The sequence below is a fragment of the Macrosteles quadrilineatus genome, unplaced genomic scaffold (assembly GCF_028750875.1).
Source record: "Macrosteles quadrilineatus isolate MER2022 unplaced genomic scaffold, UCM_ALF_1.0 Scaffold_7__1_contigs__length_78375512, whole genome shotgun sequence".
NCBI lineage: Eukaryota > Metazoa > Arthropoda > Insecta > Hemiptera > Cicadellidae > Macrosteles > Macrosteles quadrilineatus.
In genome coordinates this window covers 39,745,958-39,890,136 of record NW_026542600.1, presented here as the reverse complement: position 1 = coordinate 39,890,136, position 144,179 = coordinate 39,745,958, and the positions used below count along the sequence as shown (strand labels likewise).

Sequence of the window (144,179 nt, the reverse complement as noted above, 5' to 3'; positions counted from 1 at the left end):
TTTTTAATGGCATAGAATCAACATTCTGTGAAATCCCTACTAATTCCCATGAATATGGTGGTCTAGCAGCTAAACATGAGCCATTATGCCAACTTGTAATAATTGAATACTATAGGCCCTAATTAATATGCTATCCACTGGACTTTATATCTTTGCAGATTATTTAGACTTCTTAGCCTAAGTTACTCTTATCAAAGATGTCAAAGCTCCTATACAAATTTAGTTTCAAACAATATTGTTTTTTTAGTCAAGTGTCAACCAATAAGATGCTAATCAATAAATGTATTATTTTCAGGATAAAAAACCAGACAAAACCGAAGAAAGAGAAAATAAGCCAACTGAAAAGGCTCAACAGGAAAAGTCTCTTGAGAAATTAGGGGCCATTCCAAAAAAACTCTATGATAAAAAAGGGAAAGATTCCAAATCAGCTTGTAAGAATAACAAAGGCCAAGCTGCTTCAGATGAACCTGATTCAACGGTTGAGGAGTATTTCAGTGACGATGAAGAAATGGAATTGTCAGAGTCTCAACATCACCCACTGTTGAAGAAACAACGTGCTGTTAAGGTCACCTATGAATTTGCTCAAGGTCCAACAACATCAGCTGAGGAGCAGTCAGAGGGGGCAACCGCAGACCCCGTGGTTCCTGAAGACGAATATTTTGAGCCATCTGAATTGTGTTTAATGCTCGAAACTAGATGCTTGGTTTTCAAAGGGATGTTTGATAAGCATGTGACTGAGGAGGAGAGACAAACGATTGATGAACTTTACTCTGGAAGGAATCTGAAAGTGGTGATCAGCAAGAGCGCAGCATCCGTTCATCTTTGCAACAGGAGCCAGGTGTGGATGGAGTTGTGGTGGGGAGTACCACTCCTCGTCCTGTCAATGGAGTACGACACTCCAGAGTTGTGGATCATCATCGCTGAACGATCCACAGGGCTTTTACTGTGCAAGGATACCATCAGTTGGCGGTCTGGGTGAGTCAAGCAAAAGTTAAAAATCCATGCATTTCATTTTGAGTAGCCTACAGTAGAACCTGGATTAATCACTAACCTTTTTACAATAAATTTCTGGTATCCATCACCCCGCTACAGTACTTAAGATTTTTTTAATGTGATTTGATTTTATTTCCCCGTACGATCATTGAACAAGTAGTCTATAACATACAAAATAACTTAACAGTTATTATTCACTTGTAAAGAGTTTAATTTAATCCAAAACATTTTAAATTAACTTACTTTACAGGTTTATAGCAGGGTTTCTGTTATCGGTCTATTCACTTATCTGTCACGCTTCCTTTCCCGAGTGTCATTCAATCAATCAAGAAATTTATTTAAAACAATAAATTACCAATGTTGTACATAGGTTACAAAAGTGCAAAAACCACAAATGGTTTGTCTGCACTAATAATATTGTTACTTATAAAATCAAAATGTAAAGTTTCGTCAGTTTGAATCAGTAGCATGGAGTTTTATGAGTCCTTCACTGTCTCTTGAGTAATTAACAGCAATTATAAAAAAAAAAACAACGATGACAAAAATATCATTAAAAGTTCAATGGTAACAATAATAAATAAACTATGAGGATAAATCAACTATAAATTTAACTAACAATGTATATAAATTAAATTAAAAATAATATACTGTATACAGGAGTGGCCCACGTAAGGTGTCTCAAACTGATTACGGAAAAACGGCTTAACGTACAAGGCTTAAAATGTTAAAATATTTTTTCGTTATTCCTTGGGGTAGATTTAGTGGGAAATTATTTGATTTCATCCTTCCCGTAATCAATTTGAGACACCTTACGTGACCCACTCTGTACATATAATAAATTAAATTTGTAACAAATCATTCCATACAAGTTCTTTATAATTATAAAAAAAATATTAACGATGACGTGGGAGATTATTAAAGCATTTTGTAACAAATACACTATCTTAGATATCGCCTGATTTTTCTCTTAGATCGCCTGATTATTTCTCTTAGATATCACATCATTTTTTTATCAGCTGTCTGATTGTTGCGAAATAGTCCTATTACTATGGCCTGTGTTAACAATTAACATGTGTTTATATGGAGAAAGAATGTTATTTGCTGATAAATCAAAAACTAAAAGAGATATAGGTATGGCTTAAATTTGAAAGTTGCTTGGAATAGCAAGACCTATAAAATGACGTGCTGTTTGACATATGATGCTATTTGAACTTTTGAGTTTTGGCTATGTAAATATTTTCGAAAACAAATTTTTAGATTTTTTATTTGTTTTTGAGATAATACATATTATAATATCTAATACCAGAATAAATATTTAGCTCAAAAGGAATGTGATATTTGAATCAGGGTAAAGATATCTGCAATTCCAAGAAAAATACAGGTTATTCCGTAAAAATCAAACTTTTTAAAAAAAGTGGCAGCCATTTTCAAACGGCTAAAGATAATTTTGTTCTGTTTTCAACAAAATGTTTCTTTTTAATAGGGCTTTCAAATTATCTATAATATGATATATGTTTGTATTTGATACTTCCAAGATTTAAACTAGTGACCCTCTGGTATTTAAAAACCCTTTATCCAAAAACATTACAAATATTTTTATGTTATTCTTTGGGGTTGATTTAGTGGGAAAAAATTTTATTGCATCGTTTTAAGACCACCGGTTTGTCTAAAATCAATTTTAGACACCTTACGCGAACGTGAACCACCCTGTATACACACTGTTAGCTAGCTGCTTGGACAAATATACACAATTTAAGGTTTGGTACATGTTTAAACTACGTTTAAGTGAGAACTGGGAAGAAACTTGCTAACACCAAAGAGCAGACCACAGAAAACGTACTACTATAACCTAGAATGCCAACCGCATGGTAAAAAGCATTAAGCGTTTTGAGAGAGCTTTGCCTGGCAATCTGTAGGCAGCGCCACCAGCGTTGCCATGCAATAGCATAGCAACGCTGGTGGCGCTGCCTACGGATTGACAGGCAAAGCTCTCTCAAAACGCTTAATGCTTTTTACCATGCGGTTGGCATTCTGGGTTATTGTAGTACGTTTTCTGTGGTAACACACACAACAAGAAAAGTAGTGGCAGGGGTGTTTCTAACTCATGACGATCTTGAGAATAGATGGATAGAATATTGTGCCCTCAGCAGTCACTTGATCCCCTCAAACATGTTTATGTTATCAGATACACACGGGAGAACACCACCTACCACGTGATGGAGATTTGCAACAAGCATTCTTCCAAGATGGCGCTTAACTTTGAGACTGAAGACGCCGCAGCAGACTTCTCATTGAATGTCAGTCTCTTTTTGTCTAAACTGGAGAACATGAATGTTTGCCCGGCCAAGTGCTGCGTAAATAAGTGGTTGGAAAACAGTTCGGATGAAGACAAGCGTTGCACTCCTTGCTGCTTGTTTCAGCTTCTCATCATGAGCGAAGAAGATTACCATCGTTACCTCGCATACCATCGGTACTTCGAGCCCCGGGTGCTCAACAGGGGTGGTTTTGGTGGCGACTGGTAGATTCTTAAAATAAGTCTTCCTCTGGAAAAGCAATCCTCTGAAAAATCAATGGAGCGTACGTCATTGTAATTTGATACACATATTTTTTTGCATGATAAGTTTGGTAGGCAAGAATTTAGGAATGGAATTAAATTCCCTTGAAAGGTTTTTTGGTCTTGAGTATTTTTAGATTGATTGTAAGATACATTTTACACCGTACTAAGAATTCTAACACATTATTACAACTTTGTCCCGAAATAGCCAATACATGCATTTATATTAATTCTTTGTCATCAGTTATTTATTAAAAAACAAGAAAATATTTTATTTTGTCTCTAAGATAAAATAAATTATAGAATCAAATACAACTTGAATATAATGGTTTCCTGATCAAAGTAAATACAGTACAGAGGCTATTGTCAAAATTAAAGATACAAGCAAACATTTAATTACAAGACGCGGTTCATTTATAACCTCTCAACAAACAGCTTATTATTAAGTAACATCCTGTAGAGTGTATTTTAGCAAAAATACCGAGATTCTTGGAAGGAGATTAAACCGAACTACTCCCAAAACAAGGTCGGTTAAAGTAATATTTTAAGAGCGAGGGCGGATAATGTGAGGTCGTTTACTAGGAGATCTCCTGTAATACCACCAGCGTTTTGAATGAAGGCCAGAGGATTTTTTTGCAGCAAGGTAATAAACTTGACAACGTTATGCCGGTTGCCTAAGAATTACATTTACTGTAGTTGTTTTTAGTCTATTATCTAGAGGCATTCTATTGTTTAAGAATTATCTATTTTTACTATGTTTTAAATATGCTTTATTTACAGCTTATCATTCACATTACCTCAAACATCACTTAACAGACATCACAATTAAGCATCACCTTACAATTGTTGTATTAATAAGCTATATTTCACTTGACTTGTTACTTTGATAATAAAAAAAAATGATTCTGTATCATAAGGATTAATTTCACACCCCATTTCATAATAGAGTAATTAAAAAATATTTAAAAACCTTGAACAAACAAACGTAGCTATAAATTGTTTGAATTGAATTTGGGAAACCCAAATGGACAAGTAGTGAAATGTAATGACGAGTCGAATACAAAAGTTCCACTATATACTGTTCCATTCTGTGGATTTTAATAAAAACAAAAAATGTAAGACAACAATTTAAAGTCAATAATTTAACACTTTAAACAGCTGAAAAAATAATGAAATTATATTTTTTCAACATTTAGAAGGTTATATCAATATATCATTATACAGGGTGGCTGAAAACTAACTTACACCCCTCCCCTTAACTTTTCAACCATTTACCATATTTGAAATCTTTTCGCATCAACCTTCTTAGATATGAGGGGCTACAAAAACTATGGTTAATTTTGAAAATTTTACCCTTAGGGGTAGTGGGGTTGGGTGGTAGCTCAAAATTTTCAAATGACAAGTATAGTCGAATTTGGCATCACCTTACAGGTCTTGACGAAAAATAAAAATTGACATAAAGAAAACCAAAATCGGCCCACTAGTAACAAAATGGCGCCCTAAAACGTTTCAAATCCAAATAACCATGAGGATGGCTGAAAATTAATTTGCAACCCCTTTAACTTTTAACAATTCGAGATATTTTAAATCGGTTTGCAGCAACTTGTTTGGATATGAAGGGCTACAGTAATTGTGGTCAGTTTTGAAAATTTTGCCTTTAGGGGTAGCGGGGGTGGGAGTTAGCTCAAAATTTTCAAAAAACAAGTATAGTCATGTTTGGTATCATTTTACAGGTCATGCCGAAACATAACGATTAACATGAATAAAATAGAAATCGGACCATTAATAACAAAATGGCAGTTCAAAACTACTTTTAATAACCGTTGTCTTAATAATTTTTTAGCTGCCATGTTGTTATTAATGGTCCGATTTCTAATTTCTTTATGTTAATTGTTATGTTTAGTCAAGACCTGTAAAATAGTACCAAACTCGACTATACTTGCTATTTAAAAAATTTTGAGCTACCCCTACCTTCACTACCCCTGAAGGAACAATTTTGGAACTTGACCATAACTATTGAAGCCTTTTCAGCCACCCTGTATGTATTAAAAAGACACAATTTGAAGTGGCAAAGTCGCAAGGGCAAGTAGTGTTATTACAGCTCTTTTGTTTGGAGGCAGCTAATGGCATTTGTGTACTTTTTTAAAAATACGAAAACTTGGTTACTGGGCTTTGAAAATATTTACTCCATTTTTGATGTACAGAAATAGGTTTCCAATTTATATTGTTTTGGTCTTCAATCCTATATATTTAATTTTCAATTAACAATAAGGAGCTGGTATCACCTCATTAAAATTTCTTTAAATAAGGAATAGATATGACATTTTAAAGGAGACATTTAAGTGAACATCTAATCAGGCAAATGGAAATTCCCATAGTCTGCAGGTTTGCTGCGGTGAGGTATTTGTATTACATAAGTATGTGTTTTAATACCGTACAGTGTATAGATTAATGAGAATTCATTAGTTTTGATTCAAAGTATATTATTTAATTCAGATACAGTTATAAAGCAAGAACCTTCAAAATATGTACAATTCAAAGTCAATAAACCATCAGATGTTAATTATAACATCTGCTTAATATTACAACATCTCTCCCTTTTAGTTGCCCTCGTATCTTTTCACAGGTTTTACTATTCTTCCAAACCTTGTTCTAACTTCTTCATTAGATTGGAGACTTGGTTGTGAATAAGAAGGATTTTTATTGTTTACAAACAACCTTGTATTGAAAGTTGGTGTACTGGTATTTCTAGAGACTTGTCTTGGTGCTTTCTGATTACTCTGATTAGTGTTGTTGGTTTGAGAGGTAGGGGTTTTGAGTAAGCTCCGTTCATTGTTTAAGTCTATAGAAGTTTTCGGAGACTGATCGTTATTTTTAGAGAAAGGAAGTAGAGTAATACTTGCTGATTGTTCAGGACTGGTTTGGCTTTTGTACGGAAACAAGTGGTATCTGTTTCGGCGGACTGTGTTTGTTTCAGTATTTACCCAATAAGATCTTGGCTCCAAAAATCAATATGATAAGCATTACGGTACCAGGGATTTACCCCAGTTGCAACAAGGACAAAAGGTGTGGATCAAAGATCTAAAACGTCAGTTTCAACATGGTTTACGTTTTTTGATTGACAAACTTTTGAGAAATGTCCAACTTTACCACAGAGTTTACATGTGTGGTTTCTAGCAGGGCACATATACTTTTGATGAGATGGAGTCAAACCACACCAAAAACAAGATTTGATATTTTATGAATGGCTTTAGTATTACTGGGTTTGTTAGGAAAAGTATCATTTTGTGAACTAAATTGATTAGTACTTTGGTTTGCATGGGAATGGTTGGAAAAGTTAGGATTCATTTTAGTGATTATGTCTACTTCAGAGTGGGATAGTTCATGCTTTTGCTTCTTTAGTTCCTCAGACTTCCGAATAGTGTTTACAGCAAAGTTAAGTTTTAGGTCATTTTCCAACTGAAGAGGATCGCTAAGGGGTTCGTCATGCATACCAATTATCAAGACCATTAAAATCATTTCCTCTTCAATCTGTCTCCATTCACAACTTTTTGCTAGAGAATGAAGAGCAGTTACAAAGTCTTCTATAGACTCTGTTGATCCTTGTTTAAGCTTTAAAAATTTAGCTCTTTCAAAAATTATATTCTTTTTTGGAATGAAATACTGTTCAAACTTATTCAAAACAACATTGTAATTGTTGATATCTGATTCATTTAGTTTAAATGAATCGAGTATTTGTTCTTCCTTTTCTCCCATGCAGTAAATAAGCATATCTACCTGTACGTGTTTTGCCGCTGGCTTCTTTAAGGCCACTCAATGAATGGTATCTTCCAAAACGTTTTCTCCATCTTGGCCATTCACTGGGTTTGAATGTAAAAGGTTCTGGTGGTTTCACATTTAGGGAAATTGCAGCTTCATGAGGTACATTAAGGGAAACATTAGGTTCAGTCCTACCGACTGCGCCATGTTTTAATACCGTACAGTGTATAGATTAATGAGAATTCATTAGTTTTGATTCAAAGTATATTATTTAATTCAGATACAGTTATAAAGCAAGAACCTTCCAAATATTTACAATTCAAAGTCAATAAACCATCAGATGTTAATTATAACATCTGCTTAATATTACAACAGTATGTTTTATCTCAACTGAGCAGAAGAACGAAACAGCTAGCGCTTCTGCGGCGATGAGAGGCAACTGCCACGGCCGCCTTTAACTCCAAGCCGCGGCCTTCGAGGTGGCAACGTCGCAAGTGGTGTTGTAACAGCTGTTTTGTTTGTAAGCAGCTAATGGTATTTTTGTATTTACGAAAGATTGTTTACTTGACTATGACAATATTGACTCCGCTTAAAATGTATAGATATAGATTTTTAATTCATATTGTTTCGGTTTTCAATTTTGTATGTATATTTTCAATATGTTAATAAATTTATGTTCATACATTTAAAATGAAATCAATAAAGTGCGAATTAATGAGCTGATGTCACCTGTCTGTCATGTTATCTTATGGGACGTCTGTCACTAAACAACACCACTTGCGACGTTGCCAATTCTACCAGGCCGCGGCCAGGTGGCCGTGCAACTGCCCTAGTGGTTTGTGTATTTGCCGCTAACAAATGTAGCGCTAGCAGTTTGCTTTGTCTCCGCTTGTTATCCACAGTAGTTTTTTATTTACTATTAATTTAAAGTGTATACCATTTTCGTCGCATCCGAACCTGGATGCGAACGTGGATCAGGTGCTCGAAATAATAAACACATTTACTTTAAGAAAAACCGCATTGGCATGCGGGAGTCGGTGAGGTAGGACGATGACTGTAGGTGTAGGTATAGAGAGTGTCAGGTGATCGAGGTAGCAGTGGGAACGAAAGGTGGTGTGATGGAAACAACCAATGGGGTTAGTTTATTCGATCAGGCCATATGACGTCACATCGTACGATATCTAACGGTACGTGTATCGAGTTAGCAAATTTAATACCTGTAACTATCTAAATCTGAATTGTAAATGTACAATTCATTTTATATTTAAATTAATACACTACAATTTTGAGACAAAACTGGGTTCAGCCAGAATAATAAAAATAAGTTATAAATAAAATGGCTCACAAAAAAAATGAAAGTGGGAGTATTTAACAAAGATAACGACGATAAACAACAAAGATAAAGTACGAGTTAACTCTGACACTGAATTTCAGCCCGTGAAAATCAGATCGTGCACACACAAAGATCGACTAGAACAACAGGGTGGATGAATTACATCAATGACAACATTTTGAATAAATTAACAACAATAACAACACTAACAGTGTAAAAATTAGCAACAATAACAATCAGTGTAAATAAAGTATCAAAAATGACAACATTGTACATAAATTAACAGCAATAGAATTTACTATATATAATAATAATAAACTATGGCAATAGCCAACAACATAATACATGTGACAAAAGCTAACACAACATAAAAACGCAAACACAAGAATGGCTCTGGGAAGTATGACACTTCACACTATGACGCCACCAAGGAACCACAGGAGACCACAAATCCCACCACGGGACACGAACAAGCACTGCCCTGCGTCTAGCGTGTGGCCCTTTAGAGGCACCACCAAGTAAATGAACAACTAACACTGCTGAGCGGAGAGAGAGCGGAGAGGTGTCAGAAGAGCAGCCCCTGGACATCACGGCTGAAAGATGTTGGTGATGGCCCAAAGAAAAGGTGTGAATAAGCCAGAGTGTTAGTTGATGACCCCCTTACTTCTTACTTACTTACTTCCGGTGTCCTCGTCACAATCGTTTGATCGGGGAGTCCTCAACTATCTTCCTTTTTCGGGGTTTTCTATGTTCAGGTTTCGTGTATTTATGTTTTATGTTTTGTGTATGTGTGCTCCTCTATGTATTCTTTTATTGAGTCGTACGGCCTTGCAGTTAGGTACAATTTTAATTTTTTTCAAAATTGGGCGTGTTTGATTTTCGGTGTTGGGGTAATTGATTGTAGAACATTGATACAGAGTATGTGGGTGTGTTGTTTGTTTTTTGAAGTCTGTGTTGAGGTATGTCTATGTTTATTTTACTTCTGGTGTTGTGGTTGTGCTGCGATTGTCTTAGGTTGGGATTGGATCGGATGGTAAGGATTATGGTTTCGCAGATATAGAGTGAGATTGATGTCATTATATTGAGTTGGATGAAAAGGGGCTTGTGATTGGTTTAATCTTCTGATCTTGTTATTGTTCTGATTGCTTTTTTTTGCAATGTGAAAAAGTTTTTCCATATTTTTTTTGAGCTGTAGATCCCCAAGCTGCAATTCCGTAGCGTAGATGTGAAGTGAATAATGAATGGTATGCTATGAGGGCTGTTTCTTGGTTGGTTATACTTCTTATTCTTCTTATAACAAATAATGCTGATGCCTGTTTTTTGCAGAGTTGATCAGTATGTTTGTTCCAGAGTTCCACCCAAATCAGACATTCTCACATGTAGCGTCATCTTTTTTCCTTACTCCAGTACCATCGACAGAAGTGGCCGACGTGATAAGGTCCTTAAAATCAAAGTCATCTTCAGGAGTCGACAACATCTCTTCAAAACTTCTTAAATCGTGTTCCCATCTTTTTCTTTGCCCTCTTGTTCATCTGATTAATTATTCTTTTGAAAATGGGAAGTTTCCCGACTTCTTGAAACAGTCGACGGTAAAACCGTTACACAAAAAAGGGAAAATGGACGAACTTAACTTGATGATTTCAGACAGATTCCTATCACTTTGACCTTTTCTAAGGTTTTTGAAAGGGCTCTGTGTTGAACAGATTGTGGTCTTTTATCAATCAAAACGACACTTTGTTTTCAAATCAGTTTGGTTTCATCAAGAATAAATCCACGGCTGATGCAATTGCAATGTTTGCTTTAACCAACAGAATATAGTTTAATATAGTTGGATAAAGGAGAAACAGCTGCAGGTATTTTCTTTGATCTTCGGTAGGCGTTTGACATACAATTCCGTCATTTTTTTAATGCCCTCCCAAATGATCTCAGGAGTGAAATGGACTTTCGTAATTTTAAGAGACAGCTTAAAGAGTTTTTAATTTGTATTTTTTCTTACAGTATTAAGGACTTTATTTGATAGTGAAAACAATGCAACCATGTTTATTTTGTTTACATATTGATTGTGACGCTTGCCAATGCCTGTATTTGGGTTTAAGGGCAATAAATATAATATAATTTAATTTCATTTCAGTGTCTTCGCTAAATCTCAGCAGTCTCGATATTCCATGGTTAAGGCGGGTATAATTTGACTTTCCATTGATTTAGGCCTATATGTAAAATACTCCAGAATCGACCATTTTGTAACCGATGTCATTAAGAAATTACCGTGATCGGCCATAAAATGATCGATCGGTATTTCTATGGCCATCAAAATCGATCCACTAGCTTGAGGATTAAACTCGAAAATGATGAGTAAAACAATACTTATTCCATATACTGTACTGACTAAATTGTATAGGGATAGGGGTAGACAATAAAAAGCCACTAATTTGAAAGTGAATTCTAAGAATAACTATAAAGTAGGCCTTCAATACTACCATTGTCTATAAAACATAAGTTTTACTTGGTTTTATAGTCAAAGTCAATAGTAATGCTTTAATAATTTATCTATAACTATAACTTTTGTTAGTCACGAAAATTTCTTGTTGGTGACGTGCGAATAGCCACTAATTGCTTGAAGAAAAGAAGAACTCACATTCTCCAGTTACTACTTCTAGTTTTCTTGAACCTAGGCCTATGCCTTGATTCTGATTGGAGGAAAAGCTCATTCCCAAATCCTATTTGCCAATCGCCATCGCCATTTTGTTCTCCTTCTTTCTCCAGGACACCGGCTTCTGAGTTGACTTGTAGCTTCTACATCTTTAAATCTTTTTCTCAGATCAAGTAAGTACTTATATATTTCTGTATTTTTATACAAATAAATATTCTTTACATCAATTATAATTCTTTAGTGATTTTAGTAACACAATTTCATTTAATTTGCTTTTAACTAGCCTATGTACAAAATCCCTGACCAAATCTTGGTTGGCCTGTTCCTAACTAGCCTACATTATTTTCCGCTTGTCGCTGAGGAATATTTATTTATATTTTCCGTTGAACAAATATTTGTTCTCATTACCTAGTGCATAATTAACCTATACTAGGATTGCTTATCTTGTAACTTGGGTATATTTCATTGGCCGGCCAAGCCTATCTTAGGCCTAGGGCCTATCACTGTTATGCAATCACCATTTTACACTGTTATGCAAGGCTTTTTGGATCATCTGCTAAGGGATACGTCTCTGTTAGGCCTACTCACGACAGTAATAACGTAATAACCTCTTGAGAAGTTCTTATTGTACAATTTTTGAAGTAGGCCTAGGCCTAACTAAACTTACCCTACTCAAGTCTTGATTTGGCCTCAGACTTAACCTAGGCCTAACCCTAGAGATTCTTTAGGTATTCTTAGGTAACTTATTCTCTTTTTAGTTATTCTCTAGACCTTTTCTTGTCTAGCTTAGCCTAAGTAATTTTTTCATTTTTCCGACCCTTTTCTGTCTTTAACTTAAGTTATCTCAGTTAATATCCATCAGATCCTAAAAGTTCTTGCATAAACTTATTACTTTATTACTTATTTACTTAGCTTGCTCTAACAGTAAATTTTAGTAGGCATAATTTTTTTTCTATTTTCCAGGCGTTTTTCGCGTGAATAAAAACCATCATTTTCAGAATCAGGGCAACTTAGTTCCTACATTTTGGAAAAAAGATTTAACGCTAGCAGTGGCCAACTGTCGTCTGGTGACGGTATGGGCCAAAATTATTTTAATGTAAAAAAAAAACACTTATACTGTAATCAACTCAGATGAGAACAATATATATACCATTCGAAAGATCACATTCTGAACTTTCATTTTATTTCATAAACAAACCCTGTAGGAGGTATATAACAATGTCACGACAATTAGAAATCAAATGAATTTTTGGCGCGGCACGACTTTTGCAGCCGACACCTGGGAACTGGCAAAACACGTCTTGTTTGGCATTACCCTGCTCGGGTAATTTTCGTCTTGGGATGTTTCGGGTGGTACCACTGGATAGCCATTGATTTTATCTTCATTTTGGTACTGATATTTAGAACTAAATATTGATTGGACAATTGGTACGATTTTATGAAAACAGCTGTTTTAAAAATTTATAACAAATGGCCAACCGTCGTCAGGTGACGGTATGGAAAATACAAATTACATTTAGTGTAAGTTATTATTACTAGTCATATAATATGTCATTTTGAAGAGGAAGAAATATAGATTGTGAGAGTGGCAGCCTTGCATTCAGGGTTTTTTCTGTCTGCTTACATGAAGACGACGGAAGTGAGTCATTACTGCTACAGTCTGTCTTGTAATCGCCATTGCCATTCCATTGTTTGTTTGTTGTTGCCGGTGAGTGTTCGCTCTCGTGCTATCATCTGCGATTTATTACTAAATACGTTATTAGTTCGTAGTGTTGGTGTTATTGAAGTTTTTGCGTGTGTATAACAGTAATCTTCATGCATTTTATAATGCATAAATATTACTGAATTGTGTGAAATAGTGTTCATAAATAAAATAATGTTGCAAGTGCGACCATTTTTGTTTATGTTTATGTCTCTATATAACACATAAAAAAATGGGCCTATACCCAAGGTGTTATAAATTTTTATAAAGGTAAATGAATACACTACAACATGTTTATATTGGTTTGGGGGTAAAAAATATTGTACAAAAGTTGTATACTAAATACTGTGATTTTTTTCACGAAATCGCTATAAAATATAAAAACATTATTTTAACTTATATTACATACGTTTATAGGTAAAAAAATATTTTTACCATAGACTTATGACTTTTTCTGATTCCTTACTTCATTAGCTTTACAAACATGTATATATCATTATTAGTATACACATATATTATATAACTTTTTATAACATAAACTAACACTGTACGGTTTTCAATTTTTTCTGTTCTCCGTTTGTTATTATATTTCGCCCTAAAATCGTATAAAAAAATATTATCCTAACTTTTTATATATTTCTATGTAGGGAATTAGATTGTCTACAAAATGTATATAATGAATTTCCCATAAAAATCCGTAGGAAAAAAAAAATACCGAGGCCGCTTTTGAAAAAAAAAAAATCAAAATTTTTTATTTTTTTATTTTTTTCACTGAAAAAATACACTGTCTAGATCATTATAAAATTACTATTTCTAGATTCTCCTGTTCTTTCCGAACACAATGAATATGAGGTTGGCTAGGTTTACTTGGTTGAATTTTTACGAATTTTCAAAAAAAGGTCTGCAAAATCGCCAAAATGGGTTGGCCATTCCCCACTTCTAACATTGGCCACTGCTAAAGGGTTAATCTTCTTAGCGTGCACTAAGAAGGTAAGAATTACCAAGAAGAATTACCCCTCGAGCTGGTGGTATTTTTATGCTGTGATGGCAAGGGGGTTTTTATGGGTCGTGCAACATTTTTTATAACACATTTTTATGCAGTAAATAAGTTTGTAAATACTGATAACTTATATCATTTTTTTCAACAAAAACCAGGAATAAGATTAAGTTAGGGCCTATATAAATTTTAGATATGAAATTTTAATGTAGGCTAGGCTACAAAAAAAGTTTTGGTAGTGTAACTATGCTATAGGCCTATTTAAGTTACTAAGTAGAAATATTTTTTATTTATATTCATATATATTCCGCATTATAACACAAATCAATTAACTCAAAATAATTTTTCAAAATAAGCCTACCGTATACAAATTGTGCACAATTTCATGAGGAAAAAAATGAGATAGCCTATAATATGTAGCTTGTTCGTATAAAATACATATTAAGATGACGGTTTCTATTACCATCTAGGCCTATCTATTCGTTGTACAACCTATAAGAATACTTGAAGCAATAAATTCAGGTCTAACTTCATACAAGAAATAATTTATAAAATACTCAAGTTATACTACATACCAATATCTTACATTTCAAGTTATATTAAATTTCAATAATAAATAAAACTTTTAACGCCAGAACACCGAAACTTACCAAACACAACGCGAAATAAACAACAACAGATTCCCGTAATAAGTGACTGCGTCATCATGACAATGTCGTCAGTTGATGCGTTATTTCCATAGAGTTTTAAGTTTTCCCAAATGCGTCCGAATAGTTTGAATTCACATCAATTGACAGATTAAACTTGTACATTTCAAGACCGAATAAATACTAGGCTATATTAAGTGAAATTTGTTTAATTTCCGTGCAAAAATCTGCAATTTCCATGACGTTGTTTTATAATGCGCCCGGTATCGGGCGCTCCCATTTCAGCCGCGGCGTAAATCGCTTGATATCGGGCGCATGCCAGCTCGAGGTTTAACATTGTTCATTGAGAGGAAAGGCAGGGAAAAGGTTCATTTGACGGAGGAAATTGGTAATTAGCTGGGAGGAATGGGGTGTTTACCCTTAAAAAGGGGATATTAGTTTGATATAGTTAAATTTGTTCACTAGCAACCTATACTTCCGTCATGTGGCACAACTGTGACGCCAGGCTTGTTGGAGCGTTGCTATTGGTCTGTGTTGGTGACGTCAGTCTTCATCTTAACGCCAGCCTTCGTCTTGACGCCATCCTTTGTCTTGAAGAGACCGTAAATGAATAAGCGATTGCAAAGCCTTTGGAATCGTCAATATAGTCAATGTATATACAGTAGAGTCCCGCAAACTCGGCACTCGATAACCCGGCAGTCTGGATAACTCGGCCATCACCTGGCTCAGAAAATTAGTGATTTTTTGAGTCTGAGTTAAACATGGACTCAAGTCAAATCATTCAAAACTCGTACCAAGGATTTATTGTACGATATCTGATGACTTAATACTGACTTGTAATATAAATATAAATAAATAAGGCAGCTAAAATTATTAAAAAATGTATTGTTCTTATTTTTAACCCTAGTTCCCGATAACCCGGCATTTCACAAACTCGGCACCCTTCCAGTCCACATTATGCTGAGTTTGCGGGACTCTACTGTATATATTTTCACTTATTGAGGCGTGTGGGGAGGGCAGGTCGGGGTATATGTTGATTCGTGGCATCATTTTGAGGTCCTGAAATGCCTGTCTGCAGGTTTGGTATGGTTCAAGGTTTTCCAAGATTCTGACAGCTTTCATCTACAGACGGTGAATCCGGCTCAAATTCTGTGATGATTTTCCTCCAGACTGGTAGACTATAGCGGATGTGGGATTCTACTAGTGAGAAATATGCGGTTTTAGCTGGTGCTAGTCCTGCAATCCACTTAACTCTTCGACATAAAAATACTTGTGCTAAATTTTTTGAAAAGTTTGTTGGTAGGCTTACATGTTCCGTCCAGGTGAACTTGCTGTCTAACGTAATGCCGAGGAATTTGGTCTGAGTTGCTTCTCTTAGATCTGCTGCATTTGTTACTTTGTCTATCTTTGTTGAGTGTGCATTTGTGTTGTATTGGTTGGATTAATGGACAGATAATTATTTCCACAGTATTCATTGGCTTGTTTAGCGAATGTTTATCTGCAGTACTGTTGCTGATTAGTAGAGCAGTGTCAATTTTTTTGACTTTACTATAGTTATCCATCTTAATAAAACAATCTAAATTTACTTAAGCATATTTCAATAACTAATCACATGTCAATAAGTAGGCCTACGGTAAATAAACCAATTTAGTAAGTTTGGCTTACCTATTTTGTATAGGTAAGTTATTTAAGTGATGGGTATAGGTGTAGGTAATTAGGTAGGCCTACTCTTTTAAACATTTAATACTTTATAGGCTCTTTAATTTTACAGTTTTTGGCTTTAAACATTTTAATTTAGTATATTATTGGTCTTCAGAAAATCTGTAAATCTGACCAGTAATTAAAGATCATAAATGAGTGAATGAATGAATATAGTTTATTCCATAAAAAACATAGGCTACAAGCTGTGATTATAAACTAAATAAAGTATAATAGACAGAGACTTTTGTCACTAAAATATATTACACGAGTTTTAATAAAGCCAAAAATGATAACAATAAAATAAGGAACTAGCAGACATAGGCAGTGCTACCTGTGCGTCTGCTAAGTTGCTGTCAAATAGAAAAAAGAAAAATTATTGAATTTTGGAATGGCAATTAAAAAAAGACAATAGGTCGTTATTATAATTAGTTAAATACCCGACTAAAGATTTAACATAGGCCTAGGCTATCTAACTTACTTTTTTCACATCAAGGGTTATTTATTGTGAGTTTCTTGAGTCATAAAAAATATTACCCTCTTAAAAATGAATTCAATTTGTTTTAGGCTACCGGGTACTCATTTTGTCATGGATAACTCAATGGTATTTTGCATTGGTATTATTTACCTAGGCTTGGTGTAAATACCCGGGTAGCACATTTATAAATACCCTAACTTATCCACTGAGTATTTCCCATATCACGTGGTGATGCCCATTTTCTTGTGTTACTCTGCATAATTTTTCATTAATCTAAATTGGTTATGTTCTTTTTAGGAGAATTAGTGTAATTTATTAAACAAAATAAATGATCATTGCTATAACCTAAGTAACTAAGCTTTTAATAAATGTTTTCTCTGCGTTCGTACATTTGTTTTAAGCATATTTAATTGAACTTATCAAAATTATATATCTTTAACACCATCATCATTTTCACAGAAGGCTTGAGACATTAATTTGTCGATCACTATCAAGCTAAATCTGTCTACACAAGTCCACAGTAGTATTGCAATGAACTTTTTAACCGTAAATTTATTTCTTCTATGTTCAGTGTTCATGATTCAAGTTCATACTGCAAGTTTATCAAGCAACTTGCCTGATAAATCTCAAAACCATGATGATTGTTGTAAAGTTAAAGGTTAGTGTTTATCCAAATCAATTTTAATCCAAACTCATATTTTACAATCAATAGGATCCCTGAGTTGTGTAAGGTATCACTAAATCAATTACATTATACTGAACCGTATTTTGATAACCAATTCCTTATCATAGCCAAAAATATAACCAAGTCATAGGAAGACATACCAAACTGGATGGTTATAAATCCTGGTTAAACATAATTTATACAAGGTCTTTAATGTTTACCATTCAATACTTAACAGACATTAAATATTAATTGCCCAATTTGATCTACTACCGGTGATTAAACTGTTGTTGTTTAAAATATGAAGTAAACCAAGCGAAATATGGACTGTTTAAATTTAGGTAGGGTACTAACTAAATTAAGTTTTGAGGACGGCCAAATTAAATAATCCCCCCCTGACTAATAAAATTACTACTGTATACTGGTTATGAATTTATTATACGTAAAATACAGAATGGTTTTTTTAGGCCTACATGGAATTTTTGTTTGAGTTTACTGACAAACATAGAACATGTTTGTAGTTGTTTGGTTTTGGGGTTAATCTCTTTCAGTCAAGCCTTTCTTTCTACGTTTGAGTAATTTCTGAGTAATGACAGGTTGGTATTTTCCATGGCTCTGTGGTTGTGTAAGTTGTGACCTTGATGTCCTTTGTTACCTAGTTTCACTGTGAAACCTGCTCCTTTTATCTGTGGTCTTTGCTTCTGGAGCCGCTTAGCTTTCTTGTGTTTAACATTACTGGTATGTAAATAATTTTAACTTTTTTAGAATTATTCTGTTTCCTTGATTGACTGTGCATGTTTGGGTGTGAATTAAGTTCAGGAGTGATTTTGGTATAAAATAAAATTAACACATTGGAACAAAATTATGTTTTTATAACTTACTTAGTTCCTGGGTTTGTTACTAAAGTTTTTTTTTCAGTCTTGTACAACATTGGTGGAATTTTCAGTCGTATCTTAACAATCGGTTATAACCCTAATATTGGATTTGTTTTTTAGACGTGTATGTATGTGACAATTTATGTTTTATTTTTTGTACCATCGTTATGTAAAATCAGTAGATTCTGTTTCCTATACTTGGGTTTAAAATTTCTACCATTAATTATTGTTAAAACCAATTACAGTGTTTTAAAAACGCAAAAATATTTGTCTCTTATTATCATATGTTTGGCCTATTAATTTCATCTTCATGTTGTTAGCCTCTGGATCACTGGTATAGTAATAAATAATGGTTTAAATACCTTATAGGCTACTGTCAAAGTGATCCTTTGTAGTCTATATAGGCTACTGCAGTTTCGTTCCCTATGGGAACTTCATCAGGCTGTCAAGGACATCAAATTTTGTTCCAGAGGAAGTCGTTGAAGTTAAAATCCATCGATATCACACATTTAATTACACACATACGAAAAGACGAACAATAAATAAACATTACTAAATCGCTAGTACCGGGAAACACAATACGCGATGGTCTAGTCCTGCCCTCCGTGCGTATCGTGTTTCCCGGTACCGGCATTTTGTAATGTTTATTTATTAAGTATTTTGACAGTTCTGCCGGCAGCGTGTTCCCTGACTGAAGTGAGGTTATCCCACTGTTTTATAAAACCATGGTTTTTATCCCTAAACTACGAATATTATTTATGTCAACTGTAATGTGTGTCTTCGTGTTAAATGTCAACATTTCTACGAAACCCATCGGGTGGATTTTATAACAAAAATTTGGTCTACCTAAACTTCCGACTGATGATGAACCTACGGGTTTGAAATTAATATCGGACTACCATAATAAGGATTGCTAAGGTAAGACTTTACTATTTATTTGATTATATAAGCAATCCAGAGGCTGAAATGATAGAGTTTATTTATTGTTTGTCTTTTCGTTTGTGTATAATTAAATGTGTGACATCGATGGATTTTAACTTCAACGACTTCCTCTGGAACAAAATTTGATGTCCTTGACATCCTGAAAACTGCAGTAGCCTATATAGACTACAAAGGATCACTTTGACAGTATAAGGTTTTTAAACAATTATTTATTACTATTAATTTCAACAAGAATATATAATTGTTGTGACATAACTAACTAGGCCTAAAATGAAAAATTTTTACGTTACTTATAATTACAAAACATAGTTGTGGACGTGGGTTGGATGCGACTATTGTCACAGAAAACGTACTACTATAACCCAGAATGCCAACCGCATGGTAAAAAGCATTAAGCGTTTTGAGAGAGCTTTGCCTGTCAATCCGTAGGCAGCGCCACCAGCGTTGCCATGCAATAGCATAGCCTACGGATTGACAGGCAAAGCTCTCTCAAAACGCTTAATGCTTTTTACCATGCGGTTGGCATTCTGGGTTATAGTAGTACGTTTTCTGTGCTATTGTTCACAAGTGCTGCAGCTAGTCCCTTTGCTGCTGCTAGACTGAAATCACATTTGAGAGTCCAATAATAGCGAAAAGTAATTTTCTCTATTAGGCTATTACAAATGAATAAAAGTGCAATGTTTGATATAAAAGTTCAAAGACATTTTAAAATCACAATAGGCTATTGCATTTAATTTGAATTAAGAAAATTGCATGTGTGCAGGGACTCCCTAGTCCCTGTTAGGGTGAACTCGAGAAGTACGGTAACAAAAGACTAGTCGCCGCACTGGTGAAAATATTCCTCTTAAAACGACAAACCCTTGGGTCCTCATTTTAAACTTGTCCACAACTAAAGATTTTAATCCTGTTCCATTTACTGTATTTATTGTGTTGGTCTCAAATTTTTTGTATCTACAGGGTGTCCCGGAACTCTCTACCAATATTTTAGGGCATTGTTCCTGGGTAAGAAACATATCTAAATATCATATTTAAATTGTCCGGAAGTCCATACTTACTCAGATAGCCGCCATTTTGTTTTTTCACTTATTAATTTTTTTCTGAAAACTGGTTAAACATACGAAGTTGAAACTTTGCACAAACATTTATGACAACTAGACAAAGCTACAAAAAAATTATGACGATTTTTCAAACTCATAAAACAAAATGGCGGCTGTTTAAAATGTTGTTTCTTAAATTACTCGAAAACCGTTGATGTTACAAAAATTTTACAAGAATAATTGTTTTAAGGCAATTTTATTACAAATCGATCGACACCTTAATCTTTAAGATCGGACGGGTATTAACTGAGATATGGCAGTTTTAGTGATACGTGACCGCCGGATATTAGTTGCAGCGCATGCTGAAAGCGGTCACGTATCACTAAAACTGCCATATCTCAGTTAATACTCGTCCGATCTTAAAGATTAAGGTGTCGATCGATTTGTAATAAAATTGCCTTAAAAAAGATATTCTTGTAAAATGTTTGTAAAATCAACGGTTTTCGAGTAATTTAAGAAACAAAATTTTAAACAGCCGCCATTTTGTTTTATGAATTTGAAAAATCGTCATAATTTTTTTGTAGCTTTGTCTAGTTGTCATAAATGTTTGTGCAAAGTTTCAACTTCGTATGTTTAACCAATCTTCAGAAAAAAATTAATAAGTGAAAAAAACAAAATGGCGGCTATCTGAGTAAGTAAGGACTTCCGGACAATTTAAATATGATATTTAGATATGTTTCTTACCCAGGAACAATGCCCTAAAATATTGGTAGAGAGTTCCGGGACACCCTGTATATAGTTTTTTGTTGTTTTTGTTTCGTTTTACCATTTGAATGTGATACCTATTAGTTTTTTGTTTTTTTTTTATTGTTTTTGTATTAGGTTAAAAATCAAACCATGAGCAGATCAGGGGTGTCCGAACAAAAAAGAACTGTGACCTGGGGTCCTCTAAATGAACAAAAAGAACCAGGTGCCAAGTAGAGAAAACGTAGACTCCGTGAATTATTTTGATACAGTAGAGCGTAGAAAATCCGAAATGTCAAATTCCGAACCGCTCCTGAGGGTTTTAAAATATTAAATTAGCAAATAGACAACGCATGTTTTACAATTTCGCAGGCCAAACAGTCGGCGCCCGGCAGGGAAATGAGTGAATGCACCGAGCCAGTCAGTGTCTTGTTCGTTTCCAATGTATAAACTATACCCTACATTAAGAAACAAATTACAGTAATGTACAGAAAATACCTAAGTACAAATATTAACTGTATCCTAGAACTGTGTTTTTAATACTGTAGGCCTACCTATTTGTCTATTAGGAATTTCTAGATTATGTTTGAAAATCACACTAGGCCTACTACGGTCCCAATTGGTTCGGATTTTTGATGCTCTACTGTGTATATCAATTGAACTATGAGGGCGGGTTTCTAAGTAAGAGCCGTTTTACGTATAAATCCGTACTTCTCTTGTACGCCGCAAAAGGCCCCGCCACTTATTGGCACGATTTCCAGCTCTGTAGCTGACATGTACACGCTGTTGCTGTGTGTTTTTAAATGTACGCTGTTGCTGTGTGTTTTTAAATGTACGCTGTTGCTGTGTGTTTTTAAATGTACGCTGTTGCTGTGTGTTTTTAAATGTACGCTGTTGCTGTGTGTTTTTAATTGTACGCTGTTGTTGTGTGTTTTAAAATGACGCTATTGCTGTGTGTTTTTAAATGTACGCTGTTGCTGTGTGTTTTTAAATGTACACTTCACTGTGTGTTTTTAAATTGTTAAAACCATTGAACATCCCGCCGTGTGCGAGATATAGTCAGTGCTCAGTGATACGTTTTTTTATCACAAGAAACATATCACATGCTGACATTCATCGCCAGATGACTGAAGTTTATAACCCTGATGCAATAGTGGGGAAACTGTATAAATAGGTTAGGGAGTCCAAAAATGTCAGTCAAAATGTCCATTTTTGAAGGAATTTTGTTTTTGGTTGGTGCCAGACTTCTGACAGAATACCTCAAAAAAGGGAAAAGGTCATAGCCATTTTTACATTCCATAACCCATTTCCGCACTCAACCGTCACTCATTGCATTAGGGCCAGCCTTCAGTCATTTGGCGATGAATTTCGGTATTGGATATGTTTCTTGTAGGTAATCATAAAACGTATCACTGACCTTATCTTGGACGCTGCGGGAGATTCGATGGTGTAAAATCTTTTTCTAAACCCGCAGCGAAGTGTACATGACAGCAACAGAGCTGGGAATGGTGTCATTCTGTTCACAAATGATGCCAGTAAGTGGCGAGGAGCTTCGTTACCGTACAAGCGAGGATACACAAAAACGGCCCTAACTTACAAAACTGCCTTCGTACTTATCACAAAATTTTTTTTAGAAAATTGAAATATAAACATTATAATTATTTTAAAATATTTTTGCCAGTGAGGAGATTCTAAATAGTTGATCAATTAACCAGGAACAATGAAAACAGTCATATTCTTTTCTGTTACCGGTATCTCTCTTCATAAATTTGAACTATGCACGTTTTGTTTCATTATTCATCATTATTCATTTTTATCATTATAACTAAGCTCTTAATTTGTTCAATCCTTATTTCACTACATAATAATAGATGTTCCAAGCTGTTTGGTTAAAATACAGTTTAAATGTTATGCTTAGTGATAATAAACAACATAACTTATGCCTAACCTTGTAACACTCTCCATCCGCACAGTGACTTATGCTTATGCACATGATACTAAACAGCATGTTGCATCTAGCAAAACTATGTTGTTTACTACAGAGGGGAATCTTTAACTTTGTTGTATAAAATTCCATAAACTGCTTTCGAATGGCTGTCTCTGAGATTAATTGACTGACACCCACATTAATTAGGGTTTATTGTTTTTGCATGATACACATAATGAATTGAATAGTAAAAATAACTGTACACTTTTGCTTACAATTTTGTTCTGTCTGTATCGCTGACTCACATTCCTTGTCTATGCTTTAGTGAAAATTTTTGATCAAGGAGGTGAATTCCAAATGTATTTTTCAAATTAATTGTAACTACTGTTGCTAGTGTAATAAACTTAGCCTACTGAAATTTTTAATAATATGAGATAACTTGATAAATTATTAACTCCCTACTAACAAATACTAATGTTTAAATTTTTGATCTAATTTATAACACAAGTTCTTTTAAGTTTTTATAGCAGATTAGGGTTTCAAACTTGTTATCATGTGTTTTCATTAAAGCTTGATAAGTTCATTCACTTATCGGTAATTTGATTAATTTTGCTTCACATATCAGTAGCTATCTAAATTGCGATATAGCTCACCACTTTAATCGTAACTGATGTAATGTTGATATATTTATAGGGAAACTAACTAAGGTTCTCATTTCTTTATTGAACTGTAACTTAACTCAGTTTCTAACAATGCCGCTAACAGGTTCAAATTTCTCTGTAGATTATAGTCATACAATGGTGCCGGCTCTAGAGAAACCTGCTCCGGAATTCGCTGGAACTGCTGTTGTCAAAGGGCAGTTCAAGGACATCAAACTGTCGGATTACAAAGGCAAATACGTTGTCTTGTTCTTCTACCCACTTGACTTGTAAGTATTTTTATCCATAATTGTATAATAATTGAATAGTATGTTATTTAAATTGTTTGTCTGGCTTTTAGGTTAAGGCAAATGTCGTTATTTTGATTGTTTTTACTTATACAAACTATATCCTTTTGACTTATTAACCTATTTTTACTTGCATTGATTTACACTAATTAATTAATCCCTAATGCTTGTCAGGGGCTTGTGTTCAACTATACAGGTTGGGCCAAGGAACTACTGCATTTTTATTATTTAAAGTTACTGAAGTATATCTATATCATAAGCAAGAGGTTGTTTAAGTGTGTTATTTCCCCTTTTTTCGGGTAGTTTCAAAAATAAATTAGGGGCATAAATTTCACCCAAGGTAGTCTAGATCATGGACCTCAATAGACGAATATACATGGTCCATTCATGTCCTTGAGCTTTATCAAAGTAGGCCTATTTTGTTTGGTCTCCATGGGGAAAAAACAATTCCACAATGATTATATTTACTTTGTTAATATTTGAATAAAGTCATTCACTATTCTCTGACACACTGCTGATTGAATGAATCCAAAAAACAATTTAACAAAGTTGTACAGTCAGGGTGTCCAGCCAACCGAGTAAACCGTGAATTGTACGTGAATTTTGATGTCCTGGAAAAAATCTATGAATTGTAGGTACATCAATTTTGTATGGAACCAGGAAATTTCAGATTTCGAATAGGGGGAATCGTAAAAAACCCCGCCTGATATTACTGATTTTCTCGTTTTGTTAAATCGCAACTGCGAGAAACTATTACCAATCACTGATTGTTCTTCTATCGTAAGAAAAAGAAGAAATTATCAGTAAAAAACTGACCTTTACCTAAAGTTCTCTGTTGAATTTTATCACTTTGAACTTATGTTCTTGGTTTGTGACTAAGTTTTTAGGATTTTAGATTTTAAATCCCTGACTTTTTACTATAATATCCCTGTCTTTTACTAATACCATTATCCACCGAAACAAAAAACAAGATAAAATCTGAATTATTCTATGTGTAAGAATGCAAACATTTTTGTTATCGGATAGTTATCGATCAGTTTAATTCTTATACTTGATATCATACAATTTTTTATTTATATTTTTTTTTTTGCGCCAGTATCCAACTAAAGGATATTTTTTCTAGTTTTGTTTGTTATTTTTTATTTGTTGTATGGTTTAGCCATCTCAACTTTCTTGGTTTAGAAATGTTTTATACAACTCTGTTTCTGAGTTATTTTTTGGCCCTTTGATGGGTTTTAATGTCCTAGTTGGTATAAAAAAAATGAGTTAGGGATGCTTATTAAAGCGGCCCTAAATTTATTTGTCTTGGAAATTTTGCATTTTGAACTTGGGAAACCTGGAACTGTCTTTAAAAAAATTTTATATTGAAGGGACACTGGACACCATGACAGTTGAATTTTGTTGCTATGTTAATGATGTGTATAAAAGGTTGTTAAACTGCAGATTTAAATATATACTAGGCTACATTTTTGTTATTTGGTTCATGGTTCATGCCATATGAAAAGCTATACAAAATGTTCCTCCTCAGTCATTAGTAATTTCCATTGAAATGGATGCCTCACCTTGAAATACTGATTAAGCTACCTGTTAAGTAACCACTTGTCATTGTATTAATTTCAATTGTGAATTTCAATTAAGAAAGAGTTTTTAACAAAACATTCTACGTTAAAATATAAAATAGTGAAATGTTTAAAATGCAAAAATACTTTTCAAGTTTGAAAAATATAGTTAAAAACTTTGAGCAGAGGTTATGTTAGTAAAAATGTTGTGCATAGTGTTTTTTCTATCTATATATTTATTTATACAAATATGCAAGTGATTTGGTATTTTGGTAAAATCGATTTCACATATTCTACAGTATAGGATATTAGGAAATTTAAAACTTGCGCTTCTGGCCATAGATCCAAGAATTTTTTTAAACACCAGTCACAGCTCTGCTCTACGAGCTTAATAGTTTCCATCTTATTCTTATGTACAAACTTCAGCTAAATATAGGTGTTGTTGAAAAAAGGAAAGGGGTGTTGTAAGGGGGTCGCAGCAATGTCACATTTTCGTCTAACATTCAAAACTAATTAATTGTTGATGCGTTGAGTTATTATTTATGAAAACAATTTTTCATTTCGCTCTAAAAAAAATTGTGTTGTGAATTATTCAATCAGACTAGTTAGGTGATAATCAAGTGACCCTTTTGCAACCTACTGCTTACAGTTACATGTGTTGGATAAATAACGTTTTATGATAGACTTATCAGTCAAGAGTGCTAATAATTCAGACTAGATCTTGTATGATGCACTCAAGTTAAAAGTGCATTAACTTACAAGATCTTGAACTTACAAGAGTGTTGGTTAAGTTGCATTATTGTGGAAACATGATTTCATTTGTAAACAAACTATTTTTAACTGCATCAACTGCTCTCATTAAACATCTAGATGACTAGTAATGTATTAAAAAATGAAAGTTAAGTCTTAAAGTAGCAGTCTTGTTTCATTTGAGCTCTATTACAAATCTTTTTAAATAAAAATTCTTGATAATTAAATTTGTTATTTTCCTCTAGAATGATATTTTACTGTCATAAATTAAAAGTTTCACTGATAGTACCATAATTAATTGAAGTTATGGGATCTATCGAGCTTTGATATTAACTCAAAGTTTGAATATTTATTGAAAGTTCGAATACTTATAAATCTTCTTTGAGTAAGTCAGAGGTTCCAACTCAACCGTAACATCTAGCAGGGGTTCCCACTCAACCGTTAAAACCTTGAATGAGCCGTGAATTTCACAGTTGAACCTTAAAAAGAGATTCTGATTCTTGGTTTAGAGTGTCTAGATTCATTTAAGGTTCTAGAATATCCCTCAGTGTTGAATATCCTGATATTTTCACATCAATTCAAAAAATCTTTATTCAGTCATAAACTAGAATATACAAGAACATACAATTTTATAAAAGACAAAATAAATATAGTACATGAGAAACAAATGTAAAAAATACTGTAATACAATTATTGCACAAAAAGAGAACAAAAACATGCGTCTGTGAAAGAACTATATTGTTATTGCTTAAACCAGAAATCACACATAATTTTGATAAAAAATGTGTACAGCAGTAATGTGCATGCGTGATCTCACTCCCAATTTCCCATGCAGCAGCATTGTACCATATTATGTGTTAGAACTGAATGTCAATCATTATAGTAATTGAAATATAAGCATTTCAGAGGCTATAACGTATTGAACTTTGTTTCCAACGGGACTATATCAATTGTTTCTTTGCAGTACATTCGTGTGCCCGACCGAGATTATCGCTTTCTCCGAGGCTTATCCGGAGTTCCAGAAGCACAATTGCGAGGTGATTGCTGCGTCGACTGACAGCCACTTCAGCCACTTGGCCTGGGTGAACACCCCTCGCAAACAGGGAGGTTTGGGAGACATGAACATCCCCCTACTGGCCGACAAGTCCGCCAAGATTGCCCGATCTTACGGAGTGTACAATGAGGAGACTGGAATTCCGTACCGAGGTCTGTTCATCATCGATGACAAGCAGCGTCTCCGTCAGATAACTGTCAATGACCTCCCTGTTGGACGCTCCGTAGATGAGACTCTTCGTCTCGTACAGGCATTCCAATTCACCGACAAGCATGGAGAAGGTACGTTGAAACAACATTGTACTATGATTATATTTGTATTGGCTCTAGTGAAATAGGTTTACTAAGCTTGTTGTGTTTTCAAAATTGAGGTTAAGAACTCTCGGTGATCAAGCACATATTAGATTATAGATGATCATGTATAAGTTATGGTAATAACAATACTCAACTAATCATTTTCTCATGAGTGGAAAACCCCTTTTGCATCGAACCTGCAAATTTCAGGAAATATATTATTGCTTTATTGTAGTTTCATTATTAAACACTTAAAATTGAGCTCAGTTTTACATTGGTCTAATAGGTTATTATGTTTGTTTAAAGATAAACACACCAGTTTTTCTTATGAGATAATTGTTTGTTGCTACAGTGAAACATCAAAGAAAGTTTCAGAAACCTTTTTGTACCCAAAAACTAAAATGTACAGTGGTCCCGAGTCTAGGTCATGGCCATAAAGACTTTGGTAATAGCTACTTTTCCTTAAGAGGAAGCTCTGTAATACCATATTAATGTATTTTTATGTCTTTACTAACAATGTGACCTTTGACCACAGTGTGTCCAGCTGGGTGGAAGCCGGGTGACAAATCAATGAAGCCCAGCCCCAAGGAGGCGCAGGAATATTTCCACGCCGTTAACTAAACATGAAACATTTTGTTCCAATGTAATACTTAATCTTTTGTTTCCTTTGTTCATTTATTGTTAACTTTTCTTAAGATTTATCACTACAAATGCATTGTGATATTAAACATGTTTATGATGAGGCTTTAAGGGATGGTGATCGGTGCTGAGTTCTAAGAGTGACTTTCATTTCTCTAATTGCATTTGTTCTTTTCGTTTCAAATTTCAATTCTGAATTTAGTTATCTTAACTGGTTTTTCCTCAGAACTCAACATCACAATAAAGAGTATCTAAGATAGCTAGTTTTAAGTGTTTTTCACGTATGTGTTAATAAAAATGTTTTCATAGTATTTTTGTCTTATTATTGCACCAGTAGTTCATTATATACACACTGATATTGTTGTTAATGTACCATCCATCTATACCAACCGATATATTAATTGTTTACATGGAAAGTGAGAAAGAAATTTACTAATAATATGCCTCTTTTATTACTATGTGGAATGTAACAATTTGTTAAATTGCAAAACGGCTGATTTCTCAAAATTTTACTTTGCCCACTACTTATCCTCACTCTAGATGACAACTGGTATGGTGATAACATAAAAGGTTTTTTACATACAATGACAATCTACAGACAACAGATTATATTGTAGATTAAATAAATTCTCCTAAAATGGTTACGTTTCGGTCAAAAAACAAAGTAATTTTTAATTTTTGAAGATGCTTGTCATTTGTAAAGGGAGAGAGTACCTACTTTTAATTTACTGAATTTTAAGGTTGCCAATGTCATTGTCTAATCGCGCAGCTCAGCCCCAGCCACAAAACTTCCTTGCAGTGTTGTAAGTGGGGAACATTTATAAAACACAATAATTTTTAGTTGCCACTTTCCAAAAACTAGGCAATATTTTAATGAAATCAAATGAAAAACGTCTTTATTGAGCCAGCGTTATTCAAAGTACAGTTCTTTGTTTTTCAATACAACTGTTGTCAAACTAAACGTAATTGGTCAGCTTATACTAGACATATTGCAACAATACTTTTTAGATCAACTGGCTAATTATTATTGGTATAAAATAAATCTTTCAAACCCCTTTTAAACCTTGAGAGGTTTACTGATTTGAGGTCAGTTGGAAGGGCATTGTAGGCTTGGGGCCCAAAGTAAGAAAAGGCTTTCTTCCCGAATTCCGTTCTGACCCGTGGCAAGTGTAGCAAGCCTTCCTGCCGAGTGAGGCGAACGCTCACCTCAGACCTGAAAACCAGTTTCCTTCTGATGGATTAGGGACACTCCGTTAACAAAGTTTTAGAGAACGGTTTGAAGGTCACAGCATTGTTTAACTGTCAAGATGTTTGCCCTTGACCTATACTCGCTGATATGATCCGACCTTTTTAAGTTGAAGACAAATCTCAGAGCACTGTTCTGAAGTCTTGTGAGAATATTTATATTCTCTTGAGTAAGGCTTATTTATATTCTCTTGAGTAAGGCTGTTGCCAAAAGAGGGAAGAGCATAATAAATAGATGGAAGAATTATAGCACGAACTATTTCAAGTTTGGTTGACATTGGTAGAACAAACCTAAACCTATTAATTAATCGTAATTTATTAATGTGTACTTCATCTTTTTTAACTCAAAAAGTTGATATTTTTCTCTCCTGAAAAAGTGCCTTTTTGTTCATTAGCTGCACAAACTATCCCCTCACCTCCTATTGTAAATACAATAGAGTCCCGCAAACTCGGTGTAATGTGGACTGGAAGGGTGCAGAGTTTGTGAAATGCCAGGTTATCGGGAACTAGGGTTAAAAATAAGGACAATACAATTTTTAAGCTTTTTAACCTCCTTTTAGCGAATTTCCCTATAGGGAAGTAGCTATTACCGTAGGTGGCATGGTAAAACCTAGGCCCGGGACCGATTTACTTTTTCATTTTGATGTCCCCAGAGGACAAAAACACCATTTGTTCAAATTTTATATATGTATATATATATATATATATATATATATATATATATATATATAGATTTATATATATATGTGTCCGTAAACGCGATAACTTGAGTATTTTTGTCCGATTTTGATGAAATTTGGTTTAAAGGTGTAAGGCGACATAAACTTGAATGAGTTCGCGAACCAGCATGATCGGACCATGGGAACGGGGTTTCCCGGTGGGTTTTAAGGGGTAAAAATTGGTTTTTCTCATTTTTGACCCCCAAAACACAAAATTTCCCAATTTATCTCTAGACCATATTAAAGAGCTTAAAAAAACAAATAATTTAGTATATCAAAGTGTTTTTGTACGGTTATTGGTAACGGAGAAAATTCAAAAAATTGTAAATTAAAAATTCCCATGTTATTCTTATGGAGAATATTGAAAATGTTGTAGTTTGTTTGTTTGTGGATATATTTAGATCAAACTGGGAACATTTATTTATTTTATACTAAGCTATTAATATTTTACTAAAACACACTTTATTAGTTTTAGTTTCCTTGTGGCAGCAAACCTAGGTACTCGTTAAACCTAAATAGATTCAATTGAAAATCATTCAGAGAAATGGAAATTCGCTTAGTCGGCAGGTTTGCTGCGGCGGGGGTATTTTATATTACAAGTCCGTATTAAGTCTTTAGATATAGTACAAAAAATCCTTGGGTATGAGTTGTGAATGATTTTACTTGAGCTGGCTTGAGTCCATAATTAACTCGGACTCAAAATATCACTAATTTTCTGAGCCAGGTGATGGCCGAGTTATCCAGACTGCCGGGTTATCGAGTGCCGAGTTTGCGGGACTCTACTGTATTATAATCTATTTGTAAATTAATGATTAGGTGTTTGAAAAATTGAAGTTCACCAGCCATGGACAGCTTTCAACAAAATAGTTGACAAAGAATGATAAATGTGACATTTTTTTTACAAAGCAAACTGGCATGACAAGCTGGTGGATTTTTGGTTTTTGTATGTACATCAAAAATATTCTCCCTTAAAGATAATGAAGTACATTGAATGACTAAATGTTATTGATGAAGCCAATTCATTCAACTTAACAGCTGAGGAGTTTATTTTTTATCCAGAAAATATACGAATCTGACCATTCATTAGATAGAACCGAGTGAGCAACAGTTAACTTGTGTTAAAACCAGCATCAGCAATCTTACATTACTTTCTCCCATTAGCTTGTCAACTATAGTTCCGTCCGTTTGGCTATGATACCCAGTGGATTAGGAACCTTCTCGGAACTCAACTCACCCCTCCGACCCGCTGGCCTGTGATAAAAAGTTTACCTACCTACTGTCACAGTCTCGCAGATCTGTAACTTTTTTATTTTATATTAACATAAATTGTTCTTTATTTGAGTTCTACATGAAATTCAAAAAATAATGGGTCCAAACACGTTGTGGATACTTAATAACTAATTAACTACGATATGTACGTACCTAGTACAATTACTCTGTATCGTCACCAGCTTTGTCCGACTTTCAGATAGTAGATATTAAGTATCCGCATCGTGTTTGGACTCATTTTTGGAATTTCATGTAGAAATCAAATATATAAAGAACAATTTATTTTAACTTAAAATAAAAAAAAGTTACAAATCTGTGGGACTGTGACAGTGGGTGAGTCATTGTTTGTCTCCGGCCAGCCCGACGAGCGTGAGTTGAGTTCTGAGATGGTTCCTAATAAGCTGGGTATCATAGCCAAACGTATGGTCTATACCCTTATCATGGGTAAGCGGTGGGAGTAACTATGGTATTTTAAGGGGAAAATTACAAAAGTTGCAATAACATTTGAATCATAATTGTTTACAGCAATGGGGTTGTACAATTTGATTTGTAGTTACAAGGTTCAACACACAACATTTTCATAAAATTCTTTGAACCATTTTCGTGACTTATCTTGAGGGAAAATCCCCATTTCAAATCAAAATGTCTAAATAAGTGATAAAAATCACCTGGACATATCGTGGATTAGTACAGAAATACCAAATTGCATCAAAATTGAAACACAGGTACAGATGAAATTTTGTAAGGTGGCCTGCGGGTGTTGTTGAGACTTTTTACGGAGTTGCGTACACTATTTTACCTATGACAGTGTTTTATTTATTTATTCCAACAGACATCTCCATTTTACAAATATACAAATCAAATAGTACAAAACTCAGGATGGCTAATATTGTTAACATTTACAAGATAAAAAAAAACACAACATTGAATGAATTTGAAATACGTACATGTGTAAATAAAAGTTAAACTACTTAGCTTATTAACAGTTATTACTAGTTTTATACAGAAGTAGTATTTTTTACTTATTAGTCGTGTTTTAATTACTAACAATCACTACTCATAGCTTCTAAGAGAGTTTATGTTTTGTTTATAACCTCTCCTCATTGCCACTGACAGTGATGCAATGAAACATTGTACTAAACATTATTATAATTGCATGAAACAATTAAATTGGCCTGAACAGCTGATTAGTTGAAGTTCGAATTATTCAATTTTACTTCTTTTCTCTCAATCCTTGAAGCTCATTGGTACTTACCTGTGTTGATAAGTAGAAAAAAACAATGCTGTTAAGTTAAACTTTTCAATTCTAAGAACTGAACTGAAATGGCTAGTTTAAAAAACGGTCGTAGTTAAATTATTTACCTACAGTTGAACCTCGTTTGTACGAACCTCGATAAAACTAATTCCTTGATAAGACGATTTTTTTTAGTCCCCTTGACACTTTCATATAGGTCAATGCTAAAAACACCTCTATACAACGCAGTAATTAAGTTAAAAACCTCCATAAGACGAATTTGTGGAACTGATTAACCTCTATACAATGAATATTCTTAGCACAAAACCTATACAAGACGAGCGTGACCTCTATAAGACGAATTTATCATAATCTTAACCACTATAGTACGTGGTTTTCAAAACAAACAGAAGCTTGTCTCAACGTGAAACCCCCACCCATCCCTCCTCCTTCCTCAGTCATTGTTTGGAGAAACCTCTATAAGAAGAATAACAGCAGCATTAAACCTTGATAAAACGACCCTCTTTATTAAGAATACCTCTATAGTAACAATTTTTTGCGTACCCCTTGAAATTCGTCTTAAAAGGTTCAACTGTACGACCGTTTTTTAAAGTAGCCGTTTCAGTTCTTAGGATTGAAAAGTTTTACATAACAGCATTGTTTACTTTCATAACAGCATAGTTTTACTCATAACAACACAGGTACGGACCAATGAGGTAATCAGCTGTTCAGGCCATTTTAATTGTTGAGTGGTTCCATTAGTGCTTGGTACAATGTCTCATTGCACCACTCTCAGTGGCAATGAGAGGTTAAAAATGAAAACATAACCTCTCTTAGAAGTTAAGAGTAGTGATTTTTAGTAATTAAAACACTGTCGCAACTCGCGTAAATATTTTTGCTACGAGACCGTACCGACAGACTGACACCGCCCTCCACCGCGCGGTGCAGAAGCATCATACCGTGCATAGCCGAACTGTTCGTGGGAAATTGTTATCTCTATCACTGTTGCTGTCAAAACGTTTCGTTTGTAGGTTAAATTTAAAATTATTTAACTGTCATAACATAACCAAACTTGCTGATAATGAAAATATCGAATGAAGGCTTACTAATAACAAAAATAGTTCTGTTCATAAAATAAAATTATTAATGTCTCAAAATCAATTATATCATTTTTTAATTATAAAATTAAACTATCATAACCTAACCAAACCAACCAAACTTGCAGATAGGTAATGAAAAAACCAAGTCAAAAAGTTTATGCCTCCGGTGGGTTTCGAACTGGCTACCTCTGAATTATTAGACCGGTGCGCTATTCACTAGACCTCTGAGACCTACGGCTGATCAACCTATTGTTGCGGTAATGGTGTTCGCTTGAGCAGTGGTGGGTGGTGGTGGGCGGTGGCGGTCTGTCGGCAAGGGTTTCTGTTTTTCTGGATACAGGTCATAAAACCTTACACGATACATCTAATAGGTATACTCAATGCATGATGTGTGCTGAGGTAAGAAAACATATGACAAACAATATTAAACTTTTATTAAATTCATAACTTACATCATTGTACAAAAATATATACCTCATATCATTACAGTAGTCGTACAAGTTTGGCCTACACCAACGTCTGCATAACAAACTAAGCACAAAAGAGCTTGGTATTAAGCTGCCTATCGATACAATGTTCAATACACAAGACTTTGTATCGGCATTAAAAATTTAGCATTTATAAAACTGAATTTTTTAACTAGACTACCTATATGTGAAAAGTTGAGTAATGAAAGGTACAAATTCATTTAACATTCGTACTAAAAGATAAAAGGCTTATACACACGGCTCTCATGCTTTAAAGTCATATTGACTACACCACAAGTCTACTAGAGCTGAACACAATGAATATTTAAGGTATTAATTTTTAAAGCCATTGGTGTTGCTTAGGTTATACGTATGAAATTTGACTAACAAATAAAAAATGCACAGGACACCATGGCTTAGCTTAGAACCGATACCTTCGATAAAAATATCACAAACATTAATATTTAAGAACAACATATCAAAACACTCGAGCGTACATATTCAATTACGAGTGAACAGGAAAGAACACAGTCAAAAACACACTGGGTGTGTATCAAGGCAAACCATAATAAGGTCCGACAAAAAATTATGGTCCATAGTTGAGCGAAACACAAAATCAACAAAAGAAGGAAAAACAGCGAATGAAGAAGCAGACTTGAAGGAATTAGTGTTTTCTGCGGTTGGCTACCAATCTGGATATGAAGATGACGAGGATAGGCCAAGCTATCAAGAAGGCTGTGGTGTGGAGAGGCAAACCCCACCAACGAGGCAGAACGTAACTGGACCTTACACTGGCCTGGAACAAAAAACAACTCATTGTTGAAATACAGAAACAGCTGACTAGTTTTGGCGCTTCATTGCTCTATTTTCAAATCTGATTGTCAAAACTAACATCTTGTTCAAAACAGCTTATGGTGATAAGAATTGTATCAATTGATTGGCTCAAATCCCTTGTCCTTTGATTGATTAAAGGGACAGCACACACATTTTGAATAAAAAACTCAATTACAAATCCCATTATATTTTCAACTTTCCCCTCCGCTACTACAATAGTCCGATATCAGCTATTGACAGCACAGCTTACAATCCAGTGTCTTCATCAGTCCGTCATAGCCTAGTCCAGTCTGCTTCCAGTACTACCACTTTATATTTAAAATAATAAATTATTGTATCCAATACTAATTATCTTTTTTCCAATAGGACAAAATATTAAAAACACAATGACAAAATTTATCCCCGTATCAGCACGATAATTTGCTAGACAATAGCTGGTTGCCTGACTTCTAAAAAAATAATGCAATGGCTTACACAATTCCAGAAATAGTACAATAATTTTATGTCAGCGACAATCGCCATTTGCCTGCATTTGATTTGTCTCTTTGCAAAATCTCTGCATTTTCATATGATGGAACACGCTTTGGAATTGTGTTTTAGTATTGGTAACTTTTTGCAGAAAATTTGAGTGTCCGAATTTCGTCTATCAAATCTTGAATTCAAATTTATCCAACCACTGTCGAGTATCAGTATCGGCATCTACTCTTGATTGGTTTTGGATGCCGATACCTTATCAGTAGTATCAAGAGCAGACACACCTCTTGTATACATATAATGTGTGGATTACATATATACCAATTATTTTTTTCCTAACTTCTTGTTGTTAGGTAGTTGGGACATGGATCCAGTTACAAGGTTGTCTAAGAATGTTTACCTCTTGCTGTCTCCTGGTTTCCAGAGTTGCCATACGCCTTTGCAGGTTCTCCACCTCTTTCGTCATATTTTCAATCGCCCTTCTAAACGCCTCAGAGGTCACAGTTGCACCTTAAACATGGACAAAATTTGAGATCAAGTGAAACATAAGGATTGTGAAAATGGTATTGTACATCACAGATGGAAAATGGGGTTTATATTGGCTAACAGACAACTGATAGAAAATAGTATCTTCATTGGTTGAAACAGGATTTATGGGAAATTATTTCTGTTTCTAGATTGGTTTAAAATAAAATGTATTTTCTGATATGTTTAAACTCTTGCGTACAGCTGAATCTTTGTACGTATCTGAATCCAACTAAGCTCAACTGTACAAAATTTAAGCTTTAAATTAAATTTAACAAAGGTTTTCAGTGGTCCCTATTGCATACACACTTTAGAGTATTTGATCTGACTAATAAAAAGTAAGTAAAGATCAGCAATGTAGTTATTCTACGCACTAATAACAATAGGTACCACTGAACTGGGCTGGAAATCAGAATCAGAAAGATTCAAGACGTCAAAAGACATACTGTTAATTTACTAAAATAAATCGTATCTGATTAAAAATGGTGTCCTAAATTAGTAGAAAAAACTAAACTAATAGAAAATAAAGGGGAAATAAGTATCACCATAGTCTTTATGGTACAACGAGGACCACTATACTTTTTTTTGTCATGGTCCACAGAAGCCAAAACCACAGTTCCTAAAAAATCCCAGATTTGTTCACAATTTTGGTCATTCCTGTTGTCATTATGACACTATGTTTCCTTTGATTTTTGCAGTACATCATCAACAACTGATCCCGACATACCCGACGAAACTGAATAAAATGGTCTACCAATACTGATCGGAATGGTATGACTAAGCTTTCATGTCGAGAGATGATTGTTTTTGTATGTTACAGTAGACCCCCTCTTAACCGACCCTAATGGGACCGGACCTAGGTCGGATAACTCAAAAGGTCGGATAAAACGGACAATCCCTAAAATCATAACATAATGAAGTGCTATTCATTTGGAATTATATAATCATTATTTTGAAATCATACTTGTATTATTTATAAAATAAACTACAGTACTCTTATCTCCTTTTTCGTATTAATAGAAAAGTCACAAATAAACACAAAACACGGTCAAGTCAAATAGGCCTACTTTCAGTGGAATATATTATAATACTAGGCAAGAGTCAATAAAATTCCTATTTTAATAACTTAAGTACTGTAATTTTTTAATTGATGCTTTCCAAATCCATCGTAATACAGTACAGAACCTTTTGTCAAAATTAAAGATACAAGCAACCATTTTGTTACAAGACAGGACGTTTATTTATAGCCTCTCACTGGAGGCTCGAGGCACAAAAACTATCTTGACCTTGGTTGTTAACCCCCCTTCCCTGCCCTTCCTACAAGTTGCGTTGTTTGTTTACTCCAGCGATAAGATAATCAGTTCTCAAAATCCTAATGCACTTTATGATGTTATAAATTTGCCGCACAGATAGCATACCGATCAGATGCGCTAGAGCTACGAACGATGATGACAAACTGACAATAGGCTGTGCTATATTTTTTGTGATCAACACAAAATAACTTATTCTTAGTCATATCCTGTAGAGGTAAGCATGGTTCAGTTCTCATCGCCCAGTGTGGGAGCGGAAATGCCGAGATTCCTAGAAAGCGGCGGTTAAACCGAGCTGCTCTCAAAAAAGGTCGGTTAAAACGAACTGTATTATTTTACGATCGAAGGCGGATAATCCGATTGTCGGTTAATACGAGGTCGGTTAAGAGGGGGTCTACTGTACATTCGTATTTGAAAAAATGTCATATCAAAAAAGTTGTTAGGTTGAGGTTGCAATGCAAACATGTATCCAACTCAGCACTCAATGTGTATTAAAATTCAAATTATAAAAATTAATTATTTGGCACAAGATTGTATCACATCAGATCGTCCAATCGCAATAAAGACATCTCATTGGTCTACACTTGCCCTCCTGTACTCCAACCTTACCTTGAGACTCCCACTTAACCATCATGAAGCCGGTCAGTTTTTGAAGTTATTAAGTTGCTATTATTTACCACACCCCAGATAAGATACATAGCACCTTACTCATTACCGGTGTCTTGAGCACTTGAAGTGTTACAAAAAAATGTATTGTCACTACCATCACCATCGATCAAGTTAAACTGATCTCTTTTACTGATGTTGTGTAAGTAATCTCTTCTATTGTTATACTTACCAAGCCAATTTAAATAAATTTAGAAAAAAATAAACAGTGAATGCTTCGAAAACACTCAACACCTCAACTCACAATGAGTGTATCAATATTTTTTGCTCTGAGTGCGTACTAGGCAAGGACCATATAAAAACTGTTTCGCACAGGTGAATGATTGGCGACTCTGCCCATATTGATGCTTCAATCAAAGCTCAAACCTGAATATCGATTGCGAACCAAGATATTAGTGATTCACCAGAAATCGCCCTATCTGAAACGTCCCAGAATGTCTATACGGACCTACGCCAAATCACAGAGAGGCAGTTAGCTGTACTCGTCTATCAAAATATTGCTTTTATGTACAATTGAGTTACATTATATTATGTTTAGACATATATATTGACTGACCAGAAAGAAGTTTCTCCCCACCGCTTGACAAATTAACTCCTTGAGCTTCACCATTGGCGGCCAGCATTGGCTGAAACAGGAATGAATCAGAATCAAGTAATTTTTGTGGAGAATATTTATGCATTGGATCAGCAAGCAAAACTGCTCACAGCATTTATTTATTTTATAAAAATTAAAAATTGGTGTAAATACCTGCTTCTTAATTATCCAAATTTTTGCAATGACGCAACTAGTTTAGACTTCATGAAGGGGATTCATCAGGTGTCCAGGGGATGTCAAATAACTTCATCAGAAGGTCGTCGATACACATATTGTGCATTTATACGTGAGCATGGACATGGACACGAGCAGGAACATAGATACGATTCACACATCGTATCTAGGTTCATGTTCGTGTTTGTGTATGTATAATATGTAAATCAACAACCTTCTTATGAAGTGATTTTGAGATCCTATGGACCCCTGATGATGACTTCGTGAAGTCAAAACTAGTTGCGTCAAAGCAAAAATTTAGATTACTAAAAAGCAGGTATTTTCACCAATTTTTATATATTCAATGTAATGTGGAGGCTAACATCAAAAATGAGATATATTGATTTTAATTCATTCACTTTACCATTTTAAATGTATGCTGCGATTTAAACTTATGAATTATTCTTGAGAAATAAGTTTATACTTGCAGCATATGTTAGTTCATTAAACACCTAAACTTGTTCAACAATTTTTTCTCAGAGATACACTAAATAAAAACAGCGTTTAGGCCCTGCAAACATGAGGACGTTAGACGCCATGTTTTAGCAATGTGAAACCGTACACATGACAGCACGTTAGTTGAACCAGTCTACTACTCCAGTGCGACTATGGAGCTAGAATGGTTAACATGTTGATATACCGTAGATACAAAGCAAAGCGAAGAAGACAAAGAAGATGGTGGGTACATCCTGTGATAGATTATAGATTAACCATGGGTTCAATTGTGACGCTGTACCCAAAATTGAGAGAACACCCCAACAAGTTTTCAACAACTTTACTTTCATATGAGTACAGTAAAACATCATTGTATATGTTTCAGCGTCCATTGTATTCACAATACACACATAGATAACAAAACACAAAGATGACTTCACATCAGAACTGGCCAAAAGCACACGCTCGACTGATACATGAGTACGATCCAATGCTCAGTCTAGTAACTTGAAGCGCGCTACAATCGTAGCAGATCCAATGAAAACTACAAGTGTCGCGTTTTGGTGATGTTAGCACAAATCACACGTTTGGATGTGAACGATTCCATTTGTTCCTAGGTTCTTGGCTAACGTGTGTTTGACAAACGCCCTCATTTGTACAAGCTGTTAGAAACGACTCAATGAGCTAAAAATAATGCGGCCAATTCTTGATCTATTCTATATCCTTCCACAATTTGTAATATTAATTAACATGATATTTAGTATAGTAGACTCCTTGTTTGAAATTGCGGTCTCACACAGTTGCAAACAGACACCAATTTGTCCAGATGAAATCAAATCTTGTTGATTTCCATTCGATACATAACATACAGAACAATAGAATACGAGTTTCATAAATTGACATTGTACGATAATTGTCAGTAAATTAAGGTCTCTATCTAGCTCCTGTCACAGCCTAAATAAAAGCAAGTTAGCTCAAATCTGAGACCAACATTAAGTTCCTTATTTCATCCACTACTATTTATAGCTGGTTCCAACCCCTATTAGTCTTGTCATAGTATTAAGAAACGTAGTATAATAAAGTTAATGCTGCCGCTAAGTACGAATCCTGTTTTGTGATAAGGTTTTTTTTAAGAAAGTGGGTTAATTCATTTTTCCTACAGTCATCTGACAAAGTGGGCTTTCTTGCACTCATTATAGCCCAGAAAGTTGCTAATTTCTGCATTTACTTACTTTTGCTGCACTCTTTTTACTTTTACCGCACTCCAGTATTCCAACCAAACAACACAAAACAGTTTACTTTTATTAGGCACGTAATTTGAAAATAAGTTGGCAGTACTTAAAGATACTACGACTATGATCAGCTGATGCAGTGTTTATCATTTCGTTCGGCACTTGGATTTAGCCTAACCTAAAAACGTGTTGTATAGTGTTTGAAAGACTAAGTATTTCTATGCTTTATAGTAACCGTAGGAAAAATGTAATGTGTAACATGAGTGTAAATTGCCTTTGCTGCACTTGAGAAACTTTCCACACTCGCCTGTGGCTTGTGCGTAAAAATTTCTCTCTTAAGCAGAAAAGTGACACTTTGCTCACTAATTACACAAATAACTATTGATTACTGTTTCAAGTTTCCAGTTAACAGATATGTATGCAGAAAAGTCTTTTGAAGTAAAATGAAAATGTGCATGAATGGCTCAGATAGGCACAACAAGGCCGGCAGCGGATGTTCATGAGTTTCTGTTGAGATAGTGATTGAATTTTACGAACCATTGCTTGCTGATCGGTGTGCAATAGAGACACATGGAAGCTTCAACCATAGATAAAACATACTCCCTTGGTAGATTCCCCATCCTAATGGAACAGCTGAAGCCAATTTTATTGTTAGTTTTGTCCGGTGTACTGTCCGGTAGATGTTGTGTTTTGTTTACACTTTGTTTCTATTATGTTAGGGTTAGTTTCTCATGATTTGTGCCTCACTGTTTGGTTATATAGCTAGTGGACAAGTTATTGTCTATGATTAGATAGTTTTATTTGGTTAAACAAGGTTTTAGTTTACTGAAATAGCAAGAAACTAATCAAAACACGACTCTACAGAACACCGGACAGAAATAACAGTAAAATTTGCTTCAGCTGTTCCATAAGGATGGGAAATCTACTAAAGGGAGTATGTTTTTCTAAGCTTCACACTTCACATAGACTTCAATAGCGGTTGACAACTGAGACCACATAAATAATACTAGGAGAAGACTAATTGTCCCATAGACTATGGAAATACCATTCAACCATAAAACCGTCTAGAATGGTGGTAGACAAAGTAAGGAACAAAATGTTGGTCTCAGATTTGAAGTGGCTTATTTGGCTAAAACAGGAGCTCAAAAGATTTATCATTAGAATAATAATTGATTGCTGACACTATTCAATTATTGTTCTTGGATGAATAAAGAAGATTGTCTATTGTCTAATGGAGACCTTAGTTAATGGACAATCCTTGTAGCTCGAGACTATGAAGTTATTGTAAACTGTAAGTGCTACAACAACTGGTAACTTTAGAGTCTACGATAGGCAACATAGGTTTGATTTTTGTTTTCTTCTACTGAATTTATGTTAATTACATTTTACAATGAGTGAACTTGAAAAACAAAGAAGCAACATTCTGTTTGTACATTTCTGTTTAGCTGTTATTGCTCAATTCCTTTATTGTATTGTATGATATAGTAATTTTGCTCATAAATAATGCGTATGTTTAAAAAGTATCGATCTACTTCTGATAGTTTTGACAAGGTCTGGTTCTAAATGTTAATCAAAGGTAGGAATTTTTTCATAAAGCAACCCAGTACATACCTTATTCACCAGTGAGGACTCGACAGAATGCAGACGATTCTTGATTTGTTCCATATCTTTCCTGATGACAGTAAGGCTGTTCTGAGGTAGTTCTCCACTCGCTTTAGAAACTAAATAAAAACAAATGCAAATAGTTTAGGCAAGCTTGTAATGATGGGTGGTAAAAATGAATATAAAAATAAATTACAGAACACGGTAGCGCCTTGGGCTAATAAGCCGAGCATTGCTGGTTCGAGACCTGTCACCTGTACTATCTATCACTGGTTTGCCTATATGACTTGCCTACTTAGCTGTCTTTAGGTCACCACATAGACATGCAGGGCAGTTGAGGTTAAATTAAAAATATACATATAAAGGATAAAAATCACGTAAGGAGTCCACTATTGATTTCAGACAAGCCTATAGTGATAAAATAAAAATTTTAGTATTGTGAGAATAAATTAAAAAGTGTGTTGCACTGCTTTAATAAAACTTGGCCTTATGTTAAGGTGTTATGACCGTGAGTAGACTGGCCCAATAGAGGAAGATTATATATATAAGGGCTATATAAAGGAAGTATTTTAATTGACGAGACACTAGTTACTACTACAAGCTGCTATATAATTAATGTTTTTCTTTGAGTCAATAAATAGTTTGATTTTAATATAAAATAAGTCTTTGCAATATTTATCTGGATGAACTTTAGCTAGTCTAATTGCCCCTTTATAGAAGAGTTGACACTTTCTTCACAAGACGATCCCAATAGAATGTCTGTAATTCATAACTAAAGCAAAATTAGCATAATATACTGATATTAGTGTATCCAAATTTACAATTTGTTGTATCTCTAACTACTTCTAGGTGTAGAACACCATAGAATAGTTTGTATTGTTGTAAATAAACTGAAATAATTAAAAATCAATGTCTTCAACATTTTAACAGAACATTGTAGGCCAAACTGAATAGGTGGTAGTGTAGCTGGCTCTCAAGGCACTGTAATATTTTATTCATATTGAAGCCTTCCGAAATTGGTAATCAATTCTAACAGGTTACGTACCTTTGTTTTTGCCAACGAAAAATCTCTGACTCATTAACGAGTAATTTTTGGAGTATTAAAAATCACCTACTCTAAATTTTAATATAGGGAATTTTATAAAATAAGCTATTCTCCATTCATAAACATTTTCATGTTCCTCTTAATGAGGTAAAGAAATCAATATTTATTCAAAATACTCATCACAAAACTCGTGCGAGCAACCTGAGATGCCTCCGCACCGCGGTCCGAACTACGAAAAATGTCTTTAGTCAGTCTAGTAGCAGAATAGGACGACGACGTCAACTTCCCCTCTCGTGCTCGGCTCCCCACTTGCCACTACAGCCCCTCACACCCAGGCTTCATGAAGAAACGCACGAATATTCTACTATAATAACAATGACAGTGGACCAAACTTGTTGCTATTTTAACAGTACAAACACAAACCTTGAAGACTCCGAGCAGTTGACTTTTCCACAGTGACATGATCTACGGAGTGAGAACTGTTACTACGAGGTTTCTTGAGGTTATTCTCTTTGACCCTGTCTGGTTCTGTTTGCTGAAATAGAACAAGGATTCAAAATACTACAGATATAATACATGAGGGCCATCTTGAAAACAACACACTTTATGGCCTGACATGGTAGAGCGTAACATCTTGACTTCAGAAATCAAATCAAATCAAAAATCACTTTATTCAGCTTTATAAATACAGGAATACATTATTAGTGGTAAGAATAGTATTCCCCCGAATGGACTGCAAGTCCGTGCTCGAGGGAAGAGCTCTTACCAGCAGGAAATATGTTTTGGTTACTGTCCATAGGTCTAAAACATGTGCACACTGTTTATAAATAATGTGTACATCTATATTTAAAAACATATCAGGAGCTCTTAATAAATATATATATATATATATATATATATATATGCTATATAAATATATTGTATACTAGAATTAGTTAACAATAAACAGCCTTAACCTTCCGAGTGTTATTTGTCGCTGCAGCGACACATAACACACTTTGTGTAGTGTTTTGTGTCGCTGCAGCGACTCACAAACACTGTTTACGGCGAAGGCTCTATGACTGACAAAATCGGATTGAACTGGATCGAGTTAGGTATCGTTTTATTTTACAGATTCAGAGCTTTCTCCAGAGGTCTGTCTCTAAGCGCTTTTCATTTTAGTTCCGAAAATATTGTAGCAGACAGCTGACGTGCGTATTTGTAAACAGCTTGGTTAACCTTGAACCAATGACTGATGTGTTTTATTACGTTTATCATTGTTTTAGTGTTAAAAATCAAAAGTAGTGATATGAGTGAAAATTTAAAAACGTACGTTTTCATGTCCCTGGCCTTTTACTTCGTAGATACTGGATTTGTAGTTTATTATTATGTGTTTTAATTTTTTTTGGGACGGGGGCAACATGTTACACACATTTATTTGGTTTTAAATAGGTTCTAGGTATTTTTTTCGTATTTTTAAAGTCTCGAAATTCACGACCATGACGTGTCCCTAGGGTACATTTTCCAACTTTCACACTGTTTTTAGACTAATTATTCATGCCGAAATATATAAAACCATATTTTTATGTCATCAATGGTTATTAAACGTACAAAAAAGGAGCATATTATAATTTTATTGTCATTACAAACTGACTACCATGACAAAATAAGTCTGTCCCTCGATTTGGCGTCACGACCATTTGGGAAAAATTTTCAACTTTGGAGCACGACAGTGGCAAGCCTGGCGTCGATGGAGTCAGTTGGTTTTAGAGACTAGTTCGGGGTGTACGTCAGGATTGTAGTGCCGGTCGTTTCGAGTTGAAAGGAGGAATTACAAGATTAATAAAGGAAAGATTGTGTTTTTTGTAATTTTGGTGTGTCCATGACCGTACGTAGTCATTCGATGAAGTAGACATGGTGTTAATTTTTGTTTATAAGATATTTCAATTGCTAGATTAACGTAGAAGTCCACTTTGTATCCTCGAACATGAGGTGCAGGGCTACCGCCAGAACAGAGCCAAATAACACGTAATTTCACGACCAAAGTTTCACGACCATCGCGGGTTTTTTCACGACCAATCCAACATTATAGATTATAGTGTGTTTGGTCGTGACAATAACTTTAATATAATTGTAAATTGAACAGTTTAGTTCAATTGAAACACATATTTTTATTATAATAATTGTGATAATTGAAGGATTGTTTAAAAAAGTTTAGATTATTCCAGACAATTCACGACCGTACCGCTTGTCCCTGACCATCACGTTTATGATTTCTATCATAAAAATTTCAAAAATTAAAATATCGTCATATTTCAATGTTTTATACACAAAAGAAGCACACCTCTATACAAACATAACGATTTTTCGGGTCTCAGGTAAGTTTCTTCGGAGTTATACAAACTTAAAAAGATTTTATTGGCTTTTTTCAATTTTTTGAGTTTTTTTTATTTTTTTCTAGAAAGACCAAATATACCAAAAGCTCAGTGACCTTTTTATTGTATAATGGTCATAAAAGTAAATTAGTTTATAGCAAAACATAGTTATAAAAATAATATTAACTATTTTTAATATTCATTTAAACGTCCGTTATGGTCGTGACAGGATTTTGTGTTTTTCAACTAAAGATGCTCTTTCAAAAAGAAACTACCAAAGAAATTGCGTTACCATGGACATTTTATGAAACTTCAAATGTTAATGAAATAAAAAAAATAATAAAAGTTTTGAAAAAAGGGGAAAATAATTTGCAAAGTGCTTTTCCTGAAAACGTACGTTTTTAAATTTTCACTCATATACGTGGTGCATTATAAGAAGATTTAAGTGATTTTGAATGGCTGGTTGATGATCTTGAAGAAGTAGGTAGTGATATTGATGTAAATTATCAGTCAGATTCCTAGCTATGGTTAGGCTATGCATTCTTAGCTAAACGCTATGTACTGAAATCTGTTTTTTGCCCATAACTTATTTATTTGCAAATCTACTTCCTTATATTATTATATATTTGTAATCCTCATAAAATTTAGAACAAAGTGGCTATTTTCAAATATTTATAGGCCTATAATTTATACAATTTCACTGAGCGCAAACTTATTTTTTTTTTGAAAATTTTCCAAAATATTTTTTTTACCTCAAAAATTTTTTTGAAACAAATGTTCCTTATGTTTTATGTATAATATTGAAGCCCATGATTTTCCAAACAAAATGGTATATAGAACAGTATAATTAACATTGTTTTCAAGCTTCTCAGATACGTTTTAATGAAGCCTTGCAAATGAGCAAAAAATAGGCAGACATTAAGGCCAAAACAAGGGACACTCGGAGGGTTAAGCTACAATAAAAATATTAATCTATGAAGAAAAATGTATTTTGATAGCTGTTATGGCGGTGTTTGATGTCAGAGATTAATTTAAATGTAAGGCGAGCGAATTAAAGCCTCTGCAACCTCTCGTCCCACAGTCATCAGCTACTCACAGACCTTGCTTTTATACACAGTAACACTGCCTGATTCAGCATCAGTTATGTTGGGCGGCAAGTTGCGATAAAGGATGTGAGCTATGTAAAACACGTTATTTTTCAACGAACTATAGGCTAGTTGTGGAGTGCGGTATCCAAATTTATGCCTGTGTCTAGTGTGATAACTGTGTTGTAAGTTCCCTTGTAAGTGATAAGTTGTAAGTGATAACTTTGTTGTTCTTAATGAAAAGTAATAGTGTTTTGATAAACAATTGTCTAATATTTAAAACTGGGAATTCGGAAAAAAGTAAATTTGTTGAATAATGTTTCGGCCTTTTAAGAATAATTTTGATTAAGGTTTTCTGGGTTACGTGAAGAGGAGCCAATGTGGCAGCAGATACACCGCCCCATGCCAGTACGCCATACTGCAGCACAGACTGCACGTATGCATAGTAAACGTATCTGCAGTGATCAACCGTTAACACACGACTTAGTTGATAAAAGGCGTAGACCAGTTTCCTCAATCTTTGCTTTACATAGATAATATGAAGAGACCATGTCATCCTTTGATCGATGATCACCCCAAGGTACTTGTATTGGTCCACACGATCGACTGTGTCACATCCGCAGGTATTAGACCACAGATCACCACATGAATGAAGATAAAGTTTTCTAGGGCTAGGGTCACGAGTTCGAGATAAGAAAACTGGCATGCACTTGGTTTTTGATACATTTAATGTCAATGTGTTATATGATCCAGCCAATTTTTTATTTTAAGTAAGTCAGATGCAGCTTGATGGTAGACATCGTCCCACGTATTACCCGAGGACACTACCGCTGTGTCGTCAGCAAAAAGAAACAATTTACCATCGACTCTTAATTTAGTAATGTTATTGATATATATTAAAAAGAGAAGAGGGCCTAGGTTACTTCCTTGGATGACACCATAGTCAATGTTAGTGATATCACTATTTTCGCCATTGATAGTAACGAACTTAATTTATGCCTATCAATAGAATCAAATGCTTTGGCCAAGTCTAAAAAGGTTTTTATATGTAGAGTAACTCACAGTGTCGAGGAAGTGGTCGTCTTCATCGTCCGTGTCGGGAGGCAGAGGACTGGCTGAGTAGCTGCTGGACGGGCTGGTCTCCAGACTGCTGGTGATGTGTTTGTTGGATGTCAGTCTCAGTGGTGATGTGTCTCGCGACATTATTGCAGTTCTGCTCGGTGATGTATCTCGTGATGCTGTGTACATCACAAAGAGTTAGATGATAGACTGGTAACTCCTCAGCTGTAAGACTTCAGTTAGGGACGTGGTTTGAACCCAAAACCTCTGTCACAGAGGCAAGGATTCTAATCCAATCAATTACCAATGGAAATGGAAATGTTCTATGTGATAATCGACGACCCATTAATATTGAGCAAACCCTAGACTATAGGTCCGCCTATTGAGTAAATCATAAATAGGAGAAATAAGTAGTAATGGGATTTCAGAATTGCTCCATTCTGATTCCAAAACTTAGGTTTCGATTCTTAATTCCGCACTTGATACCAATTCTGTGACAGATGAACTAATATTAAGTTACCTCAATGACAAAGAGTGATTTTTTTTAATGTTAGCCATTGGTTTACGTTGAGTGACAGAAATTGTGACTATTGGATTACTAGAAGCAGGTATTTAAACCAATTTATAACGAATTAATAATAATACAACTTATAAGATTTTAAAAAATAAACCAAATCATACATTTTTTTGTTTTTTATTCAAACATGTTTGATTACGAAATTATAGCCAGACACAGTCTACATAAAGTCATACATTCGTTTGATAATCCATTCAAAGTACTCTGGCTTACATCGCATCTGCTCATATAGTGTGGCATTGATCTAAATCTATTGTAATTTGGCTTGTCTCATTTGTTATACCGGTACTCTTTGACTCAAGAAGACCTACTTTGACTACAATTAAATAGTTAATTATTATAGGCAGTAGCAAATCCCAGAGCTGTACCTCACTGACTTTTTCTGTGCACTTTAGACACCAAAATTTAACCTGATTTTCTAGAAATTGGTATCGAGAATTCGAATTCGCCCACTTCTAGAGATAAATTAGGTGAGGAGAAATGTCCTGGCATTGAAGATCTTCCTTCACAAAGTCAAGTGAAAATTGTATTTAAACTCATATTGTGTAATATATAGTGTATACTCGGATTCAACTTTTTTTAGAGGAAATTTTAAATCCTGATTCATAGAAAGTAACCGACTGCTACAATTTTACCCTGTAACAAAATTTTACTGATTTCAAACTGCAAGCTCGCTACTGACTATTGTACAACAGCTACTCTTAGCCGACTATTGAGACCACATTTGTACTACCTTTCACTAATCTCAAGGCAACATAAGTTTCATACTTCAAAAATTAAAGTAATGGCTGCAACAGCAATGCAACTCAATTTCTTACATCTGAGATATAGAATCAAAATTCTTACGTACTAATAGGAGGTCTAGAAATATGTATTTTGAGAATTAGGTTCATGAAATTGATGACACTTTTAACACAGAACGTCATGACCAAGATTAAGATTCTTCATTGACATATCGACAGATTCTACAAATATCGAATCTGAACAGATTGAGGAATGGTCTTAAGAACTGTAAAAAGGAAATGTTTTGAATATGAGGGAAGAAGTGTATTTCCAGAGCTTAAATAAAAAAAAAAAATAAGACTTAACGAATTCATGAACAAGTGAATTTTAGCACAAGTGGTTCTTGAAAAAACTTCTTTATTAAACTTCCAGTAGGCAACTGTAGTTCAATGGGGCTGCACGATGGCTGGCCGCGGCCGGTGGCGCAGACATCTAATTAAGCAAAACTTTGAGGCTACGTTCCTTCCACAATGCTACGGTACATTCATTAACGTTATTCTATTGCATGTCATTAGATCCAAGCCTTTCCCAAGCTAGAATAAATTTGTAACCGTCCCTACCACCAATAAAATAGTCGGATCAGAAAACGAACTATACCAGATTGAAGTATAACACTGGCACAATAAATGGCAAGCGAAACAACGTCTTACGGCAATGGCTCACCTCGCATTGGAAAAATAGTTTGTAAACGGCGTTTTGACAAGTATACTCATCGCCCGTCACTGGAAAGCGTTAGTGGTGACGAGATTACTCGCCATGCACAGTGAACGTGTTAAGTAGGGACATCCCTTCTTCAAAGCGTTTTAGATGTTTTAATTTAAACTTCACAGTGACGAAAACACATACCATGCTGATAAAGGAATTATTCACAAACAATTTCAAACTCACAGATCATGTTTACTTGACACTCACTGTATTAAGTTTATTTGCTAAATCATGTTGCTTGCCGTAAAGAGTATTTATTATCAACAAAACTAGTATTTGAATCAACCACTATTCAGCATTGGTCGTTGTTTGTCAGTCTTGGGTCATTATATTTTCTACCCATCAGCGCTAGTTAGAAGTTCGTATATTATTTGATTGGTTAGTAGATTGATAATAGTGAGCCAACAGTGGAGCAATATTAATGTCTGCCAGTTTGATCCTGGAAAGATTTAATTCTGATGGTGTGGATTTTAAATAATGTCTTGGCTTGTATTATGCGAGTTTGAATTTGTGTCCATTGTTCATTTTATTTTATGCTTTATTTGTTAATGTTTTGCATTTTGTCCATAATCTGCTTGATATACAGTTTTATTGAGAGTATGTCTTGAAACAGAAGGCAAGGTCAGTCTAAAAACCAAAAATTATATGCATTACAATTAAGGACTAAGAGACAAAATGTATTAAAGTACTAATAATGGTTTACTTTAATACTTTTAGACATAAGCCTACTGTTTTCATATGTTAAATAAGTATAATAAATGTCACTAATCACAAACTGAATGACAAAAAGCACAAACTTTATGTTACAGATCTATTCCATACTCTTAGGAGTAATTAAGCATACAGATCTGCTTCCTACCAAGTTATGTAAATGGAATACTAATTTGTAATGTATCTTAATCATTATATTTATGCATATATTTTCTTATGTGTTCGTATATTTTGGTTGTATATTAATAATTATTGTTCATTGGTCTGGATAAAAGTAATTTTAACTATGGCCTTCTTTTGACGAACGGCAAATTTCAAACCCTTCAATTGTACGTATAAATATCTGTGTTTACAATAGTGCAATACCTTCATAAACTTGAGTAGTTTTGTGTAGGTTGGATGATAACAAGTGATCAGCAAATGTAGAATCAGAAGATTTAACAGTCTGTTTTAGTTGCCTGTCTGTTCCCTACGTTATTTGTTTGGCATTGCTGATCATTTATTTTTCGTTGTCCCAAACAATATTGGATTTTGTTGATACACTGTTAATCTTATCACTGTGCATAAGACAATGCAATTATTACCTTCTTTCAATGATTTCTCCAAATGGAACAAATGATCTATTCAAATGTTACAACTAAATTTGTTCATTTGCTAAGTTGTTATGGTTGACAAATGATTAACTACTTTAGTCAGGTATTAAACAACAAGAGGTGTTGAGTAATGAGCATACCTAGTGGTGAGCCACTGAGCGGTGAGTTGGGTCGAGACCTAATCTTTTCAATGATTGGTCCAACAAGCAGTTCCAAGTCTTCTGCTGGAACGTTCTCATAAAAATTGTCTAATGAGTTGAGGAAAGTGGCTACGTTGTCATTGTAAGACATGGTCTCCACAATCTGGTGAAAAAACACATTCATGTGGTTACAAAAAGATAAAAAATATTTATCTTACGATAATAGAGAGGCATACTGAACTAAAAGAACAAATTTAAATTGGAGGAATTACATGACACTTAAGGCAATTTTAAACAGTCTTTTGGCGCTAAAAAAGAAAAAGAATCACAAGACTTGAACGAGAACGTTTTTTTGCCTGTCAAGTCGGAAATCAAGTTTCCATCCGAGGGAGGAGATAAAGCGCCCTTGATGTCAGGTTTGAGTACCGGTACTAGCATAATTGGCATAGATTTTTTAACAGCACATTTTGATGTTTTTGGTTCAGCAGTGTTTGATAATAGTCAACCAACAAAGGAGCAGTGTTAGTTAGTGTCTGCCTTCAAAACAGTGGCGTAACAGATTTTTTTGGGCCCCCCTGCAAACTTATTTTTTGGGCCCCTCTCATGAGTTATTTTTAGACCACCGATACAAACATAATCAAACGCTCTCCCCCCTAAGAGTTATTCATCGATCAACAATACAATGGCCAAACAGATTCATCATAAATATACTGTAATAGTATATATTATGGGTTATGTTCCATAAAAAGGCGTGTTAAGTAGGCTATTACAGTCATGGTTTGATGATAAAGTTACATCATTAAGTTAGGCTATCTAAATCAGTATTTGTAAAAAGTTTAGAAATAAAATAAAAGTTCCTTATTTTTTAATCCGTATCAGAATGTTTCATATCAAGGAGGTATTATATTTAATTTATTACACATGTTATGAATTATTTATTCGGTTAGTTTTTATCGACGGTTATAATTAGGCTAACTCATACACAAAGTTGGTTAATTTAGAATATTGACGTAGGCCAACTGTTATCAAAGGCTAAAATAGCCTATTGCATTGATTTTGGTCTTTGTATGGATTTCATGTTTGACCTTACAAACATATGTCTTTAATATTGATTAATTGTGAGGTGAAATAAGATATAGGGCCTAGTCTAACAAACAAAGCCACTAGAGGAGCAATAAGTTAATTGTATTTCACCTAAATACAATTTAGATTGGATATGCAATACAATACTTAAAGCCCCAGTTGACATTCATGATTGCTCCAGGTAACTAATGTTTCAAAATATTGGCAGACGTAAGTAGTGTATGGAAGCACAGAGGAGTCAAATTACTTCTCTGTGACGAAAGTTGGAATGTATAATAACCAACTCGCCTTTGGCTCGCTGGGGGCTCCGCCCCCAGGCCCCCTAGCTGTTAGTCGTCATTAGTAGTTTAGAGTTAGGTTGTAACAAATCGGGTAACAAAGCAGTCATTTAAACAGTCTATATTGCGTTATTATAATACAACTTCACGAATATATTTGAGGAGGCTGGCAAGTTAATTTTCAGCTCCAACTTAAAGAATCCATTATAAAACATTAATTTTAAAGTTGCGGTAAGAGAGTATGTTAGTAAAGTATGTTTACAACTGAGTTTTTGGTCAAACGAAGTGATAATATAATTGGAATTGTAATTGCGAAAATCGATATTGAAGTAATAATTATTTCACTATATATTAGAGTAGATTGATAAGTTATAAGTTGATAATGGTAAAGTATTATACTATGAAATAAATAGATTATAGTAAATATTCATGTATATATTTTTGAAAATAGATAAAGTTATTTTTGTTTTCCTGTCAGCCACAAACTGTATGGCATATCCAGTTCCGGCACGGGGAGGCCAGGAAACACAAGAACCATATTAATTTTGAATCATTTATATTAACAGTTATAGTATTTCAAGTAAAAAGATGTTAGTAAATATTTATAAATTTATTAATGAAAATTAATAAATTTACTATAAATAAAATAAATTTACTAATTTTTAGTAGACTTTTGTATAAGATAAGGAAATTGATAAGTATGTAGATTGATAAGTGAATAAGTTGATAATAGTAAAGTATTATATGAAGTAAATAGATTATAGTAGATATTCATGTATATATTTATGAAAATAGATCAAGTAATGTTTGTTTCCCTGTCGATTAGCCATAAACTTTATGGCATATCCAGTTCCGCCACGAGGAGGCCAGGAAACGTCGGAACCATATTTGCAATTATTTGAAAATGTACAAGTTAGTAAACTTTTGAACAAGATAAGTAAATTGATATTGATGTTCATTGATCGGTTAATAAGTTGATAATAGTAAAGTATTATACGATGTAAATAGATAATAGTAGATATTCATGTATATATGATGTAAATAGATTATAGTAGATATTCATGACGTGTATATTTATGAAAATAGATTAAGTAATGTTTGTTTCCCTGTCGGTTAGCCTTAAACTTTATGGCATATCCAGTTCCGCCACGAGGAGGCCAGGAAACGTCGGAACCATATTTACAATTATTTACATTAAAAAGAAGAAAAAATATAAACAACAACGGGGACTTTTGATAAGGCAGGCCCCCTATCGTACTGCCAAACTAAAATACTAAAAACACACAAAAAACGACTTATTTCTAAAGAAAAAAACTTAAAGGGAATATATACAACAACCTAAAGCTAAAGTCAAGTCAGGGTTACAGGAGGAGATCGTCATACACGATATTTTTCGCGTATGCGATTCCACCTTGGACACGGTCGGGACGGACAAGGACGACTATATGGTCTGGATGCCTGACTCTACTGAGCAGGACGTACAACTGACCATGAGTGAAACAGTCACTGCGAAGATCGACTCCAACGCGATCAATCGTCTGGCCCTGGCTTTTGTGGCCAGTCATGGAATATGCCAGCATGAGAGGAAACTGAAGACGGCGGACACGAAGCGGTGACCCCTCGACGAACGGGAAAACGAATTGTATCCGGGGAATACAAATCGGATCATGTTGTCCAGGGAGTCGCACTGTGATCAGACGAGGTCTTATTGCTGTCACGATCACTTTAGTGCCGTTTACGAGTCCGCTGTCAATGTTCAAGTTCCTCATGACGAGACACACGGAGCCAATCTTGAGTCGCAGGACATGGTCTGGCACACCCTTGCCAGTAGCTTGGTTCAACAAGTGAACGTCTACATCCATACCATCGTCGTTCTCCTTGTCTACAGAATCCGCACTCCTCAACTCATGAACGACGCCGTCCATCAGGTTGAGGACGGTGTTGTTGATCTGCTGGACATTGGCGTTCATGGTTGAAAGAATGGACCTGCCAGCAATTATGTCTGTGTGGTGTAGGTCACAAGCAGGAAACACAAAATTGATCAAGTTGGGAAGGGATGTCACGTATTTCAGACCGGACAGTGGGATCAGGGCAACAGAGTCACGGCCTTCCCCAAAAGGAACAGATGTAATTGTTCCATTGCCTACTTGGAGGAGGAAGTCAGAGTAGGCAGTGGACCCAGAAGTCCGGTGGGGAGTGGAGAGAGAAAAGATTTTGAAACTTGACCACAGAGATGACGCACACAGTGATACACAGGCAATGTCGGCCGGAGTACGAGCCTCCTAGAAAACTTCTACAAAAGAAATTTAAAGTAGTCCTACGAGGAAAACTCCTAGTAGGGTTTTGTAGAAAATAAAATTTTCTTACGCTAAGATGCTTTCAAATCTGTTCTAGCTCTTACCCTTTTCGAGCTATAGGCGTTTGAACAACACGTGTTTTGTTGTTTTCAGAGGTCCGCCATTTTGGATTTTTGGGGTGGTTAAAATTTGAAAATGGGACTTTTGCAAATTTCACCGTTAATGGAAGATCCCATACTACAATACTACCAAGTTTCAAGTCTCTAGCACGTTTCTAAGTTGTTCAGATGAGCATACTAAAGTCGTCAATGTTATTCTCCATAACAATAACATGGGGCTCGTGAAAGTGGCATAAAACCTTCAAATTTTGAGATTCAAATTAAGTTTTGGGGGTCAAGGAGTAAAGTTACGAAAAAACATGTAACGTGTAAAATTTAAAGTGAAGTAAGGAGAAAACAAAGCAATAATAATTTAAAAAAAAAAAATATTTAAGTATGAAAAAATGGCGAAAACCGGTAAAAATTTGATAAAAGTTCACAAAATTTTGAAAGTATGGCGTTTTTTGAAGCTGAAGGAGTGCGATTTTCGGAAAACGCTGAACAGGGTTTTGTAGAAATTAATTTTAATTTAATTTAATTTAATTTCCTTTCGCTAAGATTCTTTCAAATCTTTTCTAGCTCTTACGGTTTTCGAGCTACATCCGGTTGAAAAACACGTGTTTTTTTGTTTTCAGAGGTCCGCCATTTTGGATTTTTGGGGGGGTTAAAATTTGAAAATGGGACTTTTGAAAATTTCACCATTAGCTTATGATCCCTTACTACAATACTACCAAATTACAAGTCTCTAGCACATTTCTAAACGATTCATATGACCATACCAAAGTCATTATATTTCAATCTTATTCTCCATAAGAATAACACGGGGCTCGTAAAAGTGGCGAAAAACCTTCAAATTTTGAGATTAAAATTAAGTTTTGCGGGTCAAGGAGTAAAGTTACGAAAAAACATGTATTGTGTAAAATTTAAAGTAAAGTAAGGAGAATTCAAAGCAATAATAATTTTTTAAAAACAAAATTGTTTAAGTATGAAAACATGGCGAAAACCGGTAAAAATGTAATAAAAATTTACCAAATTTTGAAAGTAGGGCGTTTTTTGAAGCTGAAGGAGTGCGATTTTTGGAAAACGCCTAAGAGGATTTTGTGTAAAATTTTATTCCTGTTCCTGTATATACTTTCAAATCTTTTCTATCTCTAACCGTTTTCGATCTATATCCCTTTGAAAAAAACGTGTTTTGTCGTTTTCAGAGGTCCGCCATTTTGGATTTTTGGGGGGTTAAAATTGGAAAATGGGACTTTTGCGAAACTCACCATTAATCTAAGATCCCATAGTACAATACTACGCAAATTTGAAGTCTCTAGCAAGTTTCTAAGTGGTTCAGATGGGTACACGAAAGTTGGCCATTTTTAATGTTATTCCACATAAGAATAACATGGGGGGGGGGGGAATTTGAAATTTCGGGGGGGTTAAAATTTTGGAATTTTATGGGTGGTTTGGGCACTAGACCTACAAAACACCGAAAATTTCAAGTCTCTAGCTCGTCTAGAAGTGGTCTAGAATTTGTATACCTGAGTGAGTAACAATTGCGGCTGTATAGTATTTAGACTCGCCTTGTGCTCGCTGAGGGCTCCGCCCCCAGGCCCCCTTTTAATAGTAGCCGTGATGAGAAATGTTCACGGGGGACAGGATGTTGTCCGGAAACATTTTTGCGTAAAAGACGTAGTGATAACTTGGCAGTTGCGAAGTATTCCATATAGGGGTTGTTTAGTGCAAACCAAACCAGTCTTGACATGTAAGAGTCTCGATGTAGGGCCGGTTCTATGATAAATTATGGACCCCTTGCGCAGTAAAAATCCCCAAAAATAGGTAAAATAAGGTAAAAATTCAGGTTTAAACACGAATTTGGGGTGGAGATGGGAAAAAACTAAACGCATGGCTTAATCAAATCCTGGTTGCAGTTCGTTCGCTACGCTCACTCACCTTTAGGTTGGAGCTCGTTCGCTGCGCTCACTTGCCTTCAGTTTAGCTCGTTCGCTACGCTCACTCACCTGTAGGTTGGAGCTCGTTCGCTGCGCTCACTTGCCTTCAGGTTAGCTCGTTCGCTACGCTCACTCACTTTTAGGTTGGAGCTCGTTCGCTGCGCTCACTTGCCTTCAGGTTGGCTCGTTCGCTACGCTCACTCACATTTTGGTTTGAGCTCGTTCGCTGCGCTCACTTGCCTTCAGGTTAGCTCGTTCGCTACGCTCACTCACCTTTAGGTTGGACCTCGTTCGCTGCGCTCACTTGCCTTTAGGTTAGCTCGTTCGCTACGCTCACTTACCTTTTGGTTGCAAATTAGCTATTGTCATAGATTAAAAAAAAATAATAGTGCTGCACCCTGTTGCTAATGGTAACATTTTATTAATGGGGATGAAAGAGGGGGGGGGGTTAAGATGGGATTGGTGTAAACATCCATAATTCACCTACTTACATTTAGGTCTCGTTTGCGTGTCAAAGCATATTAATTTTCTATAAGGAATACGTTAAAAAGCGTAAAAAACTATCTTTTTGATTAAAAACCCGCCATTTTAAATTTTTCAGTACGTTTTAATTATAGAAGGTCACTCAAGAGACTTTCCTTTCAACGTTAAGACCATAAAAAGTACAAATATATGTACGAAAAGTCGTTTTAAAAATCAAAAACACGTAAGAAAATCGAGAGTTTTCACAATTTTTGGAGTTAGAGCGTTTTTTGAAGGTGAAGGAGTCAGATTTTCGATATGACCCCTTCTTTGAGAAAACTGTCTTGTAGAAAATTTAATTCTGAACCTACGATTTTCCCTCAAATCGTGTCTAGCTCTTACCGTATTCGAGCTACAGCAGTTTTAAAGAAACATGTTTTTCCCCAAAAATCTAGGGTTTTACGGGATTTCTTTTGGCAAGTTTCAGTTGGAAAAACTAAATTTTGGGACTTTCTGGGTGATTTGGTACCCAGACAAACCTTCAGAAAAAATTTCAGCTCCGTAGCTACTCTAGAAGTGACAAAAATGTTTTTTTCTGTCGCCAAACGCCCATATTTCACCTACTGACGTTTACTTCTAGTTAGCTTGTCGTTGCATGTTAATTCTCCATAAGAAATACGTTAAAAAACGATCTTTTTTATTAAAATCCGCCATTTTGAATTTATTTTTGTAGGTTAAAATTATTGAAGGTCACTCTAAGGACATTCCTTTTAACGTTGGGAGCATAAAAAGTAGAAATATACGTGCGAAAAGTCGTTTTAAAAATTAAAAACACTTAAAAAAATCAAGAATTTTTACAATTTTTGGAAGTAGAGCGTTTTTTGAAGGTGAAGGAGTGCGAATTTCGATATGACGCCTTCTCAGACAAAACTGTCTTGTAGAAAATTTAATTTCGAACTCACGATTTTTCCTCAAATCGATTCTAGCTCTTACGGTTTTCGAGCTAGAGCTGATTTAAAAAAACATGTTTTTCCGAAAACCGAAATTTTTATGGAATTTTTTTGGGGGGGTAGAATTTTGAAAACGGGGTTTTTATGAATTTTACCGGTAATGTAGGATCCCATAGTACAATCCTACGCAAATTCCAAGTCTCTAGCACGTTTCTAAACGTTTCAGATGAGCGTACGAAAATCGGTGTTTTTCAACGTTATTTCCCATAAGAATAACATGGGGGGGAAATCGGTAATTTAAGGGGGGTTGGAAGGGGAAAATGCTACTTTTCGGGATTTTCCCGGGGGTTTGAGCACTAGACCTACAAAACGCCAAAAATTTCAAGTCTCTAGCACGTCTAGAAGTGGTCTAGAATTAGTATACCTGATCAGTTACACATGCGGCTGTATAAATATAGAGATGACCCACGTATAAAACATTAAATTTGTTACCTTAGTTCCTTATCATTGAATAGGCCTATCAAAATTAAATGACGACAACATATTATTTAAAACATTAATGTTATAACTTGTTCAATACAATTATTGAATGATAATACATTTCAATAAGAATGAACTCCAATTTTTCAGCCCCAATCGTCTCATGGGCCTCTCTTCTCGCCGGTTTCCGCTAGCCGTTTCGCGGGTCCCTGGGCCCCCCCGCATTGCAGGCCCTTCTGTTACGCCACTGCCTCAAAACCAATGGTTGCCAGTTTGATCTTCGAAAGATTTGATTTCTTAACCTTTGCCTTTTGTCGCCAAACTTAACTACTTTTAAAATTTTTATGCAGATCTACTTTATTGTCTATTGGATACTGATTAGACAGTATCTATATGGAACAGCTGTCGCCAATTTTTTTATTTAAAAAGAACAGTTGTGTGAGCCAGGCACAGAATGCGCTAGTGTCTAAAACTATATTTTCTTACTTATTTTAGGTTGAAAGTTGATGGGCCACAACAGTTGCTATAGTTCACACTAAGTCATTCCATCCACTGGACTTGGTAAACAAGTTTGTGTATTCTACAGAAATTAGTAATTAAGATCAGCACAATCTGTGGGTGACTGACATTAAATAGACGATTAAAAACCTGGCACCAGCTTTAACATGGGGATGAAATGTCTAGTTGTATCAATATTCAAAGGTTACTTGTAAAAGTAGGTGTAGTTAATAGTATTTGTCTAGGATTTTTTATTGTCATATATTCAGTTTGTTTTTTAATGGAATTTTGGTGATTAGTACACTGTAATTTACACACTGTATTTATGTTTTTATGACTATTGGATATGCAATAGATAGACAATTAGATTGTAATTTAGGTACTAAAAGATCATAAAAATATTCAATTAATAAACTCACAAATTTATATAAATTAATAAATATTTTCCAAGAAATTTGTAAATTGAGACAAAATAGTTTAATACTTTTAGTTACGAATGTATTTATAAACTTCATACACTAAACTAATTAGGTCAATATATTGTTCTAAACTATTTACTGTAAATTCCATAAAAACTTCTACTAAATGTTGTATTACTTTTAATAAGTGTGCAATTATATCTTAATTTTCCAAAAAGGCTTATAAAACTAAAAAAAAACCCCAGCAAACATCAATCTATTGACCGTTCTATTGTACATTCTAAATAAACCCTGAACGGTGCAAGAGTATGGAACCTATGTTTTAAACCAAACAAACTTATTCAGGATTTTATTGATTTTTGAAGATTATAGTAAATTTTTATAACTATAAATAATCAATTAGACTTTTAACATTAAATTAATAGCCAGCCTGAATTGAATTACATTATTTAAGTCCAAAAGTAGACACTTGTAAAGCAATTAAATGAATTTCAACAGAAATAGTTTGTGAATACAGTTACATTAATGAATTAACCAAATTGTGGGGGGGGGGGGGTTCCAGGAGGGGAACAGGTAGTTGTTTATCTCTACTTGACCTTGACCTTGCATCAGAGGCCAGCATTGACCAGAGGTTATCCTCATAACAACATGGTCTTGGTCTGTTTACCAAATATCATCAGTTAACAGTTCTTTAATAGGTTCTAAATGTGTATTCTTTAAACTTCGAAAACATTTTGGAAGTTTTCAATTCCAAATTCATGCTGAAAAAACTATATCGATAAAGATATTAAATAAACTTCATAACATTTTTACCCTTTAGCCCCATAAACATTGTGTACCATGTATGTTATCACATAGAGAAAATCTACTGAGATTAAACCGAGCCAAAATTGTTTACACATTGATGTAACTAAAACACTAAAGACTTCTTGAACGTACAAAGTTGGATCAACTGTTAACATTATCAATTCTGAAGGTTATTAAGACTACAAAGAATCAAGAATAAACTTTTGTGAATTATTGAATGATAAAATAGATTAAATTATTGATTTCAGCCATAGAAAATCAAACAACAATACAAAGAACAACCATGTAAAAACACCCAATTGAGGCTATAGGTTTTCATATTATTGTCAACAGATGATGGAACAACAACACTTGGATGACAGCTTGAAGATAAAGCAATCGACAGAGTTTACATTAGAATGGTTTAATTACATACAACATATAATTGGCTTACAAAAACTCTTACCTTCCGTAACTCCTCAACATAGTGCATCATTGCCTCCTCTTTGGTCATGTTTCCCAGTTTTGACCAGGCTTCCCATTTTGCCCTTTTAACGACTTCCCAAAAACTGGGTTTGGAGTGATAATTGGGACCTTCCGTTGCTTGCTTGAAGTAAGCGTAGAACCGCAACTGCAGTTCATGTGATGGTTGGTACGAGCCTAAAACAGATTTTTCATAAGAAATCATAAAAATAAAATGTTAGGAAAAAACTGACATTTACACACACAAAATATCACTTTAATATGGCTTTTAGTGGATGGAATTCACCAATAGAGAAATGGTTCTCCTTGTCCTTTTTTTGCTTTTTAGACATGTTTGTGGATCGAACCCATAATCTGAGCTCTGAACCTTCGAGTAATGGGATCATCATCACATTGCAAGTACTTATTGGTGATTGGTAGGACTTGAACCCAGATCTTCAGGACAGAAGCTACAAGTTCCAACCAAGGTTAACAAATGTGCAAGCTACTTAAACATATTGCAATTTTAAATTTCTTTAGAATAGGTACATCTATTACTATGCAAAGCTATTCATTTCAATAGAAACCAGAAACTGTCAAAAATGAAAAATGTAAATACAAATACGTGGAAGTCAAACCAAAGCCACATCAAACCTGCAGACTAATTGAATTTTTACTCAAATATTTCCATAAACAAGTCATATTTGTTACCCATTCAAATGACATTAGATTTAACAAGTAAAGTCTAAATAAATTTAATTTATAATTTAAATCTAAGTAAATTTAATAAGTAGGTTTGCTGCTACGGGCAAGGTAAAAAGTGTTTTTATGACCAAGTATAGGATGAAATTAATAAATTTGCCAAATTTTTATAAACATATACAGTGATTTAAAACTTTTCTTTGTCTTCATAAGAACAACACGGGAATTTTATAGCACACATTTTTTTATTTCTCTGTAACCTTAAATTGTACAACGACGCTTCAATATACAAAATTATTTGTTTTTTAAGCTCTACAGGATGGCTGTAATTAAAATTGGGCATTTCATGTTTAAAGGGAGAAATTTTGAAAAAACCAATTTGTAAAAAACGTAAAGCCCAATAACACGTAAACTCATACAAGTTTATTCCGCCCTACACCTTCAAGACCAATTTTATTGTAATCGGACCAAAATTACTCGAGTTGTCGTGTTCATGGACATGAATAAAAATGTTAACAAATATTGTTTTTGGCCTCTGGGGATCCCTACCGTAATAAACACTTCAGTACAGAGAAATTTGTGAAACATACTAGACAGTTTTTTTTAAAACCAGATTCAATTGACTAATACATGGCTTGTGCGGCGATTGTCTCAAAAGTAGACAAGACAAAATGAAGCCAAGATTATGGACCCACAAAACCACAGTCACCACTAATTCTTGTGGTTACGCTGTCATTCTGCGGTAATTAATTATTCTCATGAAGATCCTCCCCTTAAATGACAGAGTATGGAACTAGGCTTGTGAATCCTTGCGGTTGAACCCACATCTACGAGTTTGAGTCCAACAGAGAGAGTGTTAGCAATGATTTTGAATACAAATTTGTTGTAGGAAAAGTAGATATAAAAATAAATAAAAGAGTGCTTCATTTTACATTATTATTGAGCATTTTGGAAATCGTAATACCAACAGTGTTTGAATATAAATATATAAATGTTACTAAATTATTATCTTTTGATTAATAAAACAGAAAAATATATATTATTAAATAGCTTTAGGTCATTAAGGCATTTAAAGAAAATAAAAAAAGATATTGCATATTGTTAAACATTGAAAAAAAAAAATATATTGAAGGGAAAAATATACAAAAACTATACATAAAAAATGTATTTTGCCTATAAAGCATGATGGAGGGAATTATCTGTTGAATTCCGGGGGTGCAAGGGATAGAACACGGAGTTAAAAAACACTGACTATTAACATTGACTTTTGGTTACTGAAGTAGACTTCCCATTTATACGGACCAGCTGTAGCCAATTTTTTGTTAAAAAAGAACGTAGTTGTGTGAGCCGGTCACAGAATGCGCTAGTGTCTAAAATTCTATTTTATACCTTATTTTTTGTTGCTGACCAGGTTGAGGGGTCATAACAGTTGCTATAACTCATCATGTCATTCCCTATGATTGACTTGGTAAAAGAGTTTGTGTATTTGGCAGAATTTAGTCATTTAGATCCCTATCTGTAGGTGGCTCACATCAACTATGACAATTTTAATAAAAAATCAGGCTACAAATTTAACATGTGGATGGAATGTCTAGTTGCATTAATAGTCAAAGCTATTAAGTATCAATTAGTCTAGCTAGTCAAGTTGTAAGAGGGTAAGATTGCTATCCCAGGGTATGTGTTCACATCCTGCCAATCAATAATAGATTTTAACAATCATAATGTTGCAGTTCTAGTGGTTAAGAACTTTTAGTGATAGCTTCAGTTATCTAGACACAAGTGTGAGTCTATTAGGGTAGAACTTGTAGCGCCAGCTGATGTTGTCTTAGCAACGCACTATTATTATTCTTGTTATTAGATTTTTAGAGGAAGGTACATAAAATTGTAACTCTTCAATATTTCCCTCTTACTTAATTGGTCGTAAGTTTATTTGAATATACAAACAACCACGACCAAAATGGTGACCCCGACTCCGACTTTTATCTAAAGAGTGTGACTTTATTTTAAGATTTTTATCCTTTTGTATTTCCTATAACAACGATGTCATTAGAAGAGCTGCAAACTCAACTCGCCGAACTGCGTATGAATCACTGTGTCTTCCAAGAGAATTTTTTGTAGTACCTTCCCACGAGAACAACGAACCCAAGGATTGGTGTCCGGGCTGCGTAAGCATATGAATCTCTTGAGATCTACACCCGCGTCATGCCACAACAAACAAGGATCGTTTGTTTTCTAGAACCTCCGCACTTGTGATTTTGTATTCCTCCGACAAGACTGTTTAAGGAAATCTTTACAGGCCCCATATTCTGGTCCCTATAAGGTCATATGCCGTGATAACAAGACAATCACGATCATTGTAAGAGGCCAAGAAACTAAAGTGTCTTTGGACAGGGTCAGGCCAGCCTATATTGTCGGGGATGAAAATCATATTCCTGAGCTTGCGAAACGTTTGGTGCCACCTGGGCTTAAAGCGGAGGAATCCTCAAAACCAACCTCCACCTTGTCAAACTCCACCTGCGAAGCCTTATCAAACTCGTTCTGGAAGACAAATCCGACCACGGGTTACTTTTCAGAATGTATAGTTTCCTTTTCTCCGTGGGGGCTGGTGTAGCGTCAGCTGATGTTGTCTTAGCAACGCACTATTATTATTCTTGTTATTGGGTTTTTAGAGAAAGGTACATAAAATTGTAACTCTTCTATAAATGATTTTTTCCTTTTACTGAATTGGTTGTAAGTTTATTTGAATATCACAAACAACCACGGCCAGAAACTTGTACTGTTTTGGAGAACTGCCTCCACTAAGTCGTACAATTCAATTTTCTTTTGTTCTAAAATATTACCCAACTGCTCAATGAGTAGTTAAGTTATCACATGTTGGAAATTGCAGAACAATGGCTATTGTGTACTATGATTATTGCCATGTTACAGAATATGTACAGGCTTTCATATTTGATAACAAAATATATACTGACCAAAGGAAATTATTTGCTTGGAACTTTAAAACACAATTTTTAAGAAACAAACTCATATTTACATTTAAGTTTAAAACGGAAAGGTTTTCATTCAAGCAGACAAATTAATAAGATTTGTGTTAAGTACAATTTGTAATATTTATAGTAGTCAGAGAAATATAGGATATGACCTTAAAAAAATTGCAAGAAAACGTTTTATGGTTTTATTTTGTAGTGTTGGGTTTGCAGAACGACATACTAAAAGTTGCCAAAAATCGGTGCACGAGAAAACCACTAAATTTACAGAGTAATTTAAGACCAGAAAGAACTTCGTGACGTATTAACAACCCGAGTTATAAATCTTTTAATAAAAATATATTTCTAAAAAGTTAAAATTGATATTGTTCTGAGGTTCATAGCTGGTCTTTAACTCGTCTGATTTTAATGCTCAAGAGCTCAAATGGAAGCCCTTACAATACTGAATATTTTAAGGCTAGAACAAACTGCAACCGTTAATAAGAACTGGAGATATAAGAAAAATAATTTTAAAAAAAATTATCAAACTACGAAACGTCCATAAAAAATGTATGGGGGAGAGTTTTCGTTTGAACATATCTTCTAAACGAAATAAGATATTTAAAAACGGATTTCAGCATTGAAATCAGTGTAAAAATGTAGTTTGAAATTATGTGTCACAACACTATCATTACATTTAAAAAGTATATATCTATGTCCAATATGGCGGATCCAAGATGGTGGCCAAAAACGCGTTCCCTATCAAAATGAAGTACTAACGACTCAATAAATATCGGTGGTGATCCCAAGTCAGTTTCTCAAAAACTTTTTCATACAAAATGAATGTGGTATCTTTTTTCAAAGTTTTTTCAATGTTGGGAAAAGCCGCCATTTTTTAAATTGTGATTTTAGTGGTTTTCTCGTGCACCGATTTTTGGCAAATTTTAGTATATCGTTCTGCAAACCCAACACTACAAAGTAAAACCATAAAACGTTTTCTTGCAATTTTTTTAATCATCCCTGTGTCAGTTTTCTTAGTTTGCTTGGACTATAGTGTTGTAACAATTGTTTGACAAGTGGAATACTATCAAAGAAATGAACACTTTTAAAATTTCAAACCAATTCTTGGGTAACAAGTATTCTTATTTTAACAGGATGATTGTTTCAAGCTGTTAAACTCTATATGTTCATGCATTGTGCTAGTATAACTGACAATTGAATATTGCAGTTTTCCTTGTAAAGAAAGAAGTATATATATATATTAAAAATAAAAGTATTGGTTTTTAAATAACTTTTATCATACAGCTTTTAATTGAAGAAGTTGTCCAGTAGTGAGAAAGTTCTGCTTACCAGGCTGGCTTAATTTTTATTTTTTTATCGGTGGAGCTTTAAAAATTAGAACTTTTAAAGGACTTTTGGATAGGAATAAAATAGCCATTGGTCAGATTTGAACCCAAGTCTCAAGAAATAAGCGTTTTCTTGGAAATTTCATCAACACTTCTTGTCCTAACCAGCAGACCAGCAGAATCCCATGAAACATAATTGGGACATACTACCTTGGAAAAATGCAAATGTGAATCATAAAATTGGCAATTAGTAACAGAATTCACAGTTATGTAACGACTGACATCGATCTTGGGAGGATTAAGACATAGCAATGTTTGGTAGTTACTTTAACTCGCATAACCTTCATTTGTCCTCAAACAGTAATTGTAACAAGGATACAACATACATGGCTAGTTTTTATTTGACAATCACTCATAACCTGCATTTGGGAAGAATACATCTCTTTATAAAAACTACACAGAGAAAGAAAATTATTTTAAAACAATAAAGGAATGAAATTAAGGTTTATAGATGCCAATTATAGCCCGAGAAAGGTTTGGTAGAAGAAAATTGGATAAATGGGGATGAGGTTAATTTTTGAAAATAAAGGGAGGTTGTTTGAACTGAGATTTAGAACTAGGTACCGGTACAGTATTAACTTAAAGTTCAACTGATGAAGTTTGAAAAAGTAGGTATAGGCCTAATATTTATTTAAAAGCTTAAGATAGTATCTTTAAAGGAACTAGTAGTTAGGAACTATAAAAGGATCTGTTATGGTGGAATTGCTGAATGGTGCATACATCAATTACATTCACAGAAGGTGACTTTATGTTATATAACCTTTTCATCTGTCAAATAACTGATCCGGAATTCCCACAACGGAAAAATCAAACTAATAGATTGTTAAAGTATGTGTGTAAAAGAAAGTATAAGTATGCAAATTTGTGGCTTTACCAGAAAATTTAAATCGTAATATCAATCTATAAAAAGCCACTATTGTTAAATGTCACAATGTTAACTGTCACTTCTAGTAAACAGTTCAAAATCAAATTATTGCTGAGACAACACTTTGAGAGGAATAAACTATCAATGAATTATGAAACTAATAAATTGGAAGATTGAACAAGTTGTCTTGAATTATGCAACTAAGTCATCCACTGGAATCATCAGGAGAACCTTGCTCATTCAGATACACTTTTGAAATTTTTTAAACTTCTGAATAAATATCTCTTAATAGCTTTATCAGAAACCATCGATCTTGCCGTACAAATTTAATAGGACGGGAAATAAGTTTTAGGTATGCATATTTTATACCCATCCAAAACAGTTATATGATTGACAACAATTAATTACTGGATGTGTTACAGATTTATGATAAAAAGAAATGCTAGGTCTTTTTTTTTCAAGATATCCGTAAACCGCTACTTTTTACATAAAAGGAATCTGAATGGTAAAAACCTATAAATAGGTCAAATTATTACAATACAAGTTGAAAAATAAATATAAAATATCCATGAATTTGGAAAACTGTATTCTCAAATAAAAAGATTTTATAATTATTTCACACATACATTTAATTGGACAGCTTAAAATGTTTCATTGTAAAATACTTAGGCTTTTACATTAGGATGAGTATTGCTAATCAATGTTTTCCTATCAATGTTCAATGTTTTTTATATCGATGGTAAGTTACTGATGTTTTTGTTAGTACATTGATGTTTTTGGCCCAAGTACAAAGTATTGGATTATCAATATTTTTTCCATAACCGAATCGTATTAGTTCTGATGAACATGTAAATGTTGGTCTTAACATAACAAAACATTGTAAATACAGTATTTATTGTGACCTATCATTGGTTTTATTTTTTTTCTTCTTACTGTAAATGTAATTTTATACCGTCTGTAAAGTGAAACAAGAAATTTGATTTTTTGTACTCATTCTATTGAAACAATCAAAACATTGAATCTAAAAATATTGTGAACTGGACTAGACTTAGACAAGAGTAGAGTGAGTAAGATAACTATCTACATTTGTGAGGTGCTTGTTCTAAAAGCTGCTTAAAAATCAATTCACAATTGAAATAAATTTAAAGGTTAGCGCTCCTGACCTCCAGCATTGTAAATTAATACCGATATTTATTTTGTCTTGCAAATGTGAAAGAGAAACTGCCATATCTAGCTAGCAGCATAGACTAACCGTAAGGGGGTGTTTAATCAATGCTAGTAGAGTATGCTAATAGGTTAATTAGCTGAGGCAGTTCAGAGAGCAGTTGTTTTCACAACAATGTTATCGGTACATCGATGGTTGAGCTATCGATGGTCATACCTAGTCTAATGGTTAGGGAGTGGAGCTTCTGCTCTGGAGCCGAAGGTTCAAATCCCACCAATCACCAATTTAATAACGCCAAGACCAGGTGGTTCAGATCCCACCTCAAGATAAACAGATGAGGACAAAGATGAGTCTCCTAGGCAAGGAGAAGTTTCTCCATTTTTGAGAACTTTCTTCAATAAAAGCCATATAATATTTTAGCGTAAATAGCAAATATGAGTAAAATGTTTCTGATATGTTAATGTTTATATGTAATTGAAGAGATCTTACAATATCAAGTGTTGTGTTTGATTCTTGCATCTCTTATCTTTCTTTGTCTAACTGACACATATCTGCCCTTGATAATGCCATAGACCCAGAACAATCACTAAGCAAAGGCTAGAAAACGTTTCCATTCAATTGTTCATGCATTGACGAGTAATATATAGATATAGCCTACCGGTACCGGGTGTTTCAAAAATCTGTTTACCAAGTAAGTATATTTGTTTGAAGCAAATAAAAATCAATTTTATTTATATTATAATTTTATTGAAACTGAATTTACACCACACATAGGTTGTAAACTTAAGCGAATTGTTCAAAATGCTTTCAACTAAGTGTAATTTTTATATTAAAATTATTTCAATGTATTTTTCACCTTGTTTTTTACACTTGCAACAATCTTTTTGCATAGATTATTATTGCTTTTTAAGGCTTTAAATTCTCTTGCGATGGCTGCTCTCATTTGGAGAACATCGAGAGTTGTTCGGCAAAAACTTTATTTTTAATGATCGCCCACACAGAAAAGCCTAACGGTGTAAGATCGCAGGCTAAAATGGACCTTGGGGGCCAATCAATTTGCAAGAGAATTTGAAGCCTTAAACATCAATAAAAATCTATGCAAAAAGAGTGTTGCAAGAGTAAAAAAACACTGTGAAAAATGCATTGAAGTTAGTGTCAATTTGAATACAATTATAATATAAATAAAATTGATTTTTGCTTCAAAGCGATACACTTACTCGGTAAACTGATTTTTTTAAACACCCGGTATATTGGTATATAGGCACATCAAATATTCATAAATATATATGTGTGTGTTTGTTTGTATGTGCAGGCCTATGTGATATGTATAAGGCGGTATACAAGTATTTGTATTATATTCATTGATAGATTTAAGTAGGTAGTCTATTATGGCACAAGTTCAAGTATTAATTTAGATCCATATAAAAATATACATATACATAAGTTAAAAAAATTTAAAATAAATAGGATAAATTTCAAATCTATAGACATTCAAATCAAAATACCAAAGCAGATGTAGTGACTGAATCTAGTATGAAGAAATACTTAGTTTATTCTAATAAAGACTTTATTGAGTAGGCCTATTATTCTTTATAGAGAATGATTTTTTAGAAGACAAGAAGAAAGACAGAAATAGTTATTTAAAACCAATTAGTCTTTTACAATTAATTCCCCAATATTCTGTAAAAAATAAACATTGCTCATAATATGAATCCAATAGAAGTACAGGTACAGCACGACTGGAATTCAAACCTCTTTTAAAAATCATGTATTTGAGATAATTAAATAAATCACTATCCTAAACATGGTATTAGATACTACCACAAGCGACAACTCTACATACAAACAATTTACATTCTTAGAACTACCAAGCTTTAATTTACTAAAACGTTGATAGTTGGCCAACTACAAATGTGCATGGAACAGAGTCTGGTAAACACATTTACTATTCAAATCGTACATTATGCAAGGTGTTATTTCAGAGAGTACTTTTACAACTGCTAGTACAAATTAAAACACCATTGTTAACGACCAACTCCTAACTCAGGCAGCTGAATGACTGACTGCAATCTCATAATAATTTCAATAATAAGTGATGTAATTACAAGACAGGTTTCCCAAGCTGAAAATAATTCCCAGACATGTTTGCCGTCATAGGGAGGAACCATAAAAAATAATGGTTTGCGTACTTGATGTGACCAGACTACGGGTTACAAGCTTAACCGCAAATGATGATTGAAGTGTTGAGGTGGCGTGGCTGTGGCGTAATCCTGCGACCTTGGGGCCTTCCTTCCTGCGAAGACAGGTCCTTCTTTCTGGCAGGTGCTCTCAATGTTGATATGAACTTCTTTTCACAAATTTGGAAAATATACAAATTCAATGATTTTAAAATTTGAAACATGTACAAATTAAATATGTACTGATTTGATATGTAAAAATCACTTTGAACTCTTGGTGCTAAGTGATTGCTTTCTACTTTTATCATAGATGCCAAGGTTCAAATCTGTCCAAACACCAATGGTTATGTTTTAAGTGAAGTACCGGGGGACCGAGCCTTTCTTGGTTGTAGTTAATTGGGTTTAATGTTTAATAGTTAAAATAAAACAATACTGTAAAAAAACATTTTATAATTTACGAAAAACATTTTCATTACAAACCATAGACTTAGAAATTTTATCGCTGAAATAATAACAACTCTGTAATAATATTATATCGCCTATTATATTATAATATTATTACAGAGTTGTTATTATTTCAGCGATAAAATGTCTAGGTCTATGGTTTGTAACTATTGTCCACTATATCGAGTAATCTTCAGTATAATCTTAATCTTTGCTCAATAGTTACAACTGATGTTTTTTTCCTTTTTACTTTATTTTGTAATTTGCTAGTATACTCTGGATGGCTTGTTATAAACACATGTGAGTAGTGATAATTATTTCCTTGTTATTTTGTTCAACCAACATAGTTACTTAACAGTCTATAAGGCCAATGTTAAATTTTTAAATTTTCAAATGAGCTGTGTAGTGAAATACAAATTTTCCTGAGGTAGTGGCTGTGACCAATCACGTTTTCAGGGTTATAAGTCCATAATTCCAAAATTTAGTCAAAATCCTTCTGCTGGATTTCGAGTTATAAATTACAGACAGACAAACAGACATAGCTCATATTAGAGAATAGGAATTCATAAACAGCTTATTTGAAAAATAATCATTAATATGCACACAAAAGTTGTTAGCTTTATAAATATTGACAATAAAATTTACATTGCACATATAAAACAATAATTTACATAATTAATTTGTAAAATATTGGTATGTTTTTGTTAAAATAAAAGCATGAGAGAAATGAATGCTTGATACTTAAATTACCAGATTTAAAATTAAATTAAATTTAAATAATAACAATTTTCCTTCTATACTTTTGTAAGAAATTATATTGAGAACTAATTTCTGTTTTAACAACTGTTCACACTCTTCTTGTGTGCTAGTATTCTACCAAACAATATGTTATGTTATGTACCTACATTGAAATCTTCTGAGAACCTACTAGTCCCATTGGGAATCCTTGGCATTCCTAGCACAAATTGTGAAACATGTCTTCACTTGCACTACCAATGAGACAACTGTTGAAATCTTGCAAGAGTGGCTTAGGTTATTGCGTATTCAAATTTTATATTTATGATCCATACCAACATTTTTTTGGAAAATTTAGTTTAATATACAATAACATATGAGCAGCAGTTTAGGACTTGTTTCAAAATGTGTTAACAAATGTAAATTGAGAAAATCACAGACATAACTGACAACTAACTCCAGCAAAGTATTTTTATTTGGCAACTAACTCATTTGGCACTATAATAATGTGATTTGGCTTCGGATGTTAGATTGAAAAACTGCACAAATGATTTGTCATCCTTATAGGTATTTAGAAGACATTTTTAGGTATGTTTCTGTAGGATAGGTACCCTACAGAAAATAGGTAGTTATATACAGAGAAAATGTTGATGTTTAAAACCACATATTTTCATTTTAATTCACCAATTTTATAACAATTCCAACTAAATTTATTTCTAACTAAACTAATTTCCCGATTAGTTTGTAAACATGCCTGCTGGTACAGTATTACAATAAAAAAATCAGTAAAATTTACTACCCAAAAATGAGGGGAAAATATGAAGTCAACAAAAGCACACTTCAAAACTGTAGAAAAGCACACAATTTCATAAAAAAAATAGGACGAGCAATACTTAAAATGTCAAAAGTCAATGATTTTACTCAGCAATAATCGTTAATTAATTTTATTTCACATTTCCTAAAGTGTAACACATTGGGCATCCTTTAACAATCTCATAAAGAACGTCATTGGATAAAATATTCCTCAATCCTTATACATCTACCAAATACGATGTTACTACGGGGGATCCATCACATTATTGGGTTCGCTCAATGCTTACAGTGCTCGGCATTAATAACGGTCAGTTGGCAAAGGACATTGGACCCTGGAATGATTTATCTCTGGAAAGTAACCTAGGTAGCAATTACTAGATGTTACGGGCATACTTAGATAACTTTCTGATCTGAGTGAAAGTTCACAGTGTGGACGGCCAATGCCCCAGTGTCCAGTTAGGCCTTGCATTCACTTCCAGCTGCTACTTATAGACTATTTGTTTTGCAGGAGGAAAATAACAATGTTACAAGCTAATACCGTATTGTTTGTTTGTACATGGATTACAATAAACTTTAGTTTTAGTTCTGATCTTAACACTACATGTGTAAACAATGTATATAAAAGAAGATCAATTACTAATGACTAGGTAGTTAAGTAGGCCTATATTTAAAAGACTTTAATGCTTTAGCGAATTTCCCATATAGGGAATAAGCAATTACCCAGTGACGTAAGCCTGGGGGTCCGGACCCCCCCTTCTGGTCTTAAATATAATATTTTTTTGTAAAAGGAAATGTAAAATTATATAATCATACTGTATTGACGTTGGGGTTGATTATTTACAATGAAAAGAGAGCTAAAAAAAGACCATTTTAAAGCCTATATTTTTAAACATTTTCCCGGACTCCCCTTTTACCTGGGGGGTATAGTCGGTCGATCCCCCCTATTTTGAAATCCTGGCTATGTCACTGCATAACCGCAGTACTCATGGTAAGACCAGGACCCGGGACCGATTTACTTTTTCGTTTTGAGGTCCCTAGAGCCCAAAAACACCATTCGTTCTAATTCATATATATATATTTATATATGTGTCCGTTAGCACAATAACTCGAGCAAAAATGATCCGATTTTGATGAAATTCTCTGCAAATGTGTAAACCTACATTTATTTGAATGGGTTTGCGAACCAGCATGATCGGACTATGAAAACGGTGGTTTATGGGGGGTTTCATGGGGTAAACATTGGTTTTTCCCATTTTTGACCCTAAAAACATAAAACTTTGCAATTTCTTTCCGAACCATTTAGTAGAGCTAAAAAAAAAAAAATAATTTAGTATATTGAGGCGTTGTTGTGTGCCTAATAGTTACGGAGAAAATTACAAATAATTGTAAATTTAAAATTCCCATGTTATTCTTATGGAGAATAAGTAAACTGTTGTATTTTGCTTTTTTATAAACATATTTTGATCAAATTTTGAAAATGCAATTATTTCATACTACCACTGTTAACATTTTACAAAAAAAAAAAAAAAAAAAACACTTTTACCCTCCCTGTTGCAGAAAACCTGGTACTTGTTAAACTAATGCTATTTAAATAGGGAATAAATGTGATATTTTTAATGATATATTATAGTGTAAATCCAATGAGGCAAATGGAAATTCGCTTAGTCTGCAGGTTTGCTGCGGCGGAGGTATTGGTATTCTTGCTTTGGAAAGTTTGTTTTTATTTGTTAGTTACTTAAAACTGATAGCTTTTTTATGATACCTTTTGAATTCAACTGAATTTATCAAAAACCTGAATATTCAACAAATAAGAAAAACCTAACTATTCCACCGACTGTGTGAAGAAAACTGTTTAACTTTCTATATTTTTTGTTATTTCAGGTTCAAGAGCTTGAATTATATTAGATTGCCTTCGTTGTTGTTGTCTGAGTTCTTGAGTAAGATGTTTGTCACCCAAAGCCATTACTCAATAACATAGAAAACAACATTAAAGGTTACCTAATTTGTTTAACATTTTAAATGAAACCTCTACAAACCAGGGGGAATTTTTAAACTTTTAATTTTACACCAAAACTAGAACATTTACTTTAAAGTGTTGTGATAAATAAAGTGATCTAATATAAAAACTGCTATAATTTGAAGTCAAATAAAATATTTAAGTTTTGCTTCAATTTCTAATACAGTACAAATTCAAACGATTTTAAATGTAAGATCTGTATCCATATAAATTGCTTAGACCTATCATGGATTAGGCCTATATCAAAACTTATTAATATTTAGGGGCCTTAAAAGTTAATTGTAAACAAAGTGAGGCTAATTGTAGTAATTAGAAGACAATGTGCATGGTGTTTGCATATAGTTATGTTGGAAGTCAGAACATTCAACAACTACTGTACTAGTAGCTTGAGAGTAGACTATTGTTTTTTATATATTCTTAGCTTGGAGGAAACTACAAACAATTTATCACTAAAGATACCAGTTCCATTTTTTGCTTAAACATATCACAATCATCATTAAAGTTTGTGAATTTTTAATTTCAATTTGTAAAAATGTGTAAATCCTTCTGTCATGAGGAACGGAGTGCACTATTTGATCAAGAAGTAGTTTACAGAATTTGTTTGCCTTTGTCATCAACGTGTTACTATCCTTGGATGAGCTGTAGCTTAATTCTTAACCCCAGAATAACAAAACTTAACTTTGGGTCAAAAGATTTTGAGTCCCACTGGGCAACCCCCTATAGAATTTAAATTATCAAAGATAATTACTGCCTTTGAAGGACAAAAAACAATTAAAGTGTTTTACATTCAACTTGTTTATGGGAGACAGCCCTTACATTCGACCGAAGGGGGGGGGGGGATCATCAGGGGGTCTGGGAGGGTTGGGGGTACCCCCCACAAAAAAATAGTGTAAACTAAATTTCCAAAATGGCAGTTTTATACCATTTCCGTGTCTAGAGTTAGTGTGACAAATTATTTTACATAATTTGTATGCACTACTGTATTACATGCAGTAAAAAATAAATGTATATGTATGCCCGAGGGGGGGGGCCGTCACCCCCTTCGCCCCCCCTCTGGATCCGCCACTGACAAAAAAAGTATGTTTATGTTCTGGTTCCATCAATCTAGTCTGACAAATTTATCTACTCGACCACATGTGTACATGGTAAATCTAAAATCTAATAGTGGGTTGTAAAACAACAACTGATAAAACTTATTAAGTGTAACAATTACATTATACACTCTTTTCATTATTTGATAGCCAAAATCAAGCACAAGTTCTACCAACTTAATTTATTTTGCCTGTATAAAGCTTTTAGGAAAAAAGCTATATAGTCACGGTGCGATTGGTAAGATACAAGTTTATATCATTCCCTTTAAAAGGATCATATACATTTTTAGTATTACACGTAGGACTTTACGCTTAATGTCTGTGAACCTCCAACTTTTGCACTGGTTACACTTATTGACGCTGAGGCCGACCTTAACCTAACCAAACCATATTCAACCATTTTCATGGTTTCTAATCATAAATCATAAATCTTTATTGGTCATTAAATAACATATGTTACAATAGACCTCGTTAACAAAAAAAGGGCCATAGATTCTAGATAGTATAACATGGTCTATAACATGGAATCTTCACTAAACTTAAATATAACAAAGACAACAAGAAAATAAAAGCTAAAATCATTTGAAAAACACAGAACTATATATATGAAACAAAAGTGAGGTAGGCCTACTTAAACAAAGTGTTTGAAAGACTAGGTAACAGTTGACTAGGGTCAAACAATGCCCCGAACATCTAGTAAGAACTAGATAACAATTTTACCATTACAATTGTGTTCTGCAATACAGATAAAACCCACTTAAGTTCCTTTCCTGTGTCTTCTACGACATTTTTGAAAAAGTCTATTAATCATATTTGTAGACAATAAATACCCCCGACGTAGCAAACCTGCAGACTAAGCGAATTCCCATTTAGCTGGCTCGATTTCTACACAAATATTCACTGAAAATTACCAGATTTATTTCCTAATTGAATTAGGCCTACATTAACTTTAATGAGTACCTAGGTTTGCTACTACAGGGAAGGTATCGAGGTTTTTATTGAAACGTTGATAACACAAAATAAACAAAATTGGCAAATTTGATTAAAATTTATCTATAAACAAACAAACTACAACAGTTTTATTTATTCTCCATAAGAATAACAAGGGAATTTTAAAATTAAAGTTTTTTAAATTATCTCCGTTACTGTTAGGCATACAACAACGCTTCAATATATAAAAAATTATTTCTTTTTTTAAGCTCTACGAAATAGTCTGGAAAAAATGTGAAATTTTATGTTTTCAGAGTCAAACTAGGAAAAACCAATTTTACCCCATGAAACCCATGTTTCCATAGTACGATCATGCTGGTTCGCGAACTCGTTTGATTAAACGGAGGTTGACACGTTTCTACCAAATTTAATCAAAATCGGATCATTTTTGCTTGAGTTATCGCGCTAACAGACACATATATAAATACGTCATATTTATATATGAATTTGAAGGGCGGGCGCTTTTGGCCTCAGGGGACCTCAAAACGAAAAAGTAAATCGGTCCCAGGTCCAGGTCTTACCATGTGTACTACGGTTTAGCTTATTCCCTATATGGGAAATTCGCTAAAAAAGCGTTGGGTATTTGTAATATTTCAAGCAAAACAAAATGTAAGTAGCAGGAGAGTTATCGACAGAAAAACATCAATGAATTTTTAATATTTGATCCATTAAATAAATACTAGCATTATAGTTCATAAAATACACAACCACATTACAAACTTTTTATAGAAATGGCATTGCTTAACCCATTTAACAGTGCTTTTATTTTACTTGGCTTGTACTTTGGTCTTCCTGAAGATGTTTTTTTAACACGACTAACGCACTCCATAACCAAACTTCTAATTCAAGAAAAAAGACAACAAAAAAGACAATTATGAATGAATTTGAAAAGGACCACTTTGTTTTGAAGAACATCATCACAAAATACTAAAAGTTCAATCAATAAATATTAAGTAAAATACATATAAGCTTATTGGGAACAATAAAATTTAAAAAATAGATATTGCACAGAATTGGTTTGTTTATGAACATAATATTTTCAGTTAACAGTCTGCAATATTAAAAGTAAATACCACTAGGTGAGGAGTAAATATGTACTGTCCACTTCCTCTTCTGTTTGCTATATCTTCTTGTCGTACAACCTCTTCAGTCACTTACACTTAACCCAGATTTTAATGTCACCAATAACTATCAAAACAGACTTTAACACTACAAATTATATCACTAATGGTGTTAGCTGTAATCGTTTAACAATTTTGAAACTAACAAACAACTTTATTCACCTTAGTATAAGTTGTAATTTGTGACAAATAAAAATAAGTAATTTTTACAAAAACTATCCTGAACATAGGCCTACACTGTTATGAAGTTTATAGCCTATAAGCAATGTATACCTACCTACATAAGCTATTTTTCCTAAAATTCTACTTTAAGAAGTAGGCCTTAAGGCCTTACTGTATAGGGGATAGGCATATGAAGAAATTAGCACTTAACTTTAGAACATCATACAACTCCTTGCCAACAAAAGGTTTAACGTGAAAGAGAGATTATCTTAGCTGAAAAGATGTTAAACTCACAATAAGGCCAGTTCTATACATCTAGCAATATGTTATCAAGACTTACAGGAACCTATGCATGATTTATCCATGTACTCTATAAGATATAGCTTCGTGCTATGGTTTTTATTGAAGCTCTTCTCACAAAGCTTAGAAAAAGCTGAGAATGGGGTCCTAGGGCCAAATTTGATTGAGGGCCTGGTCAAAATATGTTAAGCCTACATATTTCCTGTGGATAAAAGTTAATTACGGTATATTCATGATGATGAATTCTTCATAAAAAACAAAAAGATAAATTATTTCATGATTCCCATGATAGAAATAGGCTATATTGATGAAAATTAAAGGATGTCAATTAAGTTTCCTGTGGTTGACTAACCTCCTATACCCACCCTAGTTTCTTAATAATCCTTCCTGATATCCTTTTTCAAACCGGGAGCAAGCTGGTCTAGTGGTAGATAGGGGACTTAGGTTCCCAAGGCCCTGGGTTCAAATCCTGTAAATTATGAATGGATTTTTCCTTAACCCTTTAACATCGTAGAATTTGAGGGTGGGACATAAAAATACCCCTGCCGCAGCATACCTGCAGACTAAGCGAAATTCTACCTGGCTGGATTTCCACTAAAATATTCTTTTAAAACTGTCAAGATGTATTTCCTAATATTTAAAATACATTAATTTTAAGAAGTAGGAGGAGGCTGCTACAGGGAAGGTAATAAGGTGTGTTTTTTATTGAGATAAAGATAGCTTAAAGTATGAAGTAAGAAATAAACAAATTTGGCAAATTCGATCAAAATGTATACCTACATAAACAAAGCAAACTACAACAGTATATTGATTCTCCATAAGAATAACATGGGATTTTTAAGTTAGCAGTTTTTTTTTTTATTTCCTCTGTAACCGTCAGGTATGTAAAACACTTCAGTTTAATACATTATTTTTTTCCAAGCTCTAGAAAAAAGTGTTGAAATTGTGTTTTGAGAGTAAAAAATGGTAAAACCCGTTTTTTATCCCATATAACAACCTCATTCCCTTAGTCCGGTCTTGCTGGTTCGTGAACTTCTTAGAATTAATGTAGATTTACACAATTTTACCAAATTTCATCAGAATCCGATCATTACTTTGTTATTGTGCTAACGGACACACCAAAAAGTATTATTTTGAACGAATGGTGTTTTTGGCTCCTGGAGACATCACAACAAATAAGTAGATCGATCCCAGGTCTAGGTCTTACCATAAGACCTACCGGTACGGTAATTAATTATTTCATGTATGTAAAATTTGCTAAAAAACATTTTCAAACCAATTCCCTTTTGTTTTGATTAGGCCTATACCAATCAAACTTATCTTTTTTTTTTTAAAAAGCCTAGTTTGATTAATATAATTAGGCCTAGCCTAATTATAATATAATAAGTATATAATTAATTAACTTAACTATAGTTAATGTTGATTAGGTGAAATACATTTTCTTGCAGAAACATGCATGTAAGACTAACCTTTAAAGACGGAAGAAGACAGTAAATTGTTGTAATTGTGGAAGTAAAAATAGGATAGGATGGTCTAACTGCTTACTCAGTCATGCCATAAAATAATATGCAAAAAGATTTACACGCAAACCTACGTTGCTTTGGTTGGTAGTAAGATAGGCCTATAGATAAAGATGGCTATTTTTCTCAAGGCATTTTCCTGTCATTTAACATTCCTTGCATCTAGATACTCAAAAGGAGAATAACTCATGGTAGGCCTAATGTAAAAGAGTAACGCGACTGTATAGTAAGTAGCTGCATGCTTAAAAGTGGGTACATGTTGTGTATCCGACAGCTACATAGATAGTAATCTTGAGGCATTTCCTGCAAGATGGAAAATGTGATATTGTAAGATAACTCGAATACTTATCTTGTAATATTGGGAGAAATATGATGCACCAAAGGGAACGAAAGATAAAAAACTCACTAAGAAAACTTTAATCAATGGCATCTATTGAGAAAATTTACAAAAAGATTGGTTGCAAAGATGTAAAGTAAATACCACTAGCAATATTGCTAAATCGACAACTCAACAATTAACCTGAACACAATAGTCTTATGAGTAAACCATGTTTTAACTCCCTTAATTCCGTTTCTAGGTTTATCTCAGTATAGATTGTGTAAAAGCAATTATAAGTTACCGGTAGTGTAATTTTTTTTTTTTACTGGTTTTGAAGCGTAGATCCCTAATATGATCTTAAACAATCAAACTATAAACGATAACGGCTAATGGGTGTGTCAGGAGCCTAGTTGTTAGCGTCTTGGATTTTAATAAGAGAGGGAAGAAATCAAACTCAACGAGTCCATAAAAATCTGAAGGGTTTGGGCCGCTTTCTTCCAAAAACTTATGACTAGTCTATGTCATCAAAACTGCTACTAGCAAAGATACTAAATAGGCCTCACAATAATAACTCCAGATTCTTCTAGTCTGTATATGGGTAGGACAATTATTAATAGCCTAGAAAAAAATTACAAATTATAACCTAGCATATTTATAGTTGTACCTAAAAAAAATCTGCTTACTGAAACATCCGGAGTACCTTAGGCATAAGAAAATCATTTAGGCTTGTTAGGCATAGGTTTCAATCGGAAACTAACTTCATTCAATGGAAGAAAAGAACTGAGGTACTGTAGCTTAATATAGTCTGATTGAACCTAGATTGTTTCAAATCTGACAGTGTAGGACTGTTTTGAGTAGACCTAGCCCTACAAAAACGTCAAAGATATTTGAAATATGAAGCTTCCCAGGAGGTAAGATTCTAGTCCCGGGAAAGAAGTATGTAAACAAACAGATTTCAGAATTCAGTTTGGTCAGAATGGGCGTTTTTCATTAATTGTATGCTTGCCTACATTTATTGATTATTTCCTACATGGAACCGCTTTTTACATGGTTGACAGTGACTTAAGAGAACGAAATAGTATTATGTTATGTTAAATACCATAAGTGTAGTATTGTGAAAGCCTATTACCTTTCACTCTCAGATTGATGTAAGTTACAAGGGTACTCACCATTCTTTGGTAAATTTCTTATGACATTCACAGCCTTCTCGAACTTTTCTTGGATTGACATAGCTCAGAAGCTCACAGATTAATTCACGATAAACATAAGTAAACTAGATTTATTTTTATTGTTTCTCTATTTTACCAAACACTAGTAGACATAGACAAATCCAAAGAATCACATCAACGAATCTGCGTAGAGGAGACTGACTGACTGACGACACTGAGACTGACAGGTACGAGTTACAGCTGACTTTGTTAATTGTTTATTTGTTATCTAGTTAAAAGAGGGGGAAGAACATTACAATGCAAAGAGGATACAAGGTGTATTCTCTCGAAGCTGTACTGTAGAAAGTACATTCATACACTCAACTGATTAACAGTGTATTATCATAGATAAAACATACTCCCTTAGTAGATTTCTCATCCTTATGGAACAGCTGAAGACAATTTTATTGTTAGTTCTGTACGGTTTTCTGTAGAGGTCGTGTTTTGTTTACAATTTGTTTCCCGTTATTACAGCCATTTAAAACCACGTTTAACCAAATAATACGATATAATCATAAACAATAACCTGTCCCCTAGTTATATAACCAAACAGTAAAGCACAAATCAAGAAATTAACCCTAAAATAATAGAAACAAAGTTTCGTCGACACTAGCGCCCATGTGTCACGTACATGAACTAGACACGAAAGACGGGCTTCAAAATTTACAATGGGATGAGAAGTCTACTTGTGTTGGTTAGTCTATGGTATTATCATTGATTATACATCTCCCCTTGGGTAATGTATAGTCAATGGTATTATTTACTGCAACTAAAGTTATTTCTTGATGGTGTGGCCTCTGGATCGTCTGAATTAACGTATAGTAGTTTAAATTACCTCGTTCTGTCCAAAACGATCCTATGTAGTTCGTAGAGACTACAGCCACGGCCGCCTTTAACTACAGGCCGCGGCCTGGGGCCCATTTCATAATAAAGTACAAACTAATATTATTAGTAAATCAGCTGATCGCCCAATGCAAATCTAATGGAAATTACAAGTTACAAGTTGTAACTTGTAACTTGTAGTTTATTATATAATGGGCCCCTGGTAGAATTGGCAACATCGCAAGTGGTGTTGTTCAGTGACAGACGTCCCATAAGATAACATGGCAGACAGGTGACATCAGCTCATTAATTCGCACTTTATTGATTTAATTTTTAATTTATGAACATAAATTTATTAAAATATTGAAAATAAAACATACAGAATTGAAAATTGAAACAATATAAATTAAAATCTATATCTGTACATTTTTAAGCGGAGTCAATATTGCCATAGTCCAGTCATCAATCTTTCGTATATACACAAATACCATTAGTTGCTTCCAAAAAAAATCAGCTGTTACAACACCACTTGCGGCGTTGCCAGTTCGAAGGCCGCAGCCTGGAGTTAAAGGCGGCCGTGCTACAGCTGTTTCGTGCTGCAGGAGCACATCTTCAGGCCAGGAGAATGTCAAGAACTAAGCAGTCATTAGATATTCCTCATGTCAAATGTTCGCTCCTGCAGCACGAAACAGCTGTAGTCACTACGAACTACATAGGATAGTTTTGGACAGAACAAGGTAATTAAAACCACTATACGTTAAAATTATTTGGTGGCTTTGGCTAATAATAGAACTAGACAGTAGACATTCCATACCCATGTCTAAATTGGCTTAGTTGAAATGAGCCACCAACGGTGTGCGCTGATGCGAATTAAAAATTGTATTTATTGTAATTTTATTTATTTCTACGACAAACAGCCACTATTCAATATTTGCATCAAATCAAGACGGTTTACACAAGTATGAATAACAAGTATAGTAATACATAGGCCCAATATGACATTTACAAAAAGACTTATAATGATGTGATTTCAAATTCTCTGTCAAATACAACACATTTTTTAACAAGCCAAATCGATAGTACGATTTATTGTAGGCTATAGCATATTCCTTCCACAGTGCTCTACCTCGCCTTCATCGTCTGGGAAACAGCTTGCCTATAGTTACATCACATCGACCTCATTCAGCTCTCTGAGAATCGTCTCAAGAGAGCGCTTACCAACTTCTACTCTTCAGAGGATCATGTGCATGTTTAATTTATTTTCCAGTTGTGACCAGGCGGTCAGAACTAACCAGTTTGAGGAGAACTTCCCCGTTTTGGGTATGATAATACTGATCAACTTGACTATGGTTCTCATTTCCAGGAGATTGGCCTTGGTCATGATCTCACCTAAGGCATCAGCAAAAGATCAGGATATCGTGGTACTAGGCATTCTTAGCCTAGGTTTTTTTGCACCAGAAGTTATTTTCGACGTAGGTACCTACCTGGCTGATGGATCATGGGAAGCTATCTTTTGCTGCCTTAGCTTTGCTAGAACCAGCCTTTCTGTCAGGTTTTGGGGCCAAAAGGTTTAGTTCACAAGCTCACGCTCATGAATTAACTAGTGCCTCTTCATGCCATTCATCTCGAGGACTCAATACAGTCCTTTGCCGCTGGGAAGCTGGCTTTTATTGACCTATTATTGGCCTATTATTGATTTATTATTGTATTTGGTTTGACGTTGGTCTGGACCCTCAAGGTTCCCTTATATGATCTTGATGAGGCCCATATTTTCTTGGTCAGGAGGTTGGATTCCTCACCATCAATATAGTTTAACTGCTGAAGAAGAAGCTGCAGTTCAGAGATGAACCTAAGGCAGCTCTTCTTTGACGGTATTCCCTCCGTAATGATTCAAAGGAGTTTTTGGCAGCAGCATTTCAAACTCCATCTTACCATGTTCTGAACTGGCTCCTTCCCTACCTGTCAAAGAAGTTCCTGGGGGGAAACTATCTCCTTCGTGCACTTGCAGTGTACCAGCAGTGAAAACATTCTCAAGTTATAGTTTGCTGGTTACGAACGATCTTTGGACCTTGGAGATACCCTAAAGGGTTCTGCTCCTGCTCCTACCTCGCTTCTTGCTCATCTGAGCTCTTCAAAAATGAGTTAGGGGTTATTAAAAGCCATGTCTTTGTGTTATCCAGCACATTTTGTGGCAAGGGGCGGCTTGAAAAAGGCAGGAATGGGTATTCCCTTTAGGGCAAAACCCATACCCCCGTTCCTTGTCCAATGTTTGCCCAGTACCGGATACCTGAAGTCTTGGGTTGCCAAAAGCAATGAAGAGCCTGACCTCTACATCTTATTTTGGTCTAACTATTTTTTCTTATGATTGATCTCGTATTTAGTTGAGTTTACAATTTAAACTTAATAATTTTGAGTGCAGGCTTGTTAGTATATTATTTTCTTTATTTGTGTCAGTAAATATCTGTGAGGGGAAATTTCCATGAAATATTGGTGAGTTTTGCATGGAAAGTATCATTACTTTTCAATTTCCTCCCATTACCTCGGTGACTTAAAATGTCTCACTAATAAAGCAGTGTTATTCACGACTTAGACTACATAGTCCCACATAAGTGGACCTCAAGGAATGCTCTTGATACCTTCTGTGATTTCCTTCTATGCACTATAGTGTGACAGTTCCACTTGTCTTGTCTTTGTCATTTTGGTAAAATCTGTACTAGTTGATTGCTTTTTCATTTGTTCTTAATTTTCAAATCTGTCTAGAGTAAAACTACTAACCTTTATAAGCTGCTATATCTTTGGTCTAAAATTTGCTAAAATTTGGTCTAAATTGACCCTCTAAAGATATAAGATGAACTACCGTACCAGTTTACGTGCATGAGGTAAAACAAAACTAGGTCTATGTGTAATTATATAGTGCAGGTTTACTGGATCAGATCATATAAAAAAACATGGAGAATATGCGTTTTTACAAAAGAAAGACATTTTATTATGAATTATTTGTAGCAATATAATGTTACTAATTTAAATGCTGTAAATTGTATAAACTGCCTGAGAAAAGCCAGTAGCTTTACAATGGTTTAAACAAACACCCAGCTGTTTTTTTTATAGGATGAATAGTTTTTGAGAAATCGGGGAAAAACTGGTTTTTGGACGCCATTTTCCAAGATGGCAGCCTTAGCACAAGTTTTTTAGAGGACTTTTAGTATGTTATTCAGGAAGTAGAATTCAATATACGTACCAAGTTTTACACTTATAAGAGTTTTTTTAGGTAATTTCTCAAAATATGACTAGACCAAGTACATGTCGTGAGAAAAGAAAGGTTCCTCATCAAAGTTAATCCTGGAGAGAAAACCAGGAGGCAAAAGACTCTTGGAATAGCCAAGCTGATATGGTTGGACCAAGTGGAAGAGGAGACTGGGAAGAAACAAATTAAGAGGCTAGAGGTAAAGATGAATGGAGGCATCGTGTTGGGGTACCACACAAATCCTCTAAGTAAGTACCACTTAGGGCGCCAGTGGTCATAGCAGTTAGTTTTCAAATTGTAAAAAAAAAACTATGCAAAAAACAATAAATTGGCAGCACAAATTTAGGTACAAAAATGTGTAAAATCAACATCTTTGTAGCTAAATTTTACACTTCCCTGGCCCCCTCTTCATTGGGGTTATTCCGTACCCCCAGCCACCCCTATAAATAGAGTAGACGAAGGTCTATAGGTTAAAATATATGGAGTAATGTATCCCTGTCTCTATGCATTGATACTAATTATATACTCGTTACTACAACTTAGCAAAAGTGACGCGCACAGCACTCATTTTAAGAATTGCATTTTCAAGCAAACCGCAACCGCATCTATTATCAGGGTTAATTTTTAAAGAGCTTGTCCAGCGTAGAATTGTGGATACCAAATTTTGAAAAAGATTATAACTATTCATAGCTCTAATTCTTATAAACTTCTACCACGAATACTAGAAAAATACCGGTATGGATCATAAACATAAACAAATGACGTTTTTGGCCCGAAAAAAAAAACATTATTTAACATTGCTTAAATGGAACTGCCAAATCACATGTTCAATGCTATTAGTATAGAATTCGGTCCAACAACGTCATTTGTTTATGTTTATGATCCATACCGGTATTTTTCTAGTATTCGTGCCGTCTACTCAAATTACAGCTGCACAAACTTTGCCAGTGTGATGAATAAATTTAACCAAAACTAAATTGAAATGTAATACAACCCATACAATTTATTGGGGATTGTACACTTGAAGGAAGCTGACACATATTAACTTGCTAACCGATGTCATTTGTCAGGTGTAGCGATCTGCAGGCGCCATGATGTGCCAGGGCTGCAGTAGGTGCGAAAGTCGTTGTCAGTGACATGCACGTTTATCATTACAGTACTGTGGTGGTATACCTGATAGGGGGGGGAGGAGGGGTGACAACCAATCCCATCAATCAAACTGATCGTCTTATCTCCTTATTGAATCCTATATATTTCCATGTTGTACTGAGGGTAATCCAAAAATCTTCTCCCTAGATACACAGAATTAAAGACTAACTGCAAAAATGTTGCAAGCTAATTCAAAAGTTAACAATTAACAACCGTATAATTAAGGTATTATTATAACCGCATTATACATTACTATTTCTGAGATCTTGATTGAAAGTATAACAAATTAATAGTAAAAAATATTTAATGTAAGATGTTGTGATTTATACAAATAATCACAAAAAATATTTTTAGAGTGTTATAATAACAATTTAAAAAATGGCCTTATAGTAAATTCTAATAATTCCATCATTATTTTTTGTTTAGCAGGATGGTGTATTTAACAAATGTTCCACAAAAGACCTACAGGATTTACAAAACAACTATTTACAGTAACTTTTAAAAATTTACTAACTACATAATATATATTAGCTAAATGTGTGTCTATTCTCATTCTACTTCATAGATAGATTTGTTAATACCAGTGTATAAAATATTTTTAATGATTGTTGAGTATTAATTGAATCCTTGATCGACTCTATGATAATTGCCTTGGGGGAACGAGCTGGTCTAGGGGTAGAGCGCGGGACTCCGGTCCCAGTGGTCCCGGGTTCAAATCCCGCTGAATCACCAATGGATTTTATCCAAGTGATAATGCCGCAACCCCTAGGTCTAGCCTGGAGTAATGTAAAAAACAATCTCAGGCTCGTACTTAGGCCTGCTTATTTTTCGTCCTACGAAAAAAAAAAAAATATTATTGCCATATAGCTTTTAGTGGAGGCACTTCTCCAATACAGAGAAAATTATCTCCTCTTTTCTCCTCTTGGGGAGACGTATCTCTTTTGTTTTCTTGATATATGGACCTACAGATTACAGTGCACTTTGAATCTCAGGGTCACGGCATTATCATTATGCTGTAAGTCTTTAGGTGGGATTTTATTTAACAAGGGTATTACTGGGTTCAAGGTGGTGTATAGGGATAATATCTTTGTACAGGGCTGACCTGACACTGATTCCCGCACACTGGCTGGGATTTAGCTGAGTGTTGAGGCCCTGGAGCCACCTTGAGGACACTAAGACTGTCTGTGATGCAGTGCCTCCAGGAGAGGGACAATGGAGCGTGGGGAAGAGCCCCGTCCTGCCCAAGACAGCCCTGCTTATACTGAACACGGTGGATCTAGTCTGGGGCGGGAGGTCAATAAACTTTCATAGTGATGAAGCCAGGAGCCAGGAGTCAATAGTACTGGTGTGGTGCCGAAGAAAACAAGAGTCAGCTGGGCGCATGACTGAACAGCATTTGGCAGAACCGAAGGACGGAGGTATGGCAGGTGCACTGGACTTGTGCAGCAGCCTTGTTGATAGTGCTGGCACACAACCCCCAGCCCCCCCCTATGAAAATATCTGATCAAATTTTGATCAAAAAAATATCAATACTTGATCAGGTCTGATCCGGTTATGGGACATTTCCAGATCAAACATTGATCAAGTATTGGTCAAAGTTGATCAGTTTTGATCAAGTATTGGTCAAAGTTGATCAGGTTTTGATCAGGTATTGGTCAAAGGTTGATCAAGTATTAATCAATTATTGATCATGTTTTGATCAAGTGTTGATCAAGGTTGATCAAGTTTTGGTCAAGGTTGATCAATTCCTGTGTAATGTGAATCTGTAATGTGTAACGTTAATCAAAACTGAGCGAGAAACTGACAAAATATTGAAACTAATATTAATGAGTGCTAGAAGATGTGTATTGAATATTGAAAATAATAGGAACAAATATTTTCAGTAAAAATGTCTTAATTACTAGTTAGTAATTAGCTTTGAAAATACATGCTTTTTAGTACTTTGTCGATAATATTCAAACTAGGCCTAGGTAAATTTGTTCATGTTCCACTAAGCTTTAGACTCCGAAAGAGGTAAAGTATGTTTACACCTACAAACTACGGCAAATGCCTTCAGTGAATACCGTGAATGGAGTCAGTTTATTTCAAGTGAATCACGCAGGAGTAGTTATTCCATGATTCACTCACGTGGGGTTAGTGGTTCCACGGTAAGGCTGATCAGATCAACTGCATTCTTTTATATAGATTGTTAACACAACTCCTTCGTATTTTGTTATAGTTTCTCTGTCTTAAATAAAAACAATGGGAATAACGACGTTATTATGAAAAAAATAATGTATCCTGTGAACATAAATAAATAGGCCTACTGTTTATTTATGTATTTTAGTAGGCATACCTACTAATTATTCTTGAACACCCGATATATTAATGATTATGATCCTTTACAGTTAACCTTTATGCCAATTCAACTATTAAATAGTTTATTTGTGTTAGTTTGATTTAATACCATTGAATATTACGTAGAAAAAATTAAAACAAAGAACAATGCAAATGTAAATACTGTATAACTGATTGATATAACTCCGCCGTGTTTGGACTACTTTTTCATGAAATTACTAATCGAATTCAAATCTTTAACATAAAGTTACAAATTACACTTACTTTTATCAGATAATTTGTAAGAGTGCAGTTCAATTTACGCTTCATTAGCGCGGGTGGCCGGCAGGGCCCCGGCTATTGTTTGGAGACCTCGCCCAGAGTCGACGCATGACAAAGGCAGTGGTCTTGAAGGGCAATAAACTGCCATCCCTTTGCAACTTTCTCCGCGTCGATGAGTGGAAATCGTCAAATTCAGCTCGAAAACTTGTCACTGTATTCACACACTTATAACATAAACACTTACTATCCACAGTTTACGCAATCCGATGTCGAAATACCTAAACGTAACAAAATGCACTGAACTGTAGACGCACTATGAAAATTAATTGAACTTGAGTTTCACTGATAACACTTTAATGTCAGTAATAATGCACATGAAGAAAACACTGCTTACTAAAACGAACCTGTTAACTCCTGATAATGCTACTGTTTTAGTGAAAATTAAATTAATGCTCGAACGAATAATGCACACAGTTTGAATAAAAAAATGTGTAAAACGAAAAATGCACAACATAGACGTTCGGACGTTGGTGCAAGACTGACCTACGCTACTCACCCCAGTTAGTTTCAGGGGGAGGGGATAACACTTGATCAAATATAGTTGATCAAGTTTGATCAACTTGAAAAACTAGTTGATCAACAAGGTCAATATTTGATCAAGAAATCATTCTTGATCAACTGTGTTGACCAAACTTGATCAAGTTTGGTCAATATTTGATCAAGAAATTATTCTTGATCAACTGTGTTAACCAAACTTGATCAAGTTTGGTCAACTTTGAACCAAAGTGATCAAGTTTGACCAAGTTTTGATCAATTTTGATCAAACATTTTCATAGGGGCCCACCCCCATCTGTGGGCCAGACTGGTCTGCACACTGAGGATGGAATTTGCGGCCAACGGTAAGGTCAGGTGAGGCACTTTTGGGGTGAATGGCACCTGACAGTTTTGTCCCAAGCTGAACATGACACATTAGATCTCACAAAAATGTCAAGCACACAAAACAAGAAAACTACCCCAGATTTGTCAAGCACCTATGCTGAATCCCATTCAGGCTCCCAACCTGGCATGGATGTTTGTAGCACAGTCTGACACCACCCCCAGAAAATGGTTTAATGGGGATTGAGAACTGTGAAGCAGAGAGAGAAAACTGATAAGAAGCTTTCAGGAGAAGCAGCTTGTGAAACAGGATAACAACAAAAGCTAAAGCCTGGTCACTAAACAGGTTTAAGGCAAACAAAACTGGCAAGCAAATCAGCCCAGGAATTAATCTCCTAGCTGGCAAGCTAGAAATCCCAACAAAGTAAAGGGAAGGAGATAGTCTTGGAGATCAATCCGTGAAATAACGACCTCACCAGGGTAGACACATCGCCAGTAATTGCACAACAAGAAACATGAGTGCATCTGTTACAAGTGCGGGTCCGAAGAACATATTAGTAAGAAACAAACCCAGATGTGCAGTTTGCTTAGAACAAGGGTTAGGGAAGGGCCAACTAAGTCTCATCATGGATTCCGAAAAATTTACCTCCTTTAGGAAAGCCCTCGATGATGCTAAGAAAGCCCTAAACTGATTACAAAAAGCTAAGACAAGGGAAAGGGAGCTCAGGCTGCTAAAAGTCAACTTCAGAACAAGCTCAGCTGCTCAAAGCCTAGTCTCCTTCAAACGGTAAATAGATTTGAAAATAGACATATTAATTATATCATAGGTAACCGAATAAAAAGCCATCAAAAAGAGTTGGTATCACGATAGCATCAATTGTCATTTGAAAACCTAAATTTGACATATTCAAGACATCTGGCTCTAATAAAGGTACGTATCGGTAAAGATCTAACTATTCGCCAAATGAGACACTTAAAAGTTTGAAACAGATCTTAAGGATTTGGGGACAAGTAATGCATCAGATAGAAGAGCCCAGTATTGCCGATAAGTCTCCATTAGTAACTGGAGATTTCAATGCAAAATCCTCCAATGGGAAAGGCTTGACAGATGAGGGAGGCAGTGGAAGAAACTTGATAAAAGTGATGTTATGGTCTTGAATAAAGGTGGGAAGCTGTCCTTTGAGATAGAGAAGTCAAATCAATCGTTGTTTAACATTGACAAACCAGGATCTTGCGCAGTTCATTGGAGGCTGAACTGTATATAGGAAAAGGAGTCCCTGAGCGACCACAATTCATTTTGCATGCTCCCTTGAAAATGGAGAAGCTACAAAGAGCATCAACAGAGTTACTAGCAAAGGTTGGAATGCGGAAAATACCTGGCCAAGCTGAAGCAAGAAATTGTCTTATTGAAAGTAACCCACAAAATCAGAAAAATGTTCCAGAGACATGATCAAAATGCAAACAGCATGACAAGAGATCTTGACCTGGATGTACAAGGTTTATGTAATGTAACCATGCCAGGGAAAAAATACAACCAAGGCGCAAAACCTTTGGGCCGTAGCTAGGAGATGGCGAGCTGAGCGCCCGCCAAGGGCCCCATTACGTTGGGTTGGGGGTGCAAAAATTGATCATGAAATGTAGCCTACTATTGATAATGGATGGATCTCAAAATTTCGGAAATTGTGTGAGAATAGTAGCCTATAGTCCTGCTTTTTGGTAGGAACATTGCATTTATTTGTTCCAACTGTCTGCGATTTCGTTACATCGCGTCGCGGTTGACGACCGTGATGCCCCCAAGATAGTGGGAGATGTTTACAATTTCGTCGGTATAGCGGGTGACGATTGTGATGTCTTTGTGATTGAGGGAGATGTTCACAATTTCGGCACGATCCCGAAATTTGTTCACGATGGCGGGATAGTATGCTGATATCTCCGTGATCGCGAGGCTTGTTCATGATTTCGGAGTGACCAATCAAAATCGAATACCACTTACCATCTTTTATATGTATTTACCGTCTTGTGAGTAAACAGAAAACAGTATTAGTCTAAATATATTTTTAAAAGTGTTATTTGACGTATTGTTGTACTTTCACTTTCAAGTAATTTAATAACACGTACGATGCTGATCAAAAAGTTATTTAGTGTTGTCTTTAAAATATGAATTTTTGTTCTATATTATTACATAAATTATGCGACGAATACCCTAAGGTAAAGCTGATACCTTTTTATTAATCACACGGGAATTAAAAATGTGTTGAGTAATTATTTTATTTTTATTTTTGAATAACTTTTTTAAAGAGGAACAGACATAACAGGTACAGGTACAAAACAAAACTAATAACATATTGCTAAGTATGTAACTAATACTTTGTTAAAATGCCAATTGTCAGATTATGAACATGTTATTAACAAATTGAATATTGAACACTGTAAACAGTCTTATCAGGAAATAAATAGTTTAGAAGTTTGAGATAGTTTAAAAGAGCCGATTAAGAACACCTAAGAAGTTAATCGTTCTGCTGGATAATTATCTCGCTCAAGTTTCAACCAACACTTTTCATAAGTTTTGTTTGTTTAACCCAGCACAACCTTGAGAGGATTCGAGTGTAAAATTTGTGGTCTACAATTAATTAAAAGTGGAAAACTCGGGTAGAGCATTAATAGGGAGGAAACTTTTTAGTGAAGATGATGAAAACTTACTGGCCAACACGGCCTAAAGTACTTACCCCAATTTTGATCAACGATATTTGCATTTTCATTTACAGTGGCCCATCGGACCAAAAGCAATTATACCTCAAAACATCTAAGAGGTGTATAATTTTCAATAGACGGCTAGATATCTGGATGTTTAACGAATTTGGATTCCCTTAAAATTTATAAATTACAATTGTTTATCTTTGTAAAAAAGTAAATGTCATAAAATATTTACATAATATTTTTAAAATAACTTCCTTCAATCAACTTCCTACTTGTGCACTTTGTAGAAAGTAAACCCTGTACGAATGACCAACAATATCAGATATATAACCTGATAACAGTACCAGGGATATCACAAACCAACAAAACCAGGGATATCACGAATCAACAATGTCAGGGATATAACAAACCAACAAAACCAGGGATATCACAAACCGACAATGCCAGGGATATAGCCTGACAGCGGCAAAAATTATTATTGTGTTGTGAATTTACACTATGGTCATATATTAAAATTAAAAGTCCCAATCCATGATTTCTACGTCTTATCGTTTAAAATGTAGATATTATTGTTACTTTTAGTAACATCTTATTTCATTTTTAGCGTTTTTATCTAATAGTATATAAAATAACTCAACTCATTAAACGTAGCGGAATAATACAATAATAGAAGGAAACAGAGTGTAGAATCTACCCTAACCTAACCTAACCTAATCTACCCACCGAACATGTAAGGTTCTAGCTTGAATACAAACTAATATATTATTTTAAAGTTCAAAATCTTGAGTGTTTCGCCAAACACCGGCTCACTGGTTCGCCATTTAATCTCATTTATGGCATTTAGTCGTTGTGGGGCAGGGGGGATGAGACTGTTTAGAAAATAATGTGTTTGTTGGGCCGAAGAGATACGTTTGTGCAAGTCTGTTGGACCGTACAGCCGCGCGATAGTGCCACGGGACCACGCCTCTATCGGCTGGAATCATAAATGTTTCTTCTTCAGCAACTGAAAAATCATTGATAAATTTCTAACTTGTCGAAATTTTAGTCGTTAAGTTATTAGAACTTATTGTGCTGTGTTTTATTGTTTTCTTTATTGTATTAGATATATCATTCTGTTACTGTTATTTATTAAGTAATTATTCGCATTGACTTATGTACATGGTAATTAGTATTTTCTTTTGTGCGTGTAAGTTAACTGTTTTTACAGAACATATAACTGACACTTCGTAACATTGTAAATCATCTATTTCATTTGTCATCTCCTAGTTATTTCTCTTGTTAAGTCCTCCTAGTTAAGTCTGCCTGCATGTTTTCGAGTTGTGATATCGTTGAAATATCTCGGTTCTGTTTAGTCAAGTTAATTCTAGTATACATTGCAATGTACAATGGTGAATGCCATGTAATAAACAAATTAATTACGTTCGCTGTTCTTGGATGCCAACTTGCATGGCCGATTTTATTTTTTTAAAGGTCCCCAGAACAAAAAAAAACACCATCCATTCAAATTCATTTAAATGTCTATATAAATTAGTTTTACACATAATTGATAATGTTTGTGTGTGGGTGAGTGCGCGTGTGTGTGTGTGTCTGTTATCGTGATGATTGAAGAAAAAATGAACAAATTTTTATTAAATTTGGTACAAACGTGTAAACCAACGTTTATTTGAACGAACTTGTGACCCAGCATGATCAGACTATGGGAACGGTGGTTTATGGGGTAAATTTGGGTTCTCCCATTTTCCCTAAAACCAAAATTTAGCAATTTCATTCTAAACCATTTTGTAGAGCTTAAAAAATAAATAATTCAATATATTCAAGTGTTGTTGTATGCCTAAAGGTTACAGAGAAATAAAAAAAACGTGTAAATTTAAAGTTCCCTTGTTATGTTTTACTGTTACTTGTTATGTGGAACATATGGAGAATAAGTTAACTGTTGTAGTTTTTTTAATGGATTATATGTTTCAATAAAATTTGGCAATTTTATTTATTTTATACTAAGCTATCATTATTTCAATAAAAAAACACAAACCTCATCAATTTTCACCGTAGCAGCAAACCTACTCAGTAGTAGTAGTAAAAAAATAAATAAATAAATAAAATAAAAAATGCATGCAGGGGAAATGATTCCACAGTTTCGTTGTTATACTTCTTGTTATGTTTGTTCCTTCCAAAATTAATATACACTAAAAAAAAAAAAAAATAAAAAAACATGCATGATTGTTTCGTTCCAGGGGAAACACATCAAGCCAGAATGGTCACGGGGTTGGATCCCGGGACTAGCAGGCCCATGAAAAACAAATCTGTACCACGGGACATGGGGGCCCCTCGTTGGCTTGCCCCAGCCGGCGAGCCCATGGCAAGCTAAGCTTGTGAGGTAAGAAACGTGGGGGCAGTGGTGGGCAATACGGGCTAGATAGATAGTTATCAAAAAAAAAAGGGAGAGAGCACAAAAATTCAATACAAGAAACACAGATAAAAGGGAAGCAAATGGAGCTGGACAAGTATTAAAGGATAAGGCAACACAGCACTGCTATACCGAAAGGTTGGTACGGTGTGCACTTGGGAGGAGAAAAAAAGTAGTAGTAGTAAGTACTCATTAAAATTTATGTTATTTCAATTTGACAATGTTAAGGGGATATTGTAGTCGAAATATAGCCAGGTGAAAATGGAAATTCGCTTAGTATGCAGGTTTGCTGTGGTGGGATATTTTTATTTTTTCACTACCGTATGTAGACTACCCAACTAAATTTTCTGTCACGCAGTAATTCTGTATTTTCCAGTAAAAATGGTTAATCCGTTTACAAACAAATCAATAAAACCAAGCTTTACAAGTTTGTTTTATTTTTTCCGCTTTTCTAATAGTTTAAATTTTACCCAGGAGCTTTAAAAGAGACGAAGTTTATTGATTTTGGACATTCAGTTGTAATATGTCAATTCCGAAGACCTGTACGATAAAAACACCCCCTATTCAAATGAGCATAGTTGTTAATTAATTCGAAAAAATCGTTAATTATTTTGTGCTATTGTCTGAGGGATTGTTGTTTCTACAATTAAAACGTATAAGGAATAAAAATGAGCCATAATAGGAAATACTACAGGTCCGCAAACGGACTTTATTAAGTTTGAAGAAACAAATTTTGTTAAATATTTTGTAAGTTCATACCTTACAAATCAAATTTATTGTGGTCACAATATCTGAATGATAGGGGATTAAAGTACAAAGCAAAACAACTACATTGAGATATCAAAGTACATGTATTTTTTATATCACAAAATCGTTGGATCTAAACGTGCATGCTAATTCTATCCTTTTTGCAGATAACGTAACTTTTTAAAAACAAGTCCCTCTGTTGCAACAATTAGGGATGAATTCAGTGGCATCATAAGTGAAGCTAATGAGTGGTATAAGACAAATCTCTTGTTTATGAATGTAGAAGACACACAAAGTATGATCTTCCCCCTGAACCCTCTAGTAGATTCTAGTCTTAGTGTTGCTTGGTACTCACGTATACCCTAAATGATCGTGGAAAGTGCATGTTGAGCCTGTTTGTAAAAAATTAAGTTGAATTAATTATTTATTTGAACATTTGAAGAAATATGTATCCTTTGACGATGTTAAAACTGTATACTTTAGTCTATTTCAAAGTGCCTCTTCCTAGTCTCTTGCTCTGGGGAAATAGCATTCTGTCAATGCAATGACGTCAAATACAAATTCTATGAATGATGTACTTCTTGCTCAAAAGAAATGTATCATGATGATTACTGATTCAGATTATAAAGACCACTGCAGACCACTTTTTATACAAGAACAGATTTTAACCACTGTAAACCTCTACATCCTTCGCATGGTTCACACAAAGGAAAATCTTAACAATTTAACTCTCAATAGAAACGTCCAAGACACGAAATTGTGATTCAATAGCTAGACCTTGCACTAGGCTGAGCAAGGTGCTTAACTCTTTTGAACATGTTGGTGTAAAGTTGTTCAATAGGCTGCCTTATGAAGCCCATCTGGCTGATTTTGACCATTTAAAAAGTACAACACAAGTGGCTTTTAGTTACACATTTCTACAGTATTGAAGAACTCATTGCCTGTAATATTAGCTTCGTTTTTTAACCTCATTGCTTTTTATCTGTGTTTTATACCGCGATTTTATTTTATGTAACCATCCAACCCAACTTGTAAAACTTTTATTTATAGCTTGCTTGCCTGTATAATTGTATTCAAATTTGCCGACTACTGTGATCTAACTAATTTTGTATACTGTTATTTATAGTGCATGTTATTAATTAAGCATGTCTGTATTATTTATTAAGCAATGTAACTTATTTTATACTTATGAATCTTGCATGTAAACCTTTTATTGCTATAGCTTGATTATTAACATAGCCTATTAGGCTATTGGCATGATCTATTGCATGATTTTATAATGTTTGAAGATCAAATAAATCCATCTATATATCGATTAAAACAATCTTAACGCAAGTGAAATTGTTTGATAGGATTGTGTTTTGTTAACCAACAATTCTGGTCACATAAAAACCATAATTGTTTATATTTATGTAACCATACAATACTTAATAGGCAATCTTCTCTGTGGTAACTTTTACAATGTACATTTCAATTAAAAATTAAAACTGTTTCACAACAAATATAAATTTAGGATTATTAACTGTAGGCTACTATTTAATAAAATAACGTAATTCCAATGTTTGGAAGTAAAGGCTTTTTTTATAATTAAATTAGTTGCGACCACTGCACACCTAAACAGTATACGAATTAGGTATAAGATGATTTCTTAACAAATTGTGTGTAACGAAATGTAAAAAATTTAATAACCCGTAATTCAGAGAGGAATGTTTGTAATACAATCTGACAACAAAATTAACTTTAAGTTCCTAGAACGTGTCCATTGTTCCTACCAATAAAATAAAAATAACGAGATAGAATGAGATTCGTTGTAAAGCATGTACCTGTAAGGCCTTTAACTGTAAAATCTAAAATAGAAACTAAACACAGTTCAACCCATGGAAACGGATATGGCTTGGATTAACTTTTCGTGATTTGAGGAAAATATAATTGGAAATTGAGGTGAATATTGAATTAATTCCAACATGTGTTAAATTAAAAGCGATTTGCGTTTTATTTATATGGATTTCTGGAATGTCTGCGAGCTTTAAATTATATATGTAAGTTTAACCCGCGACGGGGCCACCGGTGGCTCACGAATGATATTTCAGTCAAATGTAAATTTGTGTACAAATTGCCATAAACTTAAAAACGAAAGAATGCTTATAAGAATAATTATAATTAATTATTTATCAACTGTACACTACTTATTCAGATTCAGTAACAAAATAGGATAATAATTATGCTAATTAAACCATGTACCACCCGTGGTACACTTCGACCTGTCATCATGTCATCATGTTGAAAACAAGTACATTCCATGAATTTAAAAACGGACTTTGAGCAGTAAAAAATGACTTCAAATGTTTCAAGGAGTTAAATTTGTTATATAATTTTTTTGTTGAATTAAATAAAATACTTTTTGTAACATGGTGTTTTATTTTTAATGTAACCTGAATTTGGTTCATGTGCCACCCGTGGACACGTTTCATGTGGCTTCTACAAACACGAGTACATAGTAAAAACACTCAAAAATATTTCGAAATGCCATTTTGTTGCGTACAATCATCATAGTAACGGTGTCCACCGGTGGGGCACGTCAGAGTTTTGGGGGTCACTGCTTGTACCCGGTGGCGTACGTCAGAGTTTTGGGGGTCACTGCTTGTACCACTGGTGGCGTACGTCAGAGTTTTGGGGGTCACTGCTTGTACCACTGGTGGCGCACGTCAGAGTTTTGGGGGGTCACTGCTTGTACCACCGGTGGCGCACGTCAGAGTTTTGGGGGGTCACTGCTTGTACCACCGGTGGCGTACGTCAGAGTTTTGGGGGTCACTGCTTGTACCACTGGTGGCGTACGTCAGAGTTTTGGGGGTCACTGCTTGTACCCGGTGGCGCACGTCAGAGTTTTGGGGGTCACTGCTTGTACCCGGTGGCGCACGTCAGAGTTTTGGGGGGTCACTGCTTGTACCACCGGTGGCGTACGTCAGAGTTTTGGGGGGTCACTGCTTGTACCACTGGTGGCGCACGTCAGAGTTTTGGGGGTCACTGCTTGTACCACCGGTGGCGCACGTCAGAGTTTTGGGGGGTCACTGCTTGTACCACCGGTGGCGTACGTCAGAGTTTTGGGGGGTCACTGCTTGTACCACCGGTGGCGTACGTCAGAGTTTTGGGGGTCACTGCTTGTACCACCGGTGGCGTACGTCAGAGTTTTGGGGGGTCACTGCTTGTACCACCGGTGGCGCACGTCAGAGTTTTGGGGGGTCACTGCTTGTACCACCGGTGGCGTACGTCAGAGTTTTGGGGGGTCACTGCTTGTACCACCGGTGGCGTACGTCAGAGTTTTGGGGGGTCACTGCTTGTACCACCGGTGGCGTACGTCAGAGTTTTGGGGGGTCACTGCTTGTACCACCGGTGGCGTACGTCAGAGTTTTATTTATTTATTTATTTATTTATTTATCGTTTCAACGGCTGACGCCAATACATAGATGATTAGATTGAGATACAATTTAAGGAACTAACAAGAAGCAAATGTTATACAATTCAGAACAGTAACAAGCTACGAGATAACAATAAATACAACAATAAAAACAAAAACAACAATAAATAGCAACAATAAATACAAGTTGACAAACAGGCGAAATTCACAATAACGATTTACTAATTTGAGAAAATTATGTGATATAACATTTGAGTGCAAAAACAGAACAATAATAATGCATGAACAAACCAAGCAAAGAACAACCCAAACATATCAGAAAATGTGAGAAGAATACTGCCATACAATTAAACAAAACCAGAAAGGGCAGTAGAAGAATTTGCATAAACAGAGAGGCACAGGCACAAAACACAGAAAGATCTTCACTTCACCACTTCGAAATCACCACACATTTCTTGAAGGTAGCCAGCGACATATTAAAGAGGTCAATATCATTAGGTAGAGCATTTACGAGACGTTGGGCTCTAGGCAGTGGGCTGAAGAGATGGTAGTTGGTGCTGAGATGCTCACGAGAGAAGAGATCCTTGGATCTTGAAGATCTACCTGCCCTGAAGTTCAGAAGTTTGAGAAGTCCGGGACAGTCGATGAAGCCATTGACCAGTTTGTAAATGAGCAAGATGTCCTGGATCTCACGTCTGGACTCCAAAGGAAGGATTTGAAGGGCCTTGGAGATTTCTTGGATGGGTACCTCTCTGTAGTTGTAGCCCAACCTCACACCGACCACTCTCAAGAAGTGATTAACAACCATTTGAAGTTCGGTCTTGAGATAGTCCTGGTGAGGTGACCAAACACAACAGCCAAACTCTAGGTGTGGCAATACGAAGGCCAGGAACAGGGTTTTGAGTAGAGTAACGTCTTGGAAATATTTGGAGCTTCGAAGAACAAAACCCAGGGCTTGAAGGGCTTTTCTGCAACTAGAGGTAATGTGACGTTCCCATGACAGGGAGGAGGTTAAGGTCACACCTAAATCCCTCACTTCATTAACCCTTGCAAGATTAGATTGACCCAGGCTATATACGAACTGAGACTGAGACTTCTTCTTACTAAACGATATGGCTACACACTTTTTAATGTTTAGATCCATGTGGTTTGAGAGACACCAGTTCTGGACGGCATCGAGACTACGTTGGAGGAGAAGGCAGTCTTCGTGGCTTCTAATGGTACGGTATATCTTCAGGTCATCAGCAAATAGAAGGCAATGGTTACCTACGTGGGTCACAAGGTCATTTATGAAGATGTTGAAAAGTGGTGGACCGAGGTGTGAGCCCTGGGGAACACCAGATGTGGGGAAAAATTCGTGAGATAAAGAACCAAGAAACTTAACTTGGACGGGGCGGTTTGCAAGGTAGGACCGGAACCAAGATAGCATTTTCCCAGTTACACCAGCAGCTTGGAGCTTGGTGAGCTTGGGGAGTTTTGGGGGGGTCACTGCTTGTACCACCGGTGGCGTACGTCAGAGTTTTGGGGGGTCACTGCTTGTACCACCGGTGGCGCACGTCAGAGTTTTGGGGGGTCACTGCTTGTACCACCGGTGGCGTACGTCAGAGTTTTGGGGGGTCACTGCTTGTACCACCGGTGGCGTACGTCAGAGTTTTGGGGGGTCACTGCTTGTACCACCGGTGGCGTACGTCAGAGTTTTGGGGGGTCACTGCTTGTACCACCGGTGGCGTACGTCAGAGTTTTGGGGGTCACTGCTTGTACCACTGGTGGCGTACGTCAGAGTTTTGGGGGTCACTGCTTGTACCACTGGTGGCGCACGTCAGAGTTTTGGGGGTCACTGCTTGTACCCGGTGGTACACGTCGGAGTTTTCAAAAACTTAATAAATTGCTATAAATATTTTCGGACCGAACGTGTTTACCAAATTTAGTTCCAGGTTCCATAGAACAAGTTTTATTTTGATGGACTATTACCATAGATAAAACATAGTCCCTTAGTATATTTCCCATCCTTATGGAACAGCTGAATCCAATTTTATTGTTGGTTCTAGTTTCTCATTATTTGTGTCTCACTGACGTGTTTACCAAATTTAGTTCCAGGTTCCATAGAACAAGTTTTATTTTGATGGACTATTACCATAGATAAAACATAGTCCCTTAGTAGATTTCCCATCCTTATGGAACAGCTGAATCCAATTTTATTGTTGGTTCTAGTTTCTCATTATTTGTGTCTCACTGGTTATATAGCTAGTGGACGAGTTATTGTTTATGATTAGATCGTTTTATGTGGTTAAACGAGGTTTTAAATTACTGAAATAACAAGAAACAAATTGTAAACAAAACACGACTTCTACAGAAAACCGGACAGAACTAACAATAAAATTCACTTTAGCTGTTCCATAAGGATGGGAAATCTACTAAGGGACTATGTTTTATCTATGCTATTACCCAGAAAATACAGTACTCATAATACATACTATTTGTGTATATATGAAGTGTATATCAAAGGATGTAGTTTTTGTTTACGAACATTTTTTAGTTCAAGTGATTTTTATTAACATTTAAGTAGCGAACTCAAATAAATGTTCAATGTAATGATTGATAACTAAATCATATCGACGTTGTAATAATTCAATAGGTGTTACATCATTTACAAAGGAATTTGGGATAACGCTTGGAAAATGAAAAAACTGACAACTTTTACTATATTTTTAGAACAATTTTGGCTCATGCCGAGCGGGGTAGAAACGTTCTCTTGGAACCATTATTTAGGGTCGAATCACATTAATAGCTTGTGGATTTTATTAGTTATGCAATGACACCAAGAAATAGTGGTACGAAACCCAATTATTTAAAAAATAAAGAAATAGTAGGACTCTCAAGCGAATGAATTTTCTGTGTGGAGAAGATTCTCTAAAAACAATACGATAAATCAATTTAAGGATACTATAGTAGACTTGTATCAAAGATAGCTTAGGTTAGTAAAATAGTACTGAGGATAAAGCTGTGAATTTCATAACTACTGATATGAAATGTTAATAAGACCAACTGATGGACGATGGGGAAAAATAATTTTAAAAAACTATTCACGTATCTGTCGGTGTAGAATTGCGACCAAACTAACACTAACTAACGTCCTTATGAGATGAAAATCCAAAATGGCCGCCAGTGAGGACTCACAACCCCCTGAAAGGTGAGATCATAAAGAGAAGGATCTCTCATCCCTTGGTAGGGCTATACGTACGGGGTTGTTGTCCCCCCTCCGTGCCAAGAAAATACCAACAGAAATATAAAACAAAAGATTAGAAATAATGAATCATATTAAATGTTTTGTTATGATATCCTTTATTTTTATTTTAAAAGCTTTAAAACTGCTGACAATTTATTGGGTATTAATCCTAAAAAAATATTCGACATATTTTTACTAAACAAATCACTTTATAATACAATATTGACACATTTTTTCAACAATACTTTTCAAGATAACAATATTTTTTTAAAGAATTTGTGAACGAAATAATTTCACGTACTCTATATTACTCAATTATTAAGGTAACTTTACTACACGTTTTGTAACACTAAAATTACACATTTAATTCTATAAAACTAACCCAAATTGAGTCACTTAATCCAAGATTTAAAGGAGCATTATAACTCGAAATATATTTGCAGTTTTTATTTGCATTGAAATTATGACAAACCTACTTTTTGTTATAAAATCCTAAGACCAGGTGCGAGGTTGATAAAATATGTATAATTTTGAACATTTAGGCATCGTTAGACCTTGGAGGTTTGGGTTCCGATCCCAACCGTAAGAAATATTTAATCCATAGCACAATACCTCCAAAATTACGCTTCAAGACCCAATATTATTGAAAGCTTCAATCTAGAACCATAATTAGATAGTTGATCATGAGATGATTAATACAATTATATAACTAAAATAAATACCATGCACTTAGTTGCTTAGCTTTATTTTAGTAGACACAAACAAACGAAGGAAGTTAAATCTCAATTAATGTTGCACATATCCACTGACACAAAGAGTGGTCAAAACGAAACGGAAAGATGATTCGTCATCATTTTTTTACATTGTTATTACTCCCTCAGAGCCGCAATTTGGACAGATGAAAGAACCGACCACTGGCCAGCATATTCAAGGGCCACTTTGAGGGATAAATTAAGTATATCAAACATTGTTCCCTTCCTGAGACAAAAGAGGAGAAATTGCATCTTTTTAAAAATAATTGGATCCGAGCGGAGTCTGGATGCAGTATACTGTATGGTGACGTTTCTGGAAACGGGGAATGGAGTCTGGAAAGGGGACAAGGGGGGGCAATCAATTAAACCCCCCACGGCCCACCATGTGCTCCCCCACCCCCTAACAGTCGATATCCTGCCGGTTACGGCGTTACGGCCCACTTTAAAATCGTCTAACTAAATAATAACCACATTAGCGGATGATAACTTTGAAGCACGTCCTGCTTCATTCATGATTAAAGACTTTTGTTTCTTTTTTGAAATATTGTTAAGGCAGCTTTTCTTGTTTTAATTAATTCTGATGGAAGAGTACAAGTGAATTTTCTCGTAGGTAAATTGCAGCTACCACAATTTTCACCGTAACATAGGTCTGGGACCACAGAGTTATTGAGTTGAGGACTATAACTGTAGAAAGCCTTTAATGTAAACAATTAATAGTTCATCAAATGAATACATGTGAGCCCGTTTAAGATTTTATTGGTTAATTAAAAAAATAAAAACCTTTTTTAGCGTTTTATTGCTGCGGGCGTTGCGGCCGAACTGTCGCGTCGCGGCGCGGCGTGTCGGTCTAGGACTAAACTTTGTGACTAAACATTATTTTATATCGACCCATCTTTACCCATTTATAGCTCTCGATGTTTAGGGTTGTATTTAGCTATCATACTGTATTTCTCGTTTAAAATAAGACAGCTAGCGCAATACTAGCGTTAACTCTTCAACCCCCTAATCATACCTAAAATTGATGCTTTAACGGTTATTTCCAAATGATGGTCTTTTTGGCTGCTCTGGAGTAGGTTAACAAACATTTTGGATATTTTTAACCTAATATATGTCAGATGTTCATTTTTGGGGTCTTTGGACTTTTTCACATCCCCTTCACCGTTATAATCCCCCGATTTGTTTACGTTTTAATGAATAATTAAAAATTTGAAAATTCCCTATAATGTAAAAGTACATCAAAATAAGTTGATATAGAAACCAACTAATGTTTTTACATGTTATTTGTGCAAGTGTACATTTTGTTCCTCTACGTATTTGACCTATCTCCTCTCCAACCCCCTCAAAAATACCCTCTTGAAAGTTCGGTCTTTAGAATTTAAGGATATCCCACTAAACCACTCCTAGTATAACTAAAAGTCTGACATTTGGTAGGGGTGTTGATCTTTGGCCCTCATATAAAAAATAATGATATAGGCCTATGATATATAAAAAAACACAAATTTCCTAATTTAACCCCCTTTTCAGAATATAAATGCCCACTATATTATTCAATTGGGGAATAAACATAAATGCAGTTTCTTACAGACTGAGGACTTGATAATCATAAGGTATTTTGTTATAAATCGTTCGGAAAAGCTAAATAGTGACAAATCCCATCTTAAGAGCGATCCCATCCCGAAAAATCCCCACCTTAGTGTTGAAACTGGCTCTAGCCGTTCTAGAAACTTAAACCTGTTGTTGGTGTGATGATCTCTCTAGAGCGAAATATTGTGAATTACAACCATTTTGGAATCCCCCCCTCCAACCCCACATCGGGAACATTACATAGTTTGTTTACTATTCCACATAAATTACCCCTCAATAAAATCCTATGCAACTACCAAGTTATAGTTGGTTTTAGTTAGTAGTTTCACAGAAAAATAATGCGCGGGCAACTTCCTCTCGCCCCTAGTACTTTCTCATGACAGCTATTGCTGATGTCATGGCCTATGTTTGCTTTGAAAGTTGGGTGTTTCCTAGTACGTGCCCTCAAAACTGCTCAAGCAGTTTTAATATTTAATAAAGACGATCAGCTAATTTCTAGTAATAGACCGATCTCTATTATACCAACACTAGCCAAATTGTTTGAAGCTATATGAAGGACCATGGGGAATCCCATTTTGTCAGGAACAAACTATTTGCAGACGTACAAAATGGCTTCAGAGAGTAGAAAAATTCACTGCTGTGCCAAGACTGGCCTCTAATATGTTGGATATATTTGGAGGAAAATGTATTAGTATCCATAATTCTTGCCAAATTAAGTAAGGCATTTGAGTGTGTTCCTCACCAAGTTGTATTACAAATATTAAAGAATTATGGTATCCATGGATTGGTTCTACATTTGCGCACAGCAAATGTAGGAGCACATACACCACATACAGATGTGGGAGCAAATGATAGGAGCATATCCTATCGCCAAGATAGTCAGCAGATAGTCTTTCCCAGGTGAGGTGAGCCATGGTGTGTCACAAGGTTTGGTCATGGGACCGGTAATGTTTATTATTGAAGTAAATAATTTATGTTTACTAGGTGATATATTACTCTTTGCTGATGACGCTACCGAAACGGTAAAACTTTTGGGCTTCCAACTTGACTATGACTTTTGGGCTACTGCGGAACGAGCATATGGATTAAGTCTGCAAGAGGTGTTCCGAGTTGTCCACCTGTTGAGTGGGCTTAAGCCACTAGCGTTGAAAGAACATCTGACCATCAACTGACCATCAACCCCATCTTTGATAGCCATCTCAGCTATGGGGCATATGTCTAGTAGTAATGCCGTCCTGCTTCTCCAGAAAGAGCTAATAGGATAGTTTCTGCAGCTGACTATCTTGATCTCTGTAGCAAAATTTGTAGGGAATTCTCACAGTGTACAGCAATTAAATCTCTGTAAGCCTACTCTACGTCAAGACGTTGGTCAAGACCAACATAAACACCTTTTGTAAAGATAAGATCTGCACGGCCTGAATCTACGACATGTTATTACATTAAACCTTCCATACTGCAGGCTGGTTAAATAATATTTGATTTTTGCAAAAATAAATTGACATTGTTAATATTTAAATTTATATTTAGGTTTTTTTTAAATTGTAATCGAGTAAGGTGTTTTAACACATTTAATAATGATTTCGCCATCCAAACCACTAAGTAAGTAAACTCACATACATACCTTTTCCTAGAAACAAATGTACTTTTTGCCAAAATAAAATGTTTTTTGTCCAATTCGTTTCAAACAAGATTTAGGTATACAGTTCGCTTTAGGATACTGAAGTATACATTCATTTACCATCTATTTTATGAAGTACCATCTATTTTTGTATTCAACATAGTTGAGTAAGCAGTTCACAAACTGCTATTCTTAAATTTATATTACTCCCTTAGTTTTTGATACTGCCATAGTAGATGTAACACGAAATATGTGACACGAAAAGTATTCTTTTCAGGTTGGCTAGGTTTAGAAGATGGTGTATTTGACAGAGTCAGTTTTTGCACCAGGGTACTTTGTTGGTGGATAATTTCACGTATAAATTATCAGCAGATTAAGCGTGGAAATGGGATTTCCAGTTGTATAAAAGTCAAAGATTAACAATATTTAACAACAGCGCACCTCCTTAAGAAAACAGCAAAATATGTAATGAACTTACAAAATTAAAGTAAGGACTAAAGAACAATTAGCTAATAAATCGTAAGTAATAATCTCCAAACGATGTGCTAAAACTAAAATATACATACATATATTATAGATTAAAATCTGTTAAGCATAAACAAATTCTTAAAAGTCTATATACTTTTTTTTACTTGTATTTTCCGTACGTTAGTATTTTTCATGTCTTAAACAAATGATTTTTTTATTTCTAATATTATAGTATCTGAATAACGAATCTTCCTGAAAAGAGTATTCACAATTTTACAGATTTATACATTTCATTTTACGTTTTTTTTTTAGAATTTATAGCAAACATAAAAAAACGTTTAACCACTAGAGCTAATCGGTTCAGGGCTCAAAACAAACAAATTCCCAACCGTTGACATTTTTTACGAAATACTACCACGAAACGACGTATGACATACCTTCCAGGAACAGTGGTTTCAAGTGGCGCACTTTACTCGACAGTGGTGCTCGATGCTCGACGCTCGTCGAGTATGTGTTTTGTGTAGTAGCAAGCCTTTCTCTGCTAACTGGGCCTTTGTTCCAGCCCAGATACCGCCGTATAACTGACTTTGATAACTAACAAGCTTACTGATCAAAGCACGGGTTTAACTTCCGAATTTCATTCCCTTTTTACACTATTTTTCAAAAGCGCGTTATTCTTGCTTACATGTTATCTTGCAGCCATGTTCGGCTTTAAGTAGTTAGTAAGTGTTATTTTAAAAGGCTCTTTTAGTCGGCTTAAAGATAAAATGCTGCGTAATCGTAATAAATAAAACAAAGAATGAAAACATACATAAATATAATTTAAAATTAGTAGATCTAAGAATAATTACTTTCCCAAATGGACTGCAAGCTCGTGTTTTCTAGTTGATGTTAACGAGTCCACAAACTATTAAAATACGTACAGTCGAAAATTTGGAAATTAGTCACAAAGCCACAGAGTGACTAACCAAATGGAGTTTATACCAAATGGAATTATACCAAAAGTCTCAAAAAGTACCTTCCTCTCATAAGAGACCTTATTTTTTAAATGTAGGTATAAATAACTTTTCTAACTGCACCGAAATTATGATAATCATTTGAAATATACAGGGTGGCTGATAAGTAACTTGCCCCCCCCCCCTTAACTTTTGAACCTTTTGAGATATTTGAAATCAGTTTGTGGCATCTTTCCTAGAAATGAGGGGCTTGAAAAATTTACTCTTAGGGGTAGTGGGAGTAGGGGGTAGCTCAAAATTTTCGAATGGCAAGTATAGTCGAGTTTGGTATCATTTTACAGGTATTGACAAAACCAAACAATTGACATAAGGAAAACCAAAAGCCCACTAATAACAAAACAAATTACTAAGACAATGGTTACTAAAAGTAATTTTTAACTGTCATTTTGTTATTAGCGGTCCGATTTCTATTTTCTTTGTAAAATAATACCAAACTCTACTATACTTAGCCATTTGAAAATTTTGAACTACTCCCTACCCCCGCTACCCTAAAGGGCAAAATTTGCAAAATTAATCATCATTATTGTAGCCCTTCATAATTAAGAAGGTTTCCGCAAAACTATTTCAAATATCTCAAATGGTTGAAACGTTAAGGGGGGCTGCAAGTTACTTTTCAGTCACCCTGTATGATTCCCTGTCTCAAAACACCAAGCTAATCAAACTATAAACGCCTAAGTCAATAGTCTCTTAAAAGTCCTTCCTCTATTGGCCAAAACTTGTTGGAGTGTTGGAGAAAAAACTGGACTATCAGTATCCAACTACGCCAAAATAATTAAAATCCGCTGAAAAATATTGATCCACTAACAAAAAACGTAACGTTTTGCACATTCTCTTTTCAGTTTAGAAGTCTTAAACACCATACTAATTGTGTATTTATTTATATCAGGCATACTATACAAATTTCAAAGTACCTGTTATCGCGATGTTGATCTTAACACGAATATTAATCTATAATTTTGAGATAATCGCTGGACCTAACGTGCCCGGGTACCTGATGGAATTGGTCTTAATTGTAGAGCAAACAATCAGTCGGCACGCTACGCTCGGGATAAGTAGAACCGTACAACTACAGATAAAGAGTATTAAAACGCTGTGCTTCCATAAACATGAAAAGTTCTAATTTATTAAACTCGGTACACATAATGTATAAACTGAGGGTACTTTCCTGTTAAAGGGAACATTCATTATTATCGATGATTTTTTTCGATACATCGATATTTTTGTTTGTTTTCCTTTACGATACATTACAAATTGACAGCTGATCTTTAGGCTAAAATATAGTCTATTATATGGATTAAGAAATGAAATTCTTCTAAGCTAACCTAACATAACCAACCAAACTTGCTGTACCATTTAAAAATTCCGTTTGATAATAAAGGTGAGTGGAGAATATTAAACGGAGTTTTTAAATGTTGCAGCAAGTTTGGTTAGTTTTGTTAGGTTAGTTTAGAAGAGTTTCATTTCATTATTTTTAAATTATGGTTTGTTGATTCTGAACAATATTTATATAGGCTATCGTAGTTGTCAGCTGATATGTTTCAATTTGTTAATATCGATATATCGAGAGAGAAAAAATCATCGATGATAATGAATGTTCCCTTAAACAGGAAAGTACCAAACTGAGTCAATTAGGAATTTGGCTTACAGCATCACAAATTATATGTGGGGAACAAATTTGAGTTTAAACAATTAAAGAATTTACAATTTTGGAATAAAAACAATGAGTTATGATTTATTCAAATGTTAAAGATTGATAGGGAAAAGTTTAACACTTCTAGTCTAAATAAATCAATGAAAATGTCTTTATTTTTGAGCGCCTCTCAGTGAAAAAACTAGTTTACAGGTTAAACTATAAAAACATAACACATACAATACTCATGTTTACTTATTTACTACTCATGTATACAATTTAAATCTCTAATTCTTAAATTATTAAATATCATTCTTTTATTGTATTTACGGCATTGATGATTAAAAGTCATGGAATGAGTTAATTTACTATGTGAAACAGGAATACTTCAATAAATGTACCGTAAATACCATATTATGATATTTTTTAAACATTTAGTTTTTAATGATATTTATATTTTATAATTACTCCAGAAACTAGGTCAAGTGACAACCGTACGGAACTTTTCGCTGTTACATCATACAAAAAACTTATTTTCGATTTACAATAACTATAAGTACAAACATTAAACAATTCAGTTATTTGCTGTGTTTGGTACATTATATAAATTAATCATACATTTTAAAATGTATATACGGATATACGCTCCTTAAATTTTACTTTATTTATAAACCATGAGTAGTTATGTAGATGCTTTTTAAGTTGAAATTAAGTTATAACTGATCTTCACTAATAAAAACTTGGAAATAACAACATACATCTTTAAGTAAATTGAAATATGACTAAAATGATGATAAATTTCTAACAAACTATTTACAGTAGCAATTCCAACTAAAAAGAAATACATAAAATAAAGGTCGAACAATAGCATTTTCTTATTATTAGCTATTTGGATTAACCTTTATTAGGTGTTGGATTAACCTTTCACAACTAGCATTTTAATTTATTCCTATTTTGCTCGAACGTCACACGTGATTGAGTCTGCTGTCGTGTGTTATTTGTGTTTTGTGTCGTGAGGAGGGCGGGGAACTCGTTGTGACAGACGTCAGAGCTTGTCAAGGATGCAGTTAGGTCCTTTATCCTGTCTCACCATGCGGCGTAATAAACAAGTACTTTAGAGGCTCATTGTCACCACCCTTCCATTGGTAGATCCACGAGTCGCCGAAGATGGCCGCCCTAGACCACGACGCCGCCATTGCTGTTCGCGGGGCTTCCCCGTGCCAACACCATCAACCCACCCATTGTTTTTGGTTCAGACCCCGATGGTCTAACCCCGATTTAATCGTTGGATCAAACCCTATCTCTGCTCGGGTCTCGAATTACACACCAAACTGCGTAACCAAACTTATAAACCCCCGGTCCAGCAAACCTGCATACTAAGAGGATTTGATTTGCGTTTTTAGAATTGTATGTTAAAGTGAGTGAAATAAAAACACGTTGCAATACCAAGTATCAAAGTTCAACATCCGTGAACTAGCTTCAACTTAAATGCAAGTAAGGTTAATGTAGGATAATTATCTGATATACACAATACGTCTACCAAATGAAATAACTATCCTAATCTAACCCGAACTGACCCAACTTGCGTTTAAAAGAGCTGTTGGCAGCTCATGAACTCATACAAAATACAGGAAATTAGAGCAATAGATCTACTACCATGTACCCTACCATCACAAATAGATCATAGTATAGTGTGTAAGAAATACACTAAGTAGGAAATCATAAAAACCCAAATGTTTATGTAGTTTCATAAATCTATGCAAAGAATTTGCCATTCACCCATACTTCTCATACAGCGTTCTCCAGGTTAATATGAAAATTGTTTTATAAATTTGAATAACAAATTATATATGTATATATCTTACTTATAGCTTAAATAACGAAGCAGGATACAGCTGGAAATCATGTACAGTATGTTTTAAAAGATTACTGTTTCGTAACATAAGGTATTTAAACAACTGACAAAAGTTGTATATGAAAATCGATTTCTTAATATTGAGATAACTCTTTTGTTCTTTGTGCACAAAATTCAAGTCTAGAAATGTTTAAAAATTACCCTGTAATGTTTTTAACAGTCCTCTTCAATTAATAAATCACCAACTACAGTGACGGAGTTTTCCTCACACATGTTGTCAACTTCAGAGGTTTTATAAAGTTTGGTGAAAACTCCCTCGCTACTTTTACCCTTCCTAAGTTCATAAATCCATTCTTTTTACTCGTCATTTAAATTAAACTATTTCAATTTAAATAACCCATGGTATAGGCATTGTAAAATGAACTATAAATATTTGTATTGATTTGCATGGAAATAATATTTGGCCAATATTCGGTAATAAAAAATTCTACAATTTTTTAGCTATTAATTATGTTTATTTCATAACGTTCATAAATTTAGGTAGACCTTACTTTTGTCTTTGATTTGGTTTTAAAACATCTTTTGTCAAGAATTAAAACTACGCCACATTTAACCATCGTAAGATCAAACTAAAATTAAACAATAGTCTGGTTTTCAGTGGAAAATAATCTTAGGCACAGAGACAGATCTTCTAATTTCAGCGTCTTATTTACTTCCAGATAGGAAGACCTACATCCTAAATTGAGATCCGAATGCCACGGCATTATCACTGACTGACGGGATTTGAACCCAAATCCCAGGACAGAAGACCCTCGCCTTCATTACGCCAACCACGATTCATTCACAAAACATGGTGAAGTGCCGACAATAACACGTCTATTGTAAAACGAAAGAAATACATACTTCCTAGGAAAACATACAGATAGGAAAGTAATATTTTAGGTCGTACATTAATTGTGCCGAAGGGTTCCTTAATTGCACCAAACCCTCAGAGGATCCGAAAAATGTGCCTTAGTTGCGCCAAGCCCCAGATAGGGGTGAGTTGCCAGCAGAAGGAGTGTCCTTGTTTACGTGTCATCCTAACCTAACCTAACCTATCCTAACCCAACCTAACCTATCCTAACCTAACCTAACCTAACTTAACCGAACCTACTCAATTACGTATTCAGTCAAAAAGGGCCGCCACTTGGCTTAGTTAAGGAACGTATCGTGTGGCTTCCTGGAGTAGTTGGCACAATTCAGGAATACCCGACTACCTGACTCAGGTCAGTTGGCGCAATAAATGCCGTATTTTATCCATCCTCCTATTTTCTTATAATAATTTAAACGTTTTATTTGCGGATCTAATTTTGAAAACAATCCAAGGTTAATCGAGAAATAAGGCTTTATGGACCTTTATTTAATCATACCTGTTATTTAAATTACTTAAATTTGACATTACTCGCGCAACTAATGTGTAAAGAATACTAAAACACGTGTTGTCATTTCCCCACAGCAAAACAATGTGCACGATGATGCCAATAACCCTGCGATGGCCTCACAAATCAACCCATAAATATCTAGTTTCAAACACAAAATGACAGGCTAGTCAATAAACTATTAATTTATGAGCAGAGGGCATTTGCTGCATACTGTAATTTTGCAACTATTTCAGCCACAACTAAATTGTTTGCCATAGTAATATTGCATGTGGACAAACACATATTACCATCATAGACAACCCTCTTGTGTGTTTGTAGCCTACTGGGAACTCGAGGTTGATAGGTTCGATCCACGCTATCCCACAAAAGATTGGGGGGTTTAGTGCTAGACCACTTTCTATTGAGAAAGTTGTAGTTTGCCTTTTACAAATTGCCTCTTGCGAGTGTAAATACAAATTCTAAAACAACAATCTATTTAAAAAAATTATTTAGATGTCCACACAAAACTATACACATTTAATATATTAAACGAAAATTTTGAAGTCAAAATACTATCTTCAAGTTAAATAAACTTGGAGTGGAAACAAATCGTATGGATACTATTTAATGTTTTCATAGTTCTAAACATTTTTGTTTGATGCATGACAATATCATTCAAATCATTTTTAATGGTAGTTAATTGTCCTTATTCTGAAGACATTTAATTACTAAATGAAAATTTTTTTAGCCTATAAAAACATTAGTTTTTGGCACCTTTGTAGAAATTTGACACGGGTTTTTATTTATTTGCTTCATAATCGAAATATATATTTTCTATGAATAAGCAAGCCTAGTTGTAGTGCAAGATATCGCAATGAAAATAAAATATCGTACATTGAATAAGACTACAAAATAATTATTATAGAGACAGATGTAAACAAAACAACGGCGTGCATAATCACTGAGGTAGTGATTTAACTAAGATAGGTATTAAAACTATGGTTTTAATACGACAGTAGTTAAATACTTAAAAAAATACAGTTGAATTTGGCCTTCAAGTCATCACTAGAGAGCATTACGTACAATTAGTTTTTTTTTACTAAGACTTATTAAACTATAGTATTAAAACAACCTAATTAAAAAGTTATCAGTGTTTGAATTTCAATGGTTAGTATACATGTAAATAATTATAAATAAGTTTAGTAATGTTTCAAATGCCAGTAAAATGATCAAACCTTACAAGTATTCCTTCACTATATGCGTTATTGTCACTAGCACTGAACAATTTTTCACTCACACCTTTTAGCAAGTCAGTCAACTGTGTAGCTTGTACACTTTCACTGTGGCCTAGAACAGTAGTCACCCTGAAACAATGCTTGTTCCATATGGATCAGCTGTATTTAATGATTCTTCAATTTATGTAAATTTCGTTTGAAAATTTGTTGAGGTGTGTTAGATTAACAGCGTTGGTAGGTGGGGATATTGAAATACGTATTTAATACTTTTTTATTGAAACAATAGGGTTAGGTGTAAAAAAATTGCGATGAATTAACTTTGCTACTGAGATTGAAACCAGTTAAATTGGACTATAGGAATGGGGCTATATAGGGTAAAAATTGGTTTTCCAAAATGTTAAACAAAAAACATGAAATGCTACAATTTATTTCTGAACTATTTTGTAGAGCTGTTGGTACAAACGTGTAAACCTACATTTATTCGAATGATTTAGTGAACCACCAAGATTGGAATATGGAATCGGTGTTTTATGGGGGATTTTTATAGGGTAAAAATTGGATGTTTCAATTTTTGACCATAAAAACAAAGAGATTCTTTCCAAACCACTTTGTAGAGCTTAAAAAATAAGTATTTAAGTATGTTGACGCATTGTTGTATGCATAACGGTTACAGAGAAAATTCCCGACAGCTGTCAGTTAAAAATGTCCATGTTATTCTTATGGTGAATAAATAAACTGTTGTAGTTTGCTTTAAATTCATGAAATTTGTTTATTTCATACTAAGCATGTACATTTCAATAAAAAAAAAAAAACACACTTTATAACCTTCCCTGTAGCAGAAAACATAACTAATGCATGGTAATGTGTTGTTATCATTCTTGTTCTCTGTTGTTTTGTTCTTGTTGCTTAGAATCTATTGCATTGTTATTTTTTTCTGCTAGTTATTTATAGTGAATTATTATCTTTGGGGTAATCATTATTATGTCTTGTCCTTAAAATCTTAATTTACAATACTTATGTACTGAACAGTTATATATCGCAAAGGCATTCTGTATTTTTGATTGTAAAAATGGTTTATCCGTAAATAAATAAAACAACTCTCAGTGGTCTTGTCTTGGGACTCATCTTCCCAGCTCCAGCTGTTTAAAGGAGTCGCTGCTCCCAGGGAGAAAATCAGCAAGATTAGCATGTCATTCCTCGACCTACGAGCTCGACTATTCATCTCCACAATGATCTATTCAGTTTTCAAACATGTTGCGCAGTATATTGGTAGTACATCACTGGTGCACCAGAAGTCGATTTTCTAACTGAGCGAGATTTTTATTTATAACTTTTATTTCACAGTCTAGGTTATTGACCTTTGGTGAGAAGTGCTGTGAGAGTCTTCCTTGTCAGCGGAGATCGGTAATACTAGCTGTGAGTAGAGTAAGCTGTTTGAGAATCAAGCTTTGAGGCTGGTCAGAGAACAGCATGCAATAGGTTCGTGGGTTCCTTTTGACGTTATGATTAGTTATGATTCGGACGAGAAAGAGGAAAATTTGGTTCTTTAAATTTCCTGTGTGAAATATGTACAGATCTACCATTGATTCTACAATAAAATCACTTGCATAGCTTATTCTTATTTTTAAATTGAAGTCAAAGCGGAAACATATTAGCCTACCCAGTTTGATGTTTAATTTACGCTGATGAACGTTTGAAAATACTGTAATTGTAATATATCATTTTAATAAATTATTAAAGGCTAAATTAAAAGTGTAATTATTTGGAAACCCTTCATATTCATTGACGACAAAAGGTATAAAAGCTTACAACATAGGACAAATAAAATAATAAAAAACTTTCGCTGATATGTTTTTGAATCACAACTCTATTGTTAATTAAAATACACATTTAATTAATGTAAACTATATTAACCAACCTTAACAACAATGGGATGATTTTTACTCAAGTCTCCCTAAAGCTTGGGAGGAAGAGCCTTCCATACATTGGACCTCCAGTGTACAATGGGTTAACCGATGACCTTAACATAGTTCCATTAGGCAGCGTTTTAAGAAGGAAACAATTAAAGAAAATATTTAAGGACAGTCTTAGTAGTTATACAGTCAAAGTAAGTGTTATAATATAATTAGTATGGTGAAAAAAGTTGTTCTGAAAAGCCTTCGTACTAGAGAAACGCAAAAAATACATTAATTTTATTTATAGTAGGTTTATTGATCAAAACTATTTTCCTAGTCAAAATCAACGATAAACATTTTTGTCCTATGTTTGCGGCAGTACGACGAATACAGATTTCAAAGAAATATACTGGGATGCGAACGTGGAGCCAAACTGTTCAAGTTGGTGACCAAACAAAAGACATTTTTGGCTACACAAAAAAATGTCTCAGAAAAACTGTCCTTGAATAGGAATGTGAACATTACTATTATGCAATAAAAGTAAAGTTTGTAAAGTTGAAATTTTTCCTCAGAATCGGAGCTAGGAATAACCAGATACGCAGAAGGCTCTGCTTCAAAACAAAGCCCTAGACCAGTGTTATGTCCAACAAAGATTTAAATGAATTACACCTTTTTTTCTGGCAAAATAGATTACAAAAATGTACATAATTGTATAAAGGAGAAAACAAATGTGGAATTAATAGAATAAGAATTAAATTAACCTTATACATAAAATCTAAAAAAAGTACAAAGTTTCATGGGCATCGTGCCTGTGCGTCGACTGAAGGTTATAAGTATATGTTTGTCCATTGTATAACAAATATTAGCTTTAAGAGAATAAACATGGTTCTTTTGGGTTGCCTCTTTGGTTGGGTGATATCTTCAATTATATAAACATAAGAATCGCACCAATTGCTTAGAAACATTCATGTATACTTCCACAATCTCAATATATCACAAGAGGAAGGATCAATAATACGAATTAATATAATTGAGCAAAGTCTTCACAAAGGGTAATACTACTGATTTTTGGGATGACCACCACTGAAAAAATACATAAAGTACATTACTGCTTTTAGAGAGTAAGTCTTGATCCCTTAAGTAACAAAACATTAAACTTTTGCTTGGCAGTAGTTCTAACCTAAAAAAATCCATAGGTCTTATGTTACTTGGTATACGATCGATAGAAAATTTTGTAATCATCCTGTTATGCTAACCAGCAAGTTGATATTGATAAGTTTTATGTTATCTAATATTGAACAACCAAATCCGCCATACTGCCCTGGGAGGCTGGGATAAAACCTTGACACAAATATTTAACAGTTAATGTGGAATTGCTGCCTGCCAAAATCGGAAGCGTTATTCGACACCAAATCTTCACGCAAAAGTCAGATACAGCTGTTGTCCTAGCTGCTGAATCCATAGAGCTGGCTGAATCCGGCAGAGGGGCTGTACCCTGGAAAACGCATGCATTAAAACACTCAACATTTACAATCCCACAGCCGTATTCGGGATAGAACTCGATCTGCTTTTAATGTTGAATAATCCAGATTTACCAATTTATCATGTGTAAACAAAGCCGAAGAAGAACTGTACCGTGATAGATTTTCGACCAATCTATATGATGGTCAATGTTGAAATGATAGGATTCTTCATATATTGTAAAGGGTGAAGAATAAACCATTCTGTGATTGGAACAGGAACGAAAATGTCAAATACTGTAGTCATGTCTATGAAATATACCATCTCTTAAATATGAATGAACTGTTGTGGGATAGGAATTTGAACCATAATACTTAATAGTAAATATTGAAACAATAGGATTTGTCAAAAGAAGGCGAAGAATGAAGAGACGACGTCGACCGCGGGACCAGACGATACCCCTCTTATTCATTACGCCGTTCTGACCCCATTGTGGAGCGACAGCCTGGAAGCCGTATTTACATGAAATTTAATCCGAGAATAGGAGTATTCAGTTCCATTAAGAAATCCACGAGGGTGTGAACCTTTAAAAAAGATGGCCAAAATAAAAGCGGCGGAAACCGGAGCTCGATGGTGAGGGAGGGCAGTTGACCAGACAAATATCTTGTGTCTTACACGTGTTATGAAACCTCGAAGAAAACGGTAGTGGAAAATAAGATAGGCGATAAGACCGGCACTGTCACACACCATCGCTTCCGCCATGTCGCTTGTATTACACCTGTTCAGGGGAGTTCGATCGTGAACTAATCCCCGTCATGAATATGTAACGGATCATATATCAGAGGACACTCTGCATGTGGGAGACAATAGCACAGAACACCTTGTATATGCCGACATACTACAATGGCCCTACCATACACTGAATGTACCTTTAGAGTTGTGGGAGACAATAGCACAGAACACCTTGTATATGCCGACATACTACAATGGCCCTACTATACACTGAATGTACCTTTAGAGTTGTGGGAGACAATAGCACAGAACACCTTGTATATGCCGACATACTACAATGGCCCTAAGTAGGCTGCCCGGGGATCGGGCAGAAATTGACCTTGAGATGATCTAGGTATAGATAGGGTACTCTCAGCTGATCAGCTGGCTGTAATCTAACCGCAGCTGATCACGTGACGTCAGTAGGTGTTTATATTAAATAAATTATGGATAAAAAGTGTTGGCTTGACCGAAGGATCGAACTCGGTTCTTTTTATTGGTTATATGAATCGTTATCATTGAGCTACAACAGCAGTGTTATGGGTATAGGTTTTATAATGGTAAATGACACCTTACCTTGTACCTTAACTTATATACAGGGTGTGTAAATATTGGAGGTTTGATTTTAACCAGGTTTAGAGGTTCAAGGGTTCAATCCTAACATATGCTAGAGGTTCATGGGTTCGATTTTAACCTAATACAAAACATGTCATTTCCGATTATCGGGTTTAATCCTAACATATACTAGAGGTTTAATGCTAACTAACATAACACAAAACATGTCATTTCTGGTTATCGGGTGCAATCCTAACATATGCTATGGGTTTGATGCTAACTAACCACAAAACATGTTATTAGAGGTTCACGGGTTCAATCCTATCCCAGTAGGTTTTGTAAAAAAAACTTTTTATTCTATATAGTGTATAATGTTTAAGCGGAACCTTACCGTTGAGCATAAATACTGTCAAATGTTGGATGTTATGTGTTTTGAGATGTGTAAAAAATGTGTTTTTGGTATAGTGGGAGTTTAAGAGGTTTATGGGTTCGATCCTTTGTAAAAAAAACATTTTATTTTATATATGCTATAGTGTATAATAAATGTTAAACAAACAGATGTTTAAAAACAGCTGAAAGAGGGCTTAACTTTACCATTAAAAGCTACCAAATATAGTATGTTTGACTTTATGCTAAATGAGTTATTTTGGGTTTTTTTTTCTTGTAGTTAGAGGTTCGTGGGTTCGATTCCTAGTTGGTTATATGACCTTCATGACCTTGTATTGTATATGCATTCCACCAATTAACATATTCTCACTCTATGTACTGTGTATGTAAGTTGTCTGTTTTCCCGCTAACGGTTTCCGCTAGAACCTTATTTAAGTACATAGGAGTTGTCATCTGGTAATGTAGCCCTTCCGCCAAATGATATTACCTAGGAGCTGTTATCTGCTTTAGTAACATAATCATACCTATGTACGTAAATTAAGTATTAAATTATGAATAGAAGTGTGTACCTTGATCGGGTATCAAACCTTAATATTTAAGGTAATGGTCAAATTGTCTTAGCTATTGAGCTATGATCGCAACTAATAGCTTATGTTATTATGGATGAGGTAACGATTATGGCTGGTAAAAAGTGACTCCATATCCTATGTCTAGGGAAAGATGGCCTCTAACTAGTGGTGTTTAAATGAATGGAAATAGTTAACTAGTGGTATCCACAAGAAATAATGTGCAGTCCATGTATCCTGTTATCCCAAAGGAAAGATAACACAACCGAGGAAAACGTTGTGACACAAATATCCTTATCTAACCATATCCTGTGCTGCGATAAGTTACAGGTCACCAAGAAGTTGCTCTCTAATTATGTGTTATAAAATGACACTGGAGCGCTAGTATCAATGAAATATGCTGTAGGCAATTTCTATTGATGTATTGAATAAGAAAGCATCTGTAGATCACCTGACAAAAATTATTCAATAGCAATGAATGTATGTATATACTAACTTGCTTGTAACTAGCTAACCGAAGATTCATTATAATGGATTACACCAACATTAGATATGCGAGTGATGTCTGGAGTAGCTTTTATTGACTTTTTATGAAAACAATATTTATGTACTACCTCAACTTTTAACTTCTGGACACTTAGAGAAATAACCATGTAACAAGACAATAGTTAAATTACCTATGTCTAATGGTTGAGTAATCTTTTATAGGAATTTTATGAATTATATCTTCAGTACTTAGAGCTAGTAGATATTATATTAACAAAACAAATAACTGTGTGGTACCTAGGTATAATTTAATAGAACACGTGTATCGTGTATATTATGGGTTGGAATGTTTTGATGTAGCTGAAAATCTTGTTTGTTGCACTATTATAACAAGCTTAGTATACTTTTGTGAAGTGTTTAACATAATAATATATATTTCTATAATGAGGGTGAGCATTGCATCCGTCTATGTTGTCACATCTCGACTCCTTGTGTAGAAGAAATTTTAGTCACTTTTCCAAAAATAATTATCCACCAGAAACAAATCTGTAAAACAATTTAGTTCTGATGGGGCTGTGGAAAAATTAATGTCTTCTTAAATGTAACTAAATGTAGCATTTGTATGTGGAGAAGTATATTGTCATCCTTGTGGTAATAAATAGCAACAACTATACATGTACTCAAAAATACTGATGAAAATTTATGCAGGGATAAAATAGCTGTTAATTTATGTTAGGTTTCTATTCCCCATAAGAGCCCATGTTAGACCTGAAGTGCTGACCCCAACTACTCATATCCTCTGCCAAGGTATGTATGTAATACCGGTAATACCTAGTTATTTATGATTATTCAGCTTTGTAGCGAGCGGGGACCAAACACGCATGATAACACGATGTCCTTACCGGAAGCTTGATAACTGCTAAGATGTAAATATCCCCACTTCGTATTATTAAGCAACATGTTCAAAGACATGTTAGAGATACAATAATATATCCAAACTATAGCACCTAAACAAGCAATGTTCTTATTGCTTTTTGTTATTGCTTAGTTCAAATTAACTGTTGTAATAAATGTAAAAAATAAATATTTGTGTAGGTAAACCTTTTTAAACAACTGAACCTATAGAACCAACTTGTGTGGTTGAACTAGCTGGAAAAACTCTTTAATCTATAAAATGGGAACTATGTTATGGACTCCAAAACAGAATGTATGAATCATTCAGGCATTATTTAAGGATGATTTGTGTAGATTTGTCAAGAGGGCTCTAATGTCGGACTTTAGTAACTACAAGGTTTATAAATAATTTAAAGCAGATGTTTACTTTCACCATATGTTTTGTAGGTTTGAATAATTGCATCATTCTGTAATAGTTATGATTTGAAATAGTGTTACAATGTTTCTACAGTATAAAACTATTTTACTTCTGGTTAAGTACAACTGCAGCACACTTGTGCACTTAACAAAGCTTAAATCCCCCATTATTAATGTAAAAATAAGATGTAAAAACCTTTATGAAAGTGATGGAATTGCTTTAATATTTGTTCTATACCCACACAACTTAATGTAAATTATTAAGTGAATAATAACTGTGTGTGCTACCTCAGGTATTCAAATGCCTCTCAATTTGTCATTAACCTACTGTGGTAGGTTTACTACCATTAAAAGAAGGAATTTCAATTATGTGAAACTTAAACCCGTCGAAGCTGTGCAACGTTACTAGACTAACAATTTAAAAAATGTCACCAAAATTGATCGAAGCTAAAACTATCAGTGGTAAGTTTAAAGGAGAAAAAATCTTCAGTAAATAATATATTTTATTTTTTGAATCGTAGTTTCAAGTGACTGATACGTAAAAGGTGCTAATTTGAAATAAACTTGAAAAATCTGTTTATCTACAGACAATCAAGTAAAATAAATATTCTATTTCTGTTTTTGGTATACATTATTTTTTTATTTAATGTAATTAACAAATTACCGATTAAAATAATAATTGTTGTGCACAGCAACAGGGTAACTGCTAGTTTCTTTTAAACATGAATATTGCTAGCCTAAGTCTAACATTGGGGCTATAGAGCCGTTTGGGAAAGGATTTCTGTGGTAAGAATATGTTAATCAGGAATGTGAGCTATTATCATACAAAAATTTAACCCAATTTAACCTTCAAACATACAAACTTTCACATTTATTAGTACAACATCTAGAGATTACTATGGCTATTATATATTTAAACTAGTGGAAACTTTAAAAGTGGTATAAACAAGCATCAGATATCCGTAAAATAAATCACATTACTCTTTTTATGACTTTAAAATGTCAAAATGCCTGCTATACAGCACCTGATTAAATATGGGATCATGTTTATCACCAAACCCAACATATAACCCGCCTTAACAATAAACACAAATATGAATAGTTGTAAAAGCTCTCACGACTCGCCACAGGTAAACTGTTTGTCATACAAGTATTCCAGGAATTAAGGTCTCCGTTACAGCTGTAGGTTTGGAAAGTAGCCCTAATTCCCTACAAAAATTGCTTTGAACACAGTTTTATAGTTTGTTGTAGATGATAGTGAATAAATATATACGCTCCTCCGATGTGAACGATATTATATGACACGAATCTACAGTTAAAACTTTAGTGTCTATACCAACACACACACCTTCACCTTCAATAACAACTTTTAATAGTGTGAAAGGTTTAAACAACTAAAAAATATTAACATAACTATACCATAGGTCCTTATAAATAGCTATCCTAAATACCTATCCGTATAAATAGCTATTATAAGGGAAAAAAAAACTAGACTCAATTCTACTCACATTCTAGAAGTTGACTAGGTTTATTTTATGATTTCAATGTCATACAACTTTGATGTATGGTCAAAATTATCTTAGTAAACCTAATAACTCTGATTAAATACATTACAGCAATTTTCAAATAGTTCTCATCTACGATAATGTAAAAAACCAAATTATTCTTTTTATATTAACACCTTAACCTCCCGCATAGTAGGACCCATTGTTAATTGTGTAAAATTGATTCTTGATACTATGAGAGGAATATGTATGCAAATTCTCAACTTCTAGGTACTATGGTTTTACATGTATGTTGATTGGAATTTAGCATTTATATATCTAGTACTATGACATCGTAAATTATGTAGATCCCAAATATGTTTTTAGTTTCTTAATTAAAAATCCGTATAAAAGTTAGAAAATTCATGTTTTAATTGATCAGGAATATTGTTCTACAGTGTTGTAAAAACTATGGAGATAAGAACGCGCCCCACCCTTCCTCTCAGGCTTGAGAAGCCTGTTGCGGTTGTAGTTAGTTCAGTTTAGACGTTTTGGTACGCTCAGGCTGCATTCAGTGTAGCTTCTGTCTTCTTTCTTGGATATAGGTGTTTTGCCTTGGACAAATATTTTAACTTTGTTGTGGTTATCTGATATTTTGGTTATTTAACATTACTAGTGAGGATACATTAATAAATAGTTATTCTTGGTCAACGTTTAAGTTCAGCTTTCTCTTTGGGCTAGTTATTTGAAACACCAGCGAGGAAAATACATCTGGGATCCAATAGGTAAGTCATTAATTAAACCTACGAATTAGATTACACATTTACAAAGTTGGGCTATAGTACCTCTTAAAAGTAAAAAAAACAATAATGGGAATAATAAATAAGTTTAACTTCTTGGGTTTGATCTATTATGCAAACAGCTGATTGCTGTAAATATTCTAAGATTATAGCATATAGTAGGCCTATTACATATAATAACTGTTGTTGTTACCCAATGACACCTGAGTTTACTAATAAGTACAACTGAGGTATTTTTAAAATTTTGTATATGCAATTAAAGGAATCACTACTTTATACGGCCTTAATGGGTAGTTTTGCACAAGGTTTCTAAATTAATTTTAAGGGTGTGGTTCTTTCAAAAGTTCATGGGTACTTTAGGATTTATCTAGGAATCAGCCTATAATGTCTACAAACAATTAACAGGGTTTTTCATTAAATACTTGGAATAATGGGTAAAAGTTTAAAAATGTTGCTATGCTCTTTTGTTAACACAGTCGTTGATAAAATATTGTATTGTTTTTTAGGAAAAGGTCTTTGTTACAATTAACAAGCTTAGAGTTTAATGCTCTTTTATGTGATTGACAGATGGAAACTCTATGACAGAGTCAGCGAGCATCAGTGGTAGAGGTGTACAGCTGAGTCAACGGCAGAGGTCTACAGTAGAGGTCTACGACAGAGGTCTACGGCAGAGGTCTACGGCAGAGGTCTACGGCAGACGTCTACGGCAGAGGTCTACGGCAGAGGTCTATGGTCGCACACCTGAAGTTAAGCAGCTCACGAGGCGAAGGACTGGTAAGTGTTGTATTCCATAGTAGACTTTAGATGCATCTTAATTGTTATCGCCCACATAGATAAAACATTGAACACCAACATCTAGCCATTAACTAAAAAAGCCGAAATATCTACATGTTCGCTTTAGGTGTCCAAACACTTTTATTTAGCGTTGATATATAATAGTACCAAGGAGTTCAAAAACCACTTATCCTGTAGAAAAAAAGGAGATGTCTAAAGAGTCTGTCCATATATTCAAAATATCGCTTAACATAAAACCAATCGTTATTTTACTCATTTGACAAAAATAGTACCTTACTCCAGCACATTAAAAACAAATAAATTTATTAACTTATAAAAAAGAGAATTACATAAATGGTCTTGATTACTAAATTGAACTTCATACTTATGTAACCAATTAAGTTATGACGGAAATGAGATGTAAAGTGAACAGGTAGCTTTTACCAAATGTAGGTAGGTGGTTGTCATAATCCTTGGTTAATTTCTAAATGCTGTCATTAGGCCGATTCCGTACAAACTAACGTTAAAATGTATGTTTAGACAACATGTATAATAACATTTCAATAGCTAAGAAAATTAAAAAAAGTAAAGCATTATTCATACAATCATTTAACTGACTGCAGTACGGCAAAATTATATATGTATTGGCATTATGCAATACAAATAATTTTTTACCGTGTTTTGTAGTAACTTGTTTGAATATAAATTGCATACAGTAAAAAACTATCTAGTACTGATAATTTTAAATATCACCCTTAAGTGTTAGCTCTTGTATAACAGACAACCCTTAATCAGGAAAATGCAAACCATTGGTTGTAAGACACAATGTAAATATAAGCAGTGGATCTTTTGTTTGGATAAAAATAATTACCAGTCCTTTTATTGCGTGTACTGTAACTAGATTAAAATGTTTAGTAAAATTATTAAGAGAAAACTTGATAAAATAGCGCAGAACTGGATTATTTGCAAATTAGAAAAAATTAATTACACTGTTAAAATTGATTATTTGATTTTGCTTTTTTCGCCATCAAACATTCTATGTTTTCTCCTAAACTTGGTGTCTCATTTGTGCCATCAGCTGTCTAATAAACTGCAGTTCCATCGTAATACAGTACAGAGCTTAATGCTGAAATCAAGTATGTAAGCAATAATTCCGTTATGAGATAGGATATTTATTTACTGTAACGTTCTGTAGAGTTTAGCGTATTTTTCTCAATACCGAGCATGAGAGCGGAAATGCTGGGATTCCAGAAAGCAGCGGCTACGTTAATAAGCCTGAATAAAACCTACGCAAAACAGACTCAAAGCAGTACAGCGTTCTTGTCACTTTAATGTTATAATTAAAGTATGATATTTCACAGTAACTTTGTACTTTTCTAGTGACATTATGTTGAAATTGCGACCATACGAATGTAGGTATTTAGATATGAGTGTAGGGTTAGTTTGAATCAAGAACTATAATAAGCATAACTACACCCCAATAGTGATAAACATTTACACTATTGTTTTTAGTGTTAAATGTATGGTAAAGATCATATGTATAACAAAGTAAGCCTACACAGTAATTATACTATTAGTCATAACAAACATAAGTACAAACCGGAAACACTAAACTGGAAGGTATATTTGACATAGAGTAATATTGGTGTCTTATCGTACAATTATTACGTAGCCACATGTATCGTGGAAGTAGTTTAGTCATTACGTTGGAGTGTCAGGTAATTGATTAACAGTTTTTACATATTTATAGTATAAGTTGAATATCAGTAGTTTTTTTGTCATAAAAGAGGCTTTTTTATTTATTCAAAGTATGTTGAACTTTGATAACATTACATATTACATATTACTTCAAGTGTATCTATTTCATGTCAATCTAAAAGACATCTCCATTAAAACTATTACTTAACATTAAGTTTTTTTTTCAACACAGTGCCAACTTAAAAGAGTCGTAGACAATAGCCAGGAGCAATATAGAACATTTGGGTAGAGATTGCTATAAGAAAACATGTTTAGTCTTCACAACTATTATGGTAGACGGGTTAAAAGCCCACCTATTAAAACCTGGAATAAACTATTAATTGTAGCTTAGAAAAAGTACATAAATAAATAGAATTTGGTATTTCATTTTGGGTTATTGGCTGATACAAACATACTTTTACCAGACTCAGGATGGATATAGGGTTATTGAAAATGCCTGATAGCTGAAATTTAATCAATAAAAAAACATGTTTCCAAAGGTTGGACACCGAAGGCAATGATGATGTTTTCGCGAGCGCAGGAGACTACGTTTTCGTGACTGTAAAAGACGATGTTTTTATGATAACTATACTATCTCACATATTATTATGCGCATACAAATTTCTAGATAAATCTACAAGATTTAGCTATCATCGTTGTACTACAGTAATATGTTATTGGTGATCGGTAATTTAAATGTAGGTTTTTTAATTAACTACCGATACATGTATAAATATTTCACTTAGAAAACATGTTCAAATACAGAGCAAGAAAGTGATGTAATTTAAGGACTATACAACAGTATCTACAGGAAACGAGATAGCAGTATCTAATGACCGCCAAACACACTCAAACCTTCTACACTGACAAAACATTCCATGATCTATGTAGTATTTTTATAGTTGGTATAAATAACACTCTAATATTTGATAAGGGCTATTGACAATTATGGTGCATATATACATACAGCCTGGAAAGAACTACTGTATTGTGGGGCGTTCAGATTAGTGAATTATTATGGGGATTTACATAGCTCTTGGGTCGAGCTTTTTATTTAAATGAAGGTTCTTAGTACTAGAATTACATTTAATTAATTGTTTAAATTGTCTTTTTAGTGTTGTCAATGTGACCATACTCATTAAGCAGCATATGCATTCATTTTGGCAGAATTGCTGTTTTATTGTAAAATTATCGGATTTAAAATGCATATCGGATATGCCTGTGATTGAAGAAAAACATATTTGGTCACACAACATTTGTTTACAAGATGATTTTTCACATTAAAACTGTAAGAAACTATGTCTTTATACACATATCTTTATACATAACTAGCCGATCTGAATTGTACACGGTTTTAACTGACTACTGAATTCCCGTACGTAGGACGGGCTAACACCTCGTTTAATGTAAAAATATAAGTGACAAAAAAATAAATCCATCCAAACAGATGTTCATTACTTCATAGACATCCGAACAGATGAGTATTTCATAAATGGTAAATGTTAAGAGAAACTTGACAAAATAGCGCAGAATTTGCAAAGTAGTGGTATCATATTACAATGGATAGAAATTAAGATAACACAAATCGGTTTCTCAATATATCGTAAAAATAACCAAAAATTATATAATTTTGAGCAATGTATAGAAAAAACTCTAATTTTTAATACATAATCACATAGGATAAAATTAGATGTTTTAGCGATTTTAAACTATTTCAAGAGCATCTTTAGATTTTAATATCCTAATTACATGTATTTATTTTTAACATAAAATTACATTCCCTTTATAACACCAAATTGTTGGTTGTGTCTTACATAGTGTCATCATTCATGTAACATTTGCGGTTTAAGACATAACTTTTTAAATTTTACTTGCCCGCTTGTTTCTCTAGACTACCTTATCTATCCTTACCAATCACTATACGTTTTATTTCATCAGGGTAATATTTTGAGTTTTGGTATATCACAGTGGGAGTAGTGTGAGTCCTTGATCTCAGAGGTTTACAGGTTCGATCCTTACCAATCACCGATAATTTCTGGTTGGAGTGTTTTTAGTATGGTATTGTATCATAGTGTGAGTCCTTGACCTCAGAGGTTTATGGGTTCAATCCTAACCTATCACCAATAATTTCCGGTTGGGGTGTGTTTTTAGTATGGTATTGTATTATAGTGTGAGTCCTTGATCTCAGAGGTTTACAGGTTCGATCCTTACCAATCACCAATCATTTCCGGTTGGGGTGTTTTTAGTATGGTATTGTATCATAGTATGAGTCCTTGATCTCAGAGGTTTACAGGTTCGATCCTTACCAATCACCAATCATTTCCGGTTGGGGTGTTTTTAGTATGGTATTGTATCATAGTATGAGTCCTTGATCTCAGAGGTTTACAGGTTCGATCCTTACCAATCACCAATCATTTCCGGTTGGGGTGTTTTTAGTATGGTATTGTATCATAGTATGAGTCCTTGATCTCAGAGGTTTACAGGTTCAATCCTTACCAATCACCAATCATTTCCGGTTGGGGTGTTTTTAATATGGTATTGTATTATAATGTGAGTCCTTGATCTCAGAGGTTTACGGGTTCAATCCTAACCTATCACCAATAATTTCCGGTTGGGGTGTGTTTTTAATATGGTATTGTATTATAATGTGAGTCCTTGATCTCAGAGGTTCACGGGTTCCATCCTTACCAGTTACCAAACATTTCATTTTCAGTGTTTTTTTTTTGTATGATGTTGTACTATAGTCTCTTGTTTGTGTATGAATGTTTGATTCCAGAGGTTTGAGGGTCCGAATCTTACTAATCACTAAACGTTTCATTTCGGGTAGGGGTGTTTTTAGTATGGTATTATTTCATAGTGTGAGTCTTTGTTCTTAGAGGTTTATGGGTTCAATCATTACCAGTTACCATAAATGTTTCATTTCCGGTTGGGGTGTTTTTTATGATGTTGTGTTGTAGTCTTTTGTTTGTGTATGAATGTTTGATCCCAGAGGTTTGAGGGTCCTAATCACCAATCATTTCCGGTTGGGGTGTTTTTAGTATGGTATTGTATCATAGTATGAGTCCTTGATCTTAAAGGTTTGCGGGTTCGATCCTTACTAGCCACCGTTTGTATTATATCCAGTTAGAGTGATTTTTAGTGTTGTATAGTAGTGTTATGGTTGTATATGAACCTAGGGTTCAAATCTTCTAATTTCCGATCAAGTTAATATTTTATGAGGGATAATATAGGGAGTTTAACGAGTTATTTATATCTGTTACATCCGGTATAGTTCTTTAATGGTGGAAACGATGTATTCTTACACCTGTTTCAGCTTTATATTGGATAGGGTTTGAGACTATCCCCTCATTAAGTGAGGCCAAGTTAAACGTTATACAACCTATCCAGTTTATAATATTATATAATATTATATTGGTTGATGTCGTATAACGTCCTCTCCTTTATTTATAAAGCTTTTTTTGTCAAGTCTATAGATTTAGTTATATAACCCTGCCAAGAAAGTTAACAATCAAGGTTTGCGGGCGGTTTAGTTGGCCTCGCCAGTGACCTCCACTCATGGTTTACGGGCTGTTTAGTTGGCCGCGCCAGTGACCAAAAACATTCACACAAATACAAAGAGGGGCACAGGTTCTATCCAATCTGAACCCCCCAGTGTACACACATTCACACAAGTACAAGGAGTAGCACAGGTTCTTCTAAATCTGAACTACTCAATGTACACACACACTCACACCTTGGTCAGGTTACATAAGTATATATCTATAGACTTGTTTTTTTTTTACTAGGAGAGCTATATACATTAATATACAGTGAAAATTACAAAATTATTTACAAAGAAGTTTACATTTACAATACACTTTATGTGACCCTTTGGACTTTTCTATATCCAAAAGGTAAAGTATCATATTGACCTTCGTACCTCCTTTTAGGACCAGTTATTTTAAACACTTTGCTCTCAGCGATGGTGACGATGTCTCTGTCTCTAGTCCTTCTGATTCTACTTTCTTCAATTTCAACAGTCTGTTTTGCTTCACTCAGAACCATCTCTTTTAATTTTTCAAAATTTACAACTTTTGATGTTTTAAAGTTAAGGGTGAGGCCCTTGATTTTACATATAGGGATCAATTTTTGTTGATTGGTTGACCAGACAAGGTACGCGTAAGTTTTAGGCCCCCCAGAGACAAACTCAGAGATATAAGAGCCGGGTCCATACTCTACTAATTCGTCAGTCATTTCACCGAGGTAATCTCCTGTAGACACCCTATAAAAACCGTTTCCATATATGTAAACAACACTGTCAGTATCATAATATAATACTTGAGCTCCTAGGGCTTCAAGATGTTCATAGAGCTTGAGTCTCGCCTGCGAGGTAGTGTAGGCCGCGATACAAACGTTTATGTTACTAAGAGGTTCCCCCACTTCCTCTAAATACTCCCATGACACGACAACAACCTCATCATTAACAATCTGAATTCTGTTTACTTTAATTTCGGGGCTAGAGAGCATTTGAAATAATGTTTTCGAGTCTCTAACAATAGTAGCCTTAGTCTGATTCTCCCTCTGTCCAAATTTTCCCCAAAAACTGTTTAGCATTAATTTTGCCAAAGATCTCAAACCTCCATTCTTAACAATCTTTTCTTTTTCCAACTTAATTCCCTCGTGTCCCAAATACTCTGCAATATACTTATTTTTGTCCTCCTCAGTCTTACACCATTCCGGATAGCCCGAAGCTTCCTGTTTCATCTTAAGAAATTTATTGATAAAATCAGTGAACAAACCCCCGTTTTCATAAGTCGCTACCTGATACTCCCACAACTCATACATATCCAATACAATGTACCCTTTCTCTACTGCCTTTCTGATCTCGTCCATAGTCCATGTCCCAACAAGTGCCCTATTATCACTGTCATGATTACATTCTCCCTGATACATCATTTCCCCACATGTTCTGCACAACACAAACATCAATTTATCATTCATTTTTGTAGGGAGTACGGGATGGTAGAGATCACGAGGCGGCAATACTTTACATTTTAACAAACCCTCTACACCCATACCTCTCTCACGACACTCTCTGTCTCCTACATAGATGGTTGGGTGGCCTATGGGGTACTTCCCATACTTACAAACATAAGGGTATAGGGAACAAACATCGACATACTGTATAGTTTCCCCCTCAACACATTTGTGATACGATTTTGCGTTACCCGTCCTACCTCCAAAAAAAGCCTGCCTTGGATCAAGTGGGAGATTGTTTAAGATAGGCAAACTATCCAGATATTTAAGCTGCTGATCTTTTTTTTGTTTACGAAATTCGCATTCCCACATCTCTACTAGTGCGTGTTCTGTAAACTTTGCATTTTTAGCCTTGGTTCGCTCATAGCGAAGATGTAGGCTATCAGAAGGATCCTCTTTTAAAGGAGCGTGACGGTTGTAAGGAAAACATTTAACACACCCGTGGAAATAACAGCCATTAAATTCGTAGATGTTCCTGCCATCAAAACCATCTACTTTCATTCCATTGACTTTGACTTCTTTACCTCGACCTGCGTGGTCAATCCTAATCCCGTTGGTTTCCTCGACCCAAGAAAGCCATTGGAGCGCTATATTTGATTGATTGTCTACTAATCGATAGCCGTTCTTAGGGATAAGTCCGATAGTATTGGGTTTCAGGAAATTACGGCGGAAAGCTAGATTACAAGCACTCGCAATGGTAACAGCCTCGAGAAACGGGTCAACATTACACTCTTTTAGAAAAATTGAACGAAACTTTAGACAGGCTTGAGCCAAGATATCAACATCTGAAATACAATAGGCTAGGATCTCATTTTTGAAGTTGAACTCATAGTTACTAGTAATCTGGTCGCTGTACCATTTTTCAAAGTCATTGTAAGATTTCTCAAACATAGATTCGGGACAGTAGTACTTTTTGTCTGGCATAGGGCCTACATAGTCTTGGTTTGCCAGAGTATTGAACAGGTGGGGAAAGTAGCCTTTCTTTTTCTCTGGAGGTAGGTCAAAGGCTTTAGGCAGAGCAGACAGAGCCATAGGGAAGTAGCTAAGGGAGTCAACAAACCTCACATTATCAATTTCCATTAGAATGATTTTAGTTCCCCGCATTACAAGTTCCGGTGTGAATTTTGTTTCTTCCAACAAGTACTTTAACAAAAATTGAAAGTCAAATCCCTGCCCATTGTGTGCAATTACACAGATTTTTTTAAACTGTTTCCTCACTGACATGACATAGTTCATAAACTGATTGATAGGGTCAGAGTCAAATACTCGTGTACGATTTTTACATGCAATACAGAATTTCCCCTCAATACACTGGTAACAAAATTGCTGGGATACACACAAGTTTACTTTATGCACTTTACTTTCAGGGTCAGAGGGAAGGGACTCATCCTGACGGGTTTCCAAGTCAAAGAAAATAAAAGCATAATCTTTAGATTTAGGTTTTCCCTCATTAGGTTTCATATAACATTTATGGTTAGGGTCTTTAAATGCTCCACAAGGTTTACAAAATACTTCCCCACACTTGTGTGGGGTTGATCGTTCTTTAAGCCGAACTAGTTTCCCACAGTCGAGACATTTCTTTACATGTTTACACCTATCAGCCTGGTGCGCAATGAAACAGCGTTGGTTTTTATAAGTTAGATTGCATTTAGGACACAAGATTCCCCCATACTCCTCTACACAAGGTGGTGAGATAGTCTGACACTGTGGACAAATGTTTGAGCAGCGATGCTCACGTTTGTGATCATACGGGACATGGCAGGCATCACAGAAATAGCTACAGGCAAAAGCAGCAGTCAGGCTAGTAATAACATTATAATGTCCATTGTGAAACAACAAATTAATTTTGAACTTGGGGTTCTCTACACTACCCTCAAAATACACATCACGACCTTTAGAGTTATAGTTGTACACTGTGATTTTATAATCTTTAAGCAAATGTTGGAATTTTTCAAGTTCGGGGATGCCTGCACCACCCTCAGGCATCACAACTCTAGCTCTACGTACAAGTTCTTGAGCCCTAACAGTCTGTCTTTTTCTATCATCTTGTCTCACAGCTTTGTATTCTGGATCTTTAGTTACATTAGCTATAGCCACTACAATAGCACGAGAAAGACACAAGTTATCTTTATTGTTAATTACAACAATACCAGTCCTAGCTCTACATTCTTCGTCAAAAGTATTATACAAACCTGGTCTTTTGCGTCCGCCTGAACCTACAGGGAGATTAACTCGGGTACATTCAACTTGAAACGTATCTGTGGACTTGATTGATTCAGCATTTGATTGTACAATTCCCCCAAAGATTTGCCACAAAACGTCCTCATTTACTTCATTTGCAGGGCGAAAAGCAACAAACCCCGGCTCTTTACTTTTAAGGTTAAGTGAACGCAAAGTGAATCCCAATTGATCGCCCTCCTGACAAACTTCTTTTATTTCATTAACAATTTGACCAAACCCTTGTCTTAGCCAATCAATCTCACTAGTTTCAGGTGGAGGGTTAGAAAACTTAAAAACAGTATTAATGCCATGAATTCTAAATCTCTTTACATAATTTTCATGTTTATCTAGAATATTTACAGGGACAATTACTTCAACAGAATCTTCTACAACATTTACAGGTTCATTACTATCAACAGATTCATTGGAATCTACTGGAGCAGAGTTACTTACATCCGTCATCTTGAAGCACTGGGAGCAAAGTGATGCAATAATGGCAGGGTTGCGATAAGGGTTTATATAGGAACAAGAATGACCACAAACGTGGTTATCAAAGGTGACGTGGTACACAAGAGGAAGTGATAGCTGTTATTTTAGATGATGCAATACCGCAAAAGTGGTTATCAAAGGTGGTTATCCGGTTGCGATATGGTATACAGGAAGTAAAAGTTGCTGTTTTGGATTATGCAATACCGCGCAGGATGTAGACATTATATTTAATATTATATACTATATAATTATTATATACTAATTATGTTTATTATTTGTTTCAGGTGGCTGCCCCTCTCCTCCTCCTCTACTAGCGCTAAGTATTTAGTTATATAAATAGTATTAGTGTAAATAAATCCATATTTAGCTTTCACAACTGTTTTCATTATTCTTTCAACTGAATATCCAGCAGGTTTTAAAATTACATCATCTAATAGGGGTAGCAGTCCGCCAGCTAAAACAGCCAGCGGGAAGATTGGTGGGAAAACAGATATTACAGAAGTGAGGTTATGTTACATATACAATATAATTAGTAGTTGGTAACACTAGTGCTGCAACCTAGTAGAGAATTTGTAAACTAATACCTCAACTCAGAGTAACATACTGTCAACACTTAATAATAAATTAATAAGTAAAAAGTGAGGTTATGTTACATATACAATATAATCAGTAGTTGGTAGCACTAGTGCTGCAACCTAGTAGAGAATTTGTAAACTAATACCTCAACTCAGAGTAATCTGTTATGATGAATCTTATATCAAGTTAATCATTATTATAATTATACCATCAACAATGGCGCTCCAGTGGTGAATTAACAGACTGGTTTGGGTAAAAAGTGAGGTTATGTTACATATACAAGAGATCACATGATCAAACCCATAAACCTTCTGAACTCATATACAAACAGTTAACTATACCATACCAACAAAAAAAAAACACCCCAACCGGAAATGATTGGTGATTGGTAAAGATCGAACCTGTAAACCTCTAACTCATGCATAGCTTCATACACAACCAACCATTAGAAAAAATCAAACCTCCCATCATCCCAAGAGTACATAACATCTATGAAATATAAATTTTACATCCAACATTTGGTGGCCTTTACAAAGGCCATTTTTTATACTCAATAGTAAAGTTCCACTTAAGCCCTCTTTCAGCTTATTTTTACATTGGGATACATGAATTATCATTTGTTTCACGTTTATTATACACTATAGCATATATATATATAATATAAAAATAAAATAAAAGGTTTTTTTTACAAAGGATTGAACCTCTAATAACATGTTTTGTGATTGAATAGAGTTGAACCCATAAACCTCTACACCAGATGACGTCACATGATCAGCTGAAATAAACAGCTGTAGTTAGATTACATCCAGGATTGAACCCATAAACCTCTAATAACATAATTTGTGATTGATTAGATTCGAACCCGTGAACCTCTAATGATAGGTTAGGGTTGAACCTCCAACATATTTAGCATATGTTAGGATTAAACCCACAGACCTCCAAATAATAGGTTAGGATCGAACCCGTAAACCTCTAGCATAGGTTAGAATTGAACCCATGAACCTCTCACTATAATACAATACCATTAGTGGTTGGTTAGATTCGAACCCATGAACCTCCAATGATATGTTTTATGGTTAGTTAGTATTAAACCCATGAACCTCTAGCATAGGTTAGGATTGAACCCGATAACCAGAAATGATATATTTTATGTTAGGTTAGATTCAAACCCGTGAACCTCTAGCATAGGATAGGATTGAACCCGATAACCGGAAAAGATATATTTTTTATGTTATTTTAGATTCAAACCCGTGAACCTCTAGCATAGTTTAGGATTGAACCCGATAACCGGAAATGATATATTTTATGTTATGTTAGATTCGAACCCGTGAACCTCTAGCATAGGCTAGAATTAAATAACCGGAAATGATATATTTTATATTAGGTTAGATTCGAGCCCGTGAACCTCTAGCTCTAGCATAGGCTAGAATTAAATAACCGGAAATGATATATTTTATATTAGGTTAGATTCGAACCCGTGAACCTCCAATGATATGATTTGTGATTGGTTAAAATTAAACCTCTAAACCATGTTAAAATCAAACCTCCAATATTTACACACCCTATAAGGTAAGGTGTCATTTACCAATATAAAACCTGTACCCATAACACTGCTGTTGTAGCTCAATGGTAAAGATCCCGCCAACCATTAAAAACCGAGTTCGAACCCCGGTCCAGCCAACACTTTTTATCCATAATTTATTTAATATAAACACCTACTGACGTCACGTGATCAGCTGCGGTTAGATTACAGCCAGCTGATCAGCTGAGAGTACCCTATCTATACCTAGATCATCTCAAGGTCAATTTCTGCCCGATCCCCGGGCAGCCTACTGCCCTACTATACACTGAATGTACCTTTAGAGTTGTGGGAGACAATAGCACAGAACACCTTGTATATGCCGACATACTACAATGGCCCTACTATACACTGAATGTACCTTTAGAGTTGTGGGAGACAATAGCACAGAACACCTTGTATATGCCGACATACTACAATGGCCCTACTATACACTGAATGTACCTTTAGAGTTGTGGGAGACAATAGCACAGAACACCGTGTATGTGCCGACATACTACAATGGCCCTACTATACACTGAATGTACCTTTAGAGTTGTGGGAGACAATAGCACAGAACACCTTGTATATGCCGACATACTACAATGGCCCTACTATACACTGAATGTACCTTTAGAGTTGTGGGAGACAATAGCACAGAACACCTTGTATATGCCGACATACTACAATGGCCCTACTATACACTGAATGTACCTTTAGAGTTGTGGGAGACAATAGCACAGAACACCTTGTATATGCCGACATACTACAATGACCCTAAAGACACTGAATGTACCTTTAGAGTTGTGGGAGACAATAGCACAGAACACCTTGTATATGCCGACATACTACAATGGCCCTACTATACACTGAATGTACCATTAGAGTTGTGGGAGACAATAGCACAGAACACCTTATATATGCCGACATACTACAATGGCCCTACTATACACTGAATGTACCTTTAGAGTTGTGGGAGACAATAGCACAGAACACCTTGTATATGCCGACATACTACAATGAACCTAAAGACACTGAATGTACCTTTAGAGTTGTGGGAGACAATAGCACAGAACACCTTGTATATGCCGACATACTACAACGACCCTAAAGACACTGCATGTACCTCTAGAGTTGTGGGAGATTATAGCACAGAACACCTTATATGTACCGACACTGCGAACATCTTCGCAGTTGATTCAATATATGCAGAATCAATACTAAATCTCAACTTGCCATCGCCATCGCAAGTAGAGATTTAGAGTCGATTCTGCATCTGGTGGAACCCCTGAAAACGTTTCAGAGAATAAGAGTGATAAGATTGCAGATCCTCTGTTGAAGATTATTGAATTTGTTTTGAATAGGAATATGAAAAGCACAGTCTTGGGACCCACTAGCTTTGCATGGTCTTCATCATCAAGAGTTCGGAAGAGCTTCGCGTTCAGATTTTATATACCATAAAATTATATTCTGCGAAGGTCAACCTTTTGGGTTGCTAAGGAAAATGTGATCTAAAGAAACAAGAGGGTCGATTCTTGAGTTGAGCTAAGAAGTTTTTCAGATGTTATTAATAGAACGCGATGGGTTAAAGATATGTATAAAATTCAGTAGCATAATTTAACTACATAACCTAGCAACATGATCAAAATTTAACTCTCCAGAATCAAACCAAACGAGATTATGCAAATGTTGACTAAAATATCTCGTAACGAATTGGAAAAGTCAATCAGCAGTTTCGTACTCGTACAAATATTAATGCGGTATATTAGTTAAGCAATTGTTATCAATGGCTAAAAATGTATTGTTTACTGATCTCTACAGGGTGAGTTTTTACTAAGTGCGTTAATTTTTACCAGTTATTCTGCTCACTAAAAGGAACAAAAAATGACAAACAAAAATTTTCTATCCCCACCCGTTATGCTGTAATGGTCGATTATGTGAATTTTTAAAATTACCTGTAGTAGCTTCACTAAAACGAGCATAGAAATTAAGCCAATACACGTACAGCATAATAACTTATACCAATGAAAAGAGCGCTAAATTTCCTACAAAACCATTGCAACACCTTTAACATACAACCATATTTTCACCGTTGTATGTCTCACATAACATAAAAAAAGAAGTTTCAAAATTAATTCTTTACAACTTCAAAGTGGTTTTACAACTATACATACTAATGTGATGTTTTGTCAAATTACGTAAAAAACTTTCCCATTTAATGCCCTTTAAAATGATGTAACCCATAAGGTTATTGCTGTATTAAAAGTTCAAAAAATTAGGTCAAAACCGCGTCAAGGTCAGTGTTTTCGGAATCAAAACATTGAACCAAATGTAATACAGTATCTGTTAATTTCTTTGCTATCTTATAATCAGTTGACATCTGATCAGCTGGGTGTTAAACTTTGTTTACAAAACCAGCTGATTTCAATTGTTGGCTTGTAAACATTTAAATTATTAATTATTTCATTATTTTATAATTCTATGACAAAAATTCAAAATAAATTTGATTAAAATCGGGTTAGTACATTTGTACAAATAAACAAAATGAATCCTGTAAAGTCTGGTTTCTGGATTTTTAATCAAAGTAAGTTTTCAAAATGTACACCATTTTTGCTCTAATACATGTGGTCATAAATATGGTCTTTTCCGAATGTTTCTCACTGTTGCCTTTAACTTTAGCTCCTCTTCAAGAAGGTTGTAAGCTTATGTCCGATTTCTTAGCTCATTCGCTGTTTGAAGTAGTGTTCGGTAATTTTCCTGTTTGAGGTAACCTCAAGCTTAGTAGTCCATTGGAGTCTGGTGACTGTGGTGGCCAAGCAACTGTGTTGGCCTCTTCCAATCCACATTGGGAAAGTATTTCCAATGTAAATTCGCACACCATTATTGAAGTGGGAAGGTGCACCATATGCTTGCTAAACTATTCGCTTACGTAAGGACGTTGAGATACTGACAGCAGTTTAATGAATATGGAAGATCAATGAAAGGGCCAACTAACTGGTTTTAGAGTAATCTATTCAACTTAAATCTTGTTTGGTTTCGACACTGGTGTATCACATGTGGGTTTTCTGTAGCATAGTGATGTCCATTATGGATGTTGTAAATACAATCCCGAGTAAACTTGGACTCGTCTGTCCACAAAATCGACTTGAGGAAGTCACGATGATCAAGTCAACTAACATAACTAAAGTCTCTGTAGACAATCGCTTGGTTCAATAATCTGTACTCGTGTAAAATGGTAGGGATGCAATTTTTCCTTTCTCAATAGCTGAGAAATACCTAAGTCATGTGAAACTGTCCTTGTTCTTGTCCGTGGATCGTCCTCAAACCACCCCAACACATCTGATACAGCTTCTTAAACACATACACTATACACATCTTGTATCACGTTCCCAACAGAATGATGTTTAGTGCCCATGTAAACTTGTATGGACACTGATGAATATTCGTTCATTTGAAAGACATCCTATTAGGAAACTGACGACTGTATTCACGTCAGATTACAGCCGCATTTGAGAACAGAACCCGGAAAATAAAATCATATCAAGACACTTTGTTGGTAAACACAGACATAGAACTAAATCAGCTGGTTTTGTAAACAAAGTTTAAATCCCAGCTGATCAGATGTCAGCTGATTATAAGATAGCAAAGAAATTAACAGATACTGTATTACATTTGGTTCAATGTTTTGATTCCGAAAACTCTGACCTTGACGCGGTCTGAATGACGCGGTTTTGACCTAATTTTTTGAACTTTTAATACAGCAATAACCTTATGGGTTACATCATTTTAAAGGGCATGAAATAGGAAAGTTTTTTACGTAATTTTACAAAACATCACATTAGTATGTATAGTTGTAAAACCACTTTGAAGTGGTAAAGAATTAATTTTGAAACTTCTTTTTTTATGTTATGTGAGACATACAACGGTGAAAATATGGTTGTATGTTAAAGGTGTTGCAATGGTTTTGTAGGAAATTTAGCGCTTTTTTCATTGGTATAAGTTATTATGCTGTACGTGTATTGGCTTAATTTCTATGCTCGTTTTAGTGAAGCTACTACAGGTAATTTTAAAAATTCACATAATCGACCATTACAGCATAACGGGTGGGGATAGAAAATTTTTGTTTGTCATTTTTTGTTCCTTTTAGTGAGCAGAATAACTGGTAAAAATTAACGCACTTAGTAGAAACTCACCCTGTATTTCTGAAACACTCCAGGAAAGTTCTCACGCAGCGTAGCATATTTGAACATAGAAAAGGTTAAAGGGCGACTCTAGAGGAACACATAAAGGGGTTGATGGGGGAGTTGTATGTTTCAAACCCATCAGTTAGCATCAATAAGGGGTTCTGTTTCTTTTTAATTACTCTAAAAAGGGGATAGTTATCAAAATATTTGCCTCTGTAACTTCATCGCTGCTAAGATCGTGTTTCTTCATTAGATCCGAAATACTCGAGATTTTTATATGTATTAAAAATCATATTTAAGTTTTACGTTTTATTAACACACAAAATCATCCTTGATATTTGAGAAAAGAGTGGCTACGAAAGTTGTAACTTAATAGGAAATTTTTGAAGCTTAAACTCTACGATAACGTATCATTGTATGTGAGTAATGTTATATGGTTTTATACATACATATAAATATGAAGCGTTTTGAACAACCACCAAAAAGCATCATCTTCATCGTATGACTGTCTGGCCGTGCGTGTTACGTCAATAGCTATATCCCCAATATTTATACAAGAAATTGTGTAATTAACATTGGCTTAATAATAAGTAAGTACTGTATGTTAATGAAGGAAAATTCAAAATGGAAAATCTCGTCGCCTACGCTGTCATTCGCGGTTCGGGAACAGCATCAGCTCTGGTGATTAGCTTTCATTGATTAACTAAAATGGTTAATTGTGCGATTCATTCGATTCTTTTGACTCATTTAACTACTGGTGATTTCAAAGACCAGAACATTTTGCGGAATTTGCTCAATGGTCATTAGACATTCTCGATGTAGTCGGTGGCCTTTGCCGTAGAAATAGGCTGTGTGTATGGTGCGTGTATGGATCAACGAAGATTTTAATTTCAATTTCTTGACTCGTCATGTAAAAATGGTTATGTGTCTTTGCGCATACAAAAATAATGTGTTTTACCTACTGTACGACCGTTTTTTAAACTAACCGTTTCAAAAAATGAAATATATACAGTGTGTAAATTAAGTATTGAAACAAATCAGTATTTTTAAAACCGAAATGGATAGAAAAATTTTGTTTGTGGCAATAATTGTTAACAAAGATTCCGCAATTTTTTACATAAAAAATATTTTTTAACCCCCCTAACAGGGTAGTGGGTAGGGGGTGACTCATTTTTTTTCAAATAACAACCCCTATTGAGTGACCCCTCATTTTGAAGGATTTGTCAAAAGAAACACAATGAAGCAAACCCGAGGTGGATATCTCATCCCTAGCCAAAATGGCAGGCATTCCAAAATTTGATTTACTGTATGTGAAAAAGCACCAATTTCACAAATAATAGAAAGAAATCTTTATTTTAAAAACTGAAAGAGATAGAAATATTCTGTTTATGGAATTGATTGTTAATATAGGTTCTGCAGTTTTTTACATCAACAATATTTTTTCAACCCCTTTAACTGGGTAGGGGGTGTTAGTAACTTATTTTTTTTTTCAATAACAACCCCTATTGAGTGACCCCTCATTTTGAAGGGTTTGTTAAAAGAAAAACAATGAAGCAAACCCGATGTAGATATTTCACCCCTAGCCTAAATGGCGGGTATTGCAAAATTTAATTTTTGTAGAAAAGCACCCATTTTGGAATATCCGCCATTTTGGCTACAGGTGAGATATTCACCTCGGATTTTTCATTATTTTGTTTCTTTTCACTCAATAGGGGTTGCTATTTGAAAAAAATAAGTCACCCCCAACCCCCTACCCTGTTAGGGGGGTTAAAAATATTTTTTATGTAAAAAATTGCGGAACCTTTGTTAACAATTATTGCCACAAACAGAATTTTTCTGTCTATTTCGGTTTTAAAAATACAGATTTGTTTCAATACTTAATTTACACACCGTATAAGGTTACATTACCTTGATCGCCAAGTGATCCATGTCATCATCATCCATGTCACAACACCAAAAAGGGGTACATCATCAGTGATTCAGAAAAACAACATACATCATGAGTAACCGTTCCAGTTCAGTTCTTAAAATTAAAAATATTCACTTAACAGCATTAAGAAGATTTTTATGAACATCAACTAATCAGCTGTTAAGACCAATTTAATTGTTAATGAGTGGTGCAATTAGTGGTTGGTATAATGAGTCGTTGCATCACTGTCAGTGGCAATGAGAGGTTATAAACGAAAATATAACCTCTCTTAGAAGATATGAGTAGTGATTGTTAGTTATTATAAAACGGTCGTAGGTAAAGTAGTGTACGCAACTCGCGTAAATAGTCTTAACGACACTCGTTGATTTTTTCGAGACACTCGTCAAGGCTCGTACCTTAAATTTTTACTATTAAACTACTACTAAAGGTGTAATAAAAAATGTGAGTTGAGCGATGTAACACATAAATACGTGTTTAACATTGTACGGAAACTTCTTGATAGCCAACTCAAGCTGCAAATATTATAAAATAAAAATAAGGGAAATAAGTTAGAGGGAAGACCAAAAAAAGCAATGAAATCCCTATTAAAAACCCTCATTTCAGACGTTATTATTGTTTAGTAATAATGTCAAAGCTAAAAATAAAATATGGAGGATCCGATAAATATTAGTTTGCATACTCGTATTTGGTGTTCTGAATCTATTAAAATTATGTCGTAGCAGAAAGTGAATATAGAAACTCATAACACGATAAACTTGTTTTCACAAAGCTTCTACCACCAGCAACCAATTTTTAAGATTTTAAAGGTGATTTGGAGAATGCCATCATTGTGAAAAGTATAGATTTAACTTAAATGGTAAGGTTTTAGAGTCATATTTTTTTCAGAAAAATACCATTTAATCAAGAAACCTTTGGAAAAGGGAATGAGATTTAGTACCTGAGGTAAAAATAAACTCAATCAATCAATAAAATAAAAGCATAAAATATTATTTTCAATAAAACATAAATCATTTACTGTCATCGACGCTAATAAAATATTAATCTTATCTACAAAAATACTTAAATAGTTCATTTACTAATATGATATGATCTATAAATGACAGGTACGAAATACAAACCTAGGCGAACAAAACCCACTTTGATTGCTCTAAATTAACTTAAAATACTTGAAAAGAAATACCTTAAAATCAGAAGTTCAGAAATGTAGGGATAAAAAACAAAAAACTTTTAGAAAAATGATCAAATACATAAACCCCAGTTGAAATTTATGTAAATGGTCTTGTGGTAAAGCATGGCTTCGGTCTTTTTTATCTTTTAACTGCTACTGATTGGCTGGCTCGATTAATGATAATCATGAAGCCAAATGTGCTTCGGTCTTCGAGGTCCCGGGTTCTAATCTCACTAATCACTTTTAGCTATGTGTGTGATACAGTATAGGCCCCCTACCGTGACCCTTTAGACATATCCTTAACTAGATGTATAAAACGGTTTCGGGGTATAGCCTAGCGTCCTAGGAAGTGAAGTTGGACCCAAAATGTAAAATTAATTATATAGTGGTTTAAATTACCTTGTTACTGTCAAAACGATCCTTTGTAGTTACAGTTATTTCATGCTTCGAATGGAGCACATCATCAGGTCAGAAGAATGTATAGTAGTCTTCATATTCCTCGCAGTGGAGTTCGTCAAAAGTTTAATAATAAATAGAAAACAAAACACATAACACACGGAAACACTAAACATGTAATATTGGTCGACCAGACGACGGTAACAACACACGTATTTCCGTGTGTCATGTGTTTTGTTTTCTATTTATTATTAAACTTTTGACGAACTCCACTGCGAGGAATATGAAGACTACTTGACTACTAGACATTCTTCTGACCTGATGATGTGCTCCATTCGAAGCATGAAACAGCTGTAGTCTTACTAACTACAAAGGATCGTTTTGACAGTAACAAGGTAATTTAAACCACTATATAGTTAATTTAGACTATCCAGAGGCCATTCTACCGTAAAATTAATGTATTTCATTTAATTTCCTGTCTATATTTTGAATGCTATCAAAGACTCGGACCATGTGAACCAAACATGTTTGACCCTATTACATGTAACGTAATATTCCCCAATATTCCTCTTACCTGGCCCTTAAACAATTAAAAAGTAATCAGATTTTGGCATCGCGGGGACGTTAAACTAATAGACGTACGCTCCATAATGGCCTACATGTAAGGTAAAACATTCTGCTCGTTAGATTTGTGCGGCCCTTAAACTCAGCCTAA

General features: G+C 34.7%; 3 protein-coding genes across 7 annotated transcripts in view; 2 read left to right on the top strand and 1 right to left on the bottom strand.

Annotated features, from left to right (window-relative positions):
• The window catches only part of LOC128998728 (uncharacterized), a 6,743-nt gene extending 2,329 nt beyond the window's left edge, over positions 1 to 4,414 (top strand). The window contains exons 2-3 of the mRNA XM_054425048.1: positions 296 to 975; positions 3,179 to 4,414. Of these exons, the coding sequence (XP_054281023.1) occupies positions 296 to 975; positions 3,179 to 3,515 (1,017 nt within the window). The 3' untranslated portion in view covers positions 3,516 to 4,414. The remainder of the gene's footprint in view (positions 1 to 295; positions 976 to 3,178) is intronic.
• A 6,917-nt stretch (positions 4,415 to 11,331) lies between these two features.
• On the top strand, positions 11,332 to 28,552 carry LOC128998187 (peroxiredoxin 1-like). 4 transcript variants are annotated; one of them, XM_054424205.1, is made up of 4 exons: positions 11,332 to 11,462; positions 23,784 to 23,928; positions 27,220 to 27,590; positions 28,138 to 28,552. In XM_054424205.1, the coding sequence occupies exons 2-4, from the start codon at positions 23,798 to 23,800 to the stop codon at positions 28,221 to 28,223; spliced, it is 588 nt and encodes a 195-aa protein (XP_054280180.1). In that variant the 5' UTR covers positions 11,332 to 11,462; positions 23,784 to 23,797; the 3' UTR covers positions 28,224 to 28,552. The 4 variants fall into 4 exon arrangements, with proteins under 4 accessions (XP_054280180.1, XP_054280178.1, XP_054280179.1 ...); XM_054424203.1 differs by lacking the exon at positions 11,332 to 11,462 and adding an exon at positions 17,345 to 17,469; XM_054424204.1 differs by lacking the exon at positions 11,332 to 11,462 and adding an exon at positions 18,050 to 18,071.
• A 5,673-nt stretch (positions 28,553 to 34,225) lies between these two features.
• Positions 34,226 to 113,722, bottom strand: LOC128998290 (acyl-CoA-binding domain-containing protein 5). 2 transcript variants are annotated; one of them, XM_054424365.1, is made up of 9 exons: positions 113,706 to 113,722; positions 60,968 to 61,161; positions 51,214 to 51,376; positions 47,708 to 47,883; positions 43,630 to 43,741; positions 42,171 to 42,280; positions 38,641 to 38,710; positions 35,984 to 36,093; positions 34,226 to 35,071 (listed from the first exon to the last, which is right to left on the bottom strand). In XM_054424365.1, the coding sequence occupies exons 2-9, from the start codon at positions 61,013 to 61,015 to the stop codon at positions 34,940 to 34,942; spliced, it is 921 nt and encodes a 306-aa protein (XP_054280340.1). In that variant the 5' UTR covers positions 61,016 to 61,161; positions 113,706 to 113,722; the 3' UTR covers positions 34,226 to 34,939. The 2 variants fall into 2 exon arrangements, with proteins under 2 accessions (XP_054280340.1, XP_054280339.1); XM_054424364.1 differs by lacking the exon at positions 113,706 to 113,722 and adding an exon at positions 80,926 to 81,144.
• Positions 113,723 to 144,179: the final 30,457 nt, after the last annotated feature.

What these genes read in the sequence shown, in the direction of transcription:
- LOC128998290 (XM_054424364.1), bottom strand. Translation starts at nt 80,986, where the DNA reads ATGTCAATCCAAGAAAAGTTCGAGAAGGCTGTGAATGTCATAAGAAAT. An exon ending in AAGAAATTTACCAAAGAATG is followed by an intron (nt 61,162 to 80,925) that starts GTGAGTACCCTT and finishes AATCTGTTTTAG; the next exon opens with GCTCGTACCAACCATCACAT. An exon ending in AAACCAGGAGACAGCAAGAG is followed by an intron (nt 35,072 to 35,983) that starts GTAAACATTCTT and finishes TTTTTGTTCCAG; the next exon opens with GCCAGTGTAAGGTCCAGTTA.
- LOC128998187 (XM_054424203.1), top strand. Translation starts at nt 17,388, where the DNA reads ATGATTCAAGTTCATACTGCAAGTTTATCAAGCAACTTGCCTGATAAA. An exon ending in TTCTTCTACCCACTTGACTT is followed by an intron (nt 23,929 to 27,219) that starts GTAAGTATTTTT and finishes GTTTCTTTGCAG; the next exon opens with TACATTCGTGTGCCCGACCG. An exon ending in CACCGACAAGCATGGAGAAG is followed by an intron (nt 27,591 to 28,137) that starts GTACGTTGAAAC and finishes CTTTGACCACAG; the next exon opens with TGTGTCCAGCTGGGTGGAAG.